This window comes from Erpetoichthys calabaricus, chromosome 16 (assembly GCF_900747795.2).
Source record: "Erpetoichthys calabaricus chromosome 16, fErpCal1.3, whole genome shotgun sequence".
Lineage (NCBI taxonomy): Eukaryota > Metazoa > Chordata > Cladistia > Polypteriformes > Polypteridae > Erpetoichthys > Erpetoichthys calabaricus.
Window position 1 is genome coordinate 94,743,989 of NC_041409.2, and position 102,043 is coordinate 94,846,031.

The following is a 102,043-nucleotide window of genomic DNA, read 5'->3' on the forward strand; positions in this document are numbered from 1 at the left end:
CACATCTCAATTTTCGGTTGCATTTGTCATACACTATTGCGGGTTAGTTTGTCAAAAAAATATTAGTACAACATTTGGTATCAAAGTGCACATGGGATTTTCAACATCTTTACACGAAGTTAGCAATTAGATTTGCCTGACATCTGAAATAACTACTCAAACCATAAGAAGGGAACACCACTGAACCTAAAAACAACAGACACAGTATCGCCCCACACAGTGTCCGGTTCAGATAATGGGTTTTATTTGTCAATAACATGTTTCCTAGTGAATACAATCCAATTACCATATACATTCGCGTTTAAGTTCTCCCGTGTATAAGTCGGGGCTTGATTTTAGCGTGTAATTTCTGGTATTTTATAATGTCGGTCATATAAGTCGAATGCGGAAAACTCACGCTATTGGTCCAAGAGATTATAATATGCTGACGCCCACCTAAGAGAGTAACCACGGACCACACAGCCTTGTTTTTCTATGTATTGTGCCTATGTGACCACATGGTAATACCCGAACTATTCTGAAGTGACGATTGCACTGTTTTGTGTTTTTTGTATCTCACACCCTCATACACCTTTATCGTAAGAGCATCCCTTATCTATGATGGAGTGTTCAATCAGAAGAAAATATGAAGCTGGTTTTAAATTAAAAGTCGTTGAATTGGTGAAAGAAATTGGTAACTGCACTGTTGCCAACAAAATTTGATGCATCTGAGAAACTGGTGTGAAATTGGAGGAGGCAAGATGTAAAAAAAACAAAAAGAAAATTAAGTGTCGTATTTTTGAACGGGAGTATAAGTCAGGGTCCAATTTTATGATCGATTTTTCACGTTTCAAGACCCCACTTATACGCGAGTATATACGGTACACAATTACAAAGCACAAGATTCATTTTTCTCGCCTTCATTCCACCAAGGGAGTGTTGCCAGCTGTCTCCCAACTCTGACTGCCCGAGAAGACTCAATGGGCCCTAAAGTGGTACCCTGTGTGGCTGTAGTTCTCATCCTGTGCCCAGTGCTGCCCCACAACCTTCAACCGCAGTTCAACTGAGTGTTTCAGTTGTTTTTATTAGCCAACTGTAATGAGAAGTCAAGCAAAATGACTCCTTTTATTGGCTAACTAAAAAGATTACAATATGCAAGCTTTCGAGGCAACTCATCTCATTACATCTTACCTGAAGAAGGGGCCTGAGTAGCCTGGAAAGCTTGCATATTGTAACCTTTGTAGTTAGCCAATAAAAGGAGTCATTTTGCTTGACTTCTTGGGATAGATAGATAGATAGATAGATACTTTATTAATCCCAAGGGGAAATTCACATACTCCAGCAGCAGCATACTGATAAAGAACAATATTAAATTAAAGAGGAATAAAAATGCAGGTATAACAGACAATAACTTTGTATAATGTTAACGTTTATCCACCCAGGTGGAATTGAAGAGTCGCTTAGTGTGGGGGAGGAACGATCTCCTCAGTCTGTCAGTGGAGCAGGACGGTGACAGCAGTCTGTCGCTGAAGCTACTCCTCTGTCTGGAGATGATCCTGTTCAGTGGATTCTCCATGATTGACAGGAGTCTGCTTAGCGCCCGTCGCTCTGCCACAGATGTCAGACTGTCCAGCTCCGTGCCAACAATAGAGCCTGCCTTCCTCACCAGTTTGTCCAGACGTGAGGCGTCCTTCTTCTTTATGCTGCCTCCCCAGCACACCACTGCGTAGAAGAGGGCACTCACCACAACCGTCTGATAGAACATCTGCAGCATCTTATTGCAGATGTTGAAGGATGCCAGCCTTCTAAGGAAGTATAGCCGGCTCTGTCCTCTCTTGCACAGAGCATCAGTATTGGCAGTCCAGTCCAGTTTATCATCCAGCTGCACTCCCGGGTATTTATAGGTCTGTACCCTCTGCACACAGTCACCTCTGATGATCACGGGGTCCAGGAGGGGCCTGGTCCTCCTAAAATCCACCACCAGCTCCTTCGTTTTGCTGGTGTTCAGGTGTAGGTGGTTTGAGTCGCACCATTTAACAAAGTCCTTGATGAGGTTCCTATACTCCTCCTCCTGCCCACTCCTGATGCAGCCCACGATTGCAATGTCGTCAGCGAACTTTTGCACGTGGCAGGACTCAAGAGTTGTATTGGAAGTCTGATGTATGTAGGCTGAACAGGACCGGAGAAAGTACAGTCCCCTGCGGCGCTCCTGTGCTGCTGACCACAATGTCAGACCTGCAGTTCCCTAGACGCACATACTGAGGTCTGTCTGCGAGATAGTCCACGATCCATGCCACCAGGTATGAATCTACTCCCATCTCTATATATCCACCAATTATATCCATAATGGCTAACATGGTACAACACCCTAGTACTACAGACATATGTAATTTGCCAACTGTAATAAAAGTATTAATGCTTTTGCAGTCAATTGAGTCGAAGGACAATCTCATCTCTTTGCTGTTTACCTGTGCCGAGTGTGTTGTACAAAATGTCAGAGTTTAAAGTAGCGTCAGGTTAAATGTTTCCGTCAGTCTCACGGGATGAGTGATCATACCTTCAAGTTGGCAGTCCAATACCTGAGCCACCGGAAGGCATCTTCTGAAGTTTTATCAATTACACTTGGCATCTAAATTATAATTCTATGAAAAATATTTACTATCCAAAAACACACTGCAGTCATGCAACTCACAGACCTAGTATCAACTTTCTATTATTTTAATAACTGATGATTATACAAACATGTTTTAGGTATAACATAAAACACACAGTCAAACAAAACTCAAGTACACCAGAGTGGCGTGCTTGTAAAATTTCAAATAAATGGCAAGGATGAGTATAGGAAGAACAAAGCGAACACAAACTCCTAAAACAAAGCGTTGTCTCCGGCTGATAAATTAGAAAGTGTGGTTTCCTTACTTTGTTTCCACTTCCAGACTTCAAAAATCAAGGCCCTATTACTCACCCTAACCTCCGTCTCCAAATCTGTCTGGCATCTCCACCTTCCTGGCAGTGGAGCAGTTGCGTAAGCGATGCTTCTACAAAATCCACGGGGTTCCCAGGCATGGGCATCGTACTGGGTAGTTGAAAGGGTTAATGATTACCCGGAGCCCAATGGGGGTGGGAAGGGGGGGGGGGGAATGGGTCCTGGAATGAAAAGTTTGTTTTCGAGAGGAATTTGCCTATAGAGTCTGCTTAGGCATCGGTGTTGTACTGGGTAGTTGAAAGGGCTAATAATTACCCAGAACCCACTGGGGTGGGGGGCTTGGGTTTGGGTCCTGGAATGAAAAGTTTTTGTTTTTTTTTTGAGAGGAAGGGGCCTACATAGTCTGCTTATGTTTAAGGCCCAGATCATAGTGCATCTTAGTGTCCCCTGAAACCATAAAATAGAAATGGGCCCTTAAATACGTGTGGGCCACCTTAATGTCTCTGCTGCCATCTGCTGGTTTAGATGAGTCATGTTAGGTTTCTTTTCTTGCCTTTTTTTTTTGGCAGCTTTGTTTGCTGTGGTTGTGTTTCTGGGGCTCCCCCTAGAGTTTTGGGGGTTACCAGTTCTGACTAAACACATTAACACTGATCAGTAGTGAAGGTTCCTTGTAATTCATAAGTCCTCTCTTGGGTCCTTCTACTGTACTGTAACTCTGCCTGTGATGTGTTGTTTTCGACCCTAGCAACCTTACATTTTATATAACATACTGTATGTGTTTATATAAAACTTGACACCCTTGATGTAATATAAGAGAGTAAACCATTCAAATTCATTAAGTTTACCTTTGGCACCAACTGGGATGGGCATTGCCCAAGATTAGCACAACAGTCTGCAATCTTGATTGTTTTAATTATAATGTTAAAAAAAAGGCTGCCCCCTTGAATTCAAACAAGTCTTTCCCCTTGTGACTGTTTTGATTACTCACAAAGAGTCGTAGGTTTAATTAACCACACCTGAATAATTGCACTTTATGTGGCCAAATAAAATACAAGTTAAAAAGAAAGAAAATGAAAGGTAAAGAACCGCAATGTGTGTGAGGTTCAGGGTGAGTCCAGACACATCAACCGAGCTTATGGTTAAGGAAGAAGATGAAAAAAAGTCTATAAATATCTCAGTTCACAATAAACATTATAGGTAAGTCGTGATCTTTGATCTAAAAGCTAAAACATTTCTTACACCTCAGGATTATTTCTTTGTGCTTTAGCTGGACAGTATGTAGAGCTTTCCTCATACTGTAATCTTGGACATATTGGAGGAAAGCACGTCCTGTAGTTTTTAATGATGTGTGGCACCTTTCCTATTTGTTTCCATATTTAAGTGACATGGCATCTTGAATATAAATATTTTTTAAATCTTTTGTTATGCATTTCCTTTCCAAATCTATTTATCAGTCTTATATCTCTCTAATGGTCTTTACCTCTATAATAAAATCTCTTTCCCAAAGAAATGTCATTGTGCAGCTATTCAGTTCTTTTTACTTTAAATTTTTTTTGCGGCTTTTGCTTTGTTTTCACCCTATTTGTTCTCCCCTAAATAACCACCAGTCTCTTAAACGTATTTTCTAATCTTATTTTACAGGTACAGAAATTGTGAATATCAGCCTTCCTAAGGCCTGGAATCTCAACTAGGACTGGCACCATGTAAGTGAAGACTGGCATGTGGGCGCTCTTTAAGGTTGGTTCCTGCTTAGTGCTGCTAGAGTAGAGGCTGGCACAGTGCACCCCATTAATTGAATATGTTTACATTTATTTGCTTGGCAGACACTTTTATCCAAAGCGACTTACAAAGAGGTAAACATCACTGAGTAACATTAGCCCGGGGCCTGTTTGTTTAGCAAGTGTAGTAGGCCAGGTAACAAAAGTTGAAGAGATGTGAAGAGAATAACTCATACATTTACAATCAGATTATTATAAAGCTATTAAACTTAAACAACAAGTTAACTGACAATATAAAACATCACAGAGCAATTTTTTTATGTTTCTGTTTTCAATTTGACAGATAATCACAGAACAGATGGATCTTTGATTGCTTCTTAAACACGTTAAGGGAGTCGGCAGCCCATTCCAAAAACTAGGAACTACACAGGAAAAGAGTCTGCATTGAGACTTGATACCACACAGAGGTGGCATCACCAGATGCTCTTCCCTGGCAGAGCTGAGTGGGCGAGCAGGCATATGGCACCTCACCACTGTCTCCATTTACTCAGGTGCTGACTTTTGAGCACTCTGTAGGTGAGCTCCGGGGATTTGAACTAAACCTGTGCTGCTACAGGGGGCCAATGTAGTGACCTGAAGAGAAGGAGTGACATGTGCCCGTCTCGGGTGGTTAAATACAATATGGGCTGTTGCATTCTAGACCATCTGCAGTGGCTTGATAGCACATGCGGGTACTCCTGCCTGGAGCGAGTTACAGTAGTCCAGACAAGACAAGACATAAGCCTGGACCAGAAGCTGTGCGGCACACTCCGTCAGATAAGGTCTGATCTCGGGGATGTTGTACAGCGTGAACCTGCATGAATGTGAAACAGTGGAAATGGGGTCAGAGAAAGATAGCTGCTCATCAGTCACCACCAGAAGGCTGCATACTGACCTGGCAGGTGTTGGCGACAGTGAGACAGGGGGAGTTGAACAGACTGGCTGGCCAGGATCACAAGAAGCTCGGTTTTTGCCAGGTTGAGCTGTAGATGGTGGTCCTTCATCCAGGTTAAAATATCAGTAAGACATGCAGAGACTCTATCTGATGGTGTATTGTCCTCAGGAGGGAATGACAGGGTCAGCTGTGTATTGTCTGATAAGAGAAACCCATGCGATTCAGTGATGGAGACCAGTAAGGTGGGGTACAGACAGAAGAGTAGGGGACTCAGCACCGATCCTTGGGGTACACCAGTGCATGTCTGGTGTGCCTTTGGCAACTTTCCTCACCAGGACACACTGTAGGAGTCCCAGGGGACTCAAACCATCTGAGAGCAGTCCCAGCAATGTTCAAGAGGATGGCAAGAAGGATGTCGTGGTTGACCATGTCAAAATCAGAAGAGAGATCTAGTAGGCACCGATGGCATGCTGGTAGCTCCACTCCAGCAAGTCGTAGCTGGTCAACCACAGTCAGCAGAGCCGTCTCAGTCGAGTGGTTCATCATTGAAGCCGGATTGGTTGGTATTGAGGAATCCGTTCTGTACAAGGATGGAAGGAAGAGACCTGGTTAGAAAGGAAAGGATAAAGACAGGCCCGTGATTGTTAACTTGGGGTGAATCGAGTGTCGATTTTTTAAGAAAGAATGGGCTTCTTGTAGCACAAGACAGTGGACAAGAAAGGTAAAAACTTTAGGTCAACATGTATGTCTCTGTAAAATAACATGCATTTTGCTGTATAATTAATTGCCTTCAAGTACTGCAGTAAAATGTTGCGATGTGTGAAATACTTTTTCCTGAAAACTGTTCTGTGCATCATTTAAATGAATGAACCCTTCTCATTGCCCTTTGATAGGTCGATGTCCCCTTTTTACTGATGGACTGTCATGAGTGCCCGCAAAGGCCCTGGCACCGTGAAATGAATGAAGTCGATAATTAGAATGTTCAAACATGCAATGCGGCTCAGTACAGTCAGCATTTATCACATAAGATCTTCTAACCTGCCTAATCCAATTCCAGATCTTGAGGACTTGGTTGCTATCCCATTAGGATCAGGGGCAAGGCAGGGACAAGACATTGTTAGGGCACAGGCCCACCACAGGGACCACAAAAAAGCATTTTCTATCAAAGTATTTGCATTATGTTTGTAGACGTTCTTCTCTTTTTCTTTGTCGGTCTGGAAAATGTTGGAGTTATTGGTCACCTTTAGGTGAGCTTTTTCATTTTATGTTGTTAGTTTTGATTCACAAGCTATCAGGTATTTTTCCTTGGATGTCAAAAAGACATGCTTTCTCTTTAGAATCTATAAACTGTGAGTACTACATAAATTCAGTAGACACTTTATTGCTGTGAGACTCTTTTGACACAAATACTCATTTTGAGAAGCACAGCTTTACATTGTTTTACAAAGGTTGGTATGAAGTCATAAGTTGTTGGCTAATTATTTTAAATAGAACAAATAACTGCTTAGAAGAACAATCCATAACAATGATTAAATCTACTTAAAGTGATATAATCGTGACCACAAGGGGGCGCCACAGAGCCCCAATCCACACACACTATAAAGCCCCACATGTTGACAGGGTAAGATCTTCTTCTTCTTCTTTCAGCTGCGGTTGCAACAGCAGATTATCTTCTTCCATATCTTTCTGTCCTTGGCATCTTGCTCTGTTACCCCCATCACCTGCATGTCCTACCTCACCACATCCATAAACCTTCTCTTAGGCCTTTCTCTGTTCCTCTTACCTGGCAGCTCTATCCTTAGCATCCTTCTCCCAATATACCCAGCATCTCTCCTCTGCACATGTCCAAACCAACGCAATCTCACCTCTCTGACTTTGTCTCCCAACCGTCCAACTTGAGCTGACCTTCTAATGTCCTCATTTCTAATCCTGTCCATCCTCGTCACACCCAATGCCAATCTTCACATCTTTAACTCTGCCAACCCCAGCTCTGTCTCCTGTGCCACCGTCTCTAGCCCATATAACATAGCTGGTCTCACTACCGTCCTGTAGACCTTCCCTTTCACTCTTGCTGATACCCGTCTGTCACAAATCACTCCTGACACTCTTCTCCACCCATTCCACCCTTTGTGCACTCTCTTCTTCACCTTTCTTCCACAATCCCCATTACTCTGTACTGTTGTGGGAAATAAGTTGTAAATTACTGCTAAATTATTAACTGAGAAGATTATTAATAATGATAACAGTTGAGCAGACTTAACATCTGTGGTAAAAAACTACTTTAAGAAGTTTACAGAGTCATCATTCAAGTGCTTCCTTCCTTTACGGTTTGATGGTTTATAAAAACTTTGATGGTTTGGAGAGATGCCATCAGAGCAAATAACAAATTAGGGAAAAAAAATGCAGTCCTTGAGTGTTCATGTGATGCAGCAGCAGGGTCTTCATGTTCACTCCGCATTGCCATTGGAAGCTGCCTCACATTTCAAACTCGCTTAAGAGCCGTGGGGAGGCGCATCCTGTTACTGCAGCACTGGGCACAGGGCAGAGCGGGTGGAATGCTGCCAGGTCACATGACATGGTGGTCTTTAAGACGTGGGAAAGAAGGCTGTGGCTAGAAATGGAGTTAGCTTGTTACCGGTGCGGTATTAATGACACAAAATGAGAATATTTAACAAGGTATTTAGGGATTTATCACATTAAATCTGACATGTAATTTAAAGCACAAATATGAAACGCTTTAATTCTAGGTGACTGGTGTTTTATTTATATATTTTTTTTGTGAAGCCCAGTGTGTATTGCAGCTCTCCACTATACTTTGGTAAACTTGGCGCACGCCCTCGTCTGCAGCATGGCACAGGAGAAGGTTAAATCGCACTACGCCACTTGTGTGTGTGTAAAAGATGGATTCCATTGTTGAAATTTGATTGACATTTGCCCATTCCAAAATGGATGTGGCGGTCCAATTAGTGATTAAAAAAAATGCATAACTGTGTTGGCAGATTTATTATTCGCTTTTTTAACAAAGTCCTTTGCCTGCATTCTATTTAATATGTTTAAGCATTGTGACTGTGCTATAGTGGCTAAGGCACTGGCATTAAGATGAGTTCATCAAGAACACACGGACACAGTTGGAAACTTGTGAAGGGTAAATTTCGCACAAACATTAGGAAGTTTTTCTTTACACAAAGAACGATAGACACTTGGAATATACGATCAGGTAGTGTGGTAGACAGTAAGATGTTGGGGACTTTCAAAACTCGATGTTTTTTTGGAAGAAATACATGGATAGGACTGGCGAACTCTGTTGGGCTGAATGGCCTGTTCATGTGTCGAGTGTTCTAAATGATTTCACTTTTACAGAATTTTTTTAGCTTGTATTAAATAATTTTCAAATGATTTTACTTTTGTTTTCCTCATAACCCATTAAAATCCTTGCTTTGTTTTTAACTTGTGTCTCTACTTTTATATAATATATTGATCTGGGTGTGTAGGGGGTATGTATAAATTTATATATGCATTGTGGGGAACAGCCCGGACACAGACAGGTAGACATGATGTTTAAACCACACACGTTTATTCACAACTACTATTTATACTTATCGTGAGCACAAACCCAGTGCCGCAGCACCAATCACCCCTCAAGTCCTTGGCCACACGCACAATGCCTTCTCTCAGTCTCTGGTCCGCCTCCACTCCTTTCCACCAAGCATCGTCCTCTTCCACCCGACTCTTGCCCCTGACTGGAGGGAGGCGGCCCCTTTTATACACCCCGGATGGGCTCCAGGTGCATCCTAAGTGCTGAGGTCCAGGGCTCCCAAGGCATCGGGGCACCCCCTGGCGGTGACCACGGGCCCCTATAGGGTTGAGATTCCATGCTCTGTACCCGTGGCCCCCAAAGCAACCAGGGAGGACGCCCCCTTGTGTCCTGGAGGAGGCACAAGCCCTCCTCCGCTACTCCTGGGCATCCCGGCCGGGCGACAAACCCAGCTGGGTGCCACAGTATATGGTAATATAGAGAGAGATTTTAAGAGTGTCCCATAATTCTAATTTTCTAATCTGGCAACCATAGTTATTGCAGCCTTTCATCATTCAGTGTTCTTTACCTCGCTGTCAGTTCGTTTTGTTTTAATTATCATTATTAGGATACAATGAAGGGTGCAAACAGCACAAAAAAAAACAATAGGACATCAGCAAAAGAGAGGTAAGCATTTGAAGCAAAAGTAGAAATATTTATAAATGCCTTATAAATATAAAAATCATACTGCTGTGCTTTTCTACAGGCAGAATAAGAGACAGGAAAAAAGTCCCATCTAAATAAATGAGATCAGTTATTATCACTAATTGTGAATTTGGCTGAAATAAAAACCTGCAGCCACAGAGGGTCCCTGGAACCGCTGGCATAAATAAATAACATAATTTGTGATATAACACACAAACACACAAATCTTCCTGAGCATCTGGACAGAGGGGTAAACTGAAAGAAGCGTCAGAATGTCCAGTTAAGTTAGATGCCTTCCTAAACAGATGAGCTTTAAGTTGTTTTTTAAAAGAATGACTGGAGTCAGCTGATCTCATTAATTTCAGGAGGTCATTGAAAACTCAGGGCGCTGTACACCTAAAGGCCCTGCTGTCACCAACAGAGTGCAGATTAGTGTGGGGCACAGAATCAGAGAACCTTAGTGGGCAAACGGGAGCAGAGCAATGGAGAAGGTCACTGATGTAGGTCAGCTTTGTAGGTCATTAACAGAATTTTATAATCAATCCTGTAAGACTCACGGAGCCAGTGAAGGTGATGCAGGATGGCTGTGATGTGCTTGCTGTTGTTGGTTTGTGTCAGGACTCTTGCAGCAGAGTTCTGAATCAACCGGAGCTGTGATAGAAGATTAGAAGGGACACCTGCCATTAGAGAGTTAGAATAATTGATGTGGGGGTCATTAATAGAATTTTATAATCAATCCTGTAAGACACAGGGAGCCAGTGGAGGTGAAGCAGGATGGCTGTGATGTGCTCGTTGTTGTTGGTTTGTGTCAGGACTCTTGCAGCAGAGTTCTGCATCAGCCGGAGCTGTGATAGAAGATTAGAAGGGACACCTGCCATTAGGGAGTTAGAATAATTGATTCAGGATGTGATAAAAGCAGGACAAGTTTCTCAGCATTAGAAAAGGAGAGGAATGAGCAAACATGGGATATGTTATGGAGGTGAAAGTAAGAAAGTTTCTTAATGTGGTTTATGTGAGAGAAATAAGAAAGGGAGAAATCAAAAATGACACCAAGGTTCCTGGCATCAGAAGAAGGTCTCATGAGATCACCAGAAGGAGCTCATTTTCTTAAGTTGCGCTTTAGTGCCATTTTGCAGCTGTTCAGTTTTGTTGCAATTTAATTTTAAAGAGTTCTGCACCATCCAAGTTTTAATTTCACTGAGGCAAGTTTAGCTTTTAACATTGAAGTAGAGTTGAGTATCATCTACATAAAAATGGCCTCGGCTATTCCTAGAGACATCTGTTGATTGCTTTTACTTTTCTCATCTGGCTAAGTTTTGTATGAAGAGGAGGCAAATCTTGTATATATCTGTCGCGACAACAAGTGGTTTATGTGCCACACGTCTCTGCCCTAGAATGAAACTCTTATGGAGCAGCCAGTTCTGATTAATGTAACGAGACTCCTTAGCACGGCTGTCTGACTGGCACATGAAACATCATTCCTAGTATAGCAGTGCCACAACTTGTAGAACACCGCTGATATTTTTACTGCATTTTGTTTAAGTAAATTGCATTAGTGGTTCTGTATAATTTAATGATTTAATATGAGCATAGAACAGCTCAAATGACAAGTGCAATAAACTGCAGAGCTGTCCAAGAATGTCAGTTTTTTGTTTCTTTTTTTCCCCGTTAGCAGCATACTTGTCTGAGTGGCGTCCTTGCACGTGACTATTTAAACCTGCCAAACAGAACAAATGCTCCACACTGCTGTTTTCTTACAGCTGACATTCTTGATGAAAACCAACTGCACAGATGACATTTTACTTGGCATATCTTGTAGTAATCAGCAGCCTCTCTTTGGCATACGCTTCATGTGTTATCAGTCTGGTTTATGTCACAAAAATTTAAAAAGAGCCACAGAAACCCATATATTATTCCCTGGCTGCAAAATGATTTGTACTGATGTGTACAGATTGGAGTTCAGAAGAGAACTGAGGGGATAGAGGAAAGGTGGTGGCTTTAAAGGCCAACATAGGAAGTGACTTCAAAGGGGGCGTAACCGGAACGGTCTTCATCCAGGAGTGGACTGGGTCTCAAAACCAGCCCGGGCGTCCTTCAACAAGTGAGGTGACGAGGGCAACCCACTCGGCCCATTACTCATTGTAATTTTCTTAAAATTTGTGATGAGTATGTGGCTCGCTACTTGCTATTAGCCTATGACATGAACTCTATCTAAACCAGGGGTGTCCAACTCTGGAGGGTGCATTCTAACCATTTTCTCTTCATTTTAATTGCCCTGTTTTTAAGGATTCAGTCCTCTGAATTGATTTGTTTCTTCATTAAATGGCAGCCAAACAGAAATAAGATGTGAAACGAGCCGACAGATGACCAGCTAAATTGGAACATCAAACTCCAGCCAATTTCTTAATGAGAAGCCAATCCTTGCTGTTAATTAAAGCCGTTATTGAATATTGTGACTTGTTGCTGCTCTCATTCTGCCACAGCACACTGTTGATTTTCTGTTTTTTCTAAGATATTTTGGTGACCTGAGCAGACCAACATGACCGAGACCTTCACCTTTCTTTATTTTCAGGTTAGCTGGTCATGCGGCAGCTCATTTTGTGTCTCATTATTGTTTGGTTGCTCATTAAGAAAAAAGAAACAACTAAGGGGTCTGAGTCACCTCAGTTAAAACTGAGGCAAAACAAGTGAATCAGCAGCAAAAATGGCTCACTAATTAAGAAGATGGTTAGAATGAAAACCTGCAGCCACTGCGGCCCACCAGGGGCCTCATGCATAACGCCATGCGTAGAACTCACACTATAACATGGCATACGGACAAAAGCAGAAATGTTCGTACGCACAAAAAAAAAGCCAGATGCATAAATCTTTGCATACGGCAACTTTCACGTTCTTCCACTACATAAATCCCAGTCAGCGTGAAAAGTAACGCACGTGCACACGCCTGCTGCCACTCCACAAACTCCTCCCAAAATTACGCCACTTTGAATATGCAAATCAATATAAATACAGTGGAACCTCGGTTCACGACCATAATTTGTTCCAAAACTCTGGTCGTAAACCGATTTGTACGTGTACCAAGACGTTCGTGAACCGAGGTTCCACTGTACCTTTAAGTTCAGCGTTCTGTGAAAAGGCAATGGCAAAAGCATAGGGGAAAATAGAAGAATTTCAGCGAATACCAAGTGGGGGCAAAGAAAAAAACGAACTATTTGCTGGTGTAAACAGTGATACAAACAACAAAAGGAAGTTGATCGAGTGACAGAGTGTGCCAGTGAAACTCAAACCCCGGGCAGGGCACCAGCCCTCCGCAGGGCACACACACACACACGGGACAATTTAGGATCACCAATGGACCTAACCTGCATGTCTTTGGACTGTGGGTGGAAACCCACACAGACACAGAGAGAACATGCAAACTCCACGCAGGGAGGACCCGGGAAGTGAACCCAGGACTCCTTACTGCGAGGCAGCAGCACTACCCACTGCACCACCGTGCCGCCCTAATTAAGAAGATTCAGGGATTCAGTTCAAACTGTTTGGAACAAACGCCTGCAGCCACAGGTGCCCCCCCATGACTGAAGTTGAGGATGACTGAATTAGACGATCAGTGGGCTAATTTGTGTCATCAAAGCTATGAACTTGTAAACATAAGCGGTTTATTATTAGTTAAGAGGCTTAAGTGATCACACTAGTAATTCAATTGGGCGGAAAATAAAATTGTAACCGTACCAAACATATTGGGGTACATGCTTGTGAATTCTATTGCACATATTGTGTGAGGCAGGGGTCCTCAGCTCAGGTCCTGGAGGGCAGCATGGGCTACTGGTTTTCATTTTGACTCTTGTTTTAATTAGTGACCTGTATTTTTTTTTTTTTTGCTGCTAATTAACTTTTTAAAATTAATTGTAATTGACTTGAAGGCTCAGACCCCTTAATTGTTTCTTTTTCCTTAATTAGCAGCCAAACAATAATGAGATATGAAATGAGCCAAAACAACTGGTGTCCATCATACAATATCTGAAAATAAAGAAAGGTGAAGGTCTCAGGAATGCTGATCTGCTCAGGTCCACAAAACATTTTATTATTTCTTTTAGAAAAGAAAAAAATAAACAATTTTGGAAATATCTGCAATTGCACAATAAGAGCAGCAACAAGCCATAGAATTAAAGAACGGGTTTAATGAACGACTAATTAAGCAACTGGTTGGAATTTGAGACCCTGACTTACAGTGCATCCAGAAAGTATTCACAGCGCATCACTTTTTCCACATTTTGTTATGTTACAGCCTTATTCCAAAATGGATTAAATTCATTTTTTCCTCAGAATTCTACACACAACACCCCATAATGACAACGTGAAAAAAGTTTACTTGAGGTTTTTGCAAATTTATTAAAAATAAAACAACTGAGAAATCCCATGTCCATAAGTATTCACAGCCTTTGCTCAGTACTTTGTCGATGCCCCTTTGGCAGCAATTCCAGCCTCAAGTCTTGTTGAATATGATGCCACAAGCTTGGCACACCTATCCTTGGCCAGTTTGGCCCATTCCTCTTTGCAGCACCTCTCAAGCTCCATCAGGTTGGATGGGAAGCGTCGGTGCACAGCCATTTTAAGATCTCTCCAGAGATGTTCAATCGGATTCAAGTCTGGGCTCTGGCTGGGCCACTCAAGGACATTCACAGAGTTGTCCTGAAGCCACTCCTTTGATATCTTGGCTGTGTGCTTAGGGTCGTTGTCCTGCTGAAAGATGAACCGTCGCCCCAGTCTGAGGTCAAGAGCGCTCTGGAGCAGGTTTTCATCCAGGATGTCTCTGTACATTGCTGCAGTCATCTTTCCCTTTATCCTGACTAGTCTCCCAGTCCCTGCCGCTGAAAAACATCCCCACAGCATGATGCTGCCACCACCATGCTTCACTGTAGGGATGGTATTGGCCTGGTGATGAGCGGTGCCTGGTTTCCTCCAAACGTGACGCCTGGCATTCACACCAAAGAGTTCAATCTTTGTGTCATCAGAACAGAGAATTTTCTTTCTCATGGTCTGAGAGTCCTTCAGGTGCCTTTTGTCAAACTCCAGGCGGGCTGCCATGTGCCTTTTACTAAGGAGTGGCTTCCATCTAGCCACTCTACCATACAGGACTGATTGCTGGATTGCTGCAGAGATGGTTGTCCTTCTGGAAGGCTCTCCTCTCTCCACAGAGGACCTCTGGAGCTCTGACAGCGTGACCATCGGGTTCTTGGTCACCTCCCTGACTAAGGCCCTTCTCCCCTGATCGCTCAGTTTAGATGGCCGGCCAGCTCTAGGAAGAGTCCTGGTGGTTTCGAACTTCTTCCACTTACGGATGATGGAGGCCACTGTGCTCATTGGAACCTTCAAAGCAGCAGAAATTTTTCTGTAACCTTCCCCAGATTTGTGCCTCGAGACAATCCTGTCTCGGAGGTCTACAGACAATTCCTTTGACTTCATGCTTGGTTTGTGCTCTGACATGAACTGTCAACTGTGGGACCTTATATAGACAGGTGTGTGCCTTTCCAAATCAGGTCCAGTCAACTGAATTTACCACAGGTGGACTCCAATGAAGCTGCAGAAACATCTCAAAGATGATCAGGGGAAACAGGATGCACCTGAGCTCAGTTTTGAGCTTCATGGCAAAGGCTGTGAATACTTATGGACATGGGATTTCTCAATTTTTTTTATTTTTAATAAATTTGCAAAAACCTCAAGTAAACTTTTTTCACGTTGTCATTATGGGGTGTTGTGTGTAGAATTCTGAGGAAAAAATGAATTTAATCCATTTTGGAATAAGGCTGTAACATAACAAAATGTGGAAAAAGTGATGCGCTGTGAATACTTTCTGGATGCACTGTAGCTGGTCTTCTGTTGGCTCCCTCACTTTCCATTTCATTTCTGTTTAGGTGCCATTTAAGGAAAGAAATGAAGCAATTCAGAGGAATAAATCTTTAAAAAGGGTGGTACAGTGGTGCAGTGGGTAGCGCTGCTGCCTTGCAGTATGGAGACCCGGGTTTGCTTGCCGGGTCCTCCTTGTGTGGAGTTTGCATGGTCTCCCCGTGTCTGTGTGGGTTTTCTCCCACAGTCCAAAGATATGCAGGTTAGGTGCATTGGCGATCCTAAATTGTCCCTGGTGTGTGTGTGTGTGCCCTGCGGTGGGCTGGCGCCCTGCCTGGGGTTTGTTCCTACCTTGCACCCTGGGATTGGCTCCAGCAGACCCCCATGACCCTATAGTTAGGATATAGCGGGTTGGATAACGACTGACTGACTGAAATCTTAAAAAAACAAGTCAATTAAAAAGAATGGAAAAGGAGTTAATTAGCAGCAAAAACTGGTCACCAATTAAGAAAAGGGTTAGAATGAAAACCTGCAGCCACTGTGGTCCTGCAGGACTGGAGTTGGAGGACCCCTGGCGCGAGGGGGTCTCACTGTAGATGCCTTTAGAGTGGGGCTTGATAAGGAATGTACTGACAGATTTTCCACTGACAGATTGAGGAGATCGTTCGTCCCCCAAACTATGCAACTCTTCAATTCCACCCGGGGGGGTAAACATTAACATTTAACATTATATAAAGTTATTGTCTGTTTTTCACCTGCATTATTATTATTATCAATGTTTAATTTAAAATTATTTATTGTATCAGTATACTGCTGCTGGATAATGTGAATTTCCCCTTGGGATTAATAAAGTATCTATCTATCTATCTATCTATCTATCTATCTATCTATCTATCTATCTATCTATCTATCTATCTATCTATCTATCTATCTATCTATCTATCGATCGATCGAGTAAACTTTTGACTTTTAAAATGTATTTTTCTGGGAAGTTGAATGTGGCGCATTATTTTAAATAATCTTGCATGGCTCTTGTAGTGTGAAACTCACACAATGTAAAATAAAGATCCGTTTCATGTAATGGCTGCTGGAATGTCCTTGCGTGTTTTAATTTCCTGTGCCTAACTTAGAGGATTGGAGAGGCGGTTAGCACTTCAAAGGCCGTTGGTACTCTAGTTTTCACTTCCTCTCTTAACTTGCCATGACTTTATTAATAATGCACAATCAAATTAAGTATCTCTCTTTATGCACGAAAGGAAGATAAACAGGGAGGAATTTAAGTTTAAATTTCACAGCTTTTCCGTTTTTATTGTCCAAAAAAAAAACAAAAAACTCAAGCCTTTATGAATAGTTTATTTCTTTTAAGGTCGGATTGAAGAGCACAAAAGAGCACTTTATCAAGCACATCAGAGTCCATGCCATCTTCTGACACAAGAATTTGGCTTGGGTTATTCATTGACTAATTAGTCTCGCCTGGTCACTGCTTGTCGTTGGCAGTAACAGTGGATTGGTTTTCCAACTTTTTTTTTTTTATTAAATATCTGGACAAAGACAACAAAGATGAAAATGTCAAAGGAGGTTGTGGATTTTTAAACTTCTTACTAAGACCAATTCTTATTTGTTTTGCAGCTTTAAGTATGGACATTAGGTTCTGTAATATATTGTAATTTATTACTATTATTATTATACAATACAATTAAGGTGGAGTGGTGGCTCTGAGGCTAAGGATCTGCGCTGGTATCCAGAAGGTTGCCGGTTTGAATCCCCGTCACCGCCAAAAGAGATCCTACTCTGCTGGGCCCTTGAGCAAGGCCCTTAACCTTCAATTGCTCCAGGGGCGCTGTACAATGGCTGACCCTGCCCTCTGACCCCAAGGGGTATGTGAAAACTAACAAATTCCTAATACAAGAAATTGTATAAGGCAATAAAAATAGTTTATTCTTGTATAGCCCAAAATCACACAGAAGTGCCGCAATGGGCTTTAACAGACCCTGCCTCTTGACAGCCCCCCAGCCTTGACTCTCTAAGAAGACAAGGAAAAAAAAATGGATGAAACCTTGGGAAAGGCAGTTCAAAGAGAGACCCCTTTCCAGGTAGGTTGGGCGTGCAGTGGGTGTCAAAAGAAGGGGGTCAATACAATACAATACACAGAACAGAACAAGTCCTCATTAAAAAATTAAAAAAATTTTTAGAAGTACGGAGCAGAATTTAACAGTAGATGATATCACATAATAGGATTTAGATAATTTTAGACTCCTGGAGACCTCATCCATCAAGCTGCCTCCCCCATTTGGCCATTCCACGGCTGAAACAGTGTTGGGCCAGCCAATCCAATGAAAGGACGCTTCTTTCTTACGATTCCTGCGATCCTCCATCAGGGATGACTTTACCTTAGGCAGGCAAAACATCTTGGCAGGTGGGCCGTGGCGCCAAGTGCCACATTTGAATACCGAGAAGAGAAACGGAATAGGTGAGGGTTAGTATCCAATTCTAACTATCATGTTACTTCTGTTTTAGTGCTAATGACTAACAACAGAGATGCAGTCTGTACAGTTAATCAGCAGCTCTAGTCAGGGTGTGCTAAACTGAAGTAGTGAGTCTTCAGCCGGGATTTAAAAGCTGAGACCGAAGGGGCATCTCTTATAGTCGCAGGCAGACCACCCCACAGTTTACTAGGGGCCCTGTAACTAAAAGCTCGACCTCCCATTGTTATTTTATTAATCCTTGGAATCATAAGCAGACCAGCATCTTGAGATCTTAATGTGCGCTCAGGTTTGTAAGTCATGATAAGTTCAGACAAGTAAGCCGGACCTTGGCCATTTAATGCTTTATATGTTAAAAGAAGGATTTTGAAATCTGCCCTAAACTTAACCGGGAGCCAGTGTAAGGATTTAAGAACTGGAGTTATGTGTTCGTATTTTCTTGTTCTTGTAATAATTCTTGCAGCCACATTTTGTATTAACTGGAGGCTGTATAAAGAACAGTTTGAACATCCAGTGAACACCGCATTGCAGTAGTCAATCCTACTAGAGATAAATGCATGAATTAGTTTCTCAGAATCCTGTTTATTTAAAAAGCGCCTTAATTTCCTAACATTTTTAAGATGGAAGAAACATGTTTTGGACAACTTTGTAATATGCGCTTTAAATGACATGCTAGAGTCAAAGATAACTCCTAGATTGCGGGCTGATTCAGTAAAATTGACTGGGATTCCCACTGAGTTAAATGATGACAAAATATTGTTGTGATCAGCATCATTCCCTCTAACAATTAACATCTCTGTTTTATCTGTATTTAAAGACAAGTAGTTCTTATTCATCCACTCCTTTAATTTGCTAACACTTTGTATTTCTGTTGTCTTTCTCAAGTTTAAAATGCTTCAGAAATATGAATATCAGGCAAAAAGCAGAAAAACAAAACTAATATCAGCATAAAACACACCATAAAAGATAACTTCACAAAACACAAAGCTCTGAACTAGCATAAGGGGCAATAAAAAAAAAAAAAAACGGAATAAAAAAATAATAAAATACTTCAAGAAAACCATAAGAAAATAATATAAACACAATTTTTTGCACAGCTGGGCAGGGAGGGTCAGAATGTCAGAGTAAGTTAAACGACTTCCTGAACAAATGTTTTTTGAATTGAGTCAGCTGACCGCAGTAATTTAGGGGGGCCAATCAAAAGTCTGGGAGCCATAGAGATGAAGGTTCTGTCACGTTATTATGGGACACCACAAGATGGCCACCATGAATTAGTGAGGAGATAGGAGACTAGTGATGTGTGTCAGTGTAATGGAAGGCTTTAGAGGTTACTAATAAACTTTTATATGTTGTGACGGATGGCCAGGGCCCATGCCTGGCCGGGATGCCCTTTCATTACATCTGCCCAGGGGTACAAGGGTGGAAAGCCCAGTATCTCCCCCCTGGATGCTAGATGGCAGCCTCCCTGGGTTGCAGCGGTGTCTCTGACTCCCCCAGGGCTTCATGGGGGTTGGAGTTCTGTACAACTCTTTGGGGTTGCACAGGCGCCGCCAGTAGGTGCTGCAAAAGGAGCTGCTGGCCCCTTTTCGGTACCGGTTTCGCCTTACCTGGAAGTGCAGCCGGATGTCGCCAATCAAACACCTGGAGCACTTCCGGGTACCCAATAAAAGGGAGCCAGCGACCACCACTTAGCAGCCAGAGTCGGGTTTGAGAAGGACAAAGCGTGCTGAGGAGGAGTGGTGGTTGAAGGGAGAAGAAGAGTGTTTGGTGTACTTGTGGACTGTGCTTGGGGACTGTGTATTGCCTGTGGGGTTCACGGAGAAGATGTGCTCCACAGGTGAAGAACAATAAATAATTGTTTTATTTTACACGTGCCTCCTGTGTTCAGTCTGTGTCGGGTCAGGCACTATATAGCATACTTCTTACAATGTCAAACTCGGATCCTGGATGGCAACAATGGCCGCACTTTCTTAACCCTTTCACCTTGCAGCTACAGGGGGCCTGCAGGACTGAGTGTGAAAAGCTGTCACCCATTTATATTGTCACTATTGTCACATGTCACAAAGTACAATGAAGCTCTAACTTGTATGTTTGGGCAGCAGGTCACCACTCTCCAGTGCCCTGATTAGGAAGTATAGCTAACTTACCTTGAAACTTCTGTCTCCTTCATCTACAACAAAACCTCAAGTGTAAAACATTTCGTTCGGCAGTGGTTACTTCCCTGTTTCTATGTCTGGGGTCTGTTACACTTGGTTTTTAAGATTTTCTATCAGCATTATGTTTTACATTCTCCTTTTTGAGTTCTGGTGGCTTAAGTCATAATTTACTAAAGAACACATTAGTGGGTCTGATAATAATAATGATAATACCATATTTACTCATGTACCACGCGCCCTCGTGTGTGCGCATGCTAATTTTTACAAATAAAATCACGAAAAAAATTTGCCCCATGTACGACGTGCATTGTGATTGTAAAGGAAGAGTTTAGGGCACGTTTTCCATGAAATGCCCTTCTGTTTTTGTTGCATAGAGAGAGAGAGAGAGAGAGAGAGCGAGAGCGAGCAAGCGAATGAGCAAACAAGCAAGTGAGAGAGAGAGAGCGAGCAAGCGAATGAGCGAACAAGCAAGAGAGAGAGAGCGAGCAAGCAAGCGAATGAGCGAACAAGCAAGAGAGAGAGAGCGAGTGAGCAAGAGCGAGCAAGTGAATGAGCGAACAAGCAAGTGAGAGAGAGCAAGAGTGAGCAAGTGAATGAGCGAACAAGCAAGAGAGAGAGAGCAAGAGCGAGCAAGCGAATGAGTGAACAAGCAAGAGAGAGAGCGAGAGCGAGCAAGCGAATGAGCGAACAAGCAAGTGAGAGAGAGCGAGTGAGCAAGAGCGAGCAAGCGAATGAGCGAACAAGCAAGAGAGAGTGCGCGAGAGAGAGAGCCCAAGCAGAAGTAAACATTACAGAAAAAAATTTTCTCGTCTATGACGCGCACCTGATTTTCTAATGGTAATTTTCAGGAAAAAATGTGCGTGTGGTACATGGGTAAATGCAGTAATCATAATATTACATTTTATTTATATAGCGCCTTTCTTATGCTCAAGGTGCTTCACAGAGCCTCATATAGAAACAGCAGGCATATGTAACATTGGATACAGATGTTTCCTGAATAAAACAGTAAAATAAATAGATACTGGAAATACAAAGGGATCAAATAGAGTAAAAGACAATAAAGCAGAGTAAAATACGAGATTTAATACTACAAGAAAGCCTAGCAGGTAACATCATTTGTGATATAAGACGCACCCACACACACAAACTATACTGAGTATCTGGACAGAGTGGAAGACTGAAAGAGGAGGCAGAATGTCAAGTTAAGTTAGACGCCTTCCTGAACAAATGAGCTTTAAGTTGTTTTTTAAAAGAATGACTGGAGTCAGCTGATCTCATTAATTTCGGAAGGTCATTGTATAGTCAGGGTGCTACGGAGCTGAAGGCCCTGCTGTCACCCACAGAGTGCAGGGTAGTGTGGGGCACAGCAAGATGGCCAGAATCAGAAGACCTTAGTGAGCAAGCAGGAGCAGAGCGATGGAGAAGGTCACTGACGTAGTCCGGTGTGAGGCCATCTAAAGCTTTGTAGGTCATTAACAGAATTTGATATTCAATCCTGTAAGACACAGGGAGCCAGTGAAGGTGAAGCAGGATGGCTGTGATGTGCTCGCTGTTGTTGGTTTGTGTCAGGATTCTTGCAGCAGAGTTTTGAATCAACTGGAGCTGTGATAGAAGTTTAGAAGGGACACCTGTCAGTAGGGAGTTACAATAATCGATGCGGGACGTGATAAAAGCAGAACAAGTTTCTCACCATTAGAAAAGGAGAGGAATGAAAGAACATCAGAGTTAAAAGTAGCAAAGTTTCTTAATGTGATTTATGTGGGTTGAATAATAAAGGGAGGAATCAAAAATGACACCAAGGTTCCTAGCATCAGAAGAAGGTCTCATGAGATCACCAGAAGGGTCCTGGGCCTCCTAAAATCCACCACCAGCTCCTTGGTTTTGCTGGTGTTCAGGTGTAGGTGGTTTGAGTCGCACCATTTAACAAAGTCCTTGATTAGGTCCCTATACTCCTCCTCCTGCCCACTCCTGATGCAGCCCATGATAGCAGTGTCGTCCGCGAACTTTTGCACGTGGCAGGACTCCGAGTTGTATTGGAAGTCCGATGTATATAGGCTGAACAGGACCGGAGAAAGTCCAGTCCCCTGTGGCGCTCCTGTGCTGCTAACCACAATGTCAGACCTGCAGTTCCCGAGACGCACATACTGAGGTCTGTCTGTAAGATAGTCCACGATCCATGCCACCAGGTATGAATCTACTCCCATCTCTGTCAGCTTGTCCCTGAGGAGCAGAAGTTGGCTGGTGTTGAAGACGCTAGAGAAGTCCAGAAACATAATTCTTACTGCACCACTGCCTTGTCCAAGTGGGAGACGGATTGGTGTAGCATATAGATGATGGCATCCTCCACTCCCACCTTCTCCTGGTATGCGAACTGCAGAGGGTCGAGGGTGTGACAGACCTGTGACCTCAGGTGGTGAAGCAGCAGCCGCTCCATGGTCTTCATCACATGTGACATCAGAGCGACAGGCCGGAAGTCGTTCAGCTCACTAGGACTGCGGTGATGCAAGATGTTTTCCATGGGAGGCAAGCTGGCTACTGGACTTCACCAAAGCACGTGGCGTTCTAATGAGCACTACGGATTAGCAGCCATTCGACTACTTCAAGCTCTTTTTAACAGTAAGTGCCTTTCAGCTTAAGAGTGAGTGAGGAGATAAATGGGTATGTAATAACTATGGGGATTTACAGTACATACTGTAGGGGCTCATGGAACATAACACAAACTGACATTTGTCGTAAATAAGTATTTTATGTTGATTTATGTGCTAAACCATTACTTTGTGTGCTTTTTAGATAAGTGAGTTTTTGGCAAAAATTTTCAGCCCTGGGACAAAATGGAGCAGTTAGGGGAGCACACTGTGTGAATGTGAGCTGTGGAAACCTCGGATAACGGAAGGCACTCCTTCTTATTAGAGATTAGGTAGGACCCTGATGTCCCCTCTGGGTGTGTGTCCCACATGTCCAGTGTCGTATGACCAAATGTTTCTTTTAAAGGAAAGTGCGGCCACAATGCAAATAAACTAAGCGGGAGAGATGTTAGCAGATGGGTCAGGCGGAAACAGTTGAAGCAGTGGGAACCTCAACACGGAACCTCCTCCCCCCATAGACAGCGCTTCCTGAGACCACTGCCGTTGTCCTCTAGGGAACAGTAAGTGGAGGAAATATTCATTTAAAGGCCGCTGTAAGGAAGCAGCTAGTGAAGTGTTCACTGAGAGGGGGTGTGTGCGGGGTGTGGGGGGGGGGAGAATGTTTATTGAGATGCCCGGAGGAGTCCGACTGATTTCCATCCCCACATGGGCCCCCGTCGTGAAGGTCTTGTGCTCTTCTGGCTTTCATTAGGACTGAATTCACATACATACATGCGATCTTCTGGAGTTTTCTGACAAACGTATTTGTCTTTGCTGATGACGGAGATGTAAGGGAGCCAAATCCGTGAAATCTACTGATGGCTTGTGCCTGCTGTCCACATCACCAGAGACGGGTTTGAGATGTTCATGGAGGACATCTGGTGTGTACGGTTTGTGCTTTAAATTACAAACAAAACAAAGGTGGGCACGATGGTCTGTGCTGCTTCCTAACATCACATTCAAATCCCAACCTGATCTTTTTCTGCCTTCATACACCCATGGAATTTTCCCAGGAATCGCATTTCCTCCCACATGCCAAAGATGTGCATGTTAGCCAAGGTGGTGTGGAAACTGTGAAGGCCTGAAGAAAGGCAGAGTCTACCAGCATCAGGTACAAGGTAGGAAGTGACCCTGGTTGGGTTGCCAGTCAGTTACAGAGCACACATTCCGATGCACAGTGACAATTCCATTGAGAAGCTCCATGTCTTTGGGATGTGGGAGAAAACCGACAGGAATACGGGGAGGACACACCACCTCCGGCTTGCTGTGTGAATCTACTGAAATACGTGTATACATCTACAAACTTGCTTTATTTTAGAACTGGGAGGTGCATTTAATTTGGTGTAGACACATCCGATGTATGGAAGTCCAGTTTTGGAAAATGTGTGTCCTGTTCTAGTAAAACAAACACATGTGCATGGGAGGCTGCTAAAGGGCTCAAAAGAAATCATTCCATGCCGGACCAGGGGGTGGCAGAGTGCACTAATCCTTTCTCTTTTGTCCCTGCAGACAAAACATGGGAAATGCCGCCTGGGCTCCATGACCTCACTTCTGGTTGATGATGTCACTTCTGTTTCCGGGGACCGATGTTGTAAATTCCAGTTACAAGCCCGATGATGTCACTTCCGGTTCTGGGGCCTGATGATGTCACTTCTGTTTCCAGGGACCGATGACGTAACTTCCAGTTACGAGCCCGATGATGTCACTTCTGGTTCTGATGCCTGATGATGTCACTTCTGTTTCTGGGGACCGATGACGTAACTTCCAGTTACGGGTTCTGATGATGTCACTTCTATTTCCAGGGACTGATGACGTAACTTCCAGTTACTAGCCTGATGATGTCACTTCTGGTTCTGGGGCCTGATGATGTCACTTCTGTTTCCAGGGACCGATGACGTAATTTCCAGTTACGAGCCCGATGATGTCACTTCCCAGTTGTTTTTTTTTGGGGGGGGCTGGGGGTGGTGTTAGCCAGTTATGTCACTCCCATTTACGGGGCCCGATGATATCATTTTCCCCTGCCCAACTTTAAAAACTGCCATATTCCTTCTGCCAGTTCAGTTCTGTTTTGGATTCTTGTCTATAAAAGACTTATTGCTCATTTTTGCTGTTTTCAGCCAAACTTCAGATATGGTTGCCCCAAACCTTTTTGTGATGTCCAGGCATTTCATTTCACAACATTTAGATAGTAGGTCCACATTATTAAAAGCTTAACGTCAAGGTATCCAATGCTTATGTAATGTAGTGTGTGTTTGAATTGTGGCAGATGGCTGGGTCCCTTGCCTGGCCAGGGGGACGCCCCTGTGATGGAAGGACCTGGGGAGAGGACATGTCCACAGCAATACCTCCCCCAGAACATGAGAGAGCGACCCTCCCAGCCACCCAGAATCTGGATCCAGGTGCACTATTAAGGAGGCCACCTCACTCCATTCAAGAAGCCAGAGTCGGGAGGAGGAGGAGGAGGATGAAGCTTGTGGGAGAGGAGTGGAGGTGGCAGAAGAAGAGAGAAAGAAAAAGAGAGATAAGGGACTGAGCAGGACTTGTTGGTGATTTGTGTCCTGTGTGCTGAAAAAGGCAAGAAAATAAATAAAAGTGTGCTGCTTTTGCACTTGTGTTTTCTGCCTGTCTGTGTCCAGGTTTGGGAAGCGGTACGGCCCCCCGTTTATTCCACAGTATCTATACTGTATATATCGTTTATCCCTAAGTAGAGTAATTCCCTTTGTAGTGCAAATTAATAATAAATAATAATTCTTTATATTTATATAGTGCAAAATAGAAGGACCTAAACGAATAAGACACCCCACATTTTATGAATTGTTACTTTAGTGTCTTATTTTTATCAAACAAATAAAGACTGAGATTGCTTTGGGATTAATTAACAGATTCATATATGTAGTTGAAAAAAGGGCAAAACAAAACTACGCCATCCCGCTTCACCTCCTGCACATTGGCACAAGTGTGAGTCAACAGGCACGTGTATGTCATAAAGTGTAATAGACGTCAAAATGATAAAGTGATCTTATTTTATAATTGTTCTTTTTGTTGTAGATCAGTCAGAAATGCAGCATGAAATATCAGCAATATAACAGGCAGATCAAGACGGCAGAGCTGCATTCAAAAAGTGCACATCAGGTACAATGACTTTACATTTTGGAAATCATTTTTAAGATTAATTAATTTGAAATGTGACATACAGTGAAACTTCTGGTCACGACTGTAATTCGTTCCAAAACTCTGGTCGCAGCCGATTTGGTTGCGACATGAACTAATTGCCCCCATAAGATTGTATGTAAATACAATTAATCCGTTCCAGACTGTACGAACTGTATGCAAATATATTTTTTAAAGATTTTTAAGCACAAAAATAGTTAATTATACCATAGAATTCACAATGTAATAGTACACTAAATGTAAAAACATTGAATAACACTGAGAAAACTCACAGTGCAAGAGTTCACGCTACAGCCTTACGAAACTGCTCGCTGTAAACACTTTTTTTAATGAGTTTTAAGCACAAGGAAAAAATGAAAATTTGAAAAATCCTTAATTTATACAAAAACTAACATTGCATGAGGTTAATAATTTCTTTCTTTAATTCGATTTCAATTTTCTTCGAACCTTTCTTCTCAGCAACACTACCACTCTTCACTTGCTTAGAGGCCATGGTTAATTGCAAAAATAAATGCAAAAGCACATGAAATAGAGCACAGAGTTCACAGCGAATGCACGCATATCTGACCGAGAACAATGTACATGGAGAGACTGAACACGAGCGGAAATCATTGGTGCGTTCAAACCGGAAGGGAAACTGGCTGGCTGCCAGTGTTTTTGTTTGCCACCCGAGTGTGTGGTCGTGAACAGATGCAAAAGTTTGGCAAACTTCTTGATCGTAACCCAATTTGTACGTGTTCCGAAACGTTCGTAACCAGAGGTTACGGGTCTCAATCACGAATTAAAGAGAAAGAAAGTACTCTCGCACTTAACAAGTCTAAATCCCAAGATAGCATTTTTGTAGGAGACTCACTTATTAAGCAAGGACCAGTTTCCGTTGCAAAGAGACTGGTCTGGCCAAATTTTTCACTCTAGCTATGCAAAGAAAACCAGGGGTGTGGGAATCATAATACACAGAACTATGCCATTTGTTGTATCAGATGCAATATCTCATTTTGAAGGGTGATACGTCATGGTGACGGGTAATTTATTTAATATTAACTAGGGGGCTCCGCCCCCTGCTTGCTTCACTCACCTACCCCCGGGTTTGGTTTACCAGATATACAATTTAAAGAGATTATTTTCATGGGAATTATTACATATGCATTATATTTCACTTTTCCTTTAAAACATTTGTAAAAACAATACTTGGCCTTTATTTCCGGCCCCAGGCATGGTTAAATCTCTTTCTCGCAGGACGTATAATGCTGCTCGTGTTGTGAAGGGGGGACAGCTGAATGCACGCTAAGGAGATGCTGTCGGATCATCTGCTGTTTTTCTGCTGCTGCTGCTGGCGAGCTGCATGTTTGTTGCACTGCGCGTCGATCATTTCAAAGCCTGTACAGCAGCTGTCCTAGTGCCACTTCGCGTCTCTGCCGCTCACGTGAAGGGATTGCTGAACACACGCTAAGGAGAAGCGGTCGGATCATCTACTGGCTTGCTGCTGCTGGCGAGCTGCATGTTCTGCTTGTCGTTGTTTTAAGACCTGGGAGCACATGAAGCGTGTCTGCCGAAAGCATTCCAACAACTGCTAGGTTAGATGTCCGTGAACTTGTTTTAAAAGTTGTCTCACTGCCTTGTCTCGCGTGACGTTAAATTGTCTCTCGCGGGACGTCAGATGGTCTTCCGAGAAGAACTCGTCTCCCTCCCAAGATTTTTTTTATAATAGAGAGAAATGATTTTGATTAATATCTATGCTCCTAACACGGATGATAGAGCTTTTTTCCAAAATGTATTTGCATCTATCCCTAATGTGAACATTCACAAAGTTATAATGGCCAGAGAGATTAATTGTGTTTTTAATCCAGACCTGGATAGATCCTCAGCTACAACGGCGGTAACGTCTAACCTATGGAGGTTCTTAAATCCTAACCTAACAGCATACTCCCTCTCACCCATACATCATTGTTACTCAAGAATTGATTATTTCCTCACAGACAATAATTTTTTGCCCACTATCAAATCTTGGTTGCAGTGGTGGATCTGAGGCTAGGGTTCTGCAATCGGAAGGTTGCCGGTTGAATTCCTGTAAATGCCAGAAGTAACTCTACTCCATTGGGCCCTTGAGTAAGGCCCTTAACCTGCAATTCTTCCTTCCTGGATATGATGTTAACCTGTGCCCAGCCCTGCAAGCAGCTCCTTCAACTTACAGGGAATACTTGGGGGTTGGTGGCAAGATTGGCACTTCAGTCACCGTAAAAAACATTGCACAGTTCCCGTGTAGTGCTGAGGTGTCACCCACTGCACTCGGTTCCCAATCCAGGTGGTTCGGCATGTGGTGGCACATGCTCCCAACCTCTCTCTCTCTATCAAATCTTGTAAGTGTGATGCTATCGTTATCTCTGACCATGCCCCTCTGATCATGGCACATCCTACACACTCATCTAGTAGCTGGCGTCTAGCTGTCATTAGCTGATGAGAACTCTGCAGAATTCATATCCAAGCAAATTGATTATTTTCTTGAGACAAATCTCAGAGGTCTCAGCAGGTATACTCTGGGAAACTCTGAAGGCATTTTTAAGAGGACAGATTATTTCATATTTTTCTCACAATAAGAAACTGGTAACCCAGAAGGCATCGGAGTTAACCAATGAAATTACCAGAGTAGATAAAGAATATGGGCTGGTGCAGGAATAACGGTGGTGCAGTGGGTAGCGCTGCTGCCTCGCAGTTAGGAGACCCCGGGGTTCGCTTCCCGGGTCCTCCCTGTGTGGAGTTTGCATGTTCTCCCCGTGTCTGCGTGGGTTTCCTCCCACAGTCCAAAGACATGCAGGTTAGGTGCATTGGCGATCCTAAATTGTCCTTGGTGTGTGTGTGTGTGTCCTGTGGTGGGCTGGCACCCTGCGCAGGGTTTGTTTCCTGCCTTGCACCCTGTGTTGGCTGGGATTGGCTCCAGCAGACCCCTGTGACCCTGTAGTTAGGATATAGCGGGTTGGATAATGGATGGATGGATGGATAGATAAAGAATATGCCAGGTCTCCAAATGAGGTACTTTATAGGAAAGGACAGGTTTTGCATTCACAATTTATCCTCTTGACTTCTAAAGAAACTGAACAGCTTATCTTTAAAGCGCAACATCATTATTATGAACGCGGAGAAAAGGCCAATAAGATCTTGGCCCAACAAATCCACAAGCAGGAAGTCTGTAGTGTAATAACAGCAATTAACGACACAGACAGAGATAAAATTATCGACAATAAAAATCTAACTTACACAAAGACTTGGTACCATGAAACTATCCATCAGCGCCCACATAAATTAAAGCACTAAATAGCCAATAAACTGCCAGCCTCTTCTGCGTCACATTTATCCGTCTTGCGTCCTGTCTTTATATGCCAATGTATATGCAGTTATCATATTGTTTTACTCCTTGTATTTATTAATAAATTATATTCTAAAAGCAAGTGTACTTCGGATACCTTGCGATATCAGCCAGAGACCACATCCTATAGAGAAAGGTAAGGAAAGTAAAGTGGGTGCTTTACCAGTTTATTTAATTAATTACCAGCATTGTCACAGGCAAAACTAATAATTAATTAACAAAGCTAAAATTCCTCTCAGTCCCTACAGTCCTCTGCTGCTTGAGTGTCCAACATGATGTGTGTTCATACTGTAGACGTCCGTCTGTACACCACAGTTGTAAAGTTGTACTGTAATATTTGTGTCCTCTCTATTATCTTCAACAACTTTGACTTTTTTGCTTTCGTCCACAGGACTGCCACCCCCCTGACTGTCTTTTGCCCCGTTCTGTGTAAACCCTAGAAACTGCAAACATGAAAATCCCAGTTGGAAGCAATACCTATGGCACCAACAATCTTAACACAGCGTATGTCTGATAAAACAGGCATTGTGGTCATTCTGATAATGACGTACAGTACATCTGCATGCTGTCGACTTGCTGCATTGTGATTGGCTGTTTGGAGGAGCGGGCTATTTGTGTTCAAGAGCAGGTGGACCTAATAAAGTGGCCACCGTGTACATGCACAATAGACACTTGGAATAAGCGACCAAGTAGTGTGGTAGACAGTAAGACTTTAGGAACTTTCAAAACTCGACTTGGTGTTTCTTTAGAGGAATTCAGTGGACAGGACTGGTGAGCTTTGTTGGGCTGAATGGCCTGTTCTCGTCTAGAGTGTTCTAATTCTTTGTTAGTTGTGGTAATTATACTTCAAAGACACATGATATTCTATATGTTGTTCCACAAGGCTCTATCCTGGGTCTGCTGCTCTTTTCGATTTACATGCTTCCGTTAGGTCAGATTATGTCGGGGCATAACGTGAGCTACCACAGCTATGCTGATGACACACAACTGTACTTATCAATAGCACCTGACGACCCCGACACTCTTGACTCACTGACCCCAATGTCTGTCTTGTGTTTCCGAATGGATGAGTAGTAATTTTCTTAACCCCTTCACCGCCCTCTGCCGGATATATCCGGCACCGCTGTTTTAATGCTAACGCCTTACTGCCGGAATTATCCGGCACATTTGCCTGTGGTTATATGAATGCCTGGCAAGTAGTATAACTGACGGTTTGCCGTGGGTATTATTACTACGTTGTATTTCGACAAGTCTGTGGTTGTTTTGGCCGGTCATGTGACGTGATTCGCATGTAACAGCTGTGAATATGGCGAAACGTAAACTGACTTCAAGTGAGGCTTTGCAGGCGATTTTGGACAGTTCTGATCATGATTGTAGCAGTTCTGAAGAAGATTTTAGTGACAGTGATGAGCAGCAACGTGCGCTGCATGATATTGTGAATGAAGACGCATCGGATGACGGCGCTGAGTGGGTGTATCCCCAGCATCTCAGCTGGGCTGCTGCCCGAGGTGAACTACCTTTTCTGCATTCGTTTGAGGGAACGTGTGGCTTTATTGTTGATGTAAACAATTACACTGCTGAGCAGTTTTATGAGCTGTTTGTGTCACCTGATTTGATTAGACATTTTGTTCATCAGACAAATCTGTATGCAGCACAGTTTATTGAGAAAAATCCCAATTTACCTCCACATTCCCGTGTTCGTGCTTGGTTTGACACTGATGAAAACGAAATGAAAAAATTCATTGGGATTTTGATGTTGATGGGAATAATCAGAAAACCAGATATTGAGATGTACTGGTCTACAGATCCTATGTATGCAACACCTATTTTTGCAGCTGTCATGACACGTAACCGATTCTCTTTGCTGCTGAAATTCTTTCATTTGAATGACAACAGAAACGAGCCAGATAAGAAAGATCCAAACCGCGACCACTTGTTCAAGCTACGTCCTTTGATTGATCATTTATTTGAAGCATTTCAGTTGCCCTACATGCCAGGACCGTCAGTTGCAGCTGATGAAAGTTTATTGTCGTGGAAGGGCCGCTTACAGTTTCGACAGTATCTACCATTGAAAAGGGCACGGTTTGGTATCAAGATGTTTTGCTTAGCTGAGAATTCAGGTTACATTTATAGATTTCGTGTATACACTGGCAACTTGCACAACATTTAGTGGTCAATACTGCTTGAATAAATGTAAAAAAAAAAGTAAAAAAAACAAAAATTGTTCAGATTTCGCCTGGCTTGGGGAATATTTAGGGAGTTGGCGGTTAAAGGGTTAAACTAAATAAAGAGAAAACAGAAATTTTAGTGATTGGCAATAACGAATATAATGAAGTTATTAGAAATAAACTGGATACATTAGGATTAAAAGACGGAGGTAAAGAATTTAGGGGTAACTATTGACTCTGATCTGAATTTTAATTCACATATTAATCAGATTACTAGGACAGCATTTTTTCACTTAAGAAATATAGCAAAAGTTAGACCTCTTATAACATTGCAAGACGCTGAAAAATGAGTTCACGCTTTTGTTTTCAGTCGACTAGATTACTGTAACGCACTCCTCTCAGGACTACCCAAAAAAGACATCAATCGATTACAACGAGTGCAGAATGCAGCTGCTAGAATCTTAACTCGGAAACGAAAATCCGAGCACATCACCCCAGTCTTAGCGTCATTACACTGGTTACCTGTGTCATTTAGAATTGACTTTAAAATACTGCTTACGGTTTACAAAGCCTTAAATAATCTCGCTCCATCTTATATCTCAGAATGTCTTACATCTTACACTCCAAATCGTAACCTTGGATCTTCAAATGAGTGTCTGCTTAGAATTCCATGAGCTAAACGTAAAAGAAAATGGTGAGGCGGCCTTCTGCTGTTAGGCACCTAAAATCTGGAATAGCTTACCAATAGGAATTCACCAGGCTGATACGGTGGAGCACTTTAAAACACTGCTGAAAACTCATTACTTTAACATGGATTTGTCAGAGCTTTATCTTAGTTAAATCCTGATGCTCTGTATATTCAATTAATTATTATTATCATTCATGGTGGCTCCACAATCCATACTAACCCCTACCTTCTCTTCTGTTCTTTTTCCAGTTTTCTGTGGTGCCGATCTGCGACCCCACCACCACCTGATCAAAGCACCGTGATGTTCCTACATTGATGGGTTAAAGGTCAGAAGGCCACATAACCGTCATCATCAAGTTCTTCTATGAGAACCCTGAATACCATGAGGACTGATTGAGCTCATTGATGTCAGGTAGAATGCCTAGAGGTTGCTGGCTGGGTGGTCTCGTGGCCTCGGGACCCCTGCAGATTTAATTTTTTTTTCTCCAGCCGTCTGGAGTTTTTTTTTTTGTTTTTTTCTCTCCTCCCTGGCCATCAGACCTTACTTTTATTCTATGTTAATTAGTGTTCCCTAATTTAAATTATTTATTTTGTCTTTTTGTCTCTTTTCTTCATCATGTAAAGCACTTTGTGCGACATTGTTTGTATGAAAATGTGCTATAGAAATAAATGTTGTCGTAGAATCTGAATTACAGGTTAACGATACTGTATCTGTAAATAACCTTTCAGGGGTGTCAACCTCAAATGTCGAGAGGCCACTTTCTTAATTAGTAAGCAGTTACTGCTGCTAACGGGACATCCTTCTTTTACCTTAGTTGTAGTGGATTTGTTTTTAAGATCCAGAAGACTCGTTTCTTCTTATCTTAACCAGCAGCCACATGATGACCACCAAACTCCCGGACATCATCCAGTCCTGGAGTGTCACCATTGTTGCTCCAATAATTTAATGTTTGGCTGTTAATGAAACATATTTATTTAATTCTATGGCTTATTTAGTGCTCTCACTCTGCTACCCCAGTCTTTTCCAAAACTATTTTTCTGAGATCAGCATCAAAATGTTACATGGACTGGACTGCAACATTTCTTAGAGCCTTTGTGTTTTTCTTCTCAGATATTTTATTGTGATAATGTATAATGGAAATACTGTGGGTGCAGAGGGGAAAGTTAGTCTGGTCATCTGTTGCTTCACTTTACATCTTATTTTTTCTTGGCTGATAGTTAAAGAAAAATGAAATAATTAAAGTGCAAGTCAGTTAAAACCAGGGAGCACATTCCCTTAAGGTTAGGAACGGGTTACTAATGAAGAAAAGTTATTGGAACAAAACGTTGCAGCCACTACGGCCTCCCAGGAATTGAGTTTGACACCATGGCTTTAGACAGTGCATCCTTTGAAGCTGCTCAAGCAGACGTTTGCAAATCCAGAGCTCTGTTGTGTCCCCTGAGTCACCTCATTTGCCTGCACTCACATTACAGAAGTACTGTAACAGTAGCAGCCAAACGGTTTGGCAGTCACACAGATGTTATTGTGCAGAGCGATCAGAGGCATATGAACTCTCCAGGATGGCACATCAATACGTGCCTCCCATTGCCAGAAGGTTTGCTGTGTCTCCCAGCAGTGTCTCAAGGGCATGGAGGAGATTCCAGGAGACAGGTAGTTACTCGAGGAGAGCTGGACAGGACCCCTCGTAGAAGGTCCTTAACCCACCAGCAGGACCCACCGGTATCTGCTCCTTTGGGCAAAGGAGGAACAGGATGAGCACTGGCAGAGCCTACAAAATGACCTCCAGCAGGGAGGCCACTGGTGTGAATGTGTCTGATCAAACAATCAGAAACAGACTTCATGAGGGTGGCCTGAAGGACCGACATCCCCTAGTGGGCACCATGATCACTGCCCAGCACCGTGGAGCTCGATTGGCATTTGCCATAGAATACCAGGTCCACCACTGGTGCCCTGTGCTTTTCGCAGATGAGAGCAGGTGCACCCTGAGCAGTGTGACAGACGTGAAAGGGTCTGGAGAAGCTGTGGAGAACGTTATGCTGCCTGTAACATCGCATGAGCAGTTTGGTGGTGGGTCAGTGATGGTCTGGGGAGGCACAGCCATGGAAGGACGCACAGACCTCTACAGGCTAGACAACAGCACCTTGACTGCCATTAGGTATTGGGATGAAATCCTAGGACCCATTGTCAGACCCTGTGCTGGTGCAGTGTCTCCTGGGTTCCTCTTGGTGCACGACAATACCCGGCCTCATGTGGCGAGAGTATGGTGGAGGATGAAGGAATTGATACACAATTGACTATCCCCCACGCTCACTCAATCCAACAGAACACCTCTGGGTGGGACATAATGTTTGGGTCCATCCGACACCTCAGACTGTCCAGGAGCTCAGTGATGCCCTGGTCCAGATCTGGGAGGAGATCCCCCAGGACACCATCCGTCATTTCATTAGGACGTTGTCAGGCATGCATACAAGCATGTGGGGGCCATACAAACGACTGAGTACGATTTGGAGTTGCTGCAATAAAATTTCAGCCAAATGGACCCGCCTGCCCGCCTGCCGTATCACTTTTTTCCCTTTGATTTTCGGGGTGTCTTTGAGTTCAGCCCTCTGTCTGTCGGTTGATTCTTTTCATTTCCATCCTTTCGTTCCTCACACATCAGAACTTCAGTCCATAGCAGTAGAGATAGTCAGCAGGATTTTTTCCCCCCATTGAGATCTGATTTGTTTTCAAAGTGTGCCTTTATTTTTTTTTTTGACTAGTTTATAATGATTATCAATAAAGTGAATTTATACCCGTAAGAGGCATTCAGGTAGAATACGTTATAACTGTAAGCCCACTGACAAAACCACTTGAAGAGAAGTCGGCCCAAAGTATTGCATTCCAGTGCCTGAGAGGTCGTTTAAGGCTCCGAATCACAATGCCACGTAAAAGTCGGCTATGCCAACAACACACAACCGTTGCTCCAGCTAGCCGCAATGAAACAAACGTTGGCTTTCTTCTTGTGAAACTGAGCCGCCTCAGGTGTTTTTCCATCTTACTCCCCAAAATTTTCAAGACAAATCCCCGTGAAATGTACCGTTTATTTATAGATCATGCTGTGTTGGTATTTAAAAACTGCATTCCTCAATGCAGAGGGTAAATTTAGAGAGCCAAATCGCTCGTCTTGAAATGCAATTTGGAACGTGGAAGGCACTTTTTGCTTTTCTTTTTCCAGTGACGACACTCTGTATTAATGTCACGTGTTGGCTAGAGGGGCAACTCTGTGGCGCAGTGGTTAGAGCGGTTGCCTTATGGAGGCACTTTGGTTGAATGGTGTGGAGTTTGCCCGTTCACTGGGTGTACGCGTATTCAATCCCTCTGCCCTTAGGGCTGCTACCTGCCTTGTGCCTAATGCTGCCTGGACAGGCTCGGACTCCCCACAGCCGGTGAGCTTTACAGTGGTGTGTGTTTCAAATTTTGGTACATCCTTGCGTGTTTCCTTTGGTTCTTTCTCGTTTCCACCTTTGGTTGTGGGGTGGCATAGTGGGTAACGCTGCGGCCTCGCAGTAAGGAGACCAGGGTTCTCATCTTCTACCTGTGTGAAGTCTGCATGCTCTCCCCGTGTCTGCCCGGGTGCTCCATTTCCTCCCACAGTCCAAAGACCTGCAAGGTTAGGTGACTTACTGATTCTGAATTGGCCCATGTGTGTGTGTTCACCCTGCAATGGACTGGCATCCTGTCCATGGTTTGTTACTGCCTTGCAGCTGAGATGGGCTCCCGCGACCCTGTTCAGGACTAAGCAGGTTAGACAGTGACTGACTGACCAACCTTTGGTGGTCTGGCTTTGCAGTGCCAGTGAAACTCATTATTTTGTACAGTTGGCATCCCCCCGCCCGTAAACCAGGATGTTATTTCAGTTTGTGCCCACTGTGTATGTATGTGCGTCTTGGGAACTGCACGTCTGACATTGTGGTCAGCAACACAGGAGCACCACAAGGGACTGTACTTTCTCCGGTCCTGTTCAGCCTATATACATCGGACTTCCAATACAACTCGGAGTCCTGCCATGTGCAAAAGTTCGCTGATGACACTGCTAACGTGGGCTGCATCAGGAATGGGCTGGAGGAGGAGTATAGGAACCTAATCAATGACTTTGTTAAATGGTGCGACTCAAACCACCTACACCTGAACACCAGCAAAACCAAGGAGCTGGTGGTGGATTTTAGGAGGCCCAGACCCCTCATAGACCCCGTGATCATCAGAGGTGACTGTGTGCAGAGGGTACAGACCTATAAATACCTGGGAGTGCAGCTGGATGATAAATTAGACTGGACTGCCAATACTGATGATCTGTGCAAGAAAGGACAGAGCTGACTATACTTCCTTAGAAGACTGGCGTCCTTCAACATCTGCAATAAGATGCTGCAGATGTTCTATCAGACGGTTGTGGCGAGCGCCCTCTTCTACACGGTGGTGTGCTGGGGAGGCAGCATTAAGAGGAAAGACGCCTCACGCCTGGACAAACTGGTGAGGAAGGCAGGCTCTATTGTTGGCATGGAGCTGGACAGTTTAACATCCGTGGCAGAGCGAAGGGCGCTCAGCAGGCTCCTATCAATTATGGAGAATCCACTGCATCCACTAAATAGTATCATCTCCAGACAGAAGAGCAGCTTCAGTGACAGACTGCTGTCACCGTCCTGCTCCACTGACAGACTGAGGAGATCGTTCCTCCCCCAAACTATGCGACTCTTCAATTCCACCCAGGGGGTGTAAACGTTAACATTTAACATTATACAAAGTTATTGTCTGTTTTTCACCTGCATTATTATTATTCTTTAATTTAATATTATTTATTGTATCCGTATGCTGCTGCTGGAGAATGTGAATTTCCAATTGGGATTAATAAAGTATCTATCTATCTATCTATCTATCTGTGTGGAGAGTGAAAAAGCAGTCTTTTTGGCCAGTAGAGATAAATGAGAACCAATTTGGCTCAAGTAGAGGCCCTCAAATGTCTAAAGTGAACCCAGCAAGAACACAGACACACTGATGTAGAATTCAACATTTTACAACCAAAGAAGAAAAGAGTTATACTCTCTGTCCAGTTTTACATCTTCTAGCCAATCAGAACTGCCTGAAAATAAATGGCCAGAATCCTTCTAACAGAAATAAGCGGCCAGAACAGTCCATTTGACAGAATGACATTGGCCTTCTGCTCTCATGGTAGCAGAACTAAAGCAAACCCAGCCAAGCGTTTCACTGAACAATAAAAACAGTCCGGGTTCGAGTGTAACAGAGCGAGTGCTGGGAAAAGTGTCCAAATGACTGGACTGTTCTTGGCTATAATCTCTCTATAGTGTAACGACCACCAGGATGGAAAGACCGAGGGTCTCAGTAAACCAAGAATGAGCGGGTTGGCTTAATGATGAAAAAGATTGCATTATGCAGGCTTTCCAGGCAACTCAGGCCCCTTCTTCAGGCAGGTGGAATACAGAAACTGGAGTTCCCTGATATTATATAAACCCTACAGCAGATAGATAGATAGATAGATAGAAATGAAAGGCACGATATAAGAGATAGATAGATACTTTATTAATCCCCAAGGGGAAATTCCCCTACTCCAGCAGCAGCATACTGATAAAAACAATATTAAATTAAAGAGTGATAACAATGCAGGTAAAAACAGACAATAACTTTGTATAATGTTAACGTTTACCCCCCTGGGTGGAATTGAAGAGTTGCATAGTGTGAAGGAGGAACGATCTCCTCGGTCTGTCAGTGGAGCAGGATGGTGACAGCAGTCTATCGCTGAAGCTGCTCCTCTGTCTGGAGATGATCCTGTTCAGTGGATGCAGTGGATTCTCCATAATTGACAGGAGTCTGCTCAGCGCCCGTCGCTCTGCCACAGATGTCAAACTGTCCAACTCCGTGCCTACAATAGAGCCTGCCTTCCTCAACAGTTTGTCCAGGCATGAGGCATCCCTCTTCTTTATGCTGCCTCCCCAGCACACCACTGCGTAGAAGAGGGCGCTCACTGCAATGGTGTGTAATTGTGAATGGGGAGTATATTGAAGGGGAGAAGCATTACAATTGTTATATAAATAATAGTGAGTTATTGTGTCAGTCTCTTTAATTAATAGACAGACCTCGTATTTACAGTCATATGAAAAAGTTTGGGAACCCCTCTCAGCCTGCATAATAATTAACTCTCCTTTCAACAATAAAGATAACAGTGGTATGTCTTTCATTTCCTAGGAACATCTGAGTACTGCGGTGTTTTCCGAACAAAGATTTTTAGTGACGCAGAATTTAGTTGTATGAAATTAAATCAAATGTGAAAAACTGGCTGTGCAAAAATGTGGGTCCCCTTGTCATTGTGCTGATTTGAATGCCTGTCACTGCTCAATGCTGATTACTTACAACACCAAATTGGTTGGTGAGCTCGTTAAGCCTTGAACTTCATAGACAGGTGTGTCCAATCATGAGATATAAAGGGATTTAAGGTGGTCAATTACAAGTCGTGCTCCCCTTTGACTCTCCTCTGAAGAGTGACAGCATGGAATCCTCAAAGCGACTCTCCAAAGATCTGAAAACAAAGATTGTCCAGTCTCCTGGTTTAGGGGAAGGCTACAAAAAGCCATCTCAGAGGTTTAAACTGTCAGTTTCAACCGTCCTCACAGGTGGTGCAGTGGTAGTGCTGCTGCTTTGCAGTAAGGAGACTGTGGAAGATTGTGGGTTCGCTTCCTGGTTTCTCCCTGTGTGGATGGTGCTTTGAGTACTGAGAAAAGCGCTATATAAATGTAATGAATTATTATTATTATTAACTGTAAGGAATGGAATCAGGAAATTGAAGGCCACAGGCACAGTTGCTGTTAAACCCAGCAGGTCTGGCAGGCCAAGAAAAATACAGGAGCGGCGTATGCACAGGATTGTGAGAATGGTTACAGACAACCCACAGATCACCTGAAATGAAGGGATTGTGTTCTAAAAATGCTTTAGTTGCCTCACATTTTTATGCAATCGTTTTGTTCACCCCACTGAATTAAAGCTGAAAGTCTGCACTTCAACTGCATCGGAGTTGTTTCATTTCAAATTCATTGTGGTAATGTACAGAACCAAAATTAGAAAAAAGTCGTCTCTGTCCAAATATTTATGGACCTAACTGTATACACACTCATACATATATATACACACACACACATATTATATATATATATATATATATATATACATACATACATACACGGCTAGAGTGCCGGTCCTGCCACCAACACCATGAAAGTTGGAGGACCTGCTAACCGGGTGGATTCAGGTTACCGTCATATGGAGGACGGAGTAATCGCAGAGAAGCTCTACATTTTGAATTGCACTATTAAGTTAACTAATAAGAGAAGAATACGACACAAACCGTGATGCTCACAAGGGTAATGGAAACTGAAACACAAAGTTGGTCCTCTCAAGAGGATCCCTGATCACCAGCCTGCTGTCCCCAATGTCCCGTCACCAAGTCAGCCCCCCCACACAGAATTCACACCAAAACACAACCACTCGGTGCTTCTAAGAAACTACTTTATTGGTAATGCAGTTTGCATAGATAAGGAAAAACAAAATCATTATGATAATTGTCTTATGCTAATAATAATAATAATGAAAAGCATAGAGTATACCAAATTATTTACAAAATAATGATTGTTTTTTACAAAATTCTTTACAAAACAGCTTGCTCCATTTAAGTATTTCTAAAAAGGATATAAAAATATAAGATTTTACCTTTCATCCTACATTATTTGTAAAGAGTTGGAATGTGAAGGATCCCCTACATAGTGTGGAATACCAGTACTAAAAAAAATAAAATAAAATAACACTTTCCCCAAAACAGCACCCTCTTCTGCCTGGAAAAACAAAATAAAATAAACAACAAATGACATCATAAAGGGCAAAGTTCACGCTGTTGGTCACACCGGCATATCAGAAGACTACCCCCCAAACCCCCCAAGGCCATGGAAGTTAGTGAAAGATGAAGCTGCCCCCCCCCCACACACACACTCCCCTCACGTCACACTCATCTCACGTACTTTATTAACCCACACGACTCCATCTGGTGTGAAATCAAACGCTGGCACATTTTCTTGATTATTAATTTGTTGCACGTTTTTAACTAGGAAGTTGTGATGCATCGGTGTGCAGTTTCCAGTTCTGCTCGGTTATTTAGAAATGTCGAACAAAGCGGAAAATAAACAGCTGTTGGTGGCCCCCTTATTAATTCCTCTTTTGAAGACCACCACTATGCATGTTATTAGTTTCATAGAATCCAATTGTTGAAAATCTGGCCGCACTTTCACCTATGAACTGTAAAGAGCGCGCGGACAAAAGGTGCCAAACAGGCAGCCGATTTCTTTTCAGTTGGAGGGCCGCTTCAGACCCCCTCTAGTAAAATGCACTGCTTTGTCCGTCTCCTGTGATGAAGTGGTTCAAAACTTTGGCACCTCTCCCAAACGCGGGTGTGTTCTTATAAAGATGACAAATTAACTACAGCTGTAAAGTTAGCAGATTTTCTTTTCCGTTTTATGTACTTCCTGCCTGCATTGAAGACCAATATGAAGAGTTACTGCGTCATTCGGCCAACTGTGAATATGAAGACTTTAGAACTCGTATTTTCAGATGGGTGTTGTGGAAAGTGAAGAACATATTAGACAGCAAGACCCTGTCGAGTTAGCAGACGTCTCATTGCCTTTCCTGACCATCAATTCTTAAAGAAAATCCCCTGCTTTATCCCACCTCTATCAAATTTAGGAAGTGATGAGGCGTATGCATGGCTCACGGTGAAGTGCGTCCGTCTCATCTGCAAGTGATGAACAAGGCCGAAAACAGCCATAGAGAGGGGACGATGCTCGTCTGGCCACCATCTTCGTTCTGGCTGTGAACACCAACAGTAAGACGCAATTTTGTTTAAGTCACTTTTAGCCTCTGCGATCATGAACTTCCGCTTGTCTCCTTTCCTTGCCATACTACAAAATCTCACTGCAACTCCTGTTGTTCCCAAACCATCTGACAGTGAAGGTGTTTTCTCCGTCTTCTGCTCTCCGTTAATTTTTACCCAGCAATACAACACTTTCAATGCCTTCAGCTCTGTTGATGGGTCCCCAAATAAAGAATAGAGGATACAAATACTGCATCTCAGGGGTCCCAAAACTCTGGTCCTGGAGGTCCACAGTGGCTGCAGGTTTTCATTCTAACCCTTTTCTTAATTAGTGACCAGTTTTTGCTGCTAATGAACTTCTTTTGAATTCATTTTAATTGAGTTGCTCTTGAAGACTCAGACCCCTTGTTTCTTTTTCCTTAATTAGCTGCTAAACAATCATGAGATACAAAAGGAGCCAAAACAACTGGTGACCATCATAAAATAGCTGAAAATAAAGAATTTGTGAAGGGCTCAGAAATGTTGATCTGCTCAGGTCCCCAAAACATTTTAAAACGGTGGTCTTAGAAAAGAGAAAATCAACAAATCTTTTAAAAAACAAGTCAATTAAAATGAATGGAAAAGGAGTTAATTAGCAGCAAAAACTGGTCACCAATTAAGAAAAGGGTTCAAATGAAAACCTGCAGCCACTGTGGTCCTCCAGGAACCCCCCACTTACTACATGCCTTCCCACCTGTGCTCTTTTTAATATTTCTTCATTCGTTTCATTATCCATCCAGGAAATTTTAGCATTCTTCTATAAATAAAAAAAAAAACACACGTCACGGCTCTCTAGTCTACCTACGTACATTAACGCGGACTGAACCGAACAATTTAGAATGTTCACAAGGAGTTTAATAGTCCAAAAATCCGGTCACATTTTCGAATATAGAAAGTAGCGATCTGCCCAAAAATAAAAATGAACCAACCGAGTTTGGAGTTAGCGTATTAGTTTTCAGTTCGGTTGTTTGCTTATTCCCCTTGTCGATTATAAAAGACTCAGCTTTGTTCCATCACTTGTGTTCTGGAAAGAATTATTGGTTCAAAAATGTGACCCCTCTTTCAAATTAACAACGAGAGCGTGCGACTTCCAGTGTGAATGGCGTCTCTGAACACGACTAGTTGAATCAAACCCAACAGCTAATGGCCTGATCACTTTTTCTTATTTACTGGCTGGAGTTCTTTCGTTCTCATCTAATCATAAATGCGGCTTCATTAAACCTCCAAATTGTGCAAAAGAATTCAAAAATTCAAAAGTCAGTTAGTTATATTTAAAAATCAAAGACGCATCCGTGTACGACTTCCAATATAAGCTTATCAGGAAATGATGAGACAACATCTGCCGAGATTTACATCCCGTCTTAGATCTTTTGATTTTTTTTTTTTTTTTTAGCATATTTGTGACATTTATGAAAATATGCATTTTACACTTCGTTCCCATAAAGACTTTTGTCCGATCCCGTTATAATGAGCCCATACACCAGAAAGTGTCAACTCCATCTTTACCCTTCAGCTTCATATCTATGGAGGTGTTCATGCAATACATATGAATATATGAGGGTGCCAAAGGGGGGAATTATTGAGAGAGTAATAAAACAATGGAACAATTTGAAATAACTAAATTGTCATGCAGGTAGATGCGACTATACTGGAATGATTTGCCTCCTCCCTTGAATGAAAAGAACACAAATTAGAAACTGCAAGCATTGCTTTCTGCCACCCCACCCAGTGTGGTCTCTTTGGCACTTCACTTGCGTCAGTTCAAAGAAATGGTTTGCATTGTAATCCACAGTTGGGTATCTCGCCTTGTTCACAGGCCAATCTCATCATCCATCTCGTCGATCTCGTCTTCAAATGTGTAGCTGTGGGTGCTCTCCTCTCCTTCCGATTCTGACCGATGGGCGGAGGACTGACTACCTGCCCGAATGGGCTTCTTCTCGGTGACCCCTTCATACTCTGAGCTCACCGAGGAGGTGTGACTCCTGTTAGTGGGGGTGTGGTCCGGGCTCTCAGTGGGGGTGGAGTCAGCAAATATTTCAGTCCCATTGGCTGACCCAGCGTCTTGTGAAAGGGAGGCTTCCTGTCCAGCTGGCTTTGCCAGTCTTGTACTCCACTGATCTTGGGCTGTCCCTTCTCTTCTGATTGACCCTTCTTGGAAAGGGCTGAATTCTGGATAACAGTTCTCATCTGTCCACTCCATATCCCGCACCCCACCGCCTTCCTTCTCCATCACTCCCAGTACATCTCCCAGCATGGAGGGGCCCAAGTCAAGATCCAGGCTGAAGGACAGGATGGATTCAGAATGTTTGAGGGGGGAGTTGAGGGGGCTAGTGTAGGAATAGAAACTGGACACCCCTTCCACTACACCGCACTCTTCCTTTCTCCCAAACCCCCCATCACTCACTTTTTCCATATCTCCACTTTTCGAGATCCCATTGTTGTTGGTGGCTTTTGTTTTGACGCTGGCATTGAAAGAATCAAGTTCATGTTCAGGATTTCTGTCAGACATAGGCGGAGTGTGGTGATTGTTGTTATTGGACGGGGTGAGCTTGGGGGATTCAGGATCCTTTGCTGGGCCATGATTGGATAGAAACGAGGTGTCTCCAAATGCATCCCCACCCCTGCCCACATGCATGGTGTGCCTGAAATCTCCCAGTGGAGCCGAAATCATGGCGGCATTCAGCCGGACTCGTCGCTGGGAACCTCCAACTCCATTCCCAGAGCTGCGGGAGGGCTTCAGGATTGGCATTCCTGCAAAAAAATAAATTAATTAATTAATTAAAAAAAATATATAAATAAAATTTAGGATATTTTATAAAAACAGACAATGGAACAGCAGAGCAGGCCTTCCCAGTGCTTCCCCTGTCAAGGAACACAATTCTGTCTTGAGGCCCTTAAAGACATGGCAGGCATTTTGAGCAATTTGGCATTCAGTTATTGTAACCAAAAACATATTTTATTTAATAGGCGCCTTTAACAACTACAGCGGGGCTACGTAATGATAGGTAGGTATATTCTGTGCTTGTGCGGGGTTGCGTTTTGTTTCATCGTCCCGTCTACTGTCCATTATATGTGTGTATCAGTAAATGTTGTCCCCGCAAGTGAAAAGGGGAAGGACTGATGGAGGAAGACCGCGGCCCCGAGACGGAAATCACCTGTTGGATCCACCGGTTACATCCGGGACATTCCGCATTTAAACAAAAGGAGCGAAAGGCAAAAGAGAGGTGGAGAGAAAGAAAAAGAATCCTTTTACGCATATTTTGACTCAATTCCGAACATTGTACCAGTCCATTACTTGCTTCTTCAGTATCCGGATTATTAACACAACAGCCAGTACCGAGAAACCCCGGGGTTTGGACTTTTGCCAACCACTGCGGAGGACACTTACGGTGATGTTGGCTTTTTTTTTTTTTCAGGAGGGAAGCAAAATTTCATACCAGCTAATATCCAATGTTTGCCGGACTTTATTAGCTTTTGGACTCCTCTATCATTCTTCATTTCAACCGCCGTTTATCATTTCATCCGTGTTTGTGTTTGTTCAGTTAGTGTTTAGGGGCAAGAGAGAGTTCTTTGTAAATATCTGTTTTTTATAATAATTAGTCCACTGGTGTCATTGGGATAATGATGTTTTGTGCGCACATATTTACATTATTGAATATTTGTCTTTTCCATTTACAATATATCCGTGTTTGATTTTACATTTCTGTCTACTGTTTGTTATTTTGTTGTGTTGGGAAAAATAAGAATCTGAAAGGAGTATGGCTTGTTACTAGATAAAGAAGCCTCAGGTTATCCAAGGAATAGTCTTGGTAGTGTAGTGGCTGATCTGGGTAAGGGGTCGGCCATTACACAACATTAATAAAATATAAAAACAAAGAGGACGATAAATCAAATAGCAATAAGGTACAGGGGGTAGTAGCAAAAATAAAGATTAAAGGCAGTATCCATGTTAAATTCATAGTTGGTATGCCAGTTTGAAGAGATAATAACACATTTTAAAATAGCCCTCAAAACTTAAGTCGAGTTGACAGATATGAGAAGGAAGAGAATTCCCGAGTCGAGGAGCACTATGAGAGATGCTTGAGCTCCCATAGAAAAGAGTTTGATGTGTGGTACAGAAAGTAGAGCTGAAGAGGAGGATCTGAGTGAGCGAGGGGAGTGTAAGTCTGTTGGAGATCAGCGAGGTTGTGAAGAGCTTTAAAATGTTAAGAGCGGTATTTAGTATTGTATTCGGTAGTTGAGCTGAAGAGGAGGATCTGAGTGAGCGAGGGGAGTGTAAGTCTGTTGGAGATCAGCGAGGTTGTGAAGAGCTTTAAAATGTTAAGAGCGGTATTTAGTATTGTATTCGGTAGTTGAGCTGAAGAGGAGGATCTGAGTGAGCGAGGGGAGTGTAAGTCTGTTGGAGATCAGCGAGGTTGTGAAGAGCTTTAAAATGTTAAGAGCGGTATTTAGTATTGTATTCGGTAGTTGAGCTGAAGAGGAGGATCTGAGTGAGCGAGGGGAGTGTAAGTCTGTTGGAGATCAGCGAGGTTGTGAAGAGCTTTAAAATGTTAAGAGCGGTATTTAGTATTGTATTCGGTAGTTGAGCTGAAGAGGAGGATCTGAGTGAGCGAGGGGAGTGTAAGTCTGTTGGAGATCAGCGAGGTTGTGAAGAGCTTTAAAATGTTAAGAGCGGTATTTAGTATTGTATTCGGTAGTTAACAGGGAGCCAGTGAAGTTGAGAGAGAGAGAGAGAGAGAGAGATACGTTCAGTGGATTCAGTACAGGTTATTTATCCTAGCAGCAGAATTTTTAATTAGTTGTAATAGATGGCTACGTTCTTGTGGGATACCAGATAGATTATTACAATAATCGATATATGAGGTGACGAGCGCATTAACCGATAGTTATGTTCTTATGCAACACAGAAGTATGAAATATAATGTATGACACTGAAGTATGTCTAGAAATGTTTCAGAGATGGAAAAAGGCAATCCGAGAAACATTACTTATATGGGAAGATAAAGAGAGAGTACTGTCTAGAATGACACCCAGGCTCTTAACCTGGGAAGAGATGTTTGTGTTAATATTGTTAATTAAAATAGAAGAATGGTTAACCTTAGCAAGTGTGGATTTAGAAGCAATGAGGAGCACCTCAGTTTTATTGCTGTTTAATTGGAGAAAATTGTGAGTCATCCATGACTTTGTGTCTTGGAGGGAAAAAAGAAGTGGATTTAGTGGATATTTATAGCGGTGTGTCATCAGCATGACAATGAAATAAGATATTACCAATTGGGAAGATATAACGAAGAAAACGAAGTGGCCCCAAAACAGAACCCTGAGGAACTCCCCGAGTAACGACTGCATTCTCAGATTTAAAGCCCTTTACTTGAACAAATTACATTCTACCATTTGGAGGACAAGGCCACAGACTCCAAAACTAGCAAGTCGTTTCAAAAGTATCTGATGAGATATGGTGTCACATGCAGAACGGAGGTCAAGAAGCACAAGAATTGATAAAAGTCCCATGTCAGCTGCCCGGAGAAGATAATTTGTGATTTTGACCAGGGCAGTTTTCTGTGCTGTGTTTAGGACAAAACCCAGACTGAAAAAAACTGTTCAAAAAGGTTATTCTTTGAATAATGGGACTGAAGTTGGGAGAACTTTAGAAATGAATGGAACATTTGAGATAATAATAATTAATAATTGTTAAGGATATTAGGGTCTAAACCAGGTGCATTCAGAACTGGAGTAATTGCGGCTGTTTTTAGTGAGAGGGGGGCCGTGCCTGTAGTAAGGGAAGAGTTAACTATAGTAGTTATCAAGGGGGAAATATGTGACAGACAGAACTTAACAAAGCTTGTAGGTATTGGATCCAAGTGGCATGTGGAAGAATTAGATTTGGTTATAGGCTTCGGAAATAAATGTCTTTAGAACTGTGTATGTATATATGTGTGTGCATATTTATTAAGAATTTCAAAAACAAATGACATCACTTTTCTACATAGTCACCTTCCTTTGTGATGCAATTTTCCCAGCGTCGTACCAACTTTTTAATGCCATCAGCAAAAAAATGTTTTTGGTTGAGCGCGTAGCCACCGCTGCTTTCACATCATCATCACATGAAAAGCGCTCCGCATCCGTCGTACTATTACGGACGTTTTCAAACATTTCAATCACTCAGACGACTCTACGAGAGAGAACTTCATCTCCATACTGAGCACACATGCGGAGACGAATTTGTGCTCCCGACACGCCTTCTGCCCACAAAAAGCATATGACAGGACACTGCTCCTCTTTGGTGCAGTTTGCAAGTTTTTGCAGCCATCTTCACCACAGGGTGATGACTCGGATACTAAACTGCAAGGGCAGCCGACTGGCCAGACAGAACTAGTCACATGACCCTCTCAGACACGACCAATCGCTACTCCTCCCGCCTTCACTGGTTCCAAGGAAAACATAAAAGTGCGAAATCTTTTTGAATGACCCTCGTGAATATATACTGTGTGTGTGCGTATGTGTGTACAGAAGCACACACTCTTTATCTTACATATAAACGTCCACACGTGGAAGTGTGTGTCTGTGTCTGTCTGTCTGGCCCAGAAATGAGCGGTGGAGTCGGGTTAAGGAAACAGAAAACTCGCTTAGCTGCTAATACAAGTGAGGCCATCGGCAAAATGAAACCTCCTAGGAGAGAGACACCCAGAGTAGTTCCTTTCAATTTACTGACATTTCTATTTTTTTTCTGATGATTTTAATAGTTTCTAGGACCCTGGGCTTTTTACAGCATGGGCTATATACATATATATATATATATGATGGTTGTCTGGGTTCCGCGCAGAATTTTATCGTTTGTCGAGTGTCAGCCTGTCGAAACGTGTTCTGCTGTGTAGAGGGATTATTCAAGTGGTTGCATGTTTTTGTTCAGATGTTTTGCTCCCTCTCTTCCTTCAGAATGAACACGAGAAGCAAACGAACGGAGAGTGCGCAGCCGGCGCTAGCGGCGAAGCTCCTGAATCCGTGCGTGCGTGACTTTCGAGTGACGATTTTTTTACGACTTTTCTGATGATTTAATCTGCTCGGTGGAACGCACCATGTTTGCCATCTTTTTCAACATCGATGGCATTGTCGTGTCAATTCCGCTGATGGAGGGGACAACTGTCACCTCTGAGTGGTACACCACTCAGTGCCTGCCTGACGTTTTTTCTGCGATGGCTAGAGGCCGGTCCAAGAACTTGCAAAGGCACTTTTTGCATCATGAAAATGCGCCAGCCCACACGGCTAATGCGACGAAGCATTTCATTGAAGACAGTGGTGTCAACGTTTTGAACCCGCCACCCTACTCGCCTGATCTTGCACCATGTGACTTTTGGCTCTTCCGAAGGTGACCGAAACCCCTGCGAGGCCACAACTTCGAAACTCGAGAGGAACTGATTGCAGTTGTCAAAGAACAGCTGGACAACCTCCCAAAGACAGCCTTTCGAGAGTGTTTTGCGGTGTGGGTCAGAAGAGCCCAAAAGTGCATTGATGTTGGCGGTGAATACTTGGAAAAAGTTTAAAAAGGATCGAATGTACATGAGAAAAATATAAAAAAAAATCCTTGGCTACTTATTTCGAGTGATTCCGCGCGGAACCCAGACAACCCTTGTATATATATATTATAGGGATATTGACAACACCTTTTGACTACTGTCAAATTAGGAAAAGGAATGGCTAAAATAAGTAATCCAGTCAATGCATTTGCACACCCACTAACAAAATCTGCTGTTGTAAAGACAAGTGGATGACAAGGATCAGATTTGTACTTAAATGGAGTAGTTAATCCTGCCTTTAAAACTCGCTCTTGAGGTGTTCCTGAAGCAGGTCCAGGTTTTGTGATTTGCCCAGTGAGCTGAGTAACATTAGAACAAATTGTTTTTGATGTGTGTATCCTCCAAAGATTTCAAACTGAAATATAAGCTGACTTCCATCTGTTTGGCAGTTGTACTATGGCTGGCATATTTGGGGTTAACGTTTGTGATGCAACGCCTCTTGGAATGCGTTCTGTAGAGCATGAAATAGTATGGCACTTCACAGACATTAGCATTGCTTTTGAAAATCCTATAGCAAAATCTATATATATCAGTCATATCATTGATTGTATTTCATCAGTTCAGTCAGTCATCATACAAGCCCTGAACAGATTAAATATTATATACACACACACACACACACACACACACACGAGATTAGACAGGAGTCCCCATGGACTGTGATGTTTGCTGATGACATTGTCATCTGTAGCGATCGTAGGGAGCAGGTTGAGGAGACCCTGGAGAGGTGGACATCTGTTCTAGAGAGGAGAGGAATGAAAGGTCAGTAGGACCACCAAGACAGAATACATGTGTGTGAATGAGAGGAAGGTCAGTGGAATGGTGAGGATGAGGGGAGTAGAGTTGGTGAAGGTGGATGAGTTTAAATACTTGGGATCAACAATACAGAGTAATGGGGATTGTGGAAGAGAGTTGAAGAAGAGAGTGCAGGCAGGGTGGAATGGGTGGAGAAGAGTGTCAGGAGTGATTTGTGACAGACGGGTATCAGCAAGAGTGAAAGGGAAGGTCTACAGGACGGTAGTGAGACCAGCTATGTTATATGGGCTGGAGACGGTGGCACAGGAGACAGAGCTGGAGGTGGCAGAGTTAAAGATGCTAAAATTTGCATTGGGTGTGACAAGGATGGACAGGATTAGGAATGAGGACATTAGAGGGTCAGCTCAAGTTCGACGTTTGGGAGACAAAGTCAGAGAGGCGAGATTGTGATGGTTTGGACATGTGCAGAGGAGAGATGCTGAGTATATTGGGAGAAGGATGTTAAGGATAGAGCTGCCAGGGAAGAGGAGAAGAGGAAGGCCTAAGAGAAGGTTTATGGATGTGGTGAGAGAGGACATGCAGGTGATGGGTGTGACAGAGCAACACGCAGAGGACAGAAAGATATAAAACAAGATGATCCGCTGTGGCGACCCCTAATGGGAGCAGCCGAAAGAAGAAGATGATGTAAGATACTAGACATTTTAGGAAGTACTCTTAAACTCCCATTAGATTTTTGTGAAATCGACACTTTAGAAAATGACAAATTTGAAAGCTAAAACAAAATTACTCACTCAGTGGTCAAGATGTAAGCGTATCCACAAGAGGAATCCCCTTCTTGATTGCTTGCAAGCCTTTGTATTTATTTCCTTGTAAAAGTGACCACTTCAGCTGTGGTGTTGTTGGTCTGCAGTCCACTTCTGGATGGTCACTTCATGCAGTCTTTACAAAGAGAAACTTGAGTGAAGAGCAGCAGTCGCCGTGACCGAGCGATCAGATATCGCAGTCTGCCTCCTCCACGTCACTCGGCACCTTCACAGGAAAACTTCCGTCTCTCTCTGGTCTCGACTTTCTAACTTAGCTCCCTCTTGACCTGCTGTCATCCATAGCTGTGCTCCTTCTGACAAGTTTCTGTGCTTCCCAATCACGGTCTTCCTCATGGACTGATATACTGTGAAAGAAAATCACAATGAGATGTGATGAGACGAAGAGTTGGGCAGACAATTGAGGTAAATAAAAACCAACAGGGGCAGCCATCTCTTTGAGCGAGGAAAAACAAAGGATAACATGATGGAAAGAGAAGGCTCGACTCAAAAAGAGCATTGAGTAATACACAGGCAAGAACCTTCATCGTAGTGCGCAGGGTGAAAGAATACGGACCGCGGGAGATGTGTCATAAAAGGCATCACAACTTACAGCTGGCCGTAGTAAAACCATTTGGAAAGCAATTTGGAAAAATAGCAGACAGGCTGTTAATAAGAAATAGCGCAGAGATCTCCAACTCCAGTCCTGGAGGGCCGCAGTGGCTGCAGGTTTTCATTCTAACCCTTTTCTTAATTGGTGACCAGTTTTTGTTGCTAATTAACTCCTTTCCCATTCATTTTAATTGACTTTTTTTTTTTTTTTTTTTTTTTTTTTTAAAAAGATTGGTTCCCCTGAATTTCTTCATCGTTCCTCTAAATTGCTTCATGTCTTCCCTTAATGAGAAATGAAATGTGAAGTGAGGGAGCCAACAGAAGACCAATTAAGTCAGGGCCTAAATCTCCAACCAATTTCACTCTAACCAGTTGCCTAATCAGGCGCCAAGTCTCATTGTTAAATTAAACCCGTTCTTTAATTCCATGGCTTGTTGCTGCTCTCATTGTGCAATAGCAAACATTTCTGAAATTGTTGATTTTCTCTTTTCTATTCAAAATGTTTTATGGACCTGAGCAGATCAACATTCCCGAGACCTTCATCGTTCTTTATTTTCAGATATTGTATGATGGATGCCAGTTTTGGCTCATTTTGTATCTCATTGTTTGACTGCTAATTAAGGAAAAGAAACAATTAAGAGTTCTGAGTCTTCAAGAACAACGCAATTAAAATGAAGGCCACTAATTAAAACGGTGAGAATGAAAACCTGCAGCCACTGCGGCCCTCCAGGACTGGAGTTTGAGATCCATGAAACAGTGAGACACAGATAGATGCTAATGCACCATATAATAAATTATGAAAAATGGACCTTTAGTAGAAGCTCAAGAAATATTAAACACATCAATTACTAAGAAATGAGTTATTAAAAGTATCAAATGTATTCAACAGGATTCAGACAATGTTATGTTAGAATGTTTTTCACCGTGAACGCTATTAAACTTTGTTTCAAGGACCTGTACAATATAGGAAACACTTGTAAGCACATTGTAATGGTATTCAGCATGAAATTTTATATGCTTTACACTTTATTTGTCCAAGAGATCAATTAATCTTTACAGTGGCATGAGAGAAAAAAAAAAAAAAATGTGTATATCTTCTTCTATAATACGCTACCATGGCTGTTCGTTTGTCTGTCTGTCCAGGATTTTAAATCACCTGTAGCTCGCAATCCGTTTCACCTATTGACCTGAAATTTGGTACACTTATGCTATGTGATGTCTACTATTCACTTTCGGGGTGATGATTTTTATTACTCTTTTTATTTTTATTTTATTGTAGAATCAACTCTCGGCAGCGCGCAGCTGGGCGGCCGTGCGGCGCATGCGTACGTGTGCCATTCTCATCCCTACCACCTTCGCCATCACTTCCCCTACCTCTTCATATCTTAAATCATTCTTGAGGCAGATTAAAGAATTAATTAAGTACCAGCTTAAGTGAAATATTAAGGAAAACGTACTAAGTAATTGCAACACAAACACTGACTTAATCAGTTTTAACGCGAAAAGATGCAAAGCAAGAAGAGAAGAAGTGGGCTGCTAGGGTGGAGAAAAGAAGAGCTGCTCAGGAAACAGCAAGCGCATCAACCTCTGAGCAAACGAATGATAAAAACATACAGAGAAAGAGGAGGAAAACTAGGAATGCTCAAGTCAAGTGGATTCACTGCACGTTATCATGCAATGTGCCATTACTGGTATATTATAATAAGCGAACAACAGCCCTCCAGACAGACATAAGAACTTCTAGCTTGGATAATGGAGAGTGTCTACTGTCAAGGACAGCCTTTTAGGTGGCCGTAAGATGGCAAGACCAATCCAGATGGACCACGGGTTTACATTTAAAAGGCATCCACATTTGAATACAGGAGGTCCAGCTTGCTGCGTCCACTAAACGAATGTGCTGTTCGGAGGTCTGTTCCATCCAAAGTTGGTGTACTGGGCTGGCCAGACAGACTGGCTGGTAGTGAGGTCCACCAAAACAACAAGCTAATAAAAAAAATCAGGAGTGGTCTCCCCTCGACTTTCTTGTATACTCAGATATGGGAATGGATATTTGAGGAATAAACCTCAAGACAATGGATTACATTTTTATATTATGTACATTAAAGAACCATCAACATCAAATTAAATAATATATGGAACAATTATTATAAAAGTGAAGTTGAATAAATCAGACTCTGCAGCTGCGTGAATGAAAGGTAAAGTACCTCTGGTTAACGGAAATAGCCCAAAATGTTAATAGAAATCTACGTTTTGTACCCAATACTTGTATGCAATATTTGGTTGGCTCAAGTTAAAGTGTACTCAAGTTATCGTGTTTACACACACAGACATATTTCCAAAAACGGTATTTCTGGACTCGGGGTGGTCTAAAATGTCGAGATTCATCAAAATCTCAAAATGGAATTTTTGGAGGATTCCAATACTTGCCCTATACTTTGTATACGAGAAAGCGAAAAGGGGGCAGACTCAGGAATGGGACACACTCCGGACCCCCTGGAGGTCGTAGCAAAGGGGAGAATGAAACCAAAACTGAGTGGCATTCTGAGCAATGCTGCACATCTTCTCTGTGACCCGCCAACACCGAGGACGTTCAGCCGCAAAATTCCTCAGCAGAAGCGTGTCGGGGAAACTACGGGGGGCTCCTTTATGCCAACAGAGATACGCCTGTGTAGCGCCTCACTAGGCCTGGGACTTCCACATCACTTTTTTTTTTTTCTTTCTTTTTAAATGTTCTTCCTTTTTAGTCATTCTGGTGTGTGTGTGTGTGTGTATATTTTATATATATATATATATATATATATATATATATATATATATATATATATATATATATATATTACATTACATAAGTTCTATCTATCCATATTAGTCACTAGGGGGTGCTCCAGCTCCCTAAACACCCGACACAAAGGCTTTTGGACACAAGTGTAAAAGCACAAAGAGATTTATTCATGGGAAACTCTTCCAATAAGCGTTTCCCACAGCACTAAGCTCAATACAAGCATCAAATAGCAAGCAGACAGCAATACCCTCTTGGTCACTGCCTCCTCCACGCAAACTTCATCTACCTCCTCCGGACTCTGGCTCCCCGAGCTATGGTAGGCAGCTCCTTTAAAATAATTCCCAGGAAGTACAGTACTTCAGGGACCTGAAGCACTTCTGGGTAAGGTGGGAGCACCATTAAGTAAGGCCAGTTGGTCCCCACAGCACCCCTCCTTGGTGATACCCCCGAAACCGAACGGGGCTGAACCAAAGAACTCCAGTCCCCATGATGCCCTCTGTGAATCTGGGGTGCGGTCATCTAGCATTCCAGGGGAGACAATGCCCTGTGCATGCTATCTCCTCCTGCCCCTCACATCACATTGAAAGGCACTATATGGTACACACAGTAATTTAAATAAGGAGAAAAAAGAAAGTAATTAATAGTTTCCATGACAGTGCTCACAATGACAGGTACTGTAAATGATACGGAAACACTGCAGAACAGGGCTTACCATGAAAGGCACTATATGACACAGGAAAGAAACAGACAAAGCACTGGGGGGGCTTTGTAAACGTGCGCAGCGTGAAAGGCGACATGCAAAACGACTAAAGGTAAGAAACAATTGGAAAGCATTTTGCGGTCGAGATGCAGAACTGAAGCAAAACAAACGAATACAAGAAAAAAAGTGGAAGGTGTCACAGCCGCACTGTGGAGGAGCGCAGAGCACACTGAGCAACTAATGGAGGGAAGGCCTGAAGTTCTGAAGTCCTTTGCTTCAGTCGCTCCATTTTCTAATCCAGTTCAGCGTGATGAGGAGCAAGCGCCCATCCTGGCTGTGAGGGGAGTACACAGTGGGAAACCATTCACCCACATCTAATTATATAAGGCAAATGAAGAGGAAACTCCACACAGACACTGGGAGAACATGCAAACTGCACACAGATGGAGTCCAACTGCAGGATTTGAGCCCAGGACCCCTGAGCAGTTAAACACGGAGAGACAGTTGCGATTTGTAAAGTCACTATAGAGAATATAGAACAACCTTAAGCAAGAGAGTGAGGGAGGAGCATTTTTTATTATTATTATTATTATTATTATACCAAAAATGTCTAACAGGAATGTAAAAGTGCAGTGCAGACGATTGGAGGAGATGGAGAGAATGAGTGGATTGTGCTGTGAGGTAAATACTTGTGCTGCATACCGTGAAGCCATCCAGACCAAAGCGTCTCTTAATTATACAGACGACATTATTCATAGAAATGGTTTTATCTTGAATTCCTCACCCAGAATAGACTGTACCCCAGCACGCTGTACACACGGGGGGAGTGGGGGTGTGTGACAAGAACAGCACCAGGAGGAAATGCCCGCGGTCCGCAAGTGTGGTGTCCTCCACTGGCACGGCTGCCTCATGCTACAGAGAACAAAATAATGGGCCCGGAGTAAATGCTAGTGTGCTGTGGCAAATTACACAGGCCGTGGCTGCTACCCGCCTCGCGCTGGCACGGCGCCTGGGACTCGGCAGTGCTCAGGAGAGAGCGCGCCCATTTGTTTCCGCACCTCTGCTTCCCGCTCGAAGGCTCTCTCGCCAGACTTTGTTTGACAACGTGCTAATTAACTCCAAGGCTAGCATTCACACGCAGGCCAGAAAACAAACCTCGGGGGGTGGACCCTGTTCTCCATGTCGGGATGAAAGGGCCGTGCCAATTAATCCGCACAGTCAGGGTTTGGTTTTTTTTTTATGTGTACCTTTCATGGCAAAAATGCAACTACAAAAGTATTTACCATGTAAAGTGTAACACCAGGGGCCACTTATGGCGCGCAGGTGGCGTGTGGCAGGACATCAAGGAGCTCACTGTGCCACTCCCACGGCTTTACAGACTGTTTTTTTATTGCTTTACTCTTCCTCTCAAATGGAATGGTGAGGATGAAGGGAGTAGAGTTGATGAAGGTGGAGGAGTTTAAATACTTGGGATCAACAGTACAGAGTAATGGGGAATGTGGAAGAGAGGTGAAGAAGAGAGTGCAAGCAGGGTGAAATGGGTGGAGAAGAGTGTGAGGAGTGATTTGTGACAGACGGGTATCAGCAAGAGTGAAAAGGAAGGTCTACAGGACGGTAGTGAGACCAGCTATGTTATATGGGTTGGAGACGATGGCACAGGAGACAGAGCTGGAGGTGGCAGAGTTAAAGATGTTAAGATTTGCACTGGGTGTGACAAGGATGGACAGGTATAGAAATGAGGACATTAGAGGGTCAGCTCAAGTTGGTCGGTTGGGAGACAAAGTCAGAGAGGCGAGATTGTGTTGGTTTGGACATGTGCAGAGGAGAGATGCCGAGTATACTGAGAGAAGGGTACTAAGGATAGAGCTGCCAGGGAAGAGGAGAAGAGGAAGGCCTAAGAGAAGGTTTATGGATGTGGTGAGAGAGGACATGCAGGTGATGGGTGTAACAGAGCAAAATGTAGAGGACAGAAAGATATGGAAGAAGATGATCTGCTGTGGTGACCCCTAACAGGAGCAGCCAAAAAAAGTAGACAATGACTCTTCCTGTCAAGGAGAACAGATGATTTCTGTGGAATACGTATTTACATAAATGAGAACAGCTTTGGCACACAGAGAGAGAGAAAGAGAAAAAGCCATTGCATGCAAGACTGCACTGTGAAGAGCGCCCTGCGCAGGACAAGCACACGGGTCGAACCTCTCACCAAATACTCATTAGCCAGCAAGACGCACAATGGCCGGTATTTCTTCAAAGAATTATTTAAAAAAAAAAAAAAAAAACAAAATACAATATTCAGCGGAGACTCCACTTGACAAACACGCATGTCCCACTCCTGCAGTTGTCTTTTCATCACCATTCAACGATACCATGCGAGACGTACTTTTGGTTCATAAAGCAGGTCTTGGAGCCCTGGATTGAGCATTTAAGGCTCCTAACAAATGTGTGTCTCTCTAGGGTCTCAGCGGAGTTCACCTCATGAGCTTTCAGCTGCTAACATAGCACAACAAAAAAAAAAAAAAAAAGAGTTCTGCTGCCTGCATCTCTGCTGTCCGGGGTGTAACAAAGTGTGCACCTAAAACTCTCTGGGGCTCACAATACAGAAGACACTCGCTCTGCAGTCCGGCATGTGGTGGACATGGAGGTCACTTGTCTAGTATGTCACAGTATGGAATTGCGATCTACAGTCCAACATGTCACCGTTAGTGGACCTGGAGGTCACTTGCCCAGCGTCTCATCATATGGACCAGAAGCTCTGCAATCAAGCATGTAGTAGACATGGAGGTCACTGGTCCAGCATCTCACAGTATGGAATAGCGATCTGCAGTCCAGCATGTCACAATTAGTAGACATGGTGGTCACTGGTCCAGCCTCCCACAATGGAATACAGATCTGCAGTCCAACATGGCACAGTTAGTGGACCTAGAGGTCACTTGTCCATCATCTCGCCATATGGACCAGTGGCTCTGCACTTCACTGCCTCACAAGATATGTCCAGCAGTTGTTCACTCCAGCATGTAGTAGACATGGAGGTCACTGGTCCAGCGTCTCACTTAGTGGACTTGGAGGTCACTTGTCCAGTGTGTCGCTGTATAGACCAGGAGCTCTGCACTGCAGGATGTCACAGTTAGTAGAGATGGAGGTCACTGGTCCAGCGCCTCACCTTATGGAATACAGATCTGTAGTCCAGCATGTCACGGTTAGTGGACCTGGAGGTCACTTGTCCAACGCCTCACCGTATGGACCAGGGGCTCTGCACTTCTCTGCCTCACAAGACATGTTCAGCAGTTGTTCAGTCAAAAGTCTTACTATTTGTGTAGCTGAAGTTCTCTAGCATCTCAATATAGGAAGTCTGGCTGTCCCACCCAGTGTCTCACAGTTTATGGACCAGGCGCCCCCTCATCTGATGTCTCACTATGTATGGACCAGCAGGCCTTTAATCCAATGTAGCACAGGTTTTAAGACCATGGCCTCTTTGGGTTAGTGTCTCACAATGTATGGAACAGCAGCTCTTGTGGATCTGAAACTCTCAATCTGTGGACCAGGGGTCACTAGTTCAGTGCCTCAGAATATGGGCCAGGAGCTCTGCAGTTCAGTTCCTTTTAAGTTATTAACAGTAGCTCTCTAGTTGAGTGTCTCAGTATAAGAGGTTAGTGTCTCATAACATATGGACCAGCAGACCTACAGTCCCAAGTATCCCAGTATCTCTGGACCAGTGTCTCACACAATATGAAACAAAGTCCCACTGGTTCACAGACCCCAAGTTTGTGGACCAGAGGGTCACTGGTCCCGTATCTCAAAATATGGGCTAGGACCTCTACAGTTCAATATGTCACAATACATGGAATATTTGATTGTTTAGTCAAATATCTTGTAGCATGTGCACCTGAATCTCTCTGTTTCAATGTAATGAACTTCACTATAACTAATAGAAGTGCCCAGTGCCGCCTACGGGGTAGGGCACCAACAACAATTCACCAGGATATGGTGTCCCCCTGTACAAATCGGCAAAAGTTGTTGAACATAGGTTTAAAGACATGGATATGCAAACCAGACAAACCCAAGCTGAAGAACTTGGTGCTGCCCAGAGCGGATGGGTGTGGACTACATTTTGTAACAAATCATACACCAGCCTTCTCTGTGCAAAATTTGGTGGCAAGAAGGTCAAACGGTGTGGATCAGCATACCGGACAAACACACAATCGGCTTTATACGGTGTATTAGATGTATAGCTGTCCAAATTAATGTCTCATAATAATATATGGACTGTCTCGCAATATGTGCTTCAGTATGTGAACAGCTAGCTCTGCCATCTTGTGTCTCAGAATGCCTGGAACAGAAGCAGCACTTTTATTTGGGGTCTCCTATAGAGCATACCTATGGGATATTCTGTATAAAACAGCTGCTGTCTAGTTGCTCTTTGGTTCAACGTCCCAGTATAAGATATCTAGCTGTCCTACCTAGTACCATACAGACAAGGTCCTCTCCAGGCCAGTGTTTAAGTGCATAGGATATGCCAGGGAATCCATCTTGGTGTCTTACAGTAGTTGGACGTGAAGCTCTGTGAATCAGTCTGCTACACCGATCCCTCTCCCACTTGGACAGAGGCAGTGGTGCTGTAAGAATTATGTTTCTAGACTTCTCTAGCGCCTTCAACACAATCCAACCTCTGCTCCTTAGGGACAAGCTGACAGAGATGGGAGTAGATTCATACCTGGTGGCATGGATTGTGGACTGTCTTACAGACAGACCTCAGTATGTGCGTCTTGGGAACTGCAAGTCTGACATTATGGTCAGCAACACAGGAGCGCCACAGGGGACTGTACTTTCTCCAGTCCTGTTCAGCCTATATACATCGGGCTTCCAATACAACTCAGAGTCCTGTCATTTGAAAAGGTTCGCTGATGACACTGCTATCGTGGGCTGCATCAGGAGTGGGCAGGAGGAGGAGTATAGGAACCTCATCAAGGACTTTGTTAAATGGTGCGACTCAAACCACCTACACCTGAACACCAGCAAAACCAAGAAGCTGGTGGTGGATTTTAGGAGGCCCAGGCCCCTCATGGACCCCGTGATCATCAGAGGTGACTGTGTGCAGACCTATAAATACCTGGGAGTGCAGCTGGATGATAAATTTGACTGGACTGCCAATACTGATTCTCTGTTCAAGAGCCGACTATACTTCCTTAGAAGACTGGCGTCCTTCAACATCTGCAATAAGATGCTGCAGATGTTCTATCAGACGGTTGTGGCGAGCGCCCTCTTCTACACAGTGGTGTGCTGGGGAGGCAGCATAAAGAAGACGGATGCCTCATGCCTGGACAAACTGGTGAGGAAGGCAGGCTCTATTGTGGGCACGGAGCTGGACAATTCGACATCTGTGGCAGAGCGACGGGCGCTGAGCAGGCTCCTGTCAATGATGGAGAATCCACTGCATCCACTAAACAGGATCATCTCCAGACAGAGGAGCAGCTTCAGCGACAGACTGCTGTCACCGTCCTGCTCTACTGACAGACTGAGGAGATCGTTCCCCTCCTAAACTATGCGACTCTTCAATTCCACCCGGGGGGGTAAACGTTAACATTATTCAAAGTTATTGTCTGTTTTTACCTACATTTTTATTACTCTTTAATTGAATATTTTTTTTTTTTGTATCAGTATGCTGCTGCTGGAGTATGTGAATTTCCCCTTGCGATTAATAAAGTATCTATCTATACAAACTGGGAGCACTTAAGTCCAGGACTTCACAGCACATGGATTAAAGTCCATGAGGATTGTCTTATAATACAAACAATAGCGCTGGCTGAAATGCCACCCCACCTTCGTGACGATTCCCCAGTGATACTTTTTGGCTGACGTCGTTATCCAAGGCAACTTACAAACACCATTGGTTTCATTTCTTTTGGTTTTCCAGTTGAAGCACAGGCAGGTGATGTGACCCGCTCAGGGTCACACAGTGTCAGAGGTGGAATTTGAACCCACACTCTCAAGGTTTGAAGTCCAAAGCCTTAACCGCCACATGGTCTCAATATGGACTATTTGACGACCTACCTGCTGATCTACTTTGAGCTCACAGACTCGGTACTTTGGGGTAGAATCGTCCGGTCGAGCGTTTCTTCGCTCTTTTAGATGATCGGATATCCCGGCATACGACTTTCTAGCCGTGTCATTTTCAGACGCTCCGGGCATTTTACTGTTCTTTCCCGTTCACAGTCATGACATGTCACGTCGATTACATGTGCGCGTTTACTTTGCCTCGTCTTTGTCACACTTTGCCCTCTTTCTCGCGCTTATGTAACCGGCAACGGTCCAACTGAAGCGCATTAGTGAGATGCCAGCGTTAAACAAACAACCAACCGAAAATGGATTTAGGCAGACGATTACGTGGGCTGTTTACGGGCACAGATCGTGAGGTCGCTCGGCAGTTTCTTTTTCTTTGCCAGGTCATTTCTAAGGGGAGGATCCCCTTAGTGCCAATCAATTGCCGTCGTGCCCGATCACTGATAAAGTCGCAATAACACTCGCGCGGAGACAAATGTATCCATTTACTTATTATGTCATCTGAGGATTTACTTAAAAATAATAATAAAAAACATTCGTCGGTCCTTCTCGTAATAACTTCATAAAGTGTGCGCATTTTCAGCCCGACAGCAGTCTGCCCCGTACAATTACAACCCCCCCCCCCCCCTTTACTATCTCTTCCCATTTCCCAAACTGGTTACTGACCTGGAGCCGCACACTCGGACACAGGAGAGCCAGCAGCGGCCCTCGGACACACGGAGCTTTCGGTCACGCAGGGGACACAGCAGGCTGCGCTGCGCTCCAACTTTCGTTTTTTTTTTTCCTTTTTGCCTGTAGGTTCAGGGATGGGCTGGGAAGTGACGTCAGCGGCCTTTTTACAACTTCGTGAAGTGTGTGCGTGTGAAATCGGGGAGGAGGAGAGTCGGGACAGGGAGAGCGTGCGACTTTGGGGACGGACACCGGATAGCATCTAAAAAACAACGAGACGGCACATGAAAGGGGGGCGGGGGAGGAAAAAAAAATCGGGAAAGCTTGCGAATGTTATTCCCACAGCCAGGAAAAAAAATGGCCTAAAATAAAGGGATCACTTTTACATTGTTATACCCTAGGCTGCCGAGAACTTTCCGAGCTGTTGCGGCTAAATGTCATTTGATTAGCGTCTTTATTATCGAACGACATCTAAAGAATGATTTAAAGTAATCCGAATTGTATTACTAACTCCAGAAAACAAGACTTTATATTTTGTAAACGACGGAAAGGCAGCCCTACATCCATTTTTAAAACGACCGATTTCTGGAGAACCGGATTCCCCCAAACCCCCAATAGCATCCCTAGCGGAAAGCAAAAGTGGACGGGACGCCAATTCATAAACGAAAACCCTTAAACACCGCCGAATAGCCACACTGGACGGATTAGCGACAATATTGTGACCCGCCGAATAGCCACACTGGACCAATTAGCGACAATTGTGACGGTATCAGGTCCCTGAGCCCAACAAGCCCACCCGACCTACTTGTCCACATTGACCAAAAGTCGAAATGTGAAGGTCCTGCACTCTACTAGCCACGTCTCCATAGTGTGTCCAGAACTCTTTATGCAGTGAAAAAATTTGTCCGAAATTTGCCCTGAAAAAGTTTCCAATATTATGCCCCCGTGTTCGTGTAGTGGAATTTGCTGCTGGGATCTTCCATCTTCAAAATAATAGTCACTTTTCTCGGTGGTGTGGTTCCTGGTAGACCGATTGCTTGACAAAGAACCATTTCATTCTGCGCTTGAAATATGAAATTGGGTTCTTTGAGGTTTGAAACGTTTCTTAATTTGTGGACAATCCAGAAGTCTTTAATGTCTAACAAGTGACCTGGCAGGACCCCAACAGGTCCAGAAAATCTGATTTGAATCGGGTTTATTGTATACAGCAAAAGGCCTTTAAAAAATCAGGAGATCGGTGTTTGTAAATTTCTTTACCTATTCATGGACCGCGAGATCTAAAGGTTCTTTATGGAGCCTTCATGTGACTGGTTCCCCTAATGCCCTTTATTAAGCGTATCAAACTTTTAAAATTCTAATCACTTCAATCATGGCACCTCTTAATTTCATGTCTGCTTAAACTGAACGGGCTCCGCTCCCTCAGTCTCTCCTCATTCGTCGTTCTTCTCGGGCGCTGCGGTGTCTTTTTTGTAATGTGGAGACCAAGGGCACTCCAGGTGAGACCGCACTAGTGTGTTATAATTTAAGCATAACCTCCCTTGACTTGTCTGCTGCACATCAAGGCGCTATATAACGTAACATTTCTGCTTCTGCACGCGGTCTAGATGTAGTCAGTGATGACGGTCCTTCTCATTAAGCAGTACTTTCAAGTTTCAGTCCTCCCAGTGTGTATTCAAATCTCACATTTGTAATAAAATGATGACATTGTATGTGTCCAAGACCCTCTGTAACAATTTAGCCGATTCCCCATTATCTGCCCTCCCGCCTTGTCTGGTATAATCTGCACACTTAAACAGCTTAATGATTATATTCTTGTCCAGATCATTTATGAATATGAAATAGCGCAGCGGCCCCACTGCTGACCCCTGCTGGACACTATTAACATGACCTCTGATAAAGTTCCCTTCACCCATCATTTCCTGCTTGTGCCACTTTTGCCCCCCGAATTCCCATTTCGTTTAGTTTGATCACTAACGTTTCACGTGGCACCTTCTGAAAATCAAGATCAAAAATATATGGATTGCTTTTGTTGTTTCCTCATAATTCCAGCAGATCAGTGAAACACGACCCCCCCCCTCAAAAAAAAAAAAAAAAACCACACACACACACGTCTTAACGCCTGTTAATTAACACCCGTGTTCTTGCTATGTGACGCACGTCCTTTTCATTAATAATTTCTTCACTAATTTACCTTTGATACACATTACGATTACTGGCCAGTAGTAACTTGGATCGGTCATCCCTTTTATATAACAGTTCACAGCAAACGAGCAGACAAATCCCGCTGGCAGCGACTTGGGCGGGTGTTCGGCCCTTGCACTGTCATCTCCATTTATTTTAGTTTCTACTTTGTTTTCTGAGTGTTTTAACAAACCTGTGTCTTTATGTTAAATAATTCTGTATTTAGGCACTTACTTGCATTTTATTTGTGAACTGCGCCTGCGCTCACTTGAAGAGCGCCATACAACAATAAACTGAATGGAACTGAAATGAATGTGGCATCGGCACTCGGATGTACGAACCGTTGCAGAAGATGCGTTGCATAGGGGTCCAATAATAGCCATTCTCATGATATGGTGGGCGTGGCGGACTAAAGTAAACCGCAAAGTCTTCAATCGGACTTTGGCCGTAAGTACAGCGCGGACATGAGCTACACCGCTACGGCGCGGGGCCAAAAAAAAAAAAAATCTTGTACACCCATTACAAAGGAAAGCAAAGCAGCGAGTTGCGCCCCCAGTCAACACTAAGAACTGCGTCGCCATACCACCCTGCAACACATTTCACAGAGTCCTTCACAGACTGCCTCATCGCTTGAGCAACGTTATGAAAAAAACGCTGTTTTATATAGCGCCTTTCACATACGTCGTCCAGGTACCCATCCAGCATGACAAAAATGGCTGTTTTATATAGCGCCTTTCACATAAAAGTTGTCCAAATACCCTGCCCCCCCCAAAAAAAAAATCTTACATACTCATTGCAAAGCAACTTGTTGCGCCCCCCTGTCTGTACTATAAGTCGCCATATCACCCTGCAACACATCATTTTACAGAGTCCTTCACAAAGGGCCTCATCACTTGAGCAACTTTACGATAAAAACGCTGTTTCATATAGCGCCTTTCACATACGTTGTCCAAGTACACTGGCCAAAAAACAAATCGTAGATACTCTTTGCAAAGCAAAGCCGCTTATTGCGCCCCCTGTCAGTACTAAGAACTGCGTCACCGTACTACCCTGAAAAACACGTAATCATTTTACAGAGTCCTTCACAAAGAGCCTAATCACTTGCAAAACGTTATGAAAAAAACAGTTTTATATAGCGCCTTTCACGTAAGTTGTCCAAGTACCCTTGCAGAATGCCGTGCTGGAAAAAAAACTAAAAATAAAACTTTTCAATATTTAAGAGGACAACATTAAAAACATATATAAATGACTTACCGCTCACTCACGGAAAGAATCCGAAGTGTCCAGATGTGAGGTGGTTGGTGCTGAGAAGTCAGATTAAGACGTTAAGTTCCTTCGTGTGATCAGAATTAATTTGTGTTTTACAGCGTTGCTTTAGTAACAACCACCACTGTCATAGAACTGCTGGTCAAAACCGGACCGGTCCCATTTTAAGAAAAAGCAATAACGAGGTGAAGGATCTCCTGCAAGCGAGGCACGTTTTTTGAGAGAGCGCTCTGCGGTCACCTTTGTATTCGAGAGTCTCTCCGATTGCTGCCACTTCGATCCGTGCTCTGCAGTCTCGTTTTGTTCACGTGTCTTCAATTTCCAGCCTCACACCCAGGAATGTCAGCTCAGAGCCTGCAAGCTCTTCATGGAGACACCGGTTTACAGTGCGTTTCTAAAACAACCCGTTTCGTAATTTCATTGAGCAGCTCGCACTGTCTGAGTCGGCGCCTGTGGTCGCTCGGTGTTTAACGCACAATTAACACTTCTCACCTCCGCCTGGTGACAGCTGGTTAATCGTAACCTTTCACTGGGGCGGACCCCTGAGTGGATCTTGTGCGAGACGAGCTGGGATGTCGTCAGTGTCCTTGATCTTTATATAGCGCCTTACACGTTGAGTACTATCAATGATTACTCCATAGAGTGATTGGCGTTATATTGAGTCAAACGAACGGGACAAAAGTCAAATGATTAAAAGAAAACTGGAGCGGCACCAGAAGGCTGCGCGTCACTCAGTCAGCGGTCTCCGCGTCCACTCCGCTCAGCCCACAAATCGCAAAAGAAAAGAAGAAAAGAGCAGACGAGGACACGGGGAGTGGCAGACACCGCTGAGAGGTTTAAGGAGAGAATGGCAGTCAGAAAGACGGGATAAACGATCAAAAGTTCCGATGCTTAATCCGATTTGCAGTGCGGCTCCCTCATTGAATTTTTTTTACAATGCATACGAATTTCCAAAAAGGCATGTTAGTTTTTATACTATTATTATTCACTAAAAAGCTAGCATTAAAGGATGAGTGAATACATTAACAGTAATAGTGACTCGTCTTGTGTTGAGCCTGTTTAATCCCAGCATAAATTAAAATAATTTTCTAGCACATTTATTATACCAATAATACTGCACCCAACTATTATTATTAATTCTTCTATCAGTTTTTATTTTTTTCCCACTGTTTAGATGGCAATGGCTGCATAACAGGACAAGGAGAGAATATGAAAATTCCGCACAGGCAGTGACAAGCGCAGGACTTGAAGCAGACCTGTGGAGACGTGAGTGCCAACTACACACATTGGTGTCCGTTTATTAAAAAGCCATAATGCTAGTACTAATCGCTATAATAATTCCATCCATCCATTATCCAACTCGCTATATCTTAACTACAGGGTCACGGGAGCCAATCCCAGCCAACACAGGGTGCAAGGCAGGAAACAAACCCCGGGCAGGGCGCCAACCCACCACAGGGCGCACACACACCAGGGACAATTGAGAATTGCCAATGCACCTAACCTGCATGTCTTTGGACTGTGGGAGGAAACCCACACAGACACGGGAAGAACATGCAAACTCCACGCAGAGAGGACCCGGGAAGTGAACCCAGGTCTCCTAACTGCGAGGCAGCAGCGCTACTCACTGCGCCACCATGCCACCCCTATAATAACTCTACTAATTAAAATATAAAGATGTATAATAGTTAAAATATTCATGAATTACTAGGTCTATTAAACAATACAGACATACTACTACTGCGGTGGGTTGGCACCCTGCCCAGGATTGTTTCCTGCCTTGTGCCCTGTGTTGGCTGGGATTGGCTCCAGCAGACCCCCGTGACCCTGTAGTTAGGATTCAGCGGGTTGGAAAATGGATGGATGGATGGATGGACATACTACTGATAATAATAATGGTTTAAACTAGTAGCCGTAGTAGGATGTTCATGCTGTGTTTTGTTCATAGCCAGCAGCTATTGCACCTGCACTTCAGAAGAGGTCATCTACCTGACGCTCAGCATGTTCAGGCCAGGCCAGTACTTAGAATTCATGGGAAAGGCGCTATATAAATAACTTGTTATTGTTCTTTTAATATCTAGGAAAAAGCATGGGGTGCTGCTGGAAGAAGTGTTGGTGAGACCAGCAAGGGGCGCTTACCCTGTGGTTTGAAAGTGGCTGCCAATGCCCTCACTGCAGTGACAGGGACAAAGTGCTGCAAAAGAGACGTAAAACCGAGGCCCTGACTCTCTGTGGTCATAAAAGATCGCTGGGCATCCTTCATGAAGAGGTGAGTCCTGACTAAATTGCCTAACATGGCCTAGTCCCTAATTGGCTATCTCTCTCACCCCTTCTCCACCTAACAGCTAGTGTATGGCGAGTGTGCTGGCGTGAAAATAGCTGCCGTCACATCATCCAGGTGGGTGCTGCACATTAGTGGGGGTTGAAATGCATGGATCTCCACTCACTGAAACACTTTGAGTAGCGAGAAAAGCACAATACAAATGTTAATAATAATAATAATTATTATTATTATTATTATTTTTACCATCATGCCTATTATTGTTATTAAACAGTTTTGATGCCATAGTAATGATAACCTGAGGCAACCTTCAGGTAATGTGGGCAGGTAGAATAATCATCATCTTCTTCATCATCATCTGTTTATCCATCCATCCATTATGCAACCCGCCATATCCAAACTACAGAGTCATGGGGGTCTGCTGGAGCCAATCCCAGCCAACACAGGGTGCAAGGCAGGAAACAAACCCTGGCCAGGGTGCCAGCCCACCGCTCTCATGTTTATTTAACTGTAATTTTCTCAGTCTTTCTGTCACTTTTGACTATTGATGAGCATGGGGATTACAGACAGACACGTCAGACACATCATCTGAACGCTCAGCTCCCACTTTATCACCACAGTTCTATAAAACAAGGGGTCTGAGTTACAGTATGTGGTCCACAAGCATGTGCCAAGCGGTCCGCAAACTGACCCAATTGCCTTTCTTAGATGAACATTCGTACTGATAAGGTGACATGGAATTTCTCCAGGATGCGGACCACAGAGCACCGTGTCTGACGTTCTTGCAGACGAGGACGTCTTTCACTTCTGAACTTCTCCTTCTTCTTCCCGCTCCATTCTCTCTGAGTCAGCATGGTAGCTCGTAGAGAGCAGCAGGACAACACAGAAAGAGGTGGAGGGGCACTACAAGTTTGACAGTCCTGTTCTTTTCATTGCCCTTCCCTGGGCACCTTCCAAAAACAGTGACGGGCGCTAACATTAAGAAGGTGCTTTCCTAATAAACAGTTTACTAATTCTACTCTTGTGTGCCAGCTCTTCTTCTTCTTCTTCTTCTTACATATTGAGTACATGTAGAATGAAGAATGTGATGATTGTAAAGAAGAATTTATAGTAACAAGCAGCTAACCTGCACCTATTTGGACTGTGGGAGGAAACCCATGTAGACATGGGGAGAACATGCAAAATCCACCCAGGGAGAACCCGGGATGGGAACCCTGATCTCCTTACTGAGTGTCACCCTATGTTACACTAGCCATCCATCCATCCATCCATCCATTAAATTATATTAAATTCTATTATCTTTGTGGACCTGGAGACAGCATATGACCGGGTGCCTCGAGAGAAGTTCTGGTATTGTATGAGGAAGTCGGGAGTGGCATAGAGGTACGTAAGAGTGGCACAGGATATGTAGGAGGGAAGTGTGACAGTGGTGAGGTCTGTGCTAGGAGTGACGGAGGTGGAATTACATCAGGAATCGGCTCTGAGCCCTTTCTTATTTACAATGGTGATGGACAGTTGACATACGAGATTAGACAGGAGTCCCCATGGACTATGATGTTTGCTGATGACATTGTGATCTGTAGTGATAGTAGGGAGCAGATTGAGGAGACCCTGGAAAGGTGGAGAGGAATGAAGGTCAGTAGGACCACCAAGACAGAATACATGTGTGTGAATGAGAGGGAGGTCAGTGGAATGGTGAGGATGAGGGGAGTAGAGTTGGCGAAGGTGGATGAGTTTAAATACTTGGGATCAACAGTACAGAGTAATGGGGATTGTGGAAGAGAGGTGAAGAAGAGAGTGCAGGCAGGGTGGAATGGGTGGAGAAGAGTGTCAGGAGTGATTTGTGACAGATGGGTATCCGCAAGAGTGAAAGGGAAGGTCCACACCAGACCAGTTGGTGGCGAGGTTCCCTGATCCGTTCTCTTTCTCCACTGCAGACCCAGTATGGGAAATTCCGCGTGGCCCCCATGACGTCACTTCTGGTCAGGAGCCCCAGGACGCCACTTGCGGTCCAGAAGATACCCCTTCCGGTCACAAGCCCGATGACGTCACTCCCGGTTCCGGTTATGATTACCTCACTTCCTCTGCTGCACTTTAAATACCCAGCATCTCCACCTCATCAGTTAGTTCTGTTTTGGACTCAAACCTGTACACATCTGTATTACAAATTCATCCATTTTGCAGCCAGAAAAAATGACACGGGTGGCTGTCCCAAATCTTTTTTGTGGATCCGGTCTCATCTTTGACACTCTCTGGGGTGCATATCATAAGGGCAGGGGGGTGGCCCAGCCACACGGGTTAGCTACCGTACAGTCCTAAGCTTGGCCTAGGGCACAAAATAACCTGGCACTGGCAATGGGTGCCAGTCCATCACAATGTCCACCCTAAACAGCCAGCCAGCCAGCCAGCAGGCGTGGGATTTGAACCAAAGATGCCAGATGTCTGAGGAGGCAGCGTGAAATCACTGCACTGCCCCGTTCACTCCTTAGCTCAGCTATTTTCGTTACTACGTGGAGTTTGAATCCCTTGTGATTTATGAGTTTATAAGTGAGTGTGCATAATCCATTAGAAAGAGTAACTACCTGCAAATGAACCGAAGCCTATTGCAGAATAATTGGTTGCAGGACAGGAACCAACACTGGATAGCATGCCAGTTCATCATGTGGCGCACACACACACACCACAGTCAGACCAGTTTAACCCTTGAAGCCCATGACTTGGTTGAAGCCACGTGGAGACGGGTAAAATGTGCAAACTACACAGCGCTGGCAAGCAGGCTAGGAATCCATCTGAGACTAATTGGAGGTAGCAGCCTCCGAGGCTAGGGGGCGCTAGCCCGTCCAGGGGCGCATTCATCCATGCACCCACATGGACTCATGTGAAGGTAATCCTGCATGGGTGGACCAGCCCACCAGTGTTGTGCCTGAACGAGTTCAAAAGAGCGCCTTCGTTGAACAAGCTCATTTTTCTAAGAACGGTGAACTTAACGTAACGTGTTAGCAAGTGAAGAACTTGAACGTGAGGCTAGTTCAGTTTTGGGTGACATTCTGGATTTGGTTTAGGTCCCGATTAAATGTTTTGCTTTACCCTGTAATGTAGGGGTGGAGCCGAATCCAAATACGGTATTCGGATAAGCAGAAATAGTGGATTTTTACAAATACAAAAAATTTTTTGCCATTTATTTGTATTTGGAAAAAATAACATTAAGTCAAGTGGGTGCCGTCTGTGTCCACCTGCTTGTGCTTAAGCTGCACCCCCGCTGACACGAGCATGCGGTGATGCTCCACTTTCGCTTTTAGGAAAAAAATATAACCTTTATATTTTATTTTATTTTAAAGGTTATATTTTTCCCCATTGGACATGCAATAGGGGCGGGCACGGTGGCGCAGTGGGTAGTAAGGAGACTTCCCAGGCCCTCCCTGCGTGGAGTTTGCATGTTCTCCCCGTGTCTGCGTGGGTTTCCTCCCACAGTCCAAAGACATGCAGGTTAGGTGCATTGGCGATCTTAAATTGTGCTTGGTGGGTGTGTGTGTGCCCTGTGGTGGGCTGGCATCCTACCCGGAGTTTGTTTCCTGCCTTGCACCCTGTGTTGGCTGGGATTGGCTCCAGCAGACCCCTGTGACCCTGTAGTTAGGATATAGTGGGCTGGATAATAGATGGATGGACATGCAATATGTGATATGAATTTTGATCGGCAGCATAATCGGTTAGTTGACCTACAGCCACCATTTGTGTCACACGGTTGGAAATAGAGCAGTAATTTATATGTATACCTTCATCTATTAAATTTCTTTTTTGACCAGGAGGATATTAGCATAAATGGTTATACATGTTTGTTGTTGGGTATAACTCAATAAAGTGTATTTAAATCAGGGCCGGATTTATATGAAAAGAGGCCCTAGGCTATTCCACTTATGAGGCTCTTTCACCTTCCATTTTTAAGTTTGTAAATTACATGAGAGATAATAAAATTTTGCTAACAATTTGAATGTAGGCCCCTCTTGATCTTGAGGCCCTAGGCTGAAGCCTAGTTAGCCTATAGGAAAATCCGGCCCTGATTTAAATAAAAAAGTCTTCATAATTATTGTGTTTTATTCAAAAGCACTGTAATAGCCTAATATAAGACATGCAAAATTGAAAACAGTAAACTCCTGGGTCATTTATTCTCACTCCTTAAAAAATACAAAATGAACTGAACATGAACTATAGTTCAAAATTGAATGGTGAACTATGAACGTGAATTGATTCATTTTAATCTGTGTGAACTGCACTTTGAGTGAGTTCTTGTGAGGTGTGAACTTGCACAACACTGCTGCCCACCATAGGGCACACTAAACGCAGGCATACACTCATCCATCTACAAAGACGCTGACCGGGGTGGGACGCCATTCCATCGTAGACTTCTGTCCCTTAATGCATTTTGACATTTGCATTGCCCATCCGCTTGTAGTGCATTTTGCAGGTCACCTGACCTGATGCCCACCTAACAGAGCACACGGGCACAGCTGTGTATTTACATGGAACCCTGATCTTGGACTCCTTGGCATAACTGCCTGTAGAAAAGGGTCTCTGTTCTCTCTCTCTCTTCCTCCCCCCACCATCTTCCTCTCTCCTTTCTTTTCTTTTCTTTCTTTCTCTCTTGCTCTAATTTGTTCCAGCTGGGAGGCCAGCAGAGAAACAGTGCCGGTATTTTTCATATCACCCATAAAACCCTGACTTCCGCCAAGCAAAATGTGAAATTACTTTAAAACTAAAGCCACACGCAGGATCAGATTTCAGCCGGGGGCTGGGGGATGAACGACTGCACAAAGAGTCATGGAAGCGACTTGGCCGGCTCAGCGATGGGTTTTCATGTTAATAAAGACAGCTCAGCACTGCGACATTCTGAGACATCTGAGAAGAAACGAGGAAACTGAAGACGATATGACACCAAATGGAGATGGGCAACTCCAAGTCGGAGATTTGACAAAGAAGTGACATGACTAAGGGAAAGAGGAGAATTAAAGGGTCTGCAAACTTAAAAAAAGAGTGATGACAGCAGACAAAAGGGAAGTGACGGGGTGAGGGTGGCGATGGGATTAAAGTCTAATCTCACCTTGAGGCCATCAGACGGCCCTGAGCTCTTCAAACAATCCCATCTTCATCTTCTCCGCCCACACTCTCTTGACTCCTCATCCATCACTAACCCCAGACGTCACAGTGCGGTCTTCTGTTCTAAATTTGGCAGCGATGGGGTGTGAACTGACCCACTGTGCTCTGTGTGGACTGAGAGACAGACCACCATATGGTGGGCCCAGTCGATTGGGAGCCTGACTAACCTGTGGTGGGCCGTGTGGAGGTGGAGGCCAGACTGACCCACTGAGACCTGGGTGTATTGTATACTCCACTGATAAATCATGGAGTTTGTAAATTAGCACCTTGAGCATGGGAAAGGCGCCATATCAGTAAAATGTATGATGATGATTATTATTAGCAGCCAGACTGACTCACGGAGACATGGGTGTATTGCGTACTCCACCGATAAATCATGGATTTAATGAATTAGCGCCTTAAGCATGGGGAAGGCACCATATAAATAAAATGTATTATGACGATGATGATGATGATTATTATTAGCAGCCAGAATGACCCACGGAGACCTGGGTGTATTCCACCATTAAATGATGGAGTTTGTGAATGGGAACATGGGAAAGGGGCCATATAACTAAAACGTATGAGGATGATGATGATTCTTCTCCTTCATCTTTCAGCTACTCCCGTTAGGGGTTGCCACAGTGGATCATCTATGATTGTTATTATTATTATTATTATCAGCCAGACTGACCTACGGAGACCTGGGTGAATTGCGTACTCCACCGATAAATCATGGATTTAATGAATTAGCGCCTTAAGCATGGGGAAGGCACCATATAAATAAAATGTATTATGACGATGATGATGATGATTATTATTAGCAGCCAGAATGACCCACGGAGACCTGGGTGTATTGCGTATTCCACCATTAAATGATGGAGTTTGTGAATGGGAACATGGGAAAGGGGCCATATAGCTAAAATGTATGAGGATGATGATGATTCTTCTCCTTCATCTTTAAGCTACTCCCGTTAGGGGTTGCCACAGTGGATCATCTATGATTGTTATTATTATTATTATTATTATTATTATTATTATTAGCAGCCAGACTGACCTACGGAGATCTGGGTGAATTGCATACTCCACCGATAAATCATGGAGTTTGCAAATTAGCGCCTTGAGCATGGGAAAGGCGCCATATAAAAAAAAAGTATGATTATTATTATTATTATTATTTATTATTATTAGCAGCCAGGCTGACTCATGGTGGATAGTGCTGATTGGGAGACCAAGCTGATCTGCAATGGATTGTGGGAATCGGGAGCTGGTCTGCCAAATGGGGGACCAGAATGACCCACGGTGGGCTGTGTTAAGACCCATGGTAGGTATCAGTTGTTAGACCCACCTGATCCATGGTGGGCTGTTTTATTACTAGGAAGATTGGCCTGATCCATGGTGTGGACTGTAACAGTTGGGAGAGCAGCCTGACCCCTGGTGGGTTACATAAATTAGGAGGCCTGCATGACCCCGCTGCGTGGAATGGGAGCTGGAATGATCCACAGTGGGCTGTGTGAATTGGTGGGCCAGACTGATCAGCTGTGGGCTTTGAGCCATACTGACCTAGGGTGGGCTGGGTGGATTGTGGGGCCATAGGTTCTCCGGTCTGCCACTTACATTCTGGCTTCTGGTTTGGGCCACAAAAGTCAAAATTACGACTAGCGTTGGGAAAACGTTAGATTAAAAAAAGCTGAAGTCCCAAGTTAAATGCACAGCATCCTGCCACAAATGAACGGCACGAGATCTGCAGGTCGCCAGGCGTTCCGACCACGGCCCACAAGCAGCACGATGGAATTTCGAGCACGGCTTTAGGCTCGCCTGCGTGTGCCGCCCGACTTGTGAAAGCTGATGTGTTTCGTCTCTGCTACTCCTTTGATGTGAATCACATGAAAAGCGTTCACCACTACAGCTGGACAGGATACAGAGCTGAGGGCCTCAGATAACAGATAGACAGATAGCGAGACGCCAGAGCCGGGCAAATGTTTAAATGATACACGTTCAAGCTGAAGAAATACAGAAAAAAAAAAAAGTGGCAGTTGGTGGCTCCTGTGCACAAATCTCAGCTGTGAACCCTGGTCTCCTTGATGCCAATGCACCACTGTACCACCCTGGTATATTGCCATCCATTATTTTATATTATAACAAACCCTTATTCTAATCTGCTTAATCCTGAGGAAAGTGGTGGGGTGTTGGTGCCTATCCTAGCAGGCATAGGGAACAAAGCAGGAACAATCACCGGAACCAGGGTGCCAGTCCATCGCAGGGTGAACACACTCATACTCACACACACACACAATATGGCCACTTTAGCAGCAACCCTACATATTTTACACTTGAGTACATGCAGAAAGAAGAAAGTGATGATTGTGAAGAGGAATTTAACAGTACTGAGCAGCTAACCTGCACCTATTTGGATTGTGGGAGGAAACCCATGTAGGCACGGGGAGAACATGCAAAGTCCACCCTGGGAGAACCCGGGATTTGAACCCTGATCTCCTTACTGAGTGTCATCCTATGTTACACTAGCCATCCATCCATTAAATTATATTAAATTCTATTATCTTTATGGACCTGGAAACAGAATATGACAGGGTGCCTCAAGAGCAGTTGTGGTATTGTAAGAGGAAGTCAGGAGTGGCAGAGAAGTACGTAAGAGTGGCACAGGATATGTACGAGGGAAGGGTGGCAGTGGAGAGGGAGTGACGGAGGTGGGATTACATCAGGGATCGGCTCTGAGCCCTTTCTTATTTGCAATGGTGATGGACAGGTTGACAGACGAGATTAGACAGGAGTCCCCGTGGACTGTGATGTTTGCTGATGACATTGTGATCTGTAGTGATAGTAGGGAGCAGGTTGAGGAGACCCTGGAGAGGTGGAGATATGAGAGGAGAGGAATGAAGGTCAGTAGAAACAAGACAGAATACATGTGTGTGAATGAGAGGGAGGTCAGTGAAATGGTGAGGATGAGGGGAGTAGAGTTGGTGAAGGTGGATGAGTTTAAATACTTGGGATCAACAGTACAGAGTAATGGGGATTGTGGAAGAGAAGTGAAGAAGAGAGTGCAGGCAGGGTGGAATGGGTGGAGAAGAGTGTCAGGAGTGATTTGTGACAGACGAGTACCAGCAAGAGTGAAAGGGAAGGTCTACAGGACGGTAGTGAGACCAGCTATGTTATATGGGCTGGAGACGGTGGCACTGACCAGAAAGCAGGGGACAGAGCTGGAGGTGGCAGAGTTAAAGATGCTAAGATTGGCATTGGGTGTGACGAGGATGGCGAGGATTAGAAATGAGTGCATTAGAGGGTCAGCTCAAGTTGGAAGGTTTGGAGACAAAGTCAGAGAGGCGAGATTGCGTTGGTTTGGACATGTGCAGAGGAGAGATGCTGGGTATATTGGGAGAAGGGTGCTAAGGATAGAGCTGCCAGGTAAGGGGAGAAGAGGAAGGCCTAAGAGGAGGTTTATGGATGTGGTGAGAGACGACATGAAGGTGACGGGTGTAACAAAACAAGATGACGAGGACAGAAAGATATGGAAGAAGATGATCCGCTGTAGCAACCCCTAACGGGAGCAGCCGAAAGAAGAGGACATTACTACAGAGTACAGTCATTTTCAAACTCACTTAGTCCTGAACAGGGTCACTGGAGTCTATTCTAGCTAGAAATATATTATATGATATTATATTATATTATATTATATTATATTATATTATATTATATTATATTATATTATATTATATTATATTATATTACTAGCAAAATACCTGCGCTTCACAGCGGTGAAGTACTGCTTTAAAATTTTTATTCAGAAGAAACATAAACCTTTTTAAACTTAGAGAAAATATCCCAATAATTATTTGTTAAGGATCTCTTTGTATACCACGTTGTCATTTCGGCCCTCCGGTTGTAATATGACCAAGCTGTGCGCTGAGCTTACTCTTGAGCATGCAATGTATAGTTGGCCATGTGAAAAGCAATGTCGCCTCAAAGCAATGCCAACCTTTTGTAGGGTCTGTCCCTGAGACTTATTAATTGTCATTGCGAAGCAGAGCCTTACTGGAAATTGGAGGCGTTTGAATGGAAATGGGTTTCATCGATAACTTCACATCCAGCTTTTGAGAGTTTAAACATTCATAAACATCAAAGTGTCCACTACTCAAATCGTCACCTGTGAATCTAAGATGTTTAAGAGGCATTGGCGGTTGTCTGAAGGTGTAAAATATTTGGCCATTTAGGTACAATTGAAAGCGACAACCGAACAATTCAGCGGCAGCCATCAACTCACATGCAGAACCACAGGTGAAGGGCTTAAGCATTTCGCTCTTCTAGTGCTCCTGTGTAGTATAATTATCTCCTGTACCGTCATCAGTCCACACCTTGAACCTGTCGCAGTCATTCAATACATAAGACACAATGTTCCTCTGGATATCAAGAGTGATCCTGATATGGCCGTGCAATATGTAACACAGAGAATGGAAAAGGCAGGCGCCATCTCCGGGCATGGAAACCACTCAGTGAGTGACAGTTCTTTGATTGATGGTGATCACCTCGATAGACATGTTAATGGGGGTACGGTTGGAACGATAAAGGAAATGGGTACCTGAACAATGTAAACTAAGTCTAAAATACCTACACAATAGCTATAGTCGTGATAAACAAACAATAAAACAGCGGAGAAGCCGTGGATTAAATAAAAAGGCTGCAGTTATCAGCAGGGAGACGTGAATACCGTGGCGAAGCAAGGAAGGGAATGAAGAGACCGGAGCGACAGACGGCCTTATATAGGCAGACAGCCAACTACGTGGGAGGCATGGGGATGGGGGAATCAACGCCGCCTCACACGGTGACCGAGCTACAGGCTATGGACGTATATATGTATGTAAGTAGGATTCAGTTAGCGTTGGGAACATGCGTACCAAATTTCTTGAAGATGGGCCCATAACTAACAAAGACCGTTGGAAAGTTCAATATGGCGGCCGACAGTGGCGTCATACCACCGGAATAAGTATGTACATCGGTTTCGGTTAGCGCAGGGAAGCCGCCTACCAAATTTCGTGAAGATGGGGCGGTAAATAAGAAAGTTTAACATGGCGGACATTGTCGACCGTTGTGACCGTTACGCGTAGAATTTCAAAATGAAACCTGCTTAACTTTTGTAAACAAGCTGTAAGGAATGAGGAGTCTGCCAAATTTGAGCCTTCTACCTACACGGGAAGTTGGAGAATTAGTGATGAGTGAGTCAGTGAGGGCTTTGCCTTTTATTAGTATAGATATTATTCACTGGATACAAGTCAGGTCAGGTCAGGTTGGGGAGCATGCACTTGTACAGTGTGCTGCTGCACCCACCACACGATGGAACTTCTCGGGATCCTGGTTGGCAACCCCCCAGGCAGACATGCAGTCCAGTCTCACCCCCTGGAAATGACCCTCTATGTTCCACAGCCAGGTGTTACGTAGGTGTCCCCTTGGCCTGGTCCTTAGCAATGAGGGTCCTGTGAGCCGGATCACCCTCAGGTAATGGCCCGCATGGCCACAGTACCATAACTGACGCTCCCTCACAATGCAGGTCATGTGCGTCATTCGGGACTCCATGAGCAACACAGAGTGAAACCGAGTACCCAAGGATTCTCTGAAGAGACACAGGAGTCCAGTCTTCATCTCAGGTCACTGGATAGCGTCCATGTCTCACAACCATATTAGGAAGCACCAGGACTCTGAAGCTTCAGATCTTCGTCCTTTTGCACAGATATCGGGAGCACCACACACCCCTTTCCAGTGACCTCACTGGGTACAAGGCCCCAGATATGATGTACACGTACAACACCCACACACATTGAGGGCCATGTTGAACTTGACAATTAATTGAATCCGCACATCTCCCTGGATGTGGGAGGAAACCCACATGGACGCTGGAAGTCATGCAAACTCTTCCTGGACATCGAGTGGGCTTAGCATTCATGTGGCAGCATTGGCAACCACTGTGGCACTGTGCTGCCCTATATTCTAATATTTTATATTCCCAAAGCACCTTAATTCAGCACAGGATCAAGGGTGGCTGTACAATCGTAACATTTTCAAAGCAATTCGGGGTCATGGGGATTGTATAATACAAAGTATGGGGGCTGTTTCCTGCCTTGCACCCTAGGCTGCTGGGTAAGCCTCTGGACATCTTTGACCCTGAAAATGTTTTAAGTGGCATGGAGAGTATTGTGATGTGACAGAATATTCTGAGAAATGACCGGAAGCTTTCTGTATAAGTAAATGTGAGACTAGTGAGAAGGATTTGCGGATCTGACAGAGTAGTACTAAGGTGCTGTACCGTGTTAGCCATTATGGACGTAATGAGAAGTCAAGCAAAATGACCCCTTTTATTGGCTAACTAAAAAGATTACAATATGCAGGCTTTCAAGGCCAGATAAGGCAAGATAAGAAAAGCTTGCATATTGTAATCTGTTCAGTTAGCCAATAAAAGGGGTCATTTTGCTTGACTTCTCATAACATCCATAATCCACGGCCCCCTGACTTGCTGTCCCAGTGACTGCCTGTGAGTTTATTAGATGCATGGTGGTCACCGCTGTCAGGTGGTCACATGCTGGGCCTGTCATGACGTTTTTCTGTGTTGTGATTCTTTGCGTTGCATTCTTGTCTGTTTTGTAGGACTTGTATTAACTACAGTTTGCCCCCATTTGTGTCTGCTAAAATCAGCAGCATCTGCATGTGGTGATAAGGTCAAAATGTGCTTAGACACGTAAGGACTCGTGCTTCAGAATGTCACCGCACCTAACAGGCAGTTCAGCCCGAGAAGAAGGTGGACGTCTGACACAAAGTAAATTAGAGGCTCTTGATTCGGACACCGCTGAGGAATTCAGAATGGCAAGCAAATGGGAAGGAGGCCTCAGCCCGGAAATCTGCCATTCACAGCCGACCAGAAAAAATAGACTGGCATGTGTGCCCTTGATCAGGGTTGCTCTGGTGCAGGCTGCTCCTCGATCTCCCTTCAGGTGTTTGCCCCCTTTTTGTCATTTCTGATTTGTCTTTCTGTCTATTGAACTGCTAATAAAAAGATAAAAGGAGAGAGAGAGGAGTGTGAGGAATTGTGAGGCTTATGGCTGTCCACACATCTCATAAGGGCTTCTCAGATTGCTGTCAACAGGCAGCCCATCAACTTGACCGCTCAGGGTGAGAAGTAAAGCCTGGCAATTCACGGCCATCGTGACGGGCGCGTTTGGTGTTTTATCACGTGGATGTGCAGTACTTAGGAAGGGCGAAAATGTGACTGCAAAAGTAGGAGGGCAGCACGCTGGCACCGCAGTCTGGGCACAGCTCTTGGGTACTTGCTTTGCGCCCCCTTTGTGAAGTTTGCTTGTCCTCTTCATGTCTGTGTTGGTTTTTCTTCTGCTATTTCAGCTTGAGCTGGAGACCCCTCTCTTGTCTTGTATGAGTGTGTGTGTGAAAATGAGACTGCAAAAGTTGGAGGGCAGCACGCTGGCACTGTGGTCTGGGCACAGCTCTCGGGTACTTGCTTTGCACCCCCTTTGTGAAGTTTGCTTGTCCTCTCCATGTCTGTGTTGGTTTTTCTTCTGCTATTTCAGCTTGAGCTGGAGACCCCTCTCTTGTCTTGCATGAGTGTGTGTGTGAAAATGTGACTGCAAAAGTAGGAGGGCAGCACGCTGGCACTGTGGTCTGGGCACAGCTCTCGGGTACTTGCTTTGCACCCCCTTTGTGAAGTTTGCATGTCCTCTCCATGTCTGTGTTGGTTTTTCTTCTGCTATTTCAGCTTGAGCTGGAGACCCCTCTCTTGTCTTGCATGAGTGTGTGTGTGAAAATGTGACTGCAAAAGTAGGAGGGCAGCACGCTGGCACTGTGGTCTGGGCACAGCTCTTGGGTACTTGCTTTGCGCCCCCTTTGTGAAGTTTGCATGTCCTCTCCATGTCTGTGTTGGTTTTTCTTCTGCTATTTCAGCTTGAGCTGGAGACCCCTCTCTTGTCCAGTATGAGTGTGTGTGTGTGTGTGTGCGTGTGTGTGTGCACAAATGTGCCCTATGATGGACTGGCATCCAGTTTGGGGTTGGCTTCAGTACCCTAAGAAGGGTATTACAACTCCTTCTGGATTGTCTCCATTTTATTATTATTATTTACGTAATTGGATGATACCTTGGATATCATTTATAACATCTCATTACAATTAATTTCATTTTCAAATTAATCTCATAATATTTGAGATTATAAAAGTTAATAAGTTACATTTATTTATTTTTTCCAGGCAGGTCACATAATGGTGTCAGCAGTGGGATTTGAACCCACAACATCAGGGTTTGTAGTCCAAGGCCTTAACCACCACACCACACCAAATTGTCCCAATGTGACTTGAGTACACAATTGAGTCCATTGGGGTGGACTGGCATCCTGTCTGGGAGGTTTGTGTGAATGTGTGCCCACTTCTGTACTAGGACCGCTTTTTGGATTGGCTCATCATGAGTGAATGTCGATGCATGTGTTTGGTTGGGCCCTGTGCTCAACTTGCGTCCCATCCAGGTTTCACTCAATGTGTCTTCTTGTCCCATCTAGGCGTCTGATCCAGTGTTGGCACTGGTTAAGGACTTCAAAACCTGAGGTTGTGGGTTCAAATCCCACTACTGACACCACTGTGTGACCCTGAGCAAGTCACTTGACCTGCCTGTGCTCCAAAAGAAATGGCACCAATTGTATCTCAAATGTTGTAGGTTGCCTTGGACAAAGGCATCAGCCATATAAATAAATAGATTTGGGATTCAATCCAAGGGTGATATGATGGGAGTGAATGTGGGTACAGGCACAGGTGTACCCCAGTAATGAGCTGGGGTTGGCTCTCTGTCACTTAATATGGGCACATGCTTGAGTCTTTCCACTGCTGCCCCTAGTGTCCAATCAAGACTTGGCTGCTGGTGAGTGAAAGTGCCCTCAGAATTGGCACTATGAAAGCCCTGTCCACAGTTGGCACTATGTGAGGAAGTTGTGAGTATATGTGTGAATGGGCACACAATTAACTGCAGTACCATCCAAGCTCGGGCAGCTGTGAGTTGAGAACATAGTTGAGTCCAGTGCTGTGGGCTGGCATCCTGCCTGAGGAATGTGAAGGAATACGTGCCCCACTGCACATGTGCCCAGCTTTGGACTCAGACCACTTGGATGTGGATGCATGTACGGGTACGCGCCCTGTGCTGAAATAAAGCCCCATCCAGGTTTAACTCCTTGTGAATGATTGTGATTGCATGCCAAACTGTCCCATCCAGGACTGGCACAATGGAAGCGAATGTGGGTGCACAGATAAGTGTGCTCCATTGGTGAACTGGGATCCTATCGGGGATTGACTCCTGTTGGGTGAATGGGATTCCAGGGTTGGCACGATGTGAATAAATCAGGACCAGTGGACAAGTGTTCCCGATGATGGACTGGTATGCCATTCTGTGCTTGTGAAGCCATCCATGTGTGAGTGTCAAATCTAGGTTAGCTCCAGTACCCTATGGTGGTCCTGGGATATCATCTAAAGTTGGCACGGTGGGAGTGAATGCCAGCGTAAGCCTGAGTGTTCCTAGGATTGACTACATAAGAGTGAATGTGCGCACATGTATTGCCCGACCCAGGACTTTTTCTATCTGTTATTCCTGCCCTCCCTTCCAAGAGTTGATTCCTGCCCTTGTGGTCGGTGTTTCTAGGGTGGGCTTCAGCCCCAATGACCCTGAAATGGGTTAAGTGTGCTTGATAAAGAATGTGTGGATATAGGGAGAAATGTCAGAGAAGGAGAGGATCACAGGGTGAAAGGTGCAACAGGTTACAAATCTGATGTGTGGGGCCCCCTAGTGGTCAAGGTGTTGGGATACACCACACAGGGTGGCCTGTTCAGTCCCCATCGCCCACTCTTTGAGTTACTTCATCGTCACACCCTGAATGGCGCTCACTCTTCGAAGGCACTATATCAGACAATCGAGTGCCTTTCTGTTGCTGCTGTCCTGGCCCACGTTTCCCAACAGGACTCAGACAGCGCAGGGCTTTCGTGGTTAACCATGAAAGTCTGTAGAGACGTTGCACCCCAGGCAGTATCAAAGTCAAGCCGCCGTGCATTAAGCAGGAATGTCGCAACGCTGCAGATAATGAGCCTGCTGCTCACTAGGCCTCCCCTCCACGCCCTGCCTGCGACGCTATTGAGAAACATGTGTTTGCCGAGCGGTTAATGGGCTGCCATTTCTGGATGACAAAGCTGTACTTTGAGATCTGCTGATGCGGCTGCTGGCTGAAGTTGTTTTTCATTCCTTGGAACATGTGCACGCCATCGGGCGGGCGGGCTGGCGGTCCGCTGGCAGACGGCATTTCAGGCGAGGAATCTGGGAGACGCGCACAAGTGGTCTAACACAAAGGACCCCATCAGTGACAGCCTGCAGCTTTAACAAACACAACACCTTATGACTTTTATAGCGCCTTTTGGCTCTAAACAGCATACTCTGTTATTGCCTCAGTATTTATGTAATGTGAAGTCGCCCTTGTGAGCCCCTGCAGGTGAAGTGAGTCACTCGAATCACTCAATTCTAAGACTGAAATCGACAACCCTGTGACTTAATATAGTGCCTTTCACAGCCCAGTAAAACATTCCGTATGATTACTTTCACATTTGTGTAATGTGACACAAAGTCAGGGGTGACACTGTGACAACAGTGAATGTGTATATAGTGCCTTTGAGTGTAAATCTCGCCTTATAATATGTTATGGAATTCTTTTCAGATTTCTGGTACTGTGACCCGCTTTGAATCACACAACGTCAGGGGGTGAGGCTGAATTAGCAAACGTGACTTTATATCTCGCCTGTCCCAGTAGACCTCACCCCCACATTGTACTCTAATTACGTTCAGATTTCTGTAACTTCTAGCCTGGCTGGTGTGGTGTTACACCGAGTCAGGAATGAGATTGAGTTGACAATATAGCGCCTTTCGCAGTTTTACACCTTTTACGGAAGTCTTGTCATGTTTCTGTCATGTAATTTATAGCTGGTGTAGCAACCCACTGAGGACTGCACATTAAGTCAATGGATAGGTATATAGTGCCTTTGACAGTGAATCTCACCTCAGCTCATAATATTTCACACGTGTTATGGAATTATTCCTAGCGGGTACCGTGAGTCACACAAAGTCAGGGGTGAGACTGAATTAACAAAAACCTCACTTCCTCATTTTACAAATTTTATGTCATTATGTTCATATTTCTGTAATGTGTGTCCTGGCTGGTGAGGGGGACTCACCACAACTTAATATTGAGCCAATATGTTGCCTTTTGCAGGAGATTTCAGTCATGTAAGTTGGTGGTGTGATTAAATTAAGAACATCAGTTTCATATATTGGCGATTCTAAATTGGCCCTAGTGTGTGCTTGGTGTGTGGGTGTGTTTGTGTGTGTCCTGCGGTGGGTTGGCACCCTGCCCAGGATTGGTTCCTGCCTTGTGCCCTGTGTTGGCTGGGATTGGCTCCAGCAGACCCCCGTGACCCTGTGTTCGGATTCAGCGGGTTGGAAAATGGATGGATGGCTGGAGTTTCATATAGCGCCTTTCACCTTAGCCAAACCCATTTTACCGTTGCCATATCTTCTATATAATACGCTACTGTGGCTGTTCGTTTGTCTCTCCAGGATTTTAAATCACTTGTAGCTTGTAAACCGTTTGACGTATTCACCTGAAATTTGGTAAACATATACTACGTGACGTCTACTATCCGCTTTCTGGGTGATGATTGGCCTCCTAGGTTATTCCTCTTTTTATTTTAATTTATTGTAGAATCAATTCTCGGCAGCAGCCAGCAGGGCGTATGGGCGCCGTTCTCATCCCTACCACCTTCGCCGACACTTTCCCTACCTCTTCATATCTTAAATCATTCTTGAGGCAGATTGAACACTTAAGTGCCAGCTTAAGTGAAAAATTAAAAAAAACGTACTAAGTACTAGTACGCAACACAAACACTGACTTAATCGGTTTTAACGTGAAAAGATGCTGACGAAAGACGAGAAGAAGCAGAGCACTAGGGTGGAGGAAAGAAGATCTGCTCAGGAAGCAACAAGCACATCAGCCTCTGAGCAAATGAATGGTAAACGTACAGAGAAAGAGGAGGAAAACTATCAGTCAAGTGTATTCACTGTATTTATCGTGCAGTCCGCCGTTACTGGTATATACTGTATATTGTGGCGAGCGGCTGGGGGTGGTACCCAGCCGGGATGCCTGGAAGGACCGGAGAAGGGATTACACCACTTCCAGACCACGGGGGGGCGACCGCCCTGGTGGCTATGAGGACCACAGGGAAGGAGCATAGAAGCTCAACCCTATAGGGGCCCGTGGTCACCGCCAGGGGGCGCCCCAATGCCAGAGGAGCCCTGGCCCTAAGCACTTCTGCCACACCCGGAAGAACTGGGGGAAAGAAGATCAGGGACACCTGGAGTGCTTCCGGGTGCACAGCCAGGGATTTGCCAGCAGGCACTCATTGGGAGGCACCTGGAGCACATCCGGGTGGATATAAAAGGAGCCGCCTCCCTCCATTTGAGGGCTGGAGTCGGGAGGAAGAAAGATGGAGCTCGGGAGGAGAGGAGTGGAGGCGGACCTGAAGAGAGGCATTGGTTGTGAGGCCTAGAGTTTGGGGGGTGAAAGTGGGTTGTGTGCTGTGTGTTCACTGTAAATTATGAATAAACGTGTGTTAGGTTTTCCAGTCACCACAATATATATATATATATATATATATATATATATATATATATATATATATATATAAAACGTCTGATCATATAATCCTTTCAGTGATTGAACCCTAACCCTGAGGTCTTACAGAGCATCTTTCATAACAAACATCATTCTTAAATATTTCACAGATAACAGAGTAACTGCTTCAATAACTCTAATGCAAGCCTTGTCGGCTGAGGTGGCTCACTCGGAGTCACACTGTGAGACACTAGTGACACTGTGTGGCTATTTAGTATTGTGCCTTTTCCAGATTGTTCCAGATTACAGATTGAACACATATCTGTGTAATGTAAGTCTTAGCTGGTGTGGTGACTCACTCGGGGTCACAGGTACTTGACCAGTAGAAAATTCTTTGTTAGTTGTGGTTATTATACTTCAGAGACACCTGATATTCTATATGGTGGTCCACAAGAGTCTCTCCTGTGTCCACTGCTCTTTTAGATCTCCATGCTCTCATGAGGTCAGATGATCTCAAGGCATAACGTGAGCCACCACAGCTATGCTGATGACCCACAACTGTATTTATCAACAGCGCCTGATGACCCCGACTCTCTTGATTCCCTTATGTCTTCCTTGTGTTTCTGAATGGATGAGTAGTCATTTTTTTTTTGTTCTTTATTTCGCCTTATGCAATTTCTTGTATTAGAAATTTGTTAGTTTTCGCATACCCCTTAGGGTCAGAGCGCAGGGTCAGCCATTGTACAGCGCCCCTGGAGCAATTACAGGTTAAGGGTCTTGCTCAAGGGCCCAGCAGAGTAGGATCTCTTTTGGCAGTGACGGGGATTTGAACTTAGCCTCAGAGCCACCACTCCGCCCAATAAATTCTCAAACTATCCATCCATCCATCCATTTTCCAACCCGCTGAATCCGAACACAGGGTCACGGGGGTCTGCTGGAGCCAATCCCAGCCAACACAGGGCACAAGGCAGGAACCAATCCCGGGCAGGGTGCCAACCCACCGCAGTTCTCAAACTAAATAAGGAGAAATTGGAAATTTTAGTGATTGGCAAAAATGGATATAGAGAGGATATTAGAAATAAACTTGATCCATTATTAGGCTTGAAAGTCAAGACTGAGGTAAAGAACTTAGGGGCAATTATTGACTCTGAATCACATATTAATCTGATTACTAGGACAACATTTTTTCACTTAAGAAATATAACAAAAGTTAGACCCCTTATAATACTGCAAGACTGGCTCCAGCAGACCCCCATGACCCTGTGTTCGGATTCAGTGGGTTGGAAAATGGATGGATGGATAACACTGTAAGATGTGCTTTTGTTTTTATTCGACTAGATTACTGCAATGCACACTTCTCTGGACCACCCAAAAAAAGACATCAATCGATTACAACGAGTGCAGAATGGAGCTGCTAGAATCTTAACTAGGAAAAGAAAATCCGAGCACATCACCCCAGTCTTAACATCATTACACTGGTTACCTGTGCCATTTAGAATTGACTTTAAAATCCTGCTGATGGTTTACAGAGCCTTCAATCATCTGCTCCATCCTATATCTTGGAATGTCTCTCACCTTACACTCCAAATCGTAACCTCAGACCTTCAAAGTGAGAAGAGCTAAACTTTAAAGAAGTGGTGAGGTGGCCTTCTGCTGTTATGCACCTAAAATCTTAAATAGCGGACCGATAGAAATTCATCAGGCTAATATGGTGGAGCACTTTAAAGAGCTGCTAAAAACTCATTATTGTAACATGGCTTTCTCACAGCTTCATTTTAGTGTAACCCTGAAATTCTGTATATGCATTGAATTATCATTTTTTATCATGTTGTTTTTTCATGGCTCCACAATCCATACTCACCCCTACTTTCTCTGCTGTTCTCTTTCCGATTTTCTGTGGTGCTGATCTGCACCCCCACCACCTAATCAAAGCACCGTGATGTCCCTACATTGATGGATTGGAGGCCATCATCATCTAATTCTTCCACATGAAGCCTGAATACCATGAGGACTGATTTAGATCATTTATGTCAGGTAGAATGCCTAGTGAGGGCTGGGTGGTGTCGTGGCCTTGGAACCCTTGCAGATTTTGTTTTTTTTCTCCAGCCCTCTGGATTTTTTTTTGTTTTTTTTTCTGTCCTCCTGGCCATCTGACATTACTTTACTCTTTGTTACTTAGTATTGCCTAATCTTATTTTTATATTTTTCCTTTATTCTTTCTTCATCTTGTGAAGCACTTTGAGCTCCATCATTTGTATGAACATGTGCTATAGAAATAAATGGTGTTGTTGTTGTCACACCGTGAGTCAGTGTTGATGCATGAATGGACAGCCCTGTGATTTCATATAGCGCCTTTAACACCTCAAAACGTTTTAAAGAGGCGATGCGATTGTCTTCCTATTTCTGTAACGTTAGTCCTAACTGGTGAGGTGAACTCACTGAGGGTCACACAGTGAGTGAGTTGTGTGATTAAAGTAAGAAGAAGGATTTTATATAGTGCCTTTCGCAGGAAACCTCAACTAGACATGTGTTATACATGCTATATAATTAGTTTATCTGTGTGCTCTCATAATTCTTCCAGTCATTGAACCGCCCTCACTCTGATATAGCACCTTTCACTCTAAACGTCACTTCAGAGGTGTCCCGACACAGAGAGGTGAGACCCAGAATTCGACGCGACTCTCCCAGGATGTCACCGTTAGTCGGTAGCTCAGGCTGCGACCCAACAATAAGACATCATATAGCGCCTGCAGTCGGCTGGTGCCCTGCGGCCATATGTTTTAATCCTGCTAGAAAAGTCTGCACCCCCCCAACACAGCACCTCTGTATTGGATTAGGTGGGTTTGTAAAAGGATGAAAGGATGAAAGGCGGGTTGTTATTGGCTAAGCCTTTAAGTCCTGACTGTAACTTGAGGAGTCGCTCATTTTGATATCCACGCTCAGTTTCTGAAATGCTTTCCAGACGGACCCTCGTCAGCTCCAAGAAGCCAGCTTATCAATTTCCAGTCACAGAGGGCACCCCACATGCCCCCCCCCCCCCCCCCACACCACATTCCAACATACCAATCGAGTGATGGGTAAGTGGGTGGGTAGGGAGGGGATGTTTTGTAGAGGGTCTGTTTGTCAAACTACTCCAGCCTGTCATTTCCATGTTAGTTTCTGTCCCGTTATTTAATTCCATGGCTGATCACTTGAGTGAATGGACTGCCGGTGCTGAGACTCGTTTTTGTATTTTTTCCAAACTGAGACTTGGAAAAGAGAGAGAGTGAGAAAAAAAATTGGTTTGTGTTTCCGCAGGAATACAAAATCTGCTTCATCAAGGTTGTCAAAAGCCTCTATGAAGGATTGGGGGGGGGGGGGGGGTTGTTACTGAAAACAGGATTTGGACCACCCAAGAGACGACAAGAGAATAGTGCAACAACCCCCTCACAAAGTACTCTGCCACCCTGACCCTCACGCGCTTTGAAATGAAGGTCACCTCAGTGGCAGTCCTGGCCAAGCTGGTGTCCATCACATCTGCTCGGTGACTCCACCCTGCTCGCTGGCAGCCCCCTCCTCTGCCCTGCCAGACATTCACACGTGAGGCCGTCTGGCTCCATCCCACTTCCTTCTCGGACTCTGGGGACCGGACCGGAGTTACAAAGCTGGCAGGCAGCTGCAGCCTGCTTGTGAAATTAACTGAGGCATGTAAGTGTGCAAAACAAGATGGGTATCAGATATAGCGCCTTTTGCACTGCCGGCAAGCATAAGCCTAAGTTTTACATTGTAAGATAACTCAATATGTTCAGCACACAGAGGTGTGAGCAGCAACTGGCAGCAGGCGTGACAGACACGGGTAGTGCCAACCAAAGGCCAGCTGAGGTTTCCAGATATGAGGACCCACACTTATGTGGGTGACGTCAGTATGACAAAGCTGTTCATGCACCTCTGAGATATATGCTGCTGGACCACCAACTGTGGACAATCCGGATGCGAACACGTGACATGAAACCCACTGCGAACTGTTATACAAGGTCTGTTTGGAAAGTATCCAGCCATGTAATATGAAAAATAGACACATTTATTGAAGAAGATACTAGATACAAGAAATTGTTATAAAAGAACACACAAAACAACATGAAGGGTGTTAGATGACAGCAGGCCTCCATACTGGAGCACATTTGGGAACCAGCACCGAATACTGGGAGTTGTAGTCTGGCAGCAGAGCCCTACTGTTTATATGAAATTCCGTAATAGAGCACTGCTGGGAGACAAACTCCCTACTATACAGGACTTCCATATGACCCAGAAGTACTTCTAATCTGGAAAAAAAAATATCATCCAAAATTCTTATTGCAGTTTGTGATGGACTGGTGCCCCTTCTAGGGACATTAGATCCAATACTGATGGGGGTATGTAACCTGTGACCCCTGTCAGAACTAGTGGGCTTGGTGAATGAATGAATGAATGAGTGTTTGTTCCAGGTAAGTGCCTGGCACTGCTGTCTCACCATTCGGGGGACTTGTGTTGAGCATCATGGTCAATATGGAGTTTCCATGGTCCTCAGTCGTCATCCCAAATCCCCAAAACACATCCAAGCTCAGGTTTACCTGACATTTCTAGCTGATCCCCTTGTGGGTGACTGTGTGCACGTGTCTTGTGGCTGGCAGGGATCCCTTTTAAAATTGATGCTTTAAGTAAAACACAGGTCTACGAGTGGTTTTCATGTTTCAAGCAGGGGGAAATGTCACTTGAAGACCAACCAAAATCTGGCTGACCTTTCCACGATTAGGAATGACGAAAATCTTGAAAAAGTTCTCAATGTAATTTACAAAGATTTATCGTCAGATTATTGAAGAGATTTCTGAATCGACTTGGGTGTCTTGGAGTTCTTGCCACCCTCTCTACTCGCCTGATCTTCGCTCCATGCAGCTTTGTCTTATTCCGCATATGAAAAAAGAACTCAAAGGAAAGCGTTTTTGTACCATGGAAGAAGTCAAAGAAAAATCGCTACAGGCCTTGGACAACGCTCCTCTTCAGCGATTCCAAAAATGTTTCTACCAGTGGGAAAACTGTTGGGACAAGTGCATTCATTCACATGGAGAGTACTCCAAGTAAAAATTATTAAAACATTTTTTTTTTCAATTCTGATTATTTTTTTGAGTACCCCCTTGTATTTGTTACAGTTTTTAAACATTAACAATTGTGTAATTTTTACATACATAACACACATTATTTAGCTTGTTAACGGCTTAACATACAAAATAGTTTAAAAAAAGTCTAAAAAGTCTAGTATTAAAGTAAATTAAAAAGTGCTGCCTGGGGCGGACCACCCCACCCACCAGTTACACCAGTGCTGCTGTCTTGATCACAAGTTTTTAGGTTTATATGGCCCATCATGTCAGCCCACTCCAGGGCCACGACTAGTCAGCAGGCCAACATGACATTGAAACTCCTGTCATCTTTAATGTAATCATGAATCACTTAGGGCGGCACGCTGGCGCAGTGAGTAGTGCTGCTGCCTCGCAGTTGGGAGACCTGGGGACCTGGGTTCACTTCTCGGGTCCTCCCTGCGTGGAGTTTGCATGTTCTCCCCGTGTTTGCGTGGGTTTCCTCCCACAGTCCAAAGACATGCAGGTTAGGTGGATTGGCGATCCTAAATTGGCCCTAGTGTGTGCTTGGTGTGTTTGTGTGTGTCCTGCAGTGGGTTGGCACCCTGCCCGGGATTGGTTCCTGCCTTGTGCCCTGTGTTGGCTGGGATTGGCTCCAGCAGACCCTGTGTTTAGATTCAGCGGGTTGGATGGATGGATGGATGGATGAATCATTTAGTCACACTTTGTTTTATATAGCACCATTAGTAGCAGGAAGCATCAAAAGATGACCATAAAGCAATCTTAGAACCCCCCCATATCCACAGTTTAAGTTATCTGCGTTTTATCATGGCCTAAAAATATTCAAAAGAAAATTCCAGAAATAAATGATTCATGAGTTTCAAATTGAATGCCATTCAGAGCAAATGTGTTCCCCACTTTGGATACTTGGTGGCGTGTCCGTATCACAGCATTCCGCGTGCAGCGCTTGGCAAAAACCCAGCATGCCAGTAGCTGCACTACCGCATTTATTGGAGAGAGAGAGAGAGAGAGAGGACAAGTATGATAATTTACAATATATTTTATCATTATTTCATGGTGGTAATGTCTTATTCATATTGATGAGCCACAGTATGAAGTTATGGGAAAGAGTAGTGGAAGCTCAGTTAAGAAGGGACGTGATAATTAGTGGGCTGCAGTATGGTGTCATGCCAAGAAAGAGCAGCACAGATGTGATGTTTGCTCCGAGAATGTTGATGGAGAACTTTAGAGAAGGCCGGGAGGAGTTGCATTACATCTTTGTGGACCTGGAGAAAGCATATGACAGGGTGACAAGAGAGGAGCTGTAGTATTGCATGAGGAAGTCGGGAGTGGCAGGCAAGTACGTAAGAGTTGTACAAGATATGTATGAGAGAAGTGTGACAGTGGTGAGGTCTGCGGTAGGAGTGACGGAGGTGGGATTACATCAGGGATAGGCTCTGAGCCCTTTCTTATTTAAAATGGTGATGGACAGGTTGACAGACGAGATTAGACAGGAGTCCCCGTGGACTGTGATGTTTGCTGATGACATTGTGATCTGTAGCGATAGTAGGGAGCAGGTTGAGGAGACCCTGGAGAGGTGGAGATCTGCTCTAGAGAGGAGAGGAATGAAGGTCAGTAGGAACACCAAGACAGAATACATGTGTGTGAATGAGAGGGAGGTCAGTGGAATGGTGAGGATGAGGGGAGTAGAGTTGGTGAAGGTGGATGAGTTTAAATACTTGGGATCAACAGTACAGAGTAATGGGGACTGTGGAAGAGAGGTGAAGAAGAGAGTGCAGGCAGGGTGGAAAGGGTGGAGAAGAGTGTGAGGAGTGATTTGTGACAGATGGGTATCTGCAGGAGTGAAAGGGAAGGTCTACAGGACGGTAGTGAGACCAGCTATCCATATTACTAACCGAGAATGGTAAACCGGATGGCATGGACGCAGGGACACGGCGATGGAACCATGAGACGTACTGTGCAGGCGCGTACAGCGTGTGTCTCATAAACCGCACGCGAAGTCTTATCCACAGCGCGCGAAGGAGTCATGGCCCAAAAACGAAAGAGCTCAACTGACGTGAATGAGTAATGAAGCAACAACGCGCCCATGGCTAACGACTACCGACACAGCCACACAAATAAGAGTACTCTGCGCTGCAGCCCAGATTCAAACAGAAGAGGCTACGGAGGCCTCACGGGTCCATAAGGTACGGAAGGCGCAGGCTTCACCGTCATATTGTGAGTGGCACTACTGCGGAGTGAAGGCACAGGCGTCACCGCCATATTGTGAGTGGCACCACTGCGGAGTGAAGTAAACGCACGTCTGAAACTGCGGAAGCAAAGCAGGCACGGGTTCAAAACGAACGAGCTCGACTGACGGATAAACAAACAATGTATTTCAGGATACCCAACGCCGGGGGTAGGCGAGCGAAGTGAGCAGGGGGCGGAGCCCCCTTGTGTTATATGGGCTGGAGATGGTGGCACTGACCAGAAAACAGGAGACAGAGCTGGAGGTGGCAGAGTTAACGACGTTAAGATTTGTGTTTGGTGTGACGAGGATGGACAGGATTAGAAATGAGGACATTAGAGGGTCAGCTCAAGTTGGAAGGTTTGGAGACAGAGAGGCGAGATTGCGTTGGTTTGGACATGTGCAGAGGAGAGATGCTGGGTATACTGGGAGATGGGCGCTAAGGATAGAGCTGCCAGGGAAGAGGAAAAGAGGGAGGCCTAAGAGAAGGTTTATGGATGTGTTGAGAGAGGACATGCAGGTGATGGGTGTAACGGAACAAGATGGAGAAGACAGGATGATATGGAAGAAGGTGATCTGCTGTGGCAACCCCTAATGGGGTTAGCCAAAAGAAGAAGAGGAGGAGGTGGTAATGTTTTATTCTGAGTAATTTATCTTTATCATAGGGTTAGCTACTATCTGTGGTTTTGAGCATCCATGGTAGATCTTTGAATGTATCACCAGTGAATACTGAGGAACTCACAGTTCCACTCAGTTATAATGCAAAGTGACATACATATCACCAGGGTGTCATATATATTTTTGTCTTGCAGTGGTATGTGTTGCTCAGGTTCCCATCATGGCAGGAGTGAACATTTTGCTCACATGATTTTCTATAGTGCCTTTCCACAGTGCACATGCTCCCTAAGGGGTTTATATCTACTGCACATTTATTCACCCTGGCTGCCCTTATTCTTGAGGACGTGTTTAGCAGCACTTTCTCTAACTTGTTAATTACTCTTTCATGCCATAGGCGCCATGGCTAATTTCCATATTCTGGAATGGCCTTGAAATTGTTTCTCGACCTCACACCATTACTTCATTATTTTTGCAATCACCGTTTCCCAAGCCATTAGACGTTGCCATGACGTTTTGGGAGGTTTACAGAAGAAGAACATTTGCAATGCTAATTCTTAGTCAGGGTAGCTAATCCACAATGTAAATGCAATGAAGAAAAAAATGTAGAAATCCTGTCTCAAGGTTCAGGAAACGTGGAGTAGGAAATTAGGGCAAGAGAACCAAGAGCTGGGAGAGAATCAGCCAAACGCTCTCGAAGGAAAACTGCTGTTTGGGTTTTAATGACCTCAGTGTTATCAAAAAGGAATGTCCTGCCTGTCACAACCATCTCGGACTATTTTTAATTACATGAGAATGTGATAAATCAGCATAAAGTCAACATAAGGAGCATACTGTCCGCAAATGGAGGGGGAGCCTTGGCACTGTGCAGAAATAACAATTAACTACAGTGCCATGGTGTCACCTGGCATGTGTAACACCTTATTTGAATGTAATCTTTTAAAGGAACTGTATAATTATTGTTTTTAGTGTTACTTCTTCTACTACTACAGTTCATAATAAAATGTATCAGTACAAACAGCAAATAATTCATATATATTGATAATTAATGTTAAACACAAGAATTATTCCTACTAGCATGAATGACAATATATTGACTGAGTGGTAAATGAATTAATTACAATCCATTAATTCAAGTTAGTAATTACCAATAAGTCCAAACTATTGTCAAATTCACTCAATCCAATTCAAGGTCATGCTAATAGTAATAATCTCTCTATTATAATAAAAAAAATCCTGGGACGAGACGTGGCTTTTTCAGAGAGATATTTTCACGTCCCGCGAGACGAGACTTTGTGCCAAGAGATTTCACCACGCCCGGGGCCGGAAGTAAAATACAAAGAGTAGACGACAACGTAAAACGTCATAAAGAATTCAAAAACGGCGCGATAGACATGCAGAGCAGGTTAGAGATAATGGAAGTACAAAAAATCGATAGTCTCAAAAAAAATGATAGTAAAGATCACATTAGCGCAAAGAAACGGAAATTATTACTCGGTGAAATAACGGAACAGCGAAAAGAGATTGAATATATTGTTCGGATTTAAACTTTAAGTCAGAGACTTGTAGATCGTTTAATTCGTGTTGCCATCAGGGAAAAGTAGTGTTTCTTCCCAATGAAGAGGCGTATCCACAAGAATTAAAAGATTTGTTGTTTGGTGAAAGTGAAATCCCTCGGGAGAAAATTTCAAGCCCCGCGAGACAAGACTTTATGCAAAGAGATTTGGAAAAGTCCCGCCCACGTCTAAAACATTTACAACCACGCACATGGCTCAGTCGTTTCTCATTTGTGTGAATGCTATTGTCAGACACAGTTCATGTACAGAGAAAGAAACGTTATTCACTCACGGGCAGTTATACGTTGTGTTGTCACGATATAACTCCAAACACAGAATCAAAATTCAGTGCGATATTGATGATAAGGTAAAAGCGAAAAGAGATCAAATATATGGACATAAGTGATATGACAGCTTTATGTAGATATTGTTTGGCTTTAAACTTTAAGTCAGAGATTTGTAGATCATCTAATTCGTGTTGCCATCTGGGAAAAGTAGTGTTTCTTCCCAATGAAGAGGCGTATCCGCGAGAATTAAAAGATTTGTTGTTTGGTGAAAGTGAAATCCACATAAGTGAGCAGCAGAGACACAAAGTGTCTGTCGTGTAGCACAGGCAGGGGGGTTGGAGAGCGAAGCGAGCAGGGGGCAAAGCCCCCTAGTAATAATAATAATAATAATAATAACAATAACCGAAACCAGACTACAATCACTGCAGCCCTAGCTACAATGCAAGAACCAGTCTTAGTGTGGCTGCTGTTCTATTTCACCCAGGGTCATTTTCCAGGCTTATATTTATTCTCCTTTTTATTGTCATTTCTTTGGTTTTGTATTATTATTTTTCATGTTGTTTCTTTATAATTTTGGTATTATTGTTGTGTTATTTTTCATGTGTTTCTTTATAATTTTGGTATTATTGTTGTGTTTAAATATTATTTACTATACATGTATGGTGTATTTATGTTTCTTCATGGTTACATCTCTTGTGTTTTGCAGGTGGAATCACCAAGAGGCGGAGTCGCTGTGACATCACTGCCAAGGGACCGCCTCCCATCTTTATATTCAAGCTGAGGGTTACACTCCCTCAGAGGGTTATTGGTAGTTGTGGACCTCATCAGGTGAAGACTGATGATGGAAATTACAATTTTGTTCTCTTCCAGTTCGACTGGTTGCTGAAAAGGGACATTGTAATAGAAGCAGCAGCAGCAGCAGTAGAACTTCTAAGTGCTACAGTAATAAGATTATCCTAAGGACGCATTCAAGAGCTAACATTATGAAGAGCTGCAGCAAACGATTATGTTGATCTTCAGCCACTGGGGTGTCTGTACACTGATATTCCCCTAAATATGGTTTGCTAAGTATCTGCAGATAGTGATGACCATACCAGCCATTGCTAAACTTCTTGACCAATTAGTCAGGACTATAAGAATAAGAATGGAACAATACGACATAAGGCAAGCATAACACATTATTTGGACAATATAACAGTGAACTTTTTCAGTGAGGAATAAAACCAACTTCATTGGTTTCATTAATCACTCCCCAGTCCACACTGTGGAAACTCACACTTTCCGCCAGAACACAGAAATGTTTAGAAGTGGACCGCCTCCTAACCCAATTGTTGACGCCCCTTGACCCACCTCTTGATGCTGATTGGTCATTTGATTACATTCCGTGTTGGTATGATTAACGTATGGTCTTAAATTGAAATGCAATACACTCGGCCTGTCCACTGGTGCTGTGAGTGCTGTGCAGAGTGGAGGCAGGACCTCTGAGTTTTTCCCAATTCATTTTGGGGTTCATCAGTGGTCTATTCTGCTCCTACTCTGTTCAATGTTGGCATGGACTGGGTGTTGGGCGGGGTTGTGGGGTGTGAGGCATCTGTTGGTTAAGTGAAATTCACGGATCTTGACTTTGCTGACAATGCCGTGATCTTCGCTGAGTCAATGGAGGCTCTGATCGGAGGTGACTCTTCCTATGAAGTCTGTAAACGGATTGGGAGAGCATGGGGGGTCATGAGGTAGCTGGAAAGGGGTGTGTGGAGCTCCCGATATCTCTGCAGAAGGACGAAGGTCCAAGTCTTTAGAGTCCTGGTGCTTCCTGTCTTGCTATATGGTTGTGAGACATTGACTCCATCCAGTGACCTGAGATGAAGACTGGACTCCTTGCGTCTCTTCTTAGAATCCTTGAGTACCGCTGATTTGACTTTGTATTCCTCAGGGACTCCTGAATGAGGTACATGACCTGCATTGTGAGGGAGCATCAGTTATGTGGCGCGATTACCCGAGGGTGATCCAGCTCACAGGATGCTTATTGTTGGGGACCCGAGTGGCTGGACCAGGCCAAGGGGATGCCCACGTAACACCTGGCTACGGCAGAGAGATGGTCATTTCCGGTGGGTGGGACTGCCTGGGGGGCTGCCAACTGGGATCGTGAGCTGTTTTGTCGTGTGGTGGGTGCGGCAATGCACTGTACCAGTCCATACTCCCCAACCTGTCCTGACGTGACCTGATACTCGCAGCAGCCACTAAGTGACATGCAGTAGGTTTGCTGTGCTTTTAGTGATGACATGTAATCTGTGGAAATGAAATGCAAAATGCTTTTGTATTGCATTTTAAACTCACAAGAAAATTGTGTGCCATAGTGAAAAGTAATTGATCATTTGGTTGATATGTTCCTAATTATGGCACAATAAACCTGTGCCAAAATCAAACACTCCGCGTGCTTTGGCACTGCATTTCAACGTAGTTAACAGGTTGGATTGCATTAACTTTTGGCACAAATCATCTCCCATACTTCTGTCAGTCAGTCAGGCATTATCCAACCCGCTATATCCTAACACAGGGTCACGGGGGTCTACTGGAGCCAATGCCAGCCAGTACAGGGCACAAGACAGGAATAAATCCCGGGCAGGGCACCAGCCCACCGCAGTCCATACTTCTGTTACAGAGCTAAATAAAACAAGGGAACTTAACAAACATTTAAGCTAAAGTTTGGGCTCACAGTTCCAAAACTTTTCTACTTGATTTCATGTCCAGCGTCTTAACAGGTTTTGTGTTTTTCCACTTAGATTCTTGGAAACGTCCGTGCATTTCATCTAAAAATACACCGAGCAGAACACGAGTAATTGAAGGTGGCAGACAATTGGACATAATTTTAAGGGCCTTCAGGTTCACAAGCAGTTGACAAGATGCTGGCATCGTGTGCCAAACCGCCGGGACGGGACCCAAATGGAGCTGTGTGTACAGCTGCACATGGAAAACATCCGGTTTTACTCTGCGGAATGTGCAATTTGGAGTGAAAGACGCGCCAAAGCGCAGTGACCTCCGCCTTTTCTCTGGGCTGCGGAGGGCGATTTATTGCCTTGAACCGCAGAGAAAAACAGAGCGATGTCGAGCGGCTCACACACTCCATCACACTGACCTGATGACGAACACTCATTCGGGGGGACCCCGTGGGGACAAAGACCTCCTGAAAAACTGAGCTCCAAACTTCAGTTGTGAGTGTCAGCTTCTTTGGTGGTCTTCTTGTCTAAATAAGGGTAAGAAGAACTGGGATGGCTCGCTGGTTAGCCCTGCCACTTCACAGAGCCCACTCTCTTTATGTGAGAAGCTTACATGGGCTCCCTGTGCCTTGTGCTTCCTTTTCTCACATCCCAAAGACACGCATGTTAAATTGGACCAGGTGAACGAGTCCTAGGATAGATGGGCATCCCATCCAGGGTCTGTTCAGACCCCCTATCAGTTTAAAGTACACATGGTTGATACAATGCCACAAATTCTGTGTCTATCTACTGTGACTTACCAGAACCAGAACCAGTAACAGGCCGCCTGTAAACACAACAACAGTGGGGACATTCAAGTTAGAGGTGGGCACTGTGGCCCCCTAGTGGTTGGAGAATTGAACTACAAAGAATAAGGCGGCAGACTTAGTCCCCAGATCTCTCATCTGTGAGTCTAAGTGACTAAGAAATATGGAAACAATTGTACTGTACATAAATGACAGGCGCTATATAAAATCACTAAGCTCTCTGTTCGGTCGCTGAGTAAATCGCCAGAGCTGAAGGTGCTCACCATTACAGAAACATGGACCTGTAAAGAGGCCTGTGTTAGTGATAATGATGGAAAGGCGCTACATAAAAATCACAAAATCCACACTGTGTGACCTCAAAGAATCCCATCTCTCTACAGCCGTCACTTTCCAGAAATGGAGCATTTATACTAATTTACAAATACAGAAAGGATTGCAGAGCAAATTGTAATAGTGCACACCAGCAAAAGGAGCTATAGGAAATTAAAGGGATCCCAGTATGACAAGAGGCAAAAGACTGCAGCGGACTTGTAATAAACCGTTTGGAGGGCACGCTAAATGAGGAAAAGGAGCTACAGTATATATAGTCCGTCACTGGCCCATTGTGGAGGCCTGAGAAATTCATAGCACCCAACCTGAGGTCACGTTATAGGACTGGGGAACAGATGGCAGGGCACCTGCAAATTATGAAAAGGCGCTATATAAAATGAATACATGTAATGCCAGTTGAATATTTCTGGCTCACTGCATGACTTTGAGTGAACTCCCTACATGCGACTCAGCTCACTTTAGCAGAATTATACAAAAGACGTCGCTGTCTGTGGTAAGGCACCCTATGAAAAGGCACTACACAAAACAAGAAGGGTGCCAGTGCAGTAACCCTCCACCATTGCACCTGTCGGAGCTCACATTTTACAAGTGCTGAAAGACTGCACTGGAGCCCTAAATCAAATTATGACGTCGCTGACTATGAAAAGGCAATATACCAAATTACAGTAAAGACTTGCCAGTCGTCACAATTTGATCTTTCAGCTCACCAGTATACCGGACTGAGCTCACACTGCAGAAATAATGGAAAAGATTTCAAGCACCTTGAGATGACACTCATAATGAAAAGGTGATCCATAAAATCAGAAGGTTGCTACTTAATTATGAATTCCCAGCTCACCTTGTAACTATTTGGCAATGTAGGAACGTGGAACTGCCTGCAATGCATCCATAAAGAAGACTGAAAAGGCGCTCTATAAAATCAGAAGGTTGCTACTTAAGTATAAATTCCTGGTAACTCCTTACTCCGTGCGACTCTCCCTTGTAATTCCTCGTAACATTCTGTCTGTACTGGTCATGTAGGAATATGGAATTGACTGCGCTGCACCCGCAGAGAAGATTGAAATGATGCTTATTATGAAAAGGCGCTATATAAAATCAGAAGGTTGCTACGTAATTATAAATTCCCAGTAACTCCTTATTCTTTGTGACTCCTCCTTTCAATTATGCGTAAATCTTAGTTCTGACTGTACTGGTCATGTAGGAACGTGGAAATAACTGCAGTGCATCCATAAAGAAGATTGAAATGACGCTCACTATGAAAAGGCGCTATATAAAATGAGAAGATTGCTACTTAATTACAAATTCCTGGCTCACCTTGTAACCTTTGGTAATGTAGGAAAGTGGAAATGAGTGCAACACATCCATAGAGAAGATGGAAATGACACTCACTAGGAAAAGGCGATCTTTAAAATCAGAAGGTTGCTATGTAAATATAAATTCCCGGTAACTCCTTGTTCCTTGTGACTCCTCCTTGCATTTCCGTGTAACTCTTAGTTCTGACTGTACTAATCATGTAGGAACGTGGAAGTGGCTGCAACACATCCATAAAGAAGACTGAAAAGGCGCTCTATAAAATCAAAAGGTTGCTGCTTAATTATAAATTCCCAGCTCACCTTGTAACCCTTGGTAATGTAGGAACGTGGAAATGACTGCAACACATCCATAAAGAAGACAGAAATGACGCTCACCCTGAAAAGGCGCTCTATAAAATCAGAAGGTTGCTGTTTATTTATTAAATTCCTGGCTCACCCTATCACTCATATTGCAAATTACTACACTGCACTCCTAAAGGAAGTCAAAATCAGACCCACTATGAAAAGGCGCTATATAAAATCAGAACATTGCTACTTTATAACTTTTAGTTCTTTATAATTGTATAACTTTTAGTTCTGGCTGTGCTTGCAGTGTACAGAGATGGAAATGTGCCGCACCCATACAGAAGACTGAAGTGATGCCCGCTGTAGAAAATGTGCTCTATATAATCCAAAAGTGCTACTTTATATCCGTTTCCTTCTGATTGTGTACTTGCATTAAAGAAATATGGAAATATCTGCACTGTACCCATAGAGGAGATTGAAATGACACTCACTATGAAAGGCGCTATAAATGACAAGCCTGTCAGTTCAATCCCCACCGTATGGCCCTGAGAGAGTCTGACTCTGCCAGTTTTGAGCTGTGCCAGAGCTCTGAGCCCGTACCCTCAGAGAGGCGCTGCACAAAAACTGAATTGATGCAGCTGTGCAGACAGTGTAAAAATCTGAAAAGCATGAGACTGTATTTTTAAATTAACTTATGACAACACTCGCTTTATAATGGTATGGCTGCCTGCTGATCCTGTGCCTCAGACTCCCTCTGTGGTCCTAAGGACTTAAGTCTGTTGAGGGTGTCCATATTCTAGAGAAGAAACAGCGAACCAGTGAAGATGGTGCTCTTGTGAAAGGTGCTATATTAATAGAAGAACTGATGGAATAGCAGGGCGTGTGGCCTAGCAGCCTTTAAGGCATGGAACTCTCAGCCATGAGGATGTTGGCACAAAGCTCACGGTGTAACCCTGAGTGAGTCACTTCATTTGCTAGAGCCCCCACTTACGAGAAGAGGAAACAACTTCATTGAGTGGTTTGTCACTTTGGATCAGAGTGCCGTCAGCTAAATAAACAAATGGAACTCGGCTTTCAAGCCCGCAAGTAACTGAGATGTTGCAACACGACCCGGCAGGTGAGACACCTAACTGTCCCATCACGACTGAGTCACCCACACAACAGACGGCACATGCAAGCCAGAGGAACGTGAAGTCACCGGCTGACGGCGACGCGGGCACACGGCACTCACCTGGCATCAGAACTCCAGCCACATCTGTGTCACTCCGTCACCAGCTGCTGTCTCACTGCTCCGACTTTGGAGTCTCTAGATTAAGCTTAAACAGGAAATTCTTGAAGTCAGCGTCATACAGGAAGAGAGGGAGGGAGGGAGGGAGGGAGGGAGGGGGGAAGAACCAAAGAATGAGAAAGAACAGTGTTGGGGGGGGGGATTAAAGGGGGGACAGGCAAAGGGGGGTTTAGAGGGCAGTGAAATGGCAGATGGCTGGAGGGGGATAAAGTGAAAAAGAAGTGAGGATAGTGAGCCAAGGGGAAAAAAAAAAAGTAAAGGGAGGTGTGCACATCAGGGCAGTGTGAGGAGGAGGAGGAGAAGCAAGTGGGGATCAGGGCCAAAGAGCCAAAAAAAATGGGGGGGGGGGGGTTTAAAATAGATACAATGTACACAAGTGTGTGTGTGTTAAGTCAAAAGAAAAAGTCCATCCCTTCAGCTTTTCCATTAAATTTGTGCTGTATATAGCGCCTTTCACAGGAAAGATACAGCCACATTTGAGTAGGCCGTGTGTACGCATGTAGTGTGCTACCTCTAGTATACTGAACGATTTCTGGGGACGAAGTTTTCACACGGCTGGCATGGTGACTCAGCGTTTACTGCACGAGGACTCTCTGGCTGGTCACGCCGTGTCTTTTGGGGTTTCTCCCTGAGGTGGACCACCGTCTCCATTCCAGACTGTGCCAATGACTTTCACATCTAAACAAGCAAGTAAAGTAACTGAGCTGAAGGAGTAAAGTGGACCACTTGTCACAGTGTCACAACATCATATTTTGGCTGTCTGTCTAGTTTAGAAGCTACTTCGCAGATATACTG

At 44.1% G+C, this 102,043-nt stretch overlaps 1 protein-coding gene across 3 annotated transcripts; it reads right to left on the reverse strand.

The window, feature by feature from the left end:
* Positions 1 to 39,801: 39,801 nt before the first annotated feature.
* Positions 39,802 to 101,307, reverse strand: cdc42ep5 (CDC42 effector protein (Rho GTPase binding) 5). 3 transcript variants are annotated; one of them, XM_028821504.2, is made up of 3 exons: positions 101,192 to 101,307; positions 50,332 to 50,708; positions 39,802 to 43,964 (listed from the first exon to the last, which is right to left on the reverse strand). In XM_028821504.2, exon 3 carries the CDS (start codon positions 43,960 to 43,962, stop codon positions 43,024 to 43,026), a length of 939 nt encoding a protein of 312 aa, XP_028677337.1. In that variant the 5' UTR covers positions 43,963 to 43,964; positions 50,332 to 50,708; positions 101,192 to 101,307; the 3' UTR covers positions 39,802 to 43,023. The 3 variants fall into 3 exon arrangements, with proteins under 3 accessions (XP_028677337.1, XP_028677338.1, XP_028677336.1); XM_028821505.2 differs by lacking the exon at positions 101,192 to 101,307 and adding an exon at positions 64,596 to 65,056; XM_028821503.2 differs by lacking the exon at positions 101,192 to 101,307 and adding an exon at positions 61,158 to 61,442.
* Positions 101,308 to 102,043: the final 736 nt, after the last annotated feature.

What these genes read in the sequence shown, in the direction of transcription:
- cdc42ep5 (XM_028821504.2), bottom strand. Translation starts at nt 43,962, where the DNA reads ATGCCAATCCTGAAGCCCTCCCGCAGCTCTGGGAATGGAGTTGGAGGT.